This window comes from Clytia hemisphaerica, unplaced genomic scaffold (assembly GCF_902728285.1).
Source record: "Clytia hemisphaerica strain Z4C2 unplaced genomic scaffold, Clytia hemisphaerica genome assembly, whole genome shotgun sequence".
Classification (NCBI taxonomy): domain Eukaryota; kingdom Metazoa; phylum Cnidaria; class Hydrozoa; order Leptothecata; family Clytiidae; genus Clytia; species Clytia hemisphaerica.
Window position 1 is genome coordinate 1 of NW_027103588.1, and position 136225 is coordinate 136225.

Here is a 136225-nt window from a genome sequence, read left to right on the forward strand (position 1 = left end):
CCTTTTTTGAGCTAATTCTACTGGACTATTACGTTTATTTGAGGGATAATTTGCCTTGTGGGCGGCGCTAATTTGAGGTAATACAATATGTTCAGACTAAGTATCACATTAAAATCATATCTTTTGATTATGATTATGATTTTAATGAAGTTCATTATCGTTTTCAACTCTATGGTAAAGACTATTCCAGTAAGTGTTAAGGGAGAAAAACGTTTACGGTGGATTATCTTCCGGGAATTCTGGACGGTGTTGTAGATTAAGACTTGAGGGAGAACGACAACAGAAATCAGAAGCTAGACAAAAAGGTGTCTGAGAATCTTGCCTGGTCAGGAGTGCATGGAAAATTAGATTTCTTGCATTAATTTTATTTACTCAAACCGAGAAGTTTAAAATTGGTTGCTATATCATATAAGCTTGGGGACAGATTCGTTCAAATTAAGCTGGGGTTTAGTTAGCGCGAATGCTTTCTTTCCATTGTATCTGACTTTTTGGGTTCTTTAGAAGGTATAAGATCAGGTAACAATTCTGTTAATAACACCTGCATAGTATTCCCAATCGAAGCATCCCTTAGCCCTCAAGATTTAGTCTAAACAACTCCCTCTAACTTATGGCATGAATATAAGGCAATTACATCCAATAACTCTATAGAAATCTTTCCAAGTTGTGGCATGGACAGTGGCCAGGAAAAGCTCATTGCGGATAAAGTATGAAAGGATTCTGTAGATTCTTATCATGCACTCTAGTCGGGCGGGAAATCTCTCTCATTACTCAGTGGTCAGGTGAACTTCCGTAATCCAAAGGATTCAAACAAAGAATAATTGCATGCAGTGTTCAAAAGATGGATAGGTGGCATTTCTTACGCCGATTTTTTTAAATAATACAGTATGTTCAGACCTAAGTAGCACATTAAAATTATTTCTTCTAATTAATTATCAAGTGCCGTTATCGTGATCAATTCCTTGGTAAACTCCATACCAATAAGTGTGAGTCGTGCAGGATTTATACAAAAACCTAAAAGGTTGTCTTAATGACCACTTGAACTGAAAACCTATAATAGGTATGGATAAGAGATCTAACAATAGCCATTGTAGGTTTTCAAATTTAATAGTTATTAAGGATAATTTTTAGGTTTATCCAAAATCTTGTTTTTGCTAATGCCTGAAGTCATTCCATAACAACAAACCAAATCTTATGTGCCTAAACCTAAGATTAGTAGCGCCATAAAGAGCTGACAATCATCCTACCACCATTACTGCACTCCTGTAAATCTTACGGGAATGGTAAAAAAGTATTCCAAAAGATATTTTTAATTTATTTAATTTACTCTATTTCAATTTTCAAGACTTTATTACACCGCGTGAAGAGCTTCATCTTTCTTATCTGAAAAACCCGGTGAAAAAAGCCATGACTAAATTTTAACCCTCACAAAGAAATATAAGCGGTTAAGAATCATTAACAGTTGCTTATCAACAAAGAATCATATTCTGTTCCTAATCTGACTTAAGCTTATACCTATTGATATAACATGTAGACTTTGAGTAAATGAGAACCATTAAGTAGGATCTAATAAGATATAACTAAATTGTATTTAGATATAATTGGCGGTGAAACAAGAATGCCTATAACTTTCTATAGTCAAATACAATGCTGATTTTTCTTTTGCTTTTTTAGAGAAGCAATAGCGCTATATATGAATGTATCTATTTCAATTTAACCCTAGTAATTCTGAGTAAAATATGATTCCAGGAAAGCTGTGGTATCCCTGAACCCAGAGAATGTCCGTTCAAAATTCAATTCTACTCTCTTAATCCTGAAATATCTTGTAAAACCCTTCCGGGAAATGTCATCCATTAAGTCCAAAATACTCTCTCAAACTTATAGCATCGACAGTTCCCGACAAAAACTTATTGTGAATGAAGTATGAGAGGACTCTGCATAGATTTAGGATGTTAAATATTTGCGTGCAGCGTTTATTTGAGGGATAATTTGCCTTGTGGGCGGCGCTAATTTGAGGTAATACAATATGTTCAGACTAAGTATCACATTAAAATCATATCTTTTGATTATGATTATGATTTTAATGAAGTTCATTATCGTTTTCAACTCTATGGTAAAGACTATTCCAGTAAGTGTTAAGGGAGAAAAACGTTTACGGTGGATTATCTTCCGGGAATTCTGGACGGTGTTGTAGACTAAGATTTAAGGAAAAACGATAACAGAAATTCCATCAAGAATTGAATCTCTTGCATTAAGGTTGATTACTCAAATCGAAAAGTTTTACTTTTAGTTTTATTATATATCACATAAGTTTAGGGACAAATGCGATTTAATTAAGAATGGGTTCTTTAAATGGGTGTTCTTTTCTTCCATTCCGTCTGACTTGCCGGGTTCTTCAAAAGGTGTTATAGGATAAGGTATTAACTCCGTTAAAACGTCTTCATGACTATCCCTAACAGCCCTCAGGATGTCCCCTCAAAATCCAATTCTTCTTCCAGTCCGGGATTGTCATCCAATAAGTCTAAACAACTTGACATATCCTTGATTCCTTTTAACCCTGAAATCTTGTATAGAATACTTCACTATGGCGATTCAAATTTTAGCTTTGCTCAGAATCATGAAATGTTAGGCATAACGATAAAATTCATTTGCTATAGCGACCGGTTAGAGGGACTGCTGTTTTCATTTGTTGCTCTCTCAGTTCCTTTTTTTTCTTTTTTCTTGTTCATTAAAAGTTTTTCTCTTTTTTTGGTTCCTTCCTACTGGTGGTATAATCTATAGGTTTTTTTTTGCGGGAGGTTTACAATGTTTTTTTGCAGAAGGTTTACAATGGTGGCCATAATATCTGGGAAAAAAGGGAAATTCCCTCAAATTTTCAAAACCACAAACGATTTGGAAGTGCTGTAATTTAGGTTAGAAGGGTAGAGTTTCATCTCTGAGTTTCAACGCTAGACTTAAGACTTAGGACCTTAGGATCTGAGGATCCAGAAGCTCTAAAATGGTTCAACAAGGCTGAAAATATAGCCTGGAAGTCTGTCAACCCCTCCCAATTTAAATATCCGATAACATTTAAGAGATAGCCCAAAATCGACTTTCTCGCCCGAACTTCAAATTTTGAAAAACGTGGAAATAATCAAAATTCTCAATATGTTTTGACCCATATTGTAGAGCCCTTAGTATTTGTATATTTGTGTGCTCAATTCTTATGGATAAAAAAAATGGCTTAACAACTCTCTCAAACTTACGGCAGGGGCAGTGTCCGGGAAAAGCTTTTTGGAAATGAATTATGAGGGGAGTCTGCAGGAATTTTTCATGCACTCTAGTCAGGCCGGGAATCTCTCTTTCACTTCATCATTAATTTGATTTTTTGGTGTGTAGTTAAATTATTCAACATTCTGTTTTTTGTGTGCAATATTTTAATTGAAGTGGTCATTAAGACAACCTTTTAGGTTTTTATGAAATCCCTTGCAACTTACACTCAATGGCAAGGAATTTACCAAAGACTCAACCACGATAACGGCACTTGGTAATTAATAAAAAGACATAAAACCAACGTGCTACTTAGGTCTAAACATACTTTCTTACCTCCAAACGGGGACACCAACCTCTACTAAACCGCACGCAATCATTTGAAACCTTGGATTACAGAGTGTCACTTGACTGAACTCGCACGGTTATATCAATAAAAATTTCGTAATTCAAAGGTTCCAGATATTATATAATTTCCGGATCTACAAAACTTGCGCACTGGAAGAAAATTTGTGTCTCTGTAGTGCTTCCAATCAAACATTTAGGAACATAGGATGCATTTCATTACCTATTTAATTTATAGGGTTCAAATATATTAGATAATATTGTGTTTGTTTATTTGCAATCCCACCAGTCATCAGAAAAAAACTAGATTTTAGATAAACCTAAACGCTAGCCTTTGAGCACTTCATTTGAAACCCTACAGTAGGCCTTGGCAGATCTATGATCAATACCCATTTCAGGTTTAACCCTAAAAAATATCCTTAATGACCACGAAAACTGAAAATCTTCAAATTCAAACCTCAAAATTTTTCCTTTTTTCTTTTTTTTTTAATCTCTTAATAGGTATTATCCTTAGAAGACCTCATGGGGATTATGGTGATATCTCTGCAAAGATATCCTAATGGAACCCATGAGTCCTGATAATTCCTATTTTAGGTTTGCCTTATTACGAGAAGGTAGGTATTATTGTGACCCAAATCAAGATCATGATAATACCTATCTTCTTGTAATAATAACCACTATACTCTGAATAATACCTACTCAAAATCGGACTCGAACCCACCATAAGTTCCACCAAAGAGTACCCTAACCCTAACCCTAACCCTAACCCTAACCTGCGTTGCAAACCTAAGAGTGGAACTATTCCGATTTAGGTTTGAGAAAATTGATAATGGGTCCCATTCCAATTTTTTTTTAAATCGTTCCTGTACTTTGAAAATGAGTCTAAATTATCGGAAAAAAAGCCTGAGTACGTTATTTTGTTCAAAGATTACGTTCGTTTTTATATTTTGGCCTAAATCCCTTTTTTCGTGTGACTAGATTTTTTAAGTACTGATAATACCAACTCTAGGTTTAAAATAAGTGGGTACAAATGGATTTTGTTTCGGTCTAGGTTTTGAGGTCCCCAGATGGAGTTATATTATAATAATATAGATTTAGAGAGGGTTTTTAATGCTTTTTCGATCCATGTTTTCTAAACACTCAAATTCCATTAGGTCTAGTTTTAAGACCATTTTTTCCAGAATCCAAGTAGGTTGTACAATCGATGTGTTCTAAGTTCTTCATCAAAATGAAATGGTTTTTTTTTGTCTAGTCCAAGGAAAGTATTAAAAATTGCGATTTTAAGTTTATAGACTAATTCTTACCTGTAGAATTCATTTCTGTTGTCTGATTTAAATGAAATAGCTTTTTTTTATTGATACAGTTGTAAACCTAGAAGTGGGTATTATCACTTTTAATATAAGCATCTATATTTTGTGCTGTAAACCTCTAAAGTAATCTGTGTCTAGCGGCTTTTGAGTTTTTTTAACTGTAGAATACGCTCCAATTGTCAAATTTTGCTTAGGACGCTTTGTCTTTTTTTTTGAAATTGTAAACCTAGAATGGGTATTATTATGTATATTTTTTGGAGAAAAAAAGAAAGAAAGTATTAAAAATTGCGATTTTAAGTTTAATTTTAAGTTTATAGACTAATTCTTACCTGTAGAATTCATTTCTGTTGTCTGATTTAAATGAAAGAGCTTTTTTTTATTGATACAGTTGTAAACCTAGAAGTGGGTATTATCACTTTTAATATAAGCATCAATATTTTGTGCTGTAAACCTCTAAAGTAATCTGTGTCTGGCGGCTTTTGAGTTTTTTTAACTGTAGAATACGCTCCAATTGTCAAATTTTGCTTAGGACGCTTTTTTTTTTTTTTTTTTAATTGTACACCTAGAATGGGTATTATTATGTATGTTTTTTGGACTTATAAAATTTTTCGAAAAAATTTTTTTTCCAAAATTTCAATTTTTTGTGTTATATAAGGGTCAATATTTTTGCTTGCAAAGATCTAAATTTTCCCGTTTCCATCAGCTCTTGTTTTTTCAGCTATATATGACGCTCAAATTGTAGAACTTATGTAATGGAGTTTACTTTCTTCTTAAATGATTAAACCGTGTGTATTATTAAGCATTCCAACTTAAAAGACATACCTAGTACCACTGAGTTTCAAGCCCAAAAGACTAGAGGCGAAACTTTTACCCTTCTTTTATTACGCACGAGCGAGCGCAGCGAGCGAGTGCGATTCTTTTGGCAAAAGCGCGGGAAAAAAAGCTGATATGCGGAGTGATAAAATCGATTTTTACCCTTTTTCAGCCTCGTTTCCATTCAGACTTTCGTCGTCGTGTGCAACTTTCTAAGGTCCCAATATGGAGAATTATCGCCTGTACCCGACTGTCTGTTTGAAGCATTACGTAATGGAATTTTTCCAAATCTCTTTGTAAATCGAGCTCCGGCGTCAAAAACAGTAGAGTATTTTTATTGTAGGATGAAGACGTCATTTCTTCAAGGAACGTCGCGAGAAAATATCGGCACGGCGCTCCATCCTCCTTGTAAATCGGGAAACGTCGCCCGGCTCGGAAGCGTATTGTTGATCGGACTATACTGCTTTCCAACAGTCAAAATAAAGATGGTGGCAAAAATAAACAACTGGTCGCTACTGCTCTTTCGCTATTTTTCTTTGGTTTTTATGCTTTAATGAGTTGAATTGGATCATGATTTTTGTATGATTGTTACAAGAAATGGTTGATGATGAAGTTCTTTATTATTCCTTCCTGGATTTGCGATGTTTGGTTTGGTTTTTGGCATGCGAGATTGTGCAATCTCTTGAAAAACAGGACATTTTATCAACTTTCACAACACAACAAACTAACTTCAATTTTGCCCGTATATTTACACAAATTCTAACAAGACTGAATATTTGTCGATAAATCTGACCATGCTATATTTGAAAAATTAAATACCTACTTAACATCGAAAAAGTTTGAACTCACTTTTTTATCGTTTATGATGGTCAGACAGATGGTAGATATCTAGATGTGGCACCCAAGCCAAGGAAATGGTTGTGGTTGGATTTAAAATTTAAACCCAGAGCAAAATTTACTAATTGATACAGTACATTGATGATTGAATTTCCCTTTGTGTTTTAAAATGCATTTTAAACGTGGAAAACTTTTGGTTGTGAATTTGGACATTTTCTTGCACGTGCGTTTAAAACGTGGAAATTATTGCTGTGGACATCTTCTTCCACGTGCGTTTAAAACGTGGAAAACTTTTGTTGTTAATTTGGACATTTTCGTTCACGTGCATTTAAAACGTAGAAACTTTTGCTGTGAATTTAAGGACATTTTCTTCCAAGAGCATTTTAAAGGTGGGAATAAACCTTTGGTTGTGAATTTGGACATTTTCTTCCACGTGCGTTTAAAACGTGGAAAATTTTTGTTGTTAAGTTGGACATTAACTTCCACGTGCGTTTAAAACGTGGAAATTTTTAACGTGAATTTGGACATTTTCTTCCACGTGCGTATAAAACGTGGAAATTTTTCCTGTGAATTTGGACATTTTCTTCCCCATGCGTTTAAAATGTGGAAAACTTTTGTTGTGAACTTGACAGCTTGACATTCTCTTCCATGCATTTAAAAATGTAGAAAAATTTTGCTGTAAGGCAAAAATAAAAAAATGTAGTGTCGGAATGCGGGTGAAAGAAAAAAGCTTTCATGCGGCCGGCCAGAAAAAAAATTTTTATTTGATTTTTTTGATAACTTTTTTAAGTAATCAGATCATTGAAATAGAACTTTAAAGGTAACTTTTATGTGCAAACAGTAAGAAGTAAGCCCTGAATATACTATCAGTTAGTCACACTAGCTTCCCGCCAAAATGCGTATCAAAGATTAATGCTGCGAAAGCGCTATATCGTTTACTTGACTCTCAAGCAAAAAAATGCGCCGCAAAACTTCTAAAGGGATTCATGAATAAATAACCCGGTGCTTTTTAATGAAAATAACATTTTCAAAAACTTTGAGAAATTGCCTAAAATTTGAGCCATAGATGAAAAAATTTAAGCCAAGCCAACCTTGAAAACTAATTTGAAGAGCAACTTCCCAAGAAAAAGATCTACGGGGGAGGCGGAACCCACCTAGATCCGCGCACCGCCGGATAGGCTTTTTCCCGGAAATTTTGCCGGACCTCAAACAATGACCCATTTACATGTGCGAAATTATTTTTACTTTAGCGTATAAACAAGGCCTTAAAAATCGAAGCGCTGTCTCGGGAATTGAATGACAAAATTTGGTTGGTTGATATTTGGCTGCTGCACGTTCGCAATCGGTAATTTTATCTCATTTTAAGTTTGCAAGTTTTAATTGATTGTCTTGGGATCTTGAACTTGATTCAGGTAACTCTCATCCTTGTTGTTGAAATACATCCTGTAGATGACTGATGTTGTTTTTTCTGAAAGCTTAATTTCCTAGTGTGACTAACTGACTATAATGTATCAACTACTAACAAACAAATCTTGACAAATCCAACTTGATTTTTTTTATAATGAACTATATTGATGAACCCATAGTCTGCGGACGGATCAGAAAATTATAAATTTTCACCTGGCTGGTTTCCGAAAACACTACTTTTTTTTATTTGCGCCTCAATTGAAAATTTTTTCAAGCAATATCCTGACATGACGTCTTTTTTTCTTTTTCATATTTTTGGAAATTATGATTGCCAATTATGTGACATTTTTTGCTTTTGCAGCATGCTTTTGAAAATTATAAAATGCCTTCTGCTAGGGGAATTTTTTCCTTTCGACGTTCTTTCAGATTATGAAAATGTTTCCCAGTATATATGAGATTTGTTTTTTCTTCTTTTGCATTACACTTTTTTTAATATAAGAACTAGTAAAAATTTTCTGAGCCTCGACTGTTCTTTTTTTTTTTTGCACTTTTGAGCCTCTATCATATCATATTCTTATTAATAGGATGTAAGTGAGGTATTTTAGGCATTATACCCAATTTTTATTACTTTGACCCCTAAATTGCTTGAAATTGAGTTGTTTTCAGGCTCAGCATTGTTCTTAAATTGTTCTTATTTTTTGGCGATTTTGAGCCCCGTTGTTCTTATAAAATTGTTCTTATATTTAACAAAGTGTATGTTGGAAATTATGAAATTGTTTCCCTGTTTTGAAAGTTTTTTACTTTTTGGCATGCATTTCAAAAAATATAACTTTTGGATGCTATAATTTTTTACCTTTTTTTCAATATTTTATATATTTTACCTTTTCTCCAATATTTTAAATATATATTATGTAAACCTTTTTTCTAATATTTTATATATGGAAGTATATGCAAAATATTTCATCTATTTTGAAAGTATAAATTTTCCTTTGGTTTTCTTATTGTAAAATATTCTCAATTTTTGATAAACAAGATCAATTTTTGTAGATATACATTGCCCCTGATTTAAGAAAAAGAGAAAAGAGAAAAAGACGGAACGAAATTCCGTTACTTTGCAAAAAAGTATCATAAGTTAAGACATTTTTTTTCGCAAAAAATCCTTATGATCTTATTTTAAGTCGAAATTTTAAGATATTTGAGTTGAAAAAAACTTCAAAAAAGCAGTTTGTTTTGAAAATAGAATATCAACTTTCTTTTGGTTCACCAGAGTTTTTACATGTTTAAAATGCATTGATAGAAATTTTCCTTGCTCTCGTGACGATCATGAAAATTACCAAAGAAGGTTTGTTCACCACGCAAGTATCGCGAAAATAACCCAAATCATGCCTCGAATTATTTCCCGATCACGCATCACCCAAACGGCTGGGTACTACTTTTTAAAATTGTATCGTAAAAAATGGCTAACTTTCTCATTCCCGGGAAAACATACATGCCCCATCTCCGGGATCTTTTCGCTTCTAGGCGTCTCCGGCAAAAATCGTGTTAAATCTACTTTTGTGGCGTTTTGGTCCTTTTCCGTTGTACACTAGTAATCGGAAAGTTTCGCTGGGAATATAAGGAAGTTTAGCAATCCTACGATATGTAGTGTAAAAAACCTTTCGCTTGCGAACACGAGATTTTCGTATCGTGCGTAACCCCTTTTACAATTGATCTGATAATACGATAGTGAATTGGTGGCTGCTCACCCTAAAGGTCTAAATGAGAGGGTCAATTTCACTAATAGTCAGCCTTTGATGTGTTACATCCTCAGTCGGGTTCAACAGCCCTTGCGCGTAAACCCATAAATATTTCCGCCCATCCCTGAAAACGAGGGCTGGGTTACCAGACCTCCCGTTGCAAAGTTTCAGATGTTGAAAATGTTACCGACCTTCAGAACTTTAGCGTATCAGATGAAAATTTTATCATCTGGGTGCCAGATAAACCCTTCTCAGGCAAGAGAATTTTTATGAGAGAATCTTGATTATGCACACTTTAGGGTTGCATCCAAAAACCTAAAATGGGTATTATTTTTTACGAAGATAATCGGGCGAAGGGCGTTCATAACTGGGCGTGTGAAACAATCTGGATTATGCCCACTTTAGGGTTGCATCCAAAAACCTAAGGTTGGTATTATTTTTTACGAAGATAATCGGGCGAAGGGCGTTTATTACTGGGCGTACAATAGAATCTTGATTATGTCCACTTTAGGGTTGCATCCAAAAACCTAAAGTGGTTATTATTCTTTACGAAGATAATCGGGCGAAGGGCGTTTATTACTGGGCGTACTATAGAATCTTGATTGTGTCCACTTAAGGGTTGCATCCAAAAACCTAACGTGGGTATTACTTTTTACGAAGATAATCGGGCGAAGGGCGTTTATTACTGGGTGTATGATAGAATCTTGATTATGCCCACTTTAGGGTTGCATCTAAAAACCTAAAATAGGTATTACGAACCCAGTTAGCACTTCATAGCTAAATTTTATAAGGCATTGTTACGTCCAGTGAGTAGAAAAAAATTTAATCAGAAGACATTTTGAGTTGTAAAGGTTCGAGCCACAAAGACTCAGCTCTATTTTTGAACTATGTTAATTTTTTTTTCTCTGTTGTACAGATGGAAAGATAAAAAGGTTTTGATATCATTAACGAATAAAGGCTTATATAAGGTACGTCTCAAAAGATTTATCGAATATGACATAACGATGACAAAATACCTCAACTAGGTTTTTCTTGATTTGATTTTTAAGTTAACGTCTAAGGGCTTATCTCATCTCTAAAATACAGAAAAAGGTCACATTTTATAAAAAAAGAAGCTGAAAGGTGAATTAATCATCTTGTCCGAAGACTATTTTTAATACAACGGCAAATTGACAAGTCACCAGCATAAATATAGCTAGGCATAAAAATATAACAAAAGTCTAATTTGTTGTATACCTAGTGACAATCAAAGAGTACTGTTTTAATACAATAGGATATCTTTTATAAAATATAACATCTAAGAATGCAGTTAAAACAGTAAACTTATTTACATGACTGATCAATATCAATGAAATATCTCGAAAACAGAATGCCATAAAAGCCATAGACAAAGAAACAATTTAATAACACTAAGAGATTTGTAACAATTTCTTTTTCCTAGGAATGAGTCTTTTTTGTATTGATTCGTTATTTATTTTACGTTGGTCAGAAAAGATAATTAAAAAGACTCATTAGCATTATTCATCTCAAGATCAAAAACTGGAAAAAAAGTTGAAGTCAAAATTGAATTGAACTGAAGGTGAATCACAGCATTTAGTAGGAGTTTATTACACATCTGGTCAGATTTTTATTTTGGCCTAACTACACACTATTGTCCATGTACATTAGGAACCTACGGTAATAGTTTCTGGCTTCAGCCAATTGTTCTTTATACAGTTTCATTCTTTGTGGCTTCTTAATATCCTTTGCATAGTTTTTGCGCATATTGCGAAGAATTTCTTTCACCGGCTGCCAATCGGTGTATTCGTCATATAATGACCAGCAGTCTCGTGGTTTACAACTTTGCCATTTTTTGGCATTTATTTCATCATTTTCAATCATTTCGTATCCGATGTAAAGGATCTTCAGTATATGGGCTCTTTGCCATTTGGTGGCCTTGTACCAATCGTTTTTGTTAGACTTTTTGTTTACCTCCTCAGTTATCTCACTCAATCTCCGTTCTAAAATAAATTTCATTGATGAGCCGATGTCTTATAATCATCGTTCACACTTAAAAAGACTTTCCCTTAAAAACATTTCAAAAAGAAATCATTAGCCGAAAAAGGGGAAAGTAGTGAACAAAATCAAATGAGCATTTATTACACAAGTAATCCAATAGCAGAAGCCAAGTAAAATTCTCGATCCTCCGCTTTGCGTCGTGCTCAAATGGGGCGAATTATCAAACTGCATGGGCAGAAATTAACAACGACCTCAAATTGAACACTTTTGTTACATTATAATTCCAAACTCGCACACACGAACAAGACAGCTAGAAAGAACAAATTACCGTAATCGCAGAGATAAAACTGCGCCTCTTCTGGCATGATATTGCTCACTTCCATAACCAAAAACTTTATAAAGACTTGTTCGAGTACCGCCATCCTGTAATTCATGCCATTTTCAGAAAAATTATCGGTGATGATGTGACCGATATGCTCCAGCACATCTTCGGTTAGTCCACCTGGAATGAAAAGTATTAAAAAATTTCTGATTTGAGGATCAAGGAGGGATTACCAACGAATGTAAATCTACACAAAAATTGTTCCATAATTTTTCACAGAATTCATTTTCAATGAAATTGCCTGCTTCAAGGCAAAACTCATTTGGAAAAAATATAGAGGCAATATCAAAGTATAAAATATGAAAATGAACCTAAAACATACCCGAAGACGTATTGTGGGCCAGATCATTTTTCGTGAATGTTTTCTTTTCGGTCTTTGTGATTTCGAACTCATCGTTATAGATGGGAATATCATAAAAGTGATCTTTTAAATTGAAGTATACGTCATGGCGCCAAAATGGAATGGAATTCGCTTCTATTCGTTTCAAAAGTCCAACAATACATTCCTGGTGTTCGTCAACGTCAGCCTTTACCATTTTCTCGCACTGTTTCCCGATGCGAGACATCTCTTCTTGAGATAGCTTTTTCTCTGAAATAAAAAGCAGTCTTAAGTGTAAAACACTATAAAAGTTTGTTTTCTGTTATTATTCACAGTAAAAAGCTTTGATGTTTGGGAGAAACCTTAGAATCTGATCACCATTTTTCTATTATTTTCCTATTATTTTCTTTATTCTTAAATTTAATAGAATAAACCAACGAACCTTCGAGCATGTCGTTGAATTGTGTACCATCATCATCGTTTTCTGTAGGTCTTTTTCCTGCCACTAAAAAGAAATTGACGTCAACTTGTCACTTAAAAGAACCATCAGCGACTAAATCCAAGCTTGACTTCGTTATTTTAATTAAATGCTATCCTAGGTAGAACCAAAAACAATTATATTCCAACAACAATGTTATACAATGACAAGAAAATTACAGGTAATTCGAAAATCGCTCAAAAATTTAACGAATACTTTTCAAATGTTGCTGAAAATTTACTTTCCTATCAAAAAAAGGCACAGATCCACTAAATTCTATTATCCCTAGTAATAAAGGTTTTTTTTTCAAACCAAGTGACAAAGTTGAAATTTCTGCTATTATGAAACAACTTGATGAGAAGAAAGCAAGTGAAGTGAAGTGTTTCAGTTTTCCAGTAGCTGTGATTAAACAAATTGATGAGGCCATATCTCCAATTCTATCATTCTTAATCAATGCTTCTGTCACACAATCAATTTTTCCAGAAAAACTCAAATTCTCAAAGGTAGTGCCTCTCTTTAAAAATAATGGGGCAAAGAACGCTTTCAAGAACTATCGACTCATTTCTGTACTCCCAATATTCGATAAAATATTTGAGAAAGTCATACACCAGCGTCTTATCAAATTTTTTACTGACTTTAAAATACTTTCTTCAAGTCAATTTGGTTTTCAACCCAAAAAGTCAACAAGTCATGCCATTCTAGACCTTATAAATAAAATATCGACAGCCAGGAAAAATAAAGATCGTTGCTGTGCTATTTTCCTAGTCCTAGCAAAAGCATTCGATACAGTGGACCACAAAATTCTCCTTGGTAAGTTATCGAGGTCAGGTATCAGAGGCCCAATGTTGAAATGGTTTGAGAGTTACCTAGATTCAAGGCACCAGTGTGTCAGTGTTGGAGTTTTCCTCAAGGCTCGGTCCTGGGTCTCCTTTTGTTTCTACTATATATTAATGATATCCCCAATTCGACAGAATCATTTTTCCCTATTTGCAGATGATACTTGCCTGGTGGCTCGTCACAGTGATCTTAAGGAACTAGAAATCTTGGTGAATAGGGAAATGGAATGATTGACGATAAACTTGAATGGACAGGGCAGGAAAATTATGTTTTAGGAAAAGTTAAGAAAGAAAGCCTCTGGTATGTTAAGAAAGGTAAGCTATTTGGTTTCGAACTATATCGACCGTTTTTGTTTTTTATTTCAGCTTCATTCAATTACAAATTCAGTATGGACTGTCTTCATGGTGGTCACCTTCAACGAAGGGAACAGCTCCTATATCTAATATAATCGACAAAATAAACATAGACCTGATGGAATTGATAACTTTAAACCTCTAAATCTTAAGAAACTATATATCATGCAATGTTGTAAACTCATTTACTCGTATGTCAAATAAAAAACACTCCCAACCTCATTACATTGCTTATTTAATCGTCCAGACCACATGCATGGGACTAGACGCGCAGACAATCATGGCCTCTTTAATAGTCATCTTTAATTTATAGAAGTGTATTTCTCAGGTCTATTGACCTCTATGAAACAATCTTACATCTTTACAATTTATAGATCTTATCATTCCATTCCTTTGTCAATTCTAGTTCAAATTTCCCTACGGACGGTGCATTTACAACATTGGTTGCCAAACTGTTCCAAGTATCAATGCTCTTATAGTAAAGTAAATTCGTTTGGTATCCTCTAATGCCGTCTTCAGCGAAATTCCTATTTAATTCGAGATTTTGCTTATGTTAAGGTCGATTTCGAAGAACGAGTTTCTGACATAGGGAAGATTTATTATAGACATTAAGATGTTTATATACTTCCCGATTTTACGCCGGATCTTGAGGCTGGGTAGGTTCATGACTTGTATACGTTCTTCATATGAATGGTTTCTATAACCACTGACAAGTCTTGTGGCTCTACGTTGGACATTTTCAATTGTATCAGAGTGTTTGATCAGCCGTGGAGACCAAACAGCTTGCGCGTACTCAAGGTGAGGTCTCACAAATGCAATGAAAAGTGTGCGGAGCATCTCGGGATAAAGGTAGTCGAAGCTTCTGTTAATCAATCCAACGATCGAGTTAGCCTTCTTGATCTTGGTGTAGATGTGTTTTTGGTCAGCCCCGATGACCCTTCAAATCCCTTTTTTCCAGCCGCAACTTAAGAGTTTGGTTTTTTTATTCCGATTTCTAAAGTTTTTATCCGATCGGGTTAAGTTTGGTCTCCCGATCTGTGTATTTACTCTCAAGCTTTTTTAGGGCAGTGTTCCGGTTGGGATACGCTTTCAATTCATCCAATCGGGCTAAGTTTGGTTTCCCGATATGTGTTAAAAACAATTCAATATGGCTGCCAAAGCGGTGCTTTTTCGTTCGTTCGTTGTTTATCTCTTGCCAGCTTTTATTTTATATACAATCATTATATTTTGTTGAAGTGGCTTTTAAACTTATAACTAAGGAAGATACAACACTGGAGTTAGATTATTAGGATGTTCTTTTCTTTAAAGTATGAAGATTTTAACTTATTTGCTCAAGTTTTTTCCTGAATTGTGAGTTATTCTTTTACCTGCTAGACCTCATTATTTTGTAGCATGAAAACATATTTTTTCATTTTGGACTTGAATATAGAATAACCACCAACAATTGCTGGAATTTGATGGAATGTATATATATTACAGTTCACAGCTTAATTATCTGATTATTCACAAAAATAATGTTTTCTCGAACTTGAGTGTTTTTTTTATTTGATACATTTATAGACATTTTATATGCTTGTTCTTCTGGACAATTGGAGATAGTATTGATAAAGCGTAAATGGAAATTGTTCAAGTATATTAAAGTACAGCTCCTATGTAAATTTGAGAAGGAACGAAGTTCTTTATCAAATTATATTGACGCAAAAATGATTTTTTCTAGACTTGCGTTTTTCACTGGCAGTTACGTTTGTTTTTTTGGACCGACTTGGAGATAATTATTATAAAGCGTAAATGGAAATTGATCAAGTATATTAAAGTACCGCTCCTATGTGAATCGAGAAAGACCTAAGTTCTTCATCAAATTATATTGACGCAAATATGATTTTTTTCTAGACTTGTGCTGCGTTTTTCACTGGTAGTTACGTTTAATTTTTTGGACCGACTTGGAGATAATTATTATAAAGCGTAAATGGAAATTGATCAAGTATATTAAAGTACCGCTCCTATGTGAATCGAGACAGACCGAAGTTCTTCATCAAATTATATTGTCGCAAAAATGATTTTTTCTAGACTTAAGTTTTCACTGCGATTTGAAAGCAGACACTTGCATTTGTTCTTTTTGACTTAAGGAGATAATTAGGATCAAGCGTAAATGGAAATTAATCAAGTATATATTTAAAGTGCAGCTCCTGTGTAAATTTCAGAAAGGCTGAAGTATTCTTCATCAAATTATATTGACGCAAAAATTATGGTTTTCTAGACTTGCATTTTTCCACTGTGATTTGATGGCGGACATTTATACATTCTGGACTAATAATGGTAAATAATAAATGTATATAAATGGATTAAATATTTTTTAATAGATTAATATTGCACGTTTAAGCATATATATTTAGGCTCAGGTTAGGGAAAATACAGTACAATAATTACAGTCTTTCTGGGACGACACCGGGTATGCTAATCATAAAACTTTAAATTTGAATAAATTTTAGATGTCAGTGTAAACCTTATTTTGAATTTTGAAAAACATGTAGTTTTAAGTTAAACTATTTTTCTGCAGTTAAGATGAATAAGAATGACACCATTTTAACTTTTACTGATTTACAGCATCTTTGTTTTTGAAACTTTTTTGATTTTTTGTCCAGCTTGAGCTTGAATATAATTATAAGTCTAAGCTTAGTAAAAACTAATAAGTGTATAAATTTTTTGTGATTTTTGATAAGTACTTGCATTTAACTTCCTTGCAAGGATTTTTATTTTCTTGAATCTGTTGTTGATGTAGTCTTTTGTTGCTGTTCATCTGTATATCTAAATATCTATCCTAATTAAGAGACGAATAATTATTCTGTCATACAGATTGTAACATGGCATATTTTCGTTAATCCATATTGTGTACAAACGTAAATTTGATGATTTTTTTACTCTCGTCTTAGTAAATCATATCAATTTTTAACAACATATCTTTCTAATCATATTAAGCAATAGACCTTTTCGCCTTTGCGTCCACCATATTGAATTGTATGCAAAAATTTTGGTTGCCGAATTGCCGTGGTGAAATTCCCTTAGAAAGTATGCAATACATATGCAAAAAGAAAGTATTAAATAAAAACTTACATGCATAATTGGCATTATATTAAAGTGTAATCTTGTAGAAGAAAGATTAAATTTGCTTCTCTTGAAAACTAAAAACAATTATATTCACTCATCTCTTAGAACAAGCACTTCAAAAGACCATAACATTAGACAGAATCTCAAACTGAAAAATCACCCGCGAAGGTAAAAAACAATCCTTATTCGGCTGACGGCAAATTATTCTCCTGGGAATAGAGCCGCCAAATGATCAAATCAAAACATTGATAAAGTGTGACGTCATAATTACTGCTTTCAGTTTGCGTGTTTTGAAAGTTTGATGTGTGTACTCCGTATTCGTGGAATTTCTTAATGGCATGAAAACAGAATATGCAATGTCTTTAAGAACAAATTCCTAAAAGGCTTTTGTTGTTCTGTAAATATTTCCTTTTGGATTAAGAAATTCCATCTTTTATTGTTCTAATGATTATAATATTTATTTATAAGATGCTTTGTTGTCTTTTTAATCTTTGTGTAAATTTGCATATGTTTTGCATACATTCCAACTAAATCCAACCACGGCAATTCGGCAACCATAATTTTTGCATACAATTCAATATGGCGGACGCAAAGGCGAAAAGGTCTATTTAGGCTGACCTTCCAGCGCAGCTGGTTTATTCGAAATTCAATTCACTTTCAATAATCACTCCAAGATCCTTCTCTTGATCAACATGTTATAGGACAGAGCCAGCGATCTCGTAAGGATGTGCATGTTGAATGTTCCAGAATTTCCCTAGTGTCAACACGTGGCACTTGTCAGGATGGAATTTCAACAACCAGTCACCAGGCCACTTTTCCATTGACTCGATATCGTGCTGAAGTCTAATTGCATCTTCAGCGTTATTTATTTCTTCAACAATCTTTGTGTCATCGGCAAAGAGAAACATTTCTGAGTTGGTAACTTCAGCTAGATCATTGACGTAAATAACGAAAAGGAGTGGACCTAAGACACTTCCTTGTGGTACATCACTTTGCACCTGGCATTTCTTAGATAATTTTCCATTGACCTTCACATATTGGTAACGATAGGACAAAAATGCATTCATCCAAACAAGTACCCTTCCTCTGATACCATACGCTTCGAGTGTTCTTAGTAATCTGCGATGTGAAACGGTGTCAAATGCCTTTGCGAAGTCGAAATAGATTACGTCAACAACCTTATCATTGGATATTGAGTTCGCACATTTGTCTAAGTAGTGAAGTAGTTGTGTCACTGTCGATCGCTTACCCATGAACCCATGTTGTTTGGTTGATATCAATTTCTCATTCGTGAGGTGTTCCATTATTTGTTTCTTTAGGCACTGCGTGAAAATGTATGTCAAAATTTTAAGTTCAGGTTAAAAAAAAAGTGGGGAGAACATTTGCGATACCATAATTTTCTAGCTTATTGTTTCCACCCATATAACTACAACTGCTAGCCAAAAAAACACAACTATACCTTCACTAGAAAAGGAAGAATTCATTTTTAGAAAACCTTGGTTTTCAAGAAAATTTCCACGTAAATCAGAGGCACGTAAGGCAGAGGCCCCTTGAGGTAATTTTTTGGGATATATCACTAAAAACAGCTAAAAATGGCTTTCTTATCATCAACTAGCATGAAAGCAATAGAAATAACATAGTATATACACTTTAAAACACCTTTGCAACCTTATCATGAGCCTTAAGTTGGGTTTCGGTGACGGTCGATGATGGCCGACAAGCCTCCAGTCCTCACCCTTGATGTAAGTAAGTAACTATTTATTTACCATTTGAACACTTAGAATACATGAGACGGTATCCACAAAATAAAAAAGGAAGGAGACTGCCTTATAGCCTGGACTAATCATAAGGATGCGGCCACCTAAGTGCAAGTAACAATTGTAAAATACATAAATTACCGTTATTACTAAAGAATAAGAAGGCAGAAACTTACCTCAAACACTGACTAAACTACAAACAAGCAATACATAACATTTACAACCAATAAAACAAACCATTTTCCACTAAATAAACATACAAAGTTAGTTACAGCAGTCCATGTTCTCTTAATTTCCAAAAGAATATTTTGCCTGATGTCCAAGTTTGTTTTGACAGTTAAAATCAAAAGTGGGTGCTTTCAAACTATTGAAAATAGTTTGTTTACATTTTCTCTCTGTCATATAAGACATTTCCCGGGATTTAAAGTAGGGCGGCTTTTCTTAAAACCGCACGGAAAACGTATATTTACGGACTCAGCTATTGCTTAAAATGTAAATTTACAGCCTCGGCGTGGTCAAGGTTAAGAGCTTTTGGACATCCAGTATTCGTTTGAACAACATTCACTCATTATCGACATGCACGGCTACGCTACCATTTTTGAATTCCGTACCGTAAGACCATAATATAAACCACCCTTTTGTCCAGACAGTGTCAATCGAACAACTTCGAACAAAAATCGTAATCGAACCAATCGAACGTAATTGAACGCAACGAATAATTGCGATTCGGTTGTCGATCATTAAAATACAAAATTAAGTAAAAACAAAAATGGTAGAGTAGAGCTGCGAGCGGAGCTGCGTAGTTGTATTTTAATGACCAGCCAGGTTATTCATTTGAGGGCTATGCATGTTAGCCTCCGCTGATGCAAGTTACCCAATCTCACGGTATGTTCCATTGGTTAGATTACGATTATGTTCGATGAATTTGATTGCGATTATAAAATTAAATTGGATCACTCTGTTAGAGCTTCTCAGCGTGGGCAGCCCGAGCGCTTATTAAATATCGTACGAAAGCTAATAAAATCTAAATCAATCAAACGTACTCGAACGTAATCGAATAATACAATCGAACATAATCGAAGCAATCGAACGGCAAATCCTGGGTAATATTCAATTGCGATTCCATTGCGTTCGACAATCGAATTGCAATTATTCGATTGTGTTCAATTGCGTTCAATTGATTCGGCGTTCGATTCATTTGATTGACACCGTCTGGTTTTATTGTCCAGACGATCTCAATCGAACGAAATCGACGATCGAACCAGTCGAACAACAATCGAACCAATCGAACAACAATCAAACCAATCGAATATTACCCGTTCGATTGAGATCGTCTGGTATTGTGTGACCGCCCGCCGGGTGAAGAAGTTCAATCTTTCAATCATTCTTGTGTGATTATTGAGAGGTCTGTTAAAAGAAGTTAGAGAAGAAAGATTACCTGTTTCTTCAGTGAAACTTTCCAGAACATCTGCAACAGAAACAGTGTCATTTATGATCGATGTGGTTTCAAATTGCTGCATTCCATCATTACTTTTGCTTTGTGTAAACAGTTTGTCTGTTGTCACTGGTTGTGCTTTCTTTTTTGCTATTTTCTGCAAGCACAAACCTTTATTATGTCCAAGTGCATAATAGTGAGACCTTGAAAAAGTTAATTTACAATGATCACAGTATTTCCTTTTGTCTTTCATCTTTGATTTAAATCTTCTGAATACGTTCCTGCTATTAGAATTCCAACAATGGCGACCTAGCGACTGTGTTGTGAGAAAAGCGCGGTTCAAAACCGATAAAAAAAAGTCGACCAGAAAATATCGGGAAATTTCGGGAAATCGGAAGAGCTGCGAAAATCGTGAACGAACGTACTAGGTTCTAATGATTTGAAAACCAGCGATAAATTATTTTTCAAGCTAACCGCGGAATTTTCTCAAATCGGAAGAGCGCGTGATTTCATAAAATGTTCTTTCCAATTTGCACTCCGTCGAAGCCGGTCACAGAATTTGAAAATGTCGTCGATCTCTAAAACTCAATTTTATACTTGAAAATCACAACTCAAAAGAAGAAGAAATATTACTAAGAAGAAAACAACTGCCTCCAAAGATCCTGATGCTGTTTTTGCTGCCCAGATCCTGTCGACTCCACCCCCAACCAAGAAAAGAGCAAAAGTTCTCATGCCAGTCCAAAATAACCCTGGTAGTGATAACTCTGACAACGAGGAGGTTCCTTTGACAAATGGTAATGAAGAAATGTAAGTTTGAATTTATGTAATAAACTTTTCACTTAACTTTTAATTGCATTTGAGTCATTCCATCATCCATTAATCCAGTCCAGACTCAATAAATTTTCTAATTTCTGACCAGTCAAACCATAACCTCACTCAAAATGTTGATTATTGGTTGATCATTAATTATTTTGATTTGTTAATATTTATGTGCATGAGTGGACTCGATTCAAGCGTTGATTATGCAGAATTACACATTCAACGACGTCCTGTTTGAGAAATATTCTAGGCAACCATCAATAATGTGTTCGGTTTGCGTCACAAAAATATTTTTAAATCCAGTCTGTCAATGTGGTCACGCAGGTGTTAACCTTAAAAAGGGGATCTTATTTTCAGTACTCCGGGCATCAGTTCTACTGCGACGCTGAACTTCAACTTTAAAATTTCAATAAGGCGATCATCAAAAATATGCTCCGTTTGCGTCATAAATTTCATTTCCATATATTTCGTCAGGTTTTTAAGATTTAGTAAATCCCGATATATCAAGTCAGCGATCAACATATTCTTTTGCTGCCAGCCAAACTAAATCCAGTGAAATGTGCACGCGCATGTGTTAACCTTTAGGTATCGGCCCTACTGCGTTGCTGAATTTCGACTTGAAAATTTCAATAAGGGTACATAATAAATCTCAAATGGGACTCAATGTAGGTTCAGTAAACAAACACTTGTAGCAAATGGATGATTCAAAGAAGTACTTGGCTTTCAAAAAATTATTCCGACTCGTTTGATTAGGGAATGTTTTGAAGATGAGTCTGGTGGGTAACGCAAACCGAACATATTATTGATTGTATCCCTATTAAGTTTTTTAAACAAATTGAAAGCAGGTCATAGGTTGCTGCCAAAATTATGAAAATTTTGACTGTATTTTCAATTTAACTTTAGCTCCAATGTGGAAGATCCTGATGTTGCAGAAATTTTGCAAATGTCAACTGACAGCATCAACAATGGAGTAAATAAAAGCACACCTAAAGTGAAGAAAACAAAGAAGTATGCAGAAGTTTTGCGGTAAGTTTTTTGGTCAAGCTTTGACGTTTCGTCTTTCCGTCTGTCTAACATTGTTCTCAATTTGCTATGAAGTTTGAACCGTCTGTCAAATGGGGTTTTTCTACAACCTTAACAATGGCTAAGTTTTTGTGTAATGTTTTTATTGTACTTATGATAAGAAAATCAAAAAGAAAATGATTAATCCGTTTTCAAGTTTTTGGGTAAAGGTATATTATTTGCGACAATAAATAATTAATAGAAATTGTTACATATATTATTATTATTGTTACATATATACAAATAAGGTTAGAAGTCTATTAAATTAATATTACAAGATGGAAATATTTATTCCTAAAAGAATCTTGTTCAAAATAAGTTAGTTGAATTTATACACACTTTTGAAATATAATAACTCCATTTTTTTGGGTCAGACCTGCGGTTGCTTAGCATTCTGGCTCATTTTCTGAAAAGTTTGCTTGACTACCCTTAATATTATGCCATACTTACGCATATTGGGTCAAGGGCTATCGTTTGCCATAATTAGATTATCTGAAAAGCTTTTACTATACAAGATAGTAAAATAAAATTAGCAAGTTTGAGTCCTCGAGCCTTAGCAACCAAGCAACCTGATTGCTTATAATAAAAAAATGTAAATGCAGATAAATGTATACACTCTCAATTAATCATAAAAAGAATAAATACATAAATAAATCACAAATTAGCCTACTCTACATTTTCTGTATTTCTCACAAAAATAGGGTTAGTATTTTCAGATGGCTGACGAGTGGACGGCAAGCCATTAACACGATACATTAAAGTTTTGTTAGTTGTCTTGGAGTTGATTTTTTCCATTGAAAGTTCAAATTTATCGCTCCTCCAACTCAATTTTCTCCTCATTATTATTTTTACATTATTCTCATCTTCATCAGATTCTTCATCTGTCATGACTTCGCCCGTCATTGCCAATACCATCTCCTGCTCTTCTTCGTCTAGTGATTCGATCGTTTTGCCTATCTTCTGAAGACGTTTGCTGGTCTAAAATTTCAAAAGGAAATGAAAGTCAATCAACGCAGGTCTATGAAAAGACAAGTTTATCCAAAAAGCCTGAAAAAATGCCACATTTTTGAGTTCAGTTCCTTGGTAGTTTATGAACATATTGGTGAATTTATTTAAACTTTAAGTTGTCAGCTAATAATAACAATTTCCTTACTTTATGGCATCTAGATGATCTACGGTTTGCTACAGTCTTTGCTTCCAACTCTTCAGGTGTTAACAGGTCCTTTTCTTTCTCAGTCCTCTTAAGGTGGTTGAAATAACGATTACAAGCCTCTGAAAAATCAAAATTTAGGTCAAATTAAGATTTAGTGTGTGGAAAGTGTCTATTCATTGAGATCTTTTGAAAAGAATACAACTACATATTGCCATAAAATCATATTGGACTTGGGGCTTAATAATGATATTTCTCAAGCATTGCATCTCTGTAAGTTTTATTTTGTAACTTAATGTTATTATTTTTCTGGAAAGTTTCTTACTTTTAACAAGCTTTTCATGAAAGTGAGGTGTGAATGGTGTGATTTCATCAACAAAAAGTTCTGCGATGTGGACATTCTCTTTTGCATCAAACCTGAAAATTTTGTAATAAAAGTAATAATCACTGTACCACACTACCTTACTTAATTCTATATTCTAACCCATGTGACTTATAGAATTGAAAAATCAAAATGAGGCATTTTAAACAGGAAATACTGTCAGAAATAGTTCAGGGCAACTTACATTGAATTGAAAGATCAATTTACTTGTCTAGATAAGATTGAATCTTAAATACATAAATTTACTAAGCATTTACCTTAAATTGAAATTCCACACTTCGTTTCCAGTACTGGCTTTACATTTGAATATACTGCGTACCTTATCCTGAAGAGAATCATAAATAAAAAGAATTGAAAAATCAAGATTTCAATATGGATTAAAGATATCACTGGTTAAAATCTAGTCCATGTGTTGAAGAAAGTTTTGTACATGAATTAAGATGATAAGTTGATTTTAATAAATTGAATAAGTTCACTTAAGCTTGGTACTCACTTGTTGAAAAAGTGTTAAGTGTTAAACTCCGGTGTATAACTTTATACACGCGCGTCTAAAACCATAAGATCTCTAGTGAGTACACTCAATAAAAGCCGGTGTTTAATTTATACGCCCGCGTTTAATGTTAAACGCCGGCGTTTATCGAACTTAGAAAAAAATATCTAAACGCGCATATCAAAAAACTTAAGTTCAAAGGCACCGCAATGTAAACAAGATTAAATCTTTTTAATTCTTTTGTAATTTTTGGTTTTTACTTTCGATTTCGTTTCACTTTTCCCCTCTTTTACTATTTCTCTTTGCTAAAGAGCTCCTAGTGAGTACATAGATGATCTGAAAAGTTAAACGCCTGCGTTTATCATTAGACGCGTGCGACTAAAGTGTTAAACGCCACTTTTTCAACAAGTGAGTACTAAGCTTTATTGTCAGGCTTTTTCAATCCCTCTTAAAAATGCTTTTTTTCTGTCTGATTGAGTCTGATATAGATAGCCTGGTTAAATGTGAATAAATAATATAATAATAATAACAATAATAGCGGTGAAGGCCTCGTAAATCTCATACTCACAGCAAGTTCTGGTGTAATAGGTTCAACCACAGGTCCACTTGCCCTTGCTTGCATCGCGCCTTCCAATTCTGTTACTCTGTCCTGCAACAATTGTATAGCCTCCTTTTGTTGTTTGATCAAATTATCTTGCTCTTCGAATTTTTCTTTGTAATTATCATGATGATTCTTGATAGTACTGTAAAAAAATTTAAAGTTCATCAGTATTATGGTACTATGATTAAAAAAATTGAACAGTATTATGAAATATTCATAAAAAATATAACCAAATGATTTGAACATTATTTGAATTTACCACCGAAATAAATGGCAAGCAAAAAATTTCGTAGTATATAAGATTTTCATAGTTCGGAAACTACTGAAACTGAAAACTCTACTATTTACTACTGAAAACCAGAGAAACATGCACGTGATGTACTAAATAACCGAGCATGTTTACTAGAGATACCCAAACTTCGTATAACCACGGAAAACAGAATCAGTTAACCGAAAATTTCCGAAGAAATTTGATTGTTATCCTAAGATTCGTGACTAGGTTTCCTCAGTTTTCCGCTTCTCTTATCAAATTTCGGATAACTTAGGTAAACTGGGTTCTTAGGAAAACTTCGACGGCATTGAGTAATACAACATCGGAAAACTTCGACCAACTTTTTTCGGAAGTCGTAAAACTTAGGGGTACGTTTTCTGCTTTTTAGCGAAGTTCGCAATTACTCAGTAAAACGCTTAGGTAAACTTCGTATACTAGCGGTTATCCGTTGTTTTTAGGATGCGGATACTCGGCCGTTTATGCCGTGTGCACTAAACATGCCACCCATAATTATACTTTAAAAGCTTGATTAAAGGTTTTTGCTGTTTTTAAGGGTTCGCTGAAAAATCAGACGTGCTGATCACAACAAAAAGCAAATATGACATTTGTATAGAGATTTTTTCAAAACATGAAAACATTTCTTCAGAAATACATTCTCAGCATAAATAAACTTTCAAAAGGCTTTTTAGAATGTTTTGAAATCAAATGAAATGGAATGTTGTTGTGCGCAGATTTGTAATACTTGCGCAGATTTGTAATACTTTCTGCGCAGATTTGTAATACCTGCGCAGATTTGTAATAAACTTTGCGCAAATTTGTAATACTTGAGCTGCGCAGAAATGTAATACTTCTCTGCGCAGATTTGTAATTTGTAATTTAGATTTTTACTTCGGCATATGTTTCTCACGAAGAAAAGTTTCGAAAAAAAGACTTAGAAAATAATCAGAAAATCACACAAAGGTTTTATATCTTTAGTATGAACATTAACTTTATAAGAAACGAATCAATATTTTATCTAATGAAAATTGGCTTTTGGCAGTTGGTTCTTTCAATACAAACATGGATTGGGAATAATTTTAAGCATTTTCATTTTTCTTATAAGCATCAACTTTATAAGAAACGAATCAATATCTTTCAATCTAATGGAAATTGGCTTTCAGCAGTTGGTTCTTTCAATACAAACATGGGATTTTGAGTAATTTCAATATTTTCATTTTTCTTATAAGCATCAACTTTAATGAAAATCGGCTTTTGTTTGGCTGGTTTTCTTTACAAAATGGGATTTTCTTCAATATTTTCAATCAACTTTATGACCATTGAATACAATTTCAATATTTTCATTTTTCCTATCAGCATCAACTTTATAAGAAACGAATTGATATCTGTTAATCTAATGAAAATTGTTTCAATCATGTTTTTTCATCTTTATGTATTTTTTCTATCTAACAACAACAAAAAACATACCGAAGTTAACTCAAAATAATTTCACTTGAGATATCATGCTGGAATGTAATGCAGGTGCTATGAAAGGTTATAAAAGAAATTCAGTCAGAGGGGACAGGTTTCCTAGCTAGGTAGAAGGTGGTTTTAGAGCAAATCAATGTTTTCTTATCGTATCATCTTATAAATTGTTCATCAATTTTGGTACTACCTCTTGAAATGATAAAATGTTGACAAAAATATTTTTATATCTAATTGTTTTTTCATAACAAATGCTNGACAAATAACCGGCAAGGAAAAATTAATATTATTATTATAGCACTTTCATCTGAAGCTTGGTATAGCTTCATTATTTGCTAATGGATGCTAGTACAATCAACCCCGGACAGTCAACCCTTAATAATTCCCGGACGACCCTCCCCTGACAACTCCCCTGTTCTGTCACTTTGCTAAAGGATTCTTGAAGGTCAAAGTTGTGTATAGTGAGTTATTTTCTTGTTAGAATAATACTTAAATGTAATACATCATCTTTACTTGAAATATATATAATATATAAACTTTCTACCCTCGTGCATCCAAAATCCATCTTACCGATTAACCCTATTAGCCCAAGGGGAGGGGTAGAATCTACCACATTAGTGTTATTTTGTGTATATCTCGGAGAAAGTATTCTTTAAACAATTTGAAACTTTCTGACTTTCAATAAAATCTTAGTTAAGAGTACTTTTGTAAAATTCTATGCTCATATAGGTCTTCTAGATGAGGTTTTATGACTTTATTGTGTAACATGACATAAAACCCAGCTAAAATCGCTTTTAAAATTCTAAATCATTGTCAATCTGAATTTCAAGAATAAAAAAAAATGAAAATTATGACGTCACCATTTATGATGTCAACAAATTTTGAAAATTTTACTTATTTTCAGCATAGATTTTAATAAAAAATAATTTCGGAAAATGCAAAAGCTGCACTCATGTTGAAGGACAGCCTTTTATCTTTCAGAATCTTTAAACAGAATCTAAATATCTTTAGTGGTTCAACTGTGACAGACATTTTTGTAAACCATTTGTTTCCGACAGGTTAAAACTTTATGATGACGTCATAGCTTTTTGAATGGCATCCTGGAAGTCTGTGTCATGATGGAGAACATGTGTACCAAATTTCATGGCCATAGCTCTTCTAGATTAAAAATAACCGAGGGTGGTGGTAGATTCTACTCCCCTCCCCTAGGGTTAATAAGGTTAAGCAAAATTAGATTCTTTTCATTGTCATCATTGTGAATTAACGTAGTTCAGGAGGAGGAATTCTAAATGGACGTTTCGCCTGACCTGAACCGTGGGTACCAAGGGATATTTTTTGTATGTGCATGTTAAAAAAAGTAAATTTTGAAGTGCAAAAACATTTCTAGATTAAGTGATGATTTTCAAGGACCAGACTAGGGCTATAGCTCAAATTAAAAATATTCAAATAAATAAATACGGTGACGAGGTTCGCCCTAGAAATGAATGCGAGTCAAAATTATGTTCTTCGTGTTTAACCCAGAGAAAAAAGGATTAAAAATTTTTCAAGTTATTAATTAACTCAAGAAAATAATTTGGTGGTCTCAAATTTTGGAAAATCGACTTTTTCTTGACTCCCGTTTTAATTCAGAGAAAATCAGGCTTCGTTTTTGGAAACCCTGGCTTGATTTTTTTAAGAAAAATTTTGAACTTTCAGGGCCATCGAAGTAAAGAATAGGCAAACCTATTTTATTGTCATGAGAAAACAAAACTGTTAAAAAGATGTTATTGCAACTTGTTGACGTTTGGGCTTCGGTTCTACGAATGTCGGATGATTGGTTCGACAACACATCTGTAAAGGTTTTGCCAAGAATTTTCGAAACTCTGAAATCCTTCCAACATAAATGAAGACATTCGCCATGTTATTGATGCAGATTCCATATTGATGGCAAAAATACGCGATATATCCAGCTTCAGTCCAAGAGAATTCATAAAACGTTGGTATGAAATGACCCAATATAGGATACAGTAATCCGTAAAAACTTCCTGGTACAACGCAAATCGTATAAAGAATGAGCAACATTTTTAAAGTCTTAAGAGCTTTCTTGTTTCTTGCTGTAATTGCTGCTCCTGTCTGTCCATCCATTTTCAAAGAAGATGAAAGGCGATTTCGGGATTTGAAATAGAGAACCAGAAAAATGCTAAGAGGCACAACAACATTTGCAATGAAATAGAATGCGTAATAACCAATAGCAAACGAAGACGAGAAGCTTTCAAAGGCGTCGAAATAGCATTCTTGAGTTTCAGCATAATATACTGTCTTTATAAATTGAGGGATGGCTGCCAAGAAGAAAATAGACCAAACAATTAAGCAAGCCAAAGTAATTCTGACTTTACCAAAGTTCTCAGCCATCGGATCTTTGATTCTTCGATACCGGTCAAAAGACATTCCACAGAGAATCCAACAAGAAACAGTAACTCCAACAAAAGGGACGGAAATTGCTTTACACATAAGCTCGTTGGCATAACTTGTAGCAAAGGTGTATTGAATTTCCACTACAGGGACTCCAACACAGACAATCAAACAGGGGCGTATCTAGGATTTTAAGGATACCCTGCAAAAAATATTCAGCTATATATAGTGATTCAGCTATATATAGTATCTAAGGAGGGCCCACCATGGTTGGGCCCGACGGGCCAGAAAATTTTTGAATTTCGACCCTCTAGATTGGCTAAAACAGCCTCCTTTTTATGCCAAATGTACCCTGACCATGAACCATTTTCAAAAAGTAGTGTACATGTATGTGTATACAACTAGCAATACAAAGTACTAAAAAATGAACTTACATTATCCAGGGCTTTGGGTTCTGAAGATTTTGTGTACATATGAGTACCAAAGTGTAGACATTCTTAATGTGTTGTTCTTTGTTGCTCTTCGCTAAAATTGTTATTGTTATTCTTCCCTGAAAATAAAGACCCCTATATCTGTGCTCCAGTGGGATGGAATTTAGGAAATTCTAATTTCACTGACATGTAAAATATTTTTTGATTTAGTTTGGTATCCGAAATAATACTTCAAGTACATTGGAAAGAGGCATATTTGGGTTGGTTTACAGTTTAATGAACTTTTGACTAAGTAACCACTGGGCCACAGATACTGGGGTGCAAGTGATTTCTTGGTCTGTTTCGCCTAATCGTCAGGGCTCATCAGTATGCCTAGGACCCAGTCCAGACATAGACAGACCACAACACAAACATTAAAACAAGACAAACATGAAAGAAACAAATAGACAACAGAACAAACGAAAAACATAAATAAAACAACAAATCTAACGAAATATATACATATGATAAATGTAACAAAAATGTTATGTTTTTTAAGTTTTCTTTTTTAGTTTTTTTTTAAGAACATAAAGCTTATTTACATACTTTCTGTTTTAAGAGTTTAAACTTTGTACAGACTTTTTGTTTTAAACTACTTATATACATTTTTATTTACATTTACTAGTAAGCATACTTTGTAGGAGGATTTTTATTTTCAATCGTTTATTTAACAAATAACAAACATTAGACAGGCAGCTAATTGCATCAAAAAAAGTGAAACAGTGAAAAATTAAGGGACAATTCATAAAGTAGATATTCATGTTACAAATACATTTTTGATACAAATGCACTTACTCGGCGTTCTTGAAATCATTTAAGGTCAATGATATTCACAAAACAAATCATAAAAAATACGATTCATCTCTCACTCAAAATCCGCCATCTTTTACACTTCTCTTCTGCTGTTTCTCTCTTTTTCTCAATCGTTCGATTTCAAAACATACAACAATCACGGGGGTTTGTAAGTTTTTATAAATCCCATTAAAATGTTGATAAACAAATTATTAAACTCAATCTACTTTATCAACTCTTTTTTCTTATTTACTTTAAAATAACTCATTTAGCTTATTGTTATCAAACTAGTGTTACATTAGGAAAAGTAGTTAAAAAGAAAAGCAACATGAACCCCCTGAATTGTTTCTATTTACATTTCTAATTATTTTAACGCGGGAAAAAGTAAAAATGTGCGTCTTAGAAAAAAAAATTTCGGAGAGAAAAAGAAGATGGTGTTTTTGTTTTTGGTTTTTTTTCTGTAATGGAACTGCCTTCATCCCCTCCTTCGACCAAGAAGAAAAATAAAAGATTGGTTTTGACTCCTAAGAGAAGAAGTAAGAAAACACAGGAGCTTGTATCGAGATGTATCTTACACCACGCTAACTCTGGAGCAAGTGCCCAAAATTTGAAGTTGAGAAAGTTCTCGCAAAATGCTTTGGATAAAGTAAAAAATGCAAGGTGAGTGAACCTCTTCCTTAATTCATTAAAAGCTGGTTGTTTGATTTTTGACATTATAGTAGTTTTATTTTTCTACTTTTTAAACTTCTTACGTACTTTTTTGGGTGAGAGTGCAACAAACCCTCCACTAGCCTGGGTCCGTGGTAAAAAAATGCTACGGATTTACAACAGAGCAAGCTCTAGCCCGTATCCGCGCAAGAAAGAAACATTAGTCAAAGATTTTCGAGCAGCACATGACGCTCGAGTTTACAGTTTGATTTATAGGCGCGCATAAGAAGGAGTGGATGTGCTTTATTTACGGGTTTATTTATGGTTTTATGGAGCCATAGCTTACTTCAATAATTTTATGATCTTATTATGTCCGAAATACTAAACCTACGGAGTTATCTTTTCCTTCTACTCTCTTCTTGCTCATTTTTATCAGTGAAATACGCAAAGACGACAAAGTAATCCATCTGGTTCGTGATCTGAATCTTGAGATTTCTAATGAATTGCAATTCCATAACGAATGCTACGGGATTTATACCCATTCGACCACTCTCAAACGCATTCAAAAGAGGTACGCAGAGGAGGAAACCACTTCGAATGACGATGATGATGATGATGATTCGAATCCGTTACGCAGATCAAACCGGAAGCGAGATCGTTGTGGTAAGCACTTAAATCATTTTCAAGCTTACCTTTCCGAGTAACGGCACGGAGTTTACTCCTATTAAGTACTTTTTTTATAAGGCGAAAGGGAAAAATCGTTTTTTATTTTCTTCTAGTCAACATTTTCGAACCAGATTATTTGCATTTAAATTTTTAGGACGGGTATTGGCTGACGTGGAATGTTGTATCTGCTACAAAAAGAAATGTATGAAAGGTGGAGGCTATGAGCCAGTTACGAAATGTACCACGCGACAAGCTGCCGAGACACTTCAGAGATATGCTTTAGCATGTGATTCTAATCCCAATCTTCGCGCATATATGAGTGGTTTGAATTGGAATTCGATTGTCCCACAGGAAATTCATTACCATAGAACTTGCTATCAATCTTTCACACGGCCAATAGTTGAAGCTCCAAAAAGTCCTGAAAACGAGGAATCTTTAATTTTCAATTTTTTCACATAGACGCGACATATTCTCACTTTTAACTCTCTTGGCCTTGGGACTTTTCCAAAAGCCAATTAAAATAAAATATTTTTACATGTTCCACAAAATACTTCATTTACAAAATTGATGTAACTCTGAAAAATATCATATTCAACAAACTTCGAAACCTCAAAAAATCCAAAACTTTACATAATTTCGAACACTTTGAGGGGTCCATCAATTTCATCCACTGATATTTTACAAATTACATAGCTGTTTTAGGATAACAATCGCAAATGTCCCGAAATATCACACCAACTTTATCCTACCTGGAGTAATCCTGGTTGGATACTGGATGATGTGATATTTTATAAAAGATACATAATTTCAAACATTTTGAGGGGTCTATCAATTTCATCCACTGATATTTTACAAATTACATAGCTGTGTTTAGGATAACGACCGCAAATGTCCAGAAATATCACACCAACTTTATCCTACCCGGAGTAATCCTGGTTGGATACTGGATGATGTGATATTTTACAATAGGCGCAAGAAATTTCTNGGCCACCGAATGAAAACGAACTCATTACATCCAAAACACATATCCCTGCCGAGTTAGAACTATTAATGACGACTGTGCTCACGGCAACTCCTATCTCAAGACTAAGCGAACGTAAGAAAGCCATTATTTCATCACTTTGCGAGGACGTGATTTATAACAGTAGAGCTGGTCGTTTTCGGTGCTCGAAACAAACAAAACTGGGATTTTGTATCAAAAGGAAAACGGGCTCGAAAACACTGGTCGGTTGGATGAATAAGTTCGGCCATTGCATTTCTTATGACGATGTTAACTACCTTGAAACTATTCTCGCAATGGATGCAATGTACAACGAATCAATCCGAAGTTTTGTCCATCACTATTCTACCATCTATATTCGTTACGTTCGTCTGGGACAACAATGATATCAATCCGGAATCGATCAAAGGTTGTTTATTATAGGTCGCTTTTTCATTTTAGTGTTTCTATACTTTACTGAAATGGTTTGCCAATCAATTTACACAGTCATGCGTTAACTTCGAGTCAAGCTAAAGGACTTCATAAAAGAACAAGTTGACCAGCATTGAAGCTTAAATTTTCAGTTTGATTTTTAAGTGTGTGTGATAATTTCTTTCCTTTTTCAGCTTAGGGAGAAGCTCACAAAATTGGGGCTGTTAATCAAGTAAACATTTCTTAATTTAAGAATTTCTTAATTTAGGTGTATCAATGCACGTTACCAACGGTATCGTTTATCCAACTAAAACATGAATCGAACAATCAAACGAGAAGGATAAGTCAACGCCTAAATACAAACCGAAAACGTTCTTTCGAAGCTGTGGAAAACCCGCTCCTAAAATACAATTCAACAAAGAAGAGAGATGGGCCAGAGAACAAGAAACTACCTAAAGAGAATGAAAGTGACTTGTTTCGTGCTTGCGAGCTGTGAATTTCTTTTGGGCATTCTTACGGGCTCATTCCAATCTTGTGCCAGGGGAAAGGATTTAACTACCTCATAACACCAGAGCCTAACGACCAAGTTCACAATATTTGCTACTTACCAGCAATAAATAAATCACCAACCAAGATGGATGCTGTCTTGGAGCTGTTAACCCAATCAAAAATGAAAGCTGAAAAACTCGGGTTAGCAGAAACTGATGTTGTCTTGGATCAGGCTATTTATGCCAAGGCTTGTGAGTTGGGTTCGCCATTGGCAGATTCCTCATTATTTAATCGAGTCATATCCCATGTTCAAGTTTTTTTTATCTCATCAAGAATCTACTGGGTCCAAGTCAATCAAATCGATTTGTCCTTATTTTTTAGATTTTGATGAATCCAGTCTACAAGGAGCTAAAAGACTTCATCGTTCTTCGAATGGGTGCCTTCCATGCACAATGCATTTTTATTGCTGTTATTGGGAAGAGGTTTGCAGACGCTGGTTTGAGAGATTGGATTATCGAAGGAGACTTGATTGGTGAGACAATAAAATAAAGTTTTGAATAATGCTAATAAGATCTTTACATGTCATGTATCCATAACTCGAGCGAACAGCTTAATTCTAAATGGACCTTATCTGTAATCAAGAGTTATTTTAGCATCTAAAATTTGTAAGTAACTTCTATCTGTTTTTCGATTTATGTGTATTTTTCCTATTCAATCAGGGAGCGGATCGTTGGAAGGTGTTCTCAACGGCAAGCAATATAACTATGCAACAAGGGTGTTAGAGAACGTGTACGACGCTTTGTCACGCTTCAAGGTGGAAAATTTCAAAGAATGGATCCGTGAAAGAGGCAAGGCCAGCGAAAACATCCTTGAACGAGTGATTTCTTCATCAGACTTTGAGTTGTGTAAAGAAAAGGTACTTTTTGAATTTAATCAGACGTGTTTTTAGCAATGATTTTCATCTTCGGAATAAGCATAAAAGCACAATTTGGAGTCTTCACCATTCTGGTTGCTCTGCGGTTTAGGAGACAAAGAGACAGGGTGTGGTAAGAGTAGTTGTAAGTTTTTTGAATTATTGTTCAATTAAGCCAACTCTGGAAGCGCTTTCCGCCGTATTTGACGATACTGAGTTCATTGAACTTATCGAACTACACGAAAAGGTTTTGAAAAACGAACGCGGTCCAACATCAACGTTTGGTTATTCATTCATTGAGATGATGGACATTCTCTTCAACTTTCAACGGTCCATCAAGCTTGGCGATTGGAACTTACATTTAGAGACGACGAAAAAGATGATTCCGTGGTTTTTCGCGTACGATCGCCCTAATTATTCACGCTTCTTTACGTATTACTGGTCAGACATGGTTCAACTTCCTACTTCGCATCCAATATCTACGAAGAATTCAAGTTAGGCCAATTAATCATTATTTCACTTTTTCGGTCTTCATATTTGTCTTGTCATCACATACTTTTTGATTCATCCCTTAATTGCTGTTCAAAAAATCTTTCTCGGAAATCTTAAACTTAAGTTACGCTCTTTTTTAGAAACGGGAATTTTGCTGTCCAAAGAACTTGCGGAAAGTTTAACAAGGTTCCATCTGATCAAGCGATTGAACAAACAATCAACAGGGATCAGAAGTGTCATGGTGGTATCAAAGGATATAGCACTTCTCCTGGAACGATTCACGTTGGGTATTGACTAGCCACATTGCTTCGAAATGTATTAACGACATTGAAAATTCTTTTGGTCAAAACGAAGAAACCAACAATCCCTAAAGATTTAGGAAAATCTCGCCACACGTTCAATAACTGTAGTTGTTGAAAAAGCCTACGAGGTTTTGAATTGCTGGGGTTCCCTTTTCAAAAGCGGGACGCCCATCAATGTACTTCTGGGCACAAAGCATCTCCTTTGGTTGAAAATGATTTGATTAAGGCTGTTGGAAAGGGTGAGACTGCGATGAAAAGTTTCATTCGTGATCGTATTGAAACGTCACAGAAATTGTTCTACGATCCGATCAACAAACTGAAGCTCAAAACGTTTTCCTACATGACAACGAAGACAACGATGAAGATTAATGATAAATTAGTGACACTTGCTGCTGAAAGGTCGATGTTTGGTCGGCTTCTCGTCATCGCTAAATGTGAGTCAGGAATATCCCTACGTCAGGTGCTCCAGTATTCCCTCAGTCCAATCCATGGGCTCTTGGTCTTCCTGATGGTACAATGGTGAAAACAATGAAATCCAGCTGATGAGTAAGTAGAATGATAGCCTTGCTATTTTTTTTTGAGTTTTCTGACTTATTTATGTCAATGTCAAATAAGAAATATAATTTAATTAAGGAGTGATTATTTCTTGTTTTGTCTCCTCCCCTATTTTCAGCTGTTTTAGAGAATGTGTAATCAATTTCTTTTTTTTACCTTTAGCTGCGATCGAATGAATGTTCTGGTCCAGTGACGTATACCCTTCCGAACGACATCCCCTATATCTTTGATGGATGGTCCTTCTCCAACAAGTTGACCCGAAGAAAGTTGAAACGTTTGGTGATGTATCCAAATCAATTCTCGAGAGGATAGCAGTCAGCTCTATTGTATATTTTGTGACAGACCAGTATAAGAAGGTTCGGTGAAGTCTTTCGAAAGACAGAGAAGACAGAACAACGGTACAATCAAAATGGAAGTAGGAAAACATCGTTTGTGTCCAAAACAATGGAGCAAGTTTTTGGCAGATTTATCCAACAAGTTGGAGCTGTGTGATTTTATTTTGAAAGATTGGACTAATCATCACTCAAACATCATTGAAGGTCGGACCATCTACTTCAACTTGGGATCAAAATTCTTCAAGCTGACTTCATCTAACGGCCAGGTTTGTGACATACTTACTATTCTTATAGCACTTTAGTACAAAGTTTGTGACAAAGAATTAATATTTAGTAGATTATAGCTAATGATTTTTCTTGTCTCTATTGTTCAGGTACTCTGTGAAGAAGAACTCAACCTATCGACGGATCAAGAAGAAGCCAACCAACACTAAAGTGTTCCTGTGTGGAAAACATGCTGCTCGTCAACATCTAGCCGAGAAAGTTTGCATCAAGACCGTCGACAGTGACATATCGATTTATGCCATCTATTTCCAATCCCATTTCAATGGAACAAAGTTGTACGTCGAGACTGGTTCAGGTGAGAATCTCCGAACCCTTGATATCACGGCCATTGCCAAGCATCTTGGAGAAGGTTGTTGTAAAGTGTTGCCAGCACTCCATGCTTTCACTGGCAATGACTATACCAGCGCTTTCCATGGTATTGGGAAGGTCAAAGCCATGAAACTGATCAAAGAATCAAAGAAATTTCGGAAAGCATTCAAACGAATCGGTGAGAGCTTTGATTTTAATGCGAAGTACTTTCCCGTCATCGAGGAGTTTGTCTGCATGTTGTATGGTGCAAAAGGATGTACAAACGTCAACGAGGCGAGATACGCAAAATTCTTTTCCGCCAAAAATGGTAGCACCGAGCCTCAAAAATTACCACCTACACGAGACGCACTACTTCAACACTGCAAACGCGTCTCCTACGTACGTCACTGCCGTCATCAAACGATCCTTGGAAAACAATCCCAATATTCCAGACCCTGATGGTTATGGTTGGTCGAGAAACGGTGACACACTTAGTATCAAGTGGATGCTTCTCCCCCCAGCACCTCCGCAAATCTTGGAACAAATTTCGTGTGGCTGTAAGAAAGGGTGTACGACCCGTTCCTGCTCTTGCAGAGCCCACGGGATTAGTTGTACAGAGTTTTGCAGATGTAAAGGGTGCACAAATGCCGCAAACGAAGACCACATTGATCAAGACGAAGGCGATGAACACGAGGAGGGCTTCAACGAGGATCAGCTCCAAGACATGTTGGAGGAAGAAGTGGACGCGGACACTGATGTTGATTTTGACGTTGATAACGAACGCTTTGAAAATGTTTTGAAAGTGTTGACATGATGAAATTTAAACTCTAGATTATGTATATATTATGTATATAATGTATTATATTGTATGTATGGGTGGGTACTTTTTCTATTGTCGGATTCAAAGTCTAAAGCTGTGCTAGTAAAGTACTCTTGATCGAGTTACAATCTTTACTTTTTCCTCCCGTTTTCTTTTAAACCCATATTAGTTTATGGTATTTCTCATTATTTTTTAGAATTGTTTTTAACCCAACTTGAGTGTAGATAGTTATTTCGCATTAAAAAGGTCACAAAACTTTTATTTGTATTGATTGTCGCAGAAAACGACATCCCTCAGCAAGAGGTCACGTGACATATTTCAATGGCTTATAACTTTCGATAGAACAGACCTTTTTCTTAATCTACGTTCAAATACGCGTCGATCGGTATATAATATGTCTATGTTTGGCGTCAACAATTTTTCGTTTTGCTTGTGACGTCATCAGTTAAGAAAATATTACCGGACGCGTCCGGTAAATATTTTTTCGGACGCCGAGTAAGTGTTTTCGGATCAGTAGACATATAGGAATAAGAAAAACCAGCTCGGCATTTGTCCCAAAGTCATCCAGATTTTGGATGTCGTCAGCTGCCTGTCTAAAGTTCTGTAATTTTTGTGATTGTGCGTTTGTTTTTTGAATAAGTTATTTTAGCCATGTCCGACAGCTCTAATATCTCATCTTCGACATCTTCTTTTTCAAAATGAAGAAAGTTCTTTCCCAAAAGAATGCAAAACCTCGGGGAAGAACGTTAAGGAGAGAGGATCATCATCGTTATTTTCAAGTTGGACATTACCCACAAATCCTAATGGTAGTTTGATAATCAATAATCTTCCTCCACAGAGCTGACATGACAAACTCTTTTGGTTTGGGGGCACTGTGATTTTTTTCTTACAATGAACGCAAGTTGGAAACAGATCAACGGAACATCCAATAATGGAAGCGACGAAAGTAGGAAAGAATTTATCCTTGTGGGCTTTCTCTATTTTATCCCAATCTAACATATCCACTGCATTCCAATTAACATCTGTTACAGCAGAAGCATCAATTTTGATTGTTGACGTGTCAGTCAAATCCAATTTTGGATAAGACCAAAGTGTTTTCAGTTTAAGTTGGGTAAACTCGAATACAGCCTTTTCGGTGCTAACCTTGTCTATTATCTTTCCCCACACTGTGACTGAAATAGAAGAAGTAGTGGTTTCCACAATGACTCCATCTCTTGCTCTTTCATTGGATTTATCCTTCTTTTCAACGACGGTTTCATCTTTGATCCAGGCGAACGCACCTTTTACGTTAAAAGTGCCCATTTCATTTGATATGATGGTGCTGATGGGCGTGAACAAATTATGTTCATAATAAATATTGGCGGTAACATGCTCCTTTATGACCGTCGAGAATTTGTATATTGAGTTATAAAACAGCACGTTGTCACCTTGCGTAAGCTGTGTCAGTCTAACTGGTATTTGCCGCGCGTCTAGGAAAAAAGATCGTTTGATGGAACGGTTATGTTTTTTCATCACGCGAATAATGGATTGTTCATTGGGTGATGTCTTCAAATGTACATCAAAATATTTGTTTCCAGTGTGCTTGCTCATGACTGATTGAGTGACATTTGTGATGTAACCAGTTAAATCTAAATAAAATTAAATTAAATTTATGATAAATAAATAAAATAAAGTCTAATTTTTTGGGGGGAGGAATTTGAGCTCTGACAAACTACCTTAAAGGAAGAAATTTTGCCAAACAGAAAATTTGGTGGATTTGGCCAAAATCCGCCAAATTATGTTTCCGCCAAAATTTTCCTTTTTCCGTCATCCGCCAAATTTTTCGCCAAATTTTTCTCATATTTAGTTCAATTTTTCACTATTTCTGCCCCAAAAGGGTGTATTTTTAACATTTTCAACTTGATTTTGAACTTTAAAATCCATTGTCCCCCAAATTAAATTCACGCAGAAATTAATTTTATTGCTGATCCGCCAAATTAAATTTCTTCTGAAAAAACTTTTTCGGCCTCCCGTCAAATTAAATTCCTTTATTAAGGGTAACCCAAAAATTGGCATTTGAAATCAGACATCGTTCAGCTTGTCATTGTCAACTGAATTGTAAAATGAAGTTAAATTACCTTGTAAATTAGCAGATTTCTTAGCTGGTGATGAATGAGAGGATGATGGTGTTGATGGTGAATAATAAAGTCGTTTTCTTCCTGGAGCCGAGTCTTTAAAAATGAAAAAATTAAATTAAAAGATATTTTTAAGGTTGCACGAGGTAAAAGTTACCATTTAAAAATTGAAAAAAAAACAGCTCAAATATTTTTTCCTATTTTTTCGCTTGTTGCATGTAGACATAAAATGTGATTTCGAGAATCATCTAAAACTGTTTGTATATAAAAATGTGATTGACAATTTATACTGTACCTCTATTACTGCTTGTAGATGAAGATTTTTCAGGCGTTTTTGTATCAGCTTTTTCAGGTGTTGTTGAAAGAAAACCTAAAAATAGAATATTGAGACAAATATAGTAAAAACAAAAAAGGATTTTAGTCAAAATAAATTTTGAGCAAAGAGTTTGCAAAATTAGCTGCAATAATTAATTGGAGGAATTAGTGCGGATTAAATTACCCTTAAAAAAGGGGACTAATTTTTTGCAAAACATTTTTTTCGCGAAATTCAAAATTTTTGCGAGAAGTTATTTTTGCGATTAGCATAAATTGATAGATTTTGCTGGAATTAAATTTCGCAAGTTTCGCAAAGGTTTTAAGAAAAAAAGCAGAAATAACATATTTTGGCCCTATTTCCTTCTTTATTGAGAGAAGCTTGGAAAAGAAGATTTTCGTCTTGCAAAAAAACAATAAGATAAAGAAGAAAATTCGCAAAATTTGATTTTGCAAAATTGATATTAAAAAATAGAATGTAAAAACAAAACTAACCTTGGGACATTGAATGGTTTGATTCGGAACTCATTTTTTTGTCAATAATATTTCAATTTTTTGATCTGAAGTACTCTCGGGTACCTAATAGCCGGGGGGGTTGGAATAAGCGGGGGGGTTGGAAAAAATCTCAAAACTTAATAAGCGGGGGGGTTGGAATAAAAATGTCCTGGGTGGAAAATTTTTGAAAAGGAGGCTAATACAGCTGAATTAGGACAAAAAAGGGAACTTTTAAAAACATTTTCCCAAAAATTAATAAGCGGGGGGGTTGGAATAAGAATGTCCTGGGTGGAAAATTTTCGAAAAATTAATTAGCGGGGGGGGGACGGCTATTAAGTACCCGAGAGTAAAAGTCAAGATTTCATATACAAAGGTATATTGCAAGAAATTTTACTACCTTTAGCATCTAATTAAGACAAGACATCACTAACTGTGAATGTGCAAATTATATGCATTTCTTTTCATTTGTTATTTGTGCTAATTTTTCTAGTCTCCATTCTTCATGCAAACTTTTTACTTCATCCATTTCTTAATATCCATTCTTATTTCTTGATGCTAACTCTTCTAGTCTGCTTTCTTCGCGCACTCTAAATTTAAATCTTTTCCCATCACTCAATTTATTTATTCTTTCGAATGGAAATGATTCAATGACCATGTCAGTTAGCTTTTTCACACGTGATAATGCAACATAAGTTAAACCATGCTGTCTTTCTTTACCAAATCCACTACAACTTTATCTAATGTTAGACCTTGAGATTTGTGAATTGTTATTGACCATGCAAGCTTCAAAGGTATCTGCATCCTTTCTTTCTGAATATTATCTTCAGATGAAGTCTCAACGATAGGCATGATCGGAACACAACTATCTTCGTCATAAAAAAAACTTGGCCCTGTATATTTATCAAATTTTACAATAACAGCTATAGGAAGCGCAGGTGGTAGATGGTTTCTTTGGAATATTATGTCTTTGACAATGCCTAAACTTCCGTTACAAAGCCCTACATCTGACCACAAGTTTCTTGTAAGCATTACTTTGGCACCTTTAGCAAGGAAAACTTCATTTACTAAACCAAATTCTTCTGAGGAAGATTTTGACGCACTTGGTGGAGTATTTTTTGCTTTGATGACTGCAATAGGTGATTGTAAAGAATCCAACATTCTCCCATTATGTTCTCTCACAACTTCATTTGCAAATGACAGTCTAATACATTTATCATAATCAACAGGGTTTTTTTCAGGCTGTCTAGTCAAGAAAAAATTCCAGTCTTCCATTGTTGATTTTCCATTTCTCTAATTTTTCAAAGCTTTTCTAAATTTCTTTTGAGACTCATTCTCACCAGCTGATTTCATATTTGATTTGAGTTTCACAACAGTTCTAAATCTTTCAATCAAAACGTCGAGGGACTTAGATGTTATGGTAAAGTTTGTTGTTAAGAACGTAATGTCTGCATGTCATTTTTTCAAAGAGAAAGAGAATGCAGTCCTCGAATTTCAGGTTGGCAATCGGCAATGCTGACCTTAAAACCGACCTAAAATGTTAAAAAGACATTAGAAAATTGCCGAGCTGCCGACCCCTACTTTTTTCAAATTCGAGAGCTTTGAATGAAAGTGAGAATAGCTTCGTGCTAATCTGTTATTTTTTTAGTATTTGAACTAGGCTGTTTGGCAATCAAATTTCAATCATTTGATTGCGTTCAATTGACATCGTCTTGGCATTAAAAAAGGTATGTTTTTGTCGCCAAGGAGAGAGAGGGGGTCAAAAGAAAAGTAATCAACGGGTCAAAAGCATGTCAATTATTCTAAATTCTTTCAATTTTTGCGTTTTGTTGGTGTTGCGGCCATCATAACATTGGCCTCAAGAGACTTGTGTATATATCATGACGTATGTTGTTTCGGTAACTATATTCCCATTTGGGAATTCGCGTATGATATCGCGTTTTAATGTTTAATTTAATTAGTTTTTTAATGCTCCAATGCACAATTTTCTCCATTTTATCTCGCCCGTTTTTGCTTTTGAATTCAATCTAGAAATTGTTATGAGAACGTGTAGACGTTTTGAGGAGTTTGTAGAAACTCCATTTTCACTTCTCGTTGGAGAAACTTTAAAGTTAACATTTTAGAGTTATTGAATTGATTTTCATTTTGGATTTACTTGAGAATTTATTTTGGTATTTCCTGTGGAGCCATCCATACACAGTGCTTTGGAGCTTATGTTTCAGTAAGTTTTTCCTATATTTTTCCTATTTTTTGTACATTTTTTTTGGTACTAGATTCCCTAGGATTCTTTAGATTTTTCCTTGAATTTTGGTCACCTTTTGACCTGGTCTGTGACTTTCGTTTAGTCGATTTTGGAGTCATTTTCCTAGCTATTTTTCTGGTCACAAACCGTTAGTCTTTTGGGCATTACATTTCGTCCTTTGGTCGTATTGGCTTCATACTCTATTTCTGGCCTCTATTTCCCCTCTGTTTGCTCTAGGGCCATTTTACTTTCGGAGTTCCGTATAGTTTTCCGTATTCCGGTATTGGCCCTTTCCATCCGGAACTGACTGATTTCCGGGATTCGGAACTTAGCTATTTTTATTTTATTTTAAATTCTAATTAGGCTTTCTTTGTATTTTTCTAGCCTCTGAATCAATAAAGAGCGTTGTAACACACTACACTGTTTTGGGCTTCCACAAAGTGAAACAAAAGAATGAATGGAGACGATGTCGATCGTCCCCTAGAACTCGTCGGAGTTCACAATGGAGATGAAGATGTTGACCGTACCGCTACAGATGTTGACCGTACCGCCATAGATGTTGACCGTTCCGCCACAGATGTTGACCGTACCGCCACAGATGTTGACCAGACCGCCATAGAAGTCAATCAACCCAGAGATGAGGGAGATGCTAGTCGTGCAGGTACCCAAGTTGTCGAGGAGCCTGATGACAAACAGAGCATACCATCTCAAGATGACGAAACAGGATCGCTTTTACTTGGTGCAACAGCTCTATCCCCAATACGTCGCTACCCAAAAAGAGAAAGACAACTAACCGAGAAGGGTAAGAAATCACGCATTCAACACTTATTTGCTGAACGAAAAAGACTTCTCAACAGATTAGAGAAACGAGGCAAGTCTATGATGGAAACATTAGCCCTGCTGGATCAAAGTCTTATCAAGAGTCGACTTCAACAGTACAACGAAACAGCATTAACTTTCGAGGGCACTCACAATGAGCTGAACGAGTTACTCGACCCACACGAAAAGGCTGAAGACCAGTATTGGTTTACCACAGTTGATGATCAAATCAATGATAGACAGACAGACATTAAATCGTCAAGAAGAAGAAAGAAGCATTGCATCATCACGTAAATCTTTGCAATCATCACGATCATCAAAATCCTCTAAATCGTCACGATCATCAAAATCTTCTAAATCATCACGATCATCAAGGTCGCCTAAATCCTTACGATCGTCACATTCTTCAAGTTCTTCAATGGTTTCCAAGTTGTCAAAATCCACTCACTCTTCGAAATCGTCAAAGAAGTCAGGATCCACATCACCAACATGGAGTTCACCAAGATCGAGACATAGTCAACTTTCTGATCAACTGCTTGAAGAAGAGATCAAACGAGCCGAACTACTAGCAGAGTCAAAATTCATCGAAGAAGAATATGACCATGCTCAAAGGACAAAGGAACTGAAACTACAACATCAGATAGCATTATATTCAGCAAGGATTGATGTGCTTCGTACAAGAACCTCGAATGAAGATCAAGCTGACACAAGTCAAGCCAAGCAGGAGCCACCTGCGGCACCAACAAACATTGATCCATCAAAGACTCTATCGCCAATCAGAAGACAAGCCATGCAGGAGCCACCTGCGGCGTCACACCTTGATCAATCGTCGACACACCTACCGTCAATCGGCAGACAAGTCATGCAGGAGCCACCTGCGGCGTCACGCTTTGATCAACCAAAGACGCATCAATCCTCAACCAGCAAACAAGCCATACAGGAGCCACCTGCGGCGTCACACCTTGATCAATCGTCGACACACCTACCGTCAATCGGCGGACAAGTCATGCAGGAGCCACCTGCGGTGTCACGCTTTGGTCAACCAAAGACGCATCAATCCTCAACCAGCAAACAAGCCATGCAGGAGCCACCTGCGGTGTCACACCTTGATCAATCGTCGACACATCTACCGTCAATCGGCAGACAAGTCATGCAGGAGCCACCTGCGACTTCACGCTTTGATCAACCAAAGATGCATCAATCTTCAACCAGCAAACAAGCCACGCAGGAGCCACCTGCGGCATCACACCTTGATCAATCGTCGACACATCTACCGTCAATCGGCAGACAAGTCATGCAGGAGCCACCTGCGACATCACGCTTTGATCAACCAAAGATGCATAAATCTTCAACTAGCAAGCAAGCCATGCAGGAGCCACCTGCGGCGTCACACCTTGATCAATCGTCGACACACCTACCGCCAATCGGCAGACAAGTCATGCAGGAGCCACCTGCAGCGTCACGCTTTGATCAACCAAAGACGCATCAATCTTCAACCAGAAAACTAACCATGCAGAAGCCTTCTGCGCCATCAATCAATTTAATCCATCAAGGAGACACCTATCGTCAATCAAACAAGCCTTGCCGGAGCCACCTGAGGCGACATTCAACATTGATCAGTCAAGGATGTACCGATCACCCGTCAATACCCAAGCCATGCAGGAGCCACCTGCGGCATCTCAATGTTCCAAACAGACAAAATTGTACCCATTGACTTACATGCATCAAGCCAAGCAAAATCCGACTGCGATATCACATCCACGCCATTCTATGACATCAATTAACACAGAACCATTTCAACATTCAAGCTTACCAGTTCAGGCTTCATCGATGGATGATATTATGGAGACTTATTCACCAATTACGTCATCGAAAAGGACGTTCCTGAACCGCTGTCGACGAACGATCTGCTATTTGCCATGTTAATAATAATAATAATAATAATAATAATAATGTATACAAGTTCAAGGCACACGAGGGCCTCTGAGAACCGGATCTTGATTACAATTGTCTTGTCTCGAATCTTTTCGGATGTTTTTTCCAAGCTTCGTTGAGTCTTTCTTTAAAGATTTTGACAGTCTTTGCCTCTACAACGTATCTTGGTAATCTATTCCAGTTTGGTATACTCCTGTAAAAGAACGAGTTGGTTTGTGCGCCTCGGAATCCATCTTTACCAAAATTTGGTATCAGCTCATCATTGTGTCTCCTGTTCGGACGTGTTCGAGTCGATAATTTACTTGGAAGAGTATTTTTATCGTAGTAGTGGAGATGTTTGTATACTTGGACCATATCACAAAAGAGTCTCCTGAATTCAAGCGTGGGGAGGTCAAGTATGCGCAAGCGTTCTTCATAGGACATATCTTTGCAGATAGGCACGAGTCTTGTGGCGCGTCTTTGTACACCCTCGATCAAATCAACATATTTTCGAAGTTTAGGTGACCATACCGACTGAGCATACTCCAAGTGCGGACGGACAAACGAAGTATATAGTACTAGGAAGATGGATGGATTCAGATGTTCAAAGCTCCTGTTAATCACTCCTAGTATTGAATTTGCCTTCTTTACCTGCTTTGCAATATGCTCCTCGAATGTAAGTTCTGAGTCGATCACAATCCCAAGATCTTTCTCTTCAAAAACATGTTCAAGCTGATTTCCATCCAAACAATATGGATAGGCATGCTTGATGTCAGAGAATTTGCCAATAGTTAGTACGTGACATTTGTCGGGATGGAAATTTAATAACCATTCTTTCGACCACTTGACTAGCGCGTCTATATCCTGTTGGATGGAAATAGAGTCTTCGATAGTGTTGACCTCTTGGAAGATTTTGGTGTCATCAGCAAAAAGGAGTATAAATGATGATATCACTCTTTCAGGAAGATCGTTGATGTAAAGAACGAACAATAATGGTCCAAGGACACTACCCTGTGGGATACCACTAACCACGTGATCCGTTGTCGAAAATGATTTATTTACTTTCACTGATTGGGTTCGTCCATTTAAAAATGATTTTACCCAAGACATTATCGGACCATCTATGCCGTATGCTAATAGTTTCTTGCATAAACGACGATGAGGTACAGTGTCAAAGGCCTTTGCGAAATCAAAATAGATACTATCAATCACTTTTCCTTCTGATGTACTTTCACAGCACGTATCCAAGTAATACAACAGTTGCGTAACGGTGGATCGATTTTTGATAAAACCATATTGCTTGTTCGATAAAAGATGTTGATCAAGAAGATGCTCCATAATATGCTTTCTCACTATTGACTCCATCAGTTTGCATACTATTGATGTCAAGCTTACAGGTCGATAATTTACTGCAAGATTTTGAGCACCTTTGTTCTTATATATGGGTATTACGTGAGCTTCTTTCCAATCCTTTGGTAGAGACCCTTCCTTTAATGATGTGTTCATTATTACTGCAAGAGGTTCAGAGACGTAGTCAGATAACGACAGTAGCATCTTAGGATGTATTCCATCAGGACCAAATGATTTATTTTGATTTAGATGTTTTATTTCGATCTGGATCATTTCTTTTGTTATATGGATTTCATCGATTACGGACTCAGTTCTTTTCTCGAAGTCCGGTAGCTCCCCAGGAGGCTCTCTTGTGAAAACACTGCAGAATTGACGTTGAAGTATATTCGCCTTTTCATGGTCTTCATGTTTCAAAGAATTTTTGTCATTTGGTGCCTCAAGTAATGATGATACCGTACTGGAAGATTTCATTTTGCTCCTGACATGTGACCAGAAAACTTTTGGTTTTGTTTTTGAATTGTTGCAGATTTTCCGTTCGTAATTTCTATGGGCTTGTGTCATCATTTTCGTCACTCGGTTGCGTACACGGGTGTATTTCACGCGATTCTCGTCTTTCTCTCGCGGCGATGATTTCATCCATTTTCTATGTAGACGCTTTTTCTTTGCTATTTCAGTCCTGAGATCTTTTGGAATAGGAATTCTTCCTCTCTTTCTCCAACCCTCGCCTCCAATCGTTTTGAGCGGGATGAAACGGTTTTGCAATTCGCTTACTTTATTCTTGAAAACTTGCCAAAGTTCCTCGACTGATTTGTTATTAGCCGCATCTAGAAAAATCGTTTGCCAGTTACCTGTTTCAAGATCTTGCTTCATTGCTTCAAAATCAGCATTATCATAATTGTACCTTTCCGATGTGGGCTTTACATATGCATTGCACTTTATGCTAAAGGTCAGGGAACTGTGATCGCTTTTACCCAATGGACTGAGATATTCCAGATTTTGTGTTTGGTTGGCTTCTCCTGTTAGAATGAGATCAACCAAAGATGGTTCATCGGTTCCACGGCATCGTGTTGGTTCGTCTACGTTCTGATGGAGGAAAGAGTCGCGGAGAGTATCTAAAAACTTCTCTTCTTCTTCTTCTTGTTGAAACAACAAGAGGCACCACGTGTGGACGACGTGGAATCGTACGATTGAGATCCACTCAACTATGCACATTTCATCTCTGTTTTCAAGGAAGCAGTTGAATCGAAAATCCCAAATCCTAGAGGAAGGCTGACAAGACTGATGAAGTACACCACAGCTGAAGCTCATGAAGCAATCAAACATTGCATCCAACTACCGTCTGCATATGGCTACTCCTCCGCATTGGATATACTCAAGAAGAGATTTTTGAAATCCACATCTGATTTTATCGGCATATCGCAACCAAATCAAAAATATGCAATCATTACGATTCAGCAACCCTAAAGGTTTTCGCGAATTCCTGAACCATCTGACCAAATGGCAGACCTTCTACTGTGATCACTCTAACGTCCTGGATTCACCAGAAACCATCAGGCTGCTATTGGAGAAGTTACCACCACCTCTCATCGACAGATGGAATCGAAAGGCTATGATACTCCGTCAATCAAATGCAACGGAGCCAACTTTGAAAGATTTTGTCGCGTTCATGGAGCAAGAGACAACCCTTGTGAATGATCCATTGTACTCTCATCATGCTATCAGTAAAGATTCTTCACCCAAACAATTGGAGAAAGGTCATTCAAGAAACCCAAGACGTTCCTTCAAGACTGCTGCAACCAAGAACGAACAAACGCCAAGGATCAAAATCTGTCCGTTCTGTGAGCAACAACATGACGCAGAAGATTGCCCAGTCATCTTAGCAAAGGATATCAACCAACGTAGCATCATGATAAGATCAAAGAAACTTTGTTTTGGATGTCTCATGATCACAACGCCCGAACGTGCACAAAGCGACGAACCTGTAAAGTATGTCGATCCAAGCATGCAACTATCCTCCACGGTTTCAAATTTCGACCCAGTTCAACCAAGAGAGACGATCGATCATGCTGATGGAGACAATTCAGACAATAGAACTGATACCAAGGACAAAGGGAAATCAGATCATCATATGAATAAAGATACCAAAGATGTGAAGGAAGACACAGATCAACCTCAAACCAAAACAACAACTTGTCGTGCAACCAATTGTCATGAAGTTATATCAATGTGTGTAGTTCCAATCTGCATCAAACATGCAGACGATCCCTTATCAGAAAGACACACCCTTGCGATGCTCGACCCCTGCAGCCAAGCATCATTTATTGCTGATACCTTGGTTGACCGGATGAACATCAAAGGACCTACCACCTCCTTATCAATCACCACAGTGAATGGAACTAGTGAAGTCAATTCTACCGTCGTCAAGGAGCTGAGTGTCAGAGCGTTAAACAGCAACCAAACGATCACTGTTAAGAAAGCATTCTCAAGAGAAGATCTACCAGTCGACCAAAATGAGATCGCCACCAAATCCAAGATCAAAGCATGGGATTACCTGAGCAAAATCAAAGATAGCTTACCTGACAATGACCATCAACCTGTTGAGCTTCTTATCGGTGCAGAGCCTGTGCCTCAAAGCTATCGAACCAATCGAAGTCATCCCAAGTCAAGATTGAGGTCCATTTGCTTATCGCACCGTTATCGGATGGTGCATCGTTGGACCATTAGAATCCTCCACAAAGAGCCAATCAATTGGATGTCATAGAACCATTTTCAATGACATATCAGAAAAATCAAAGAGCAATCACTTCGTTTTCAAGACCAATGTGAAAGAAATGGACATTGGAGAAATGTACGAGTCGTTGTACAACACTGATTTGTCGAAAACCAGTCTAACCAACGTATCGACTTTGAAGATTCACACATGTCAGTCGAAGACAAAAGGTTTATGTCCATTATGGAAGGAAAGACAACAATGGATGATGGTCACTATGTACTTCCATTACCACTCAGAGATGGAGAAGGCAACTTACCAAACAACAGATGCATTGCAGAAAGACGATTAGCAAGTCTCAAACGCAAGCTTGAACGCAACCCTACCTTTTTCGACCACTACATGACGTTTATGGATACCATATTGAAGAATGGTCATGCAAGAATCGCCAAACCATGGAGTTCTGTCACGTTTTCGTCAAGGTCGGATTGGAGTAATGGCAGACATCCAAGCTATGTTTTATCAAGTGTTTGTTCCTGAACATCAACGATCCCTTCTTCGCTTCCTTTGGTGGAAAGACAACGATCTAACTACAACACCTATCGACTACGAAATGAACGTCCACGTCTTTGGTGCAGGATCATCAGCAAGCTGTTCAAGTTATGCACTCAGAAGAACAGCCATCGACAATCAAGAAGATTTCCCCGACAAGATACGTAACATTCTTTTCAACAATTTCTACGTCGATGATATGTTGAAATCAGAAGATGACGAACAAGAAACCATTGAAATGATACAGGGTGTCAAATCGCTATGTAAACGAGGAGGATTAAACCTCGTAAAGTTCGTAACCAACAGTCAAACCGTGCTCAATTCTCTACCAAAAGAGGATCTTGGATCGTCACTCAAGGATGCATCCCTACTGGGTGGACTCACTGACAAAGCACTCGGTGTGTCCTGGAATCTCAGTGATGACGTGTTCAAATTCGATCTAACAGAAGCGAAGCAGAAACCTCTGACAAGACGAGGAATGTTGTCCATGATAAGCAGCATCTATGACCCTCTTGGATTGATATCACCATTCATCCTGAAAGGAAGACTTATTCTCCAAACTTTGTGCAAGATGCAACATGGCTGGGATGATCAAATTCCAGAGGACATTGCAACTGATTAGATAAAATGGTATTCCGACCTTGAAGATATCAAATTGATCAGCATACCACGATGTTATCAGCCAGATGACTTTGGTACGCCAGTTGAGAAATCATTCCACCACTTCTCAGATGCTTCTGAGAGAGGATATGGACAAGTGACATACTTGAGACAAATCAACCAAGAAGTCAAAATCCATTGTTCCTTGGTAATTGGCAAATCACGTGTTGCACCAATCCAATTTGTATCAATACCAAGGCTTGAGCTGACAGCAGGAGTATTGTCCACAAAGATCTGCAATCTTGTCGAGAAAGAAGTACAAATCAAAGGCATACGGGCTCAGTGAGAGTGCCGTCCAATTAATGCACAGCTATTTAAGCAATAGGAAGCACAGAGTTCGTATAGGTTCTCATTTAAGTTCATGGCTCGATATTTTATTAGGAGTACCCCAAGGGTCTATCCTTGGGCCATTACTTTTTAATATATTCATAAACGATCTATTTTATATCATAGATGAAATTTTAAATTTTGCAGATGATAACACTTTATCTTCTTCTGGATCAAACTTGGATGAAGTTAACGCAAACCTTTTACACCAACTAAGCATCGTTCTTGATTGGTTTAAGCATAACTCAATGGTTGCAAATCCCTCCAAGTTTCAACTTATTTACCCCGGTACTTTTAACGCCGATGTTTCTCTTCCTGTTGGTAAAAACAACATTAAGAACGTCGATGTCGTGAAACTTCTGGGTATAAAAATCGATGCAAAATTATCTTTTATTCCTCACGTCACCGAATTAAGTAAAAAATCTAACCAAAAACTAAGGGCATTGAGAAGGGTGAGACATTTTTTATCAGAAGATCAAGCAAAACTTCTTATAAACTCCTATATTCTCTCACCATTTAACTATTGTCCATTAGTCTGGATGTTTTGCGGTAAAGGGGGTAGCAGCCTTATTGAGAAATGCCACCACAGAGCACTATGTGCTTTGAAAAACAAAACCATCTCGGAATATGACGACTTATTAACTGACTGTAATGCGGTGAGTATTCATACACGAAACCTAAAACTTCTCCTCATGGAAGTATTTAAATCTACACATGGCCTTGGACCACGTATCATGCATGGCATATTCACGGCATTGCAGTCACGTTACAAGCTTCGTTCTGGTCACACTCTTTCTCTTCCTCTATATAAAAAATACAATAGTGCATTTGGTGTTAACACATTTGACTTTAGAGCAGTTTCAACCTGGAACTAACTACCATCCTCTATTAAGTCGCTTGAAAATTTAGATTCCTTTAAAAATGCTCTAAAAAATGTCTTACCTATCTGCACTTGTAAAAATTGTACATAGTTTTTTTTTTTCTCAGTTCTTTTTTTTCAATATATATATTTTTAATGTTTTTATGACAGTTGGATTTGATTAGAAACTTACTTGTAATTTTCTAGATACCACCCAACTTAAAATAAAGAATAAATAAAAAATAAAATAAATAGATGCCAAACATGTATTCTGGACCGACAGTGAGGTGGTTTTGAGCTATCTCCACAACACTACCAAGAGATTCAAAACTTTTGTGGCAAATCGTGTCCAAACTATCCATTCATCTACTGACCTTTAAGCCTGGAGGTACATCAAAACGACTGACAATCCAGCTGACATCTCCTCAAGAGGAATTTCTACCAAAGATGCAAACAAGATCCAAATGTGGATACATGGGCCAGAATTCTTCTGGCAAAACGAAAGTACGTGGAAGAAATCAAAGCCCTCGACCAAGCTAGACGCAAACGATACAGAACTTAAGAAAGTGAACGCAATCATGATAAAAGATGCAACAAATAATGTGGTTTTGAAGCTAATCAAACAGATCTCAAATTAGAAAAGGCTATGTCGTATCGTAGCATTAATCGTACGTTTCGTACGCATAATTTGTAAAGCTCCAAACGTCGAAAGATCACTTCATCCCACCATTGAAGAAGTAAATGGAGCAGAAAGGCTCATCATCACCACCACCCAGCAAGTAAAATTCACAGACGAAATTGCAGCCTTGCAGAAGCAAAACCATGTCTCAGAACACAGCCCAATCTCCAGTCTTAATCCCTTCATTGATGAGTCAGGAGTACTTCGTGTTGGTGGAAGATTGCGGAGATCCAACCTAAACTTCCAACTGAGACACCCTATTCTATTACCGAAGAATCATGAGTTATCTGAGTCAATCGTTCGATGGTGTCATGAGAAGTGTGCTCACAGAGGTCGTCTACACACACTTCACGAATTGAGAAATCATGGTTTCTGGGTTGTCAATGGAAACACCTTTGTTCGAAAAATTATCTACCATTGTGTCATTTGTTGTTACCTCAGAGGATCAACATCCAATCAGATCATGGCTGATCTACCAAAAGCAAGAGTTGTCGAATCTCCACCATTCACTTACGTTGGGGTGGATTTCTTCGGACCATTCATCGTCAAAGAGCTGAGGAGGGAATTAAAACGATATGGAGTTATCTTCACGTGCTTTTCAACACGACCTGTTCATCTTGAAGTATCATCCAGCTTAGAAACCGACACATTCATCATGACTCTAAGAAGATTCATCTCAAGACGAGGAAAAGTTCGTTCAATGCACTCAGACAATGGAACTAACTTTGTTGGCACCGAAAGAGAGTTGAAGAAGGCTATCTCAGAAATGGACCACGAAAGAATTGCAAAATACATGAACGAGCAAGACGGTGATTGGATTTGGAAATTCAATCCCCCAGCCTCAAGTCATATGGGTGGTGTGTGGGAGCGTCACATCAGAAGCATCAGAAGGATCCTTGCTGCACTCTTGAAATCTCAAGGACCAAGTCTCAACACTGAAACCCTCACAACACTACTTGTCGAAGTAGAATCAATTATCAACTCAAGACCATTAACTGTCGACACCGTAAGCGACCCAACAGAACCAATGGCACTATCACCTATGAATTTGCTGACCATGAAAAGCAAAGTCGTCTTGCCACCACCAGGAGAGTTCGACGAATCTGATTTATATTCTCGCAAACGATGGAGAAGAATTCAATTCTTAGCAAACGAGTTTTGGGAGCGGTGGAGGAAAGAGTATCTTTTTCAATTGCAGCACCGCACCAAATGGAGAACCAAAGAAATGAATTTTCGATCTGGAGACATAGTCCTACTAAAGGACAACACACTAACAAACACACGAAACGATTGGCTGATGGGAACGATTGAAAAGGTGTATCCAGACGACACTGGCACAGTACGTTCGGTAGACTGTCGAATTGGGAAAAATGTTTACAGACGACCAATAACAAAATTAGTGTTATTGATTGAGTGTTCGACCCCCGACGAGGAGCCATCAGATTTGGAGTAATCATATGAGAGGAGCCATGTGTTGCGGCCATGATAACATTGGCCTCAAGAGACTTGTGTATATATTATGACGTATGTTGTTTTGGTAGCTATATTCCTATTTGGGAATTAGCGTATGATATCGCGTTTTAATGTTTAATTTAATTTAATTAGTTTTTTAATGCTCCAATGCACAATTTTCTCCATTTTATCTCGCCCATTTTTGCTTTTGAATTCAATCTAGAAATTGTTATGAGAACGTGTAGACGTTTTGAGGAGTTTGTAGAAACTCCATTTTCACTTCTCGTTGGAGAAACTTTAAAGTTAACATTTTAGAGTAATTGAATTGATTTTCATTTTGGATTTACTTGAGAATTTATTTTGGTATTTCCTGTGGAGCCATCCATACACAGTGCTTTGGAGCTTATGTTTCAGTAAGTTTTTCCTATATTTTTGACTTGTAATTTTTCCTATTTTTGTACATTTTTTTGGTACTAGATTCCCTAGGATTCTTTAGATTTTTCCTTGAATTTTGGTCACCTTTTGACCTGGTCTGTCATTTTCCAAGCTATTTTTCTGGTCACAGACCGTTAGTCTTTTGGGCATTACATTTCGTCCTTTGGTCGTATTGGCTTCATACTCTATTTTTGGCCTCTATTTCCCCTCTGTTTGCTCTAGGGCCATTTTACTTTTGGACTTCCGTATAGTTTTCCGTATTCCGGTATTGGCCTTTTCCATCCGGAACTGACTGATTTCCGGGATTCGGAACTTAGCTATTTTTATTTTATTTTAAATTCTAATTAGGCTTTCTTTGTATTTTTCTAGCCTCTGAATCAATAAAGAGCGTTGTAACACAGCACACTGTTTCGGGCTTCCACAGTGGGCAAGGGCTACTTAACAAGGTTAATCGAATAATTCGATTGGCGAGTTAACCAACCACTATAAAATTACAATCAAACACAATTGAATGATAGCAATATGATTTTTGAAGGCAATCAAATTAATAATTCTGGGTAAAATTCGATTGATATTCAATTATGTTCGATTGATTATTGATTAAAATCGATAGTCCTTTACCTCAATTAGGTAGTTCCCAGATTTTCTAGAACCCAGTCCCATAAACCAGAAAGTACCTTTTTCCCTTTTTTAATTTTCAGGCGCCTTAGATTTTATCATTTATCAAAAAGGGCTATATTCTTCATAACAACAAGGATGATGAAGAGAGTTGTGCTAGATAAAACACATCAATCTGTCACCACAACTGTTGTTCTGCAAATTGTAGTAGGACGCTCAATTAGACTGTTTGGAGCGTTCTCGTGGTAATCAAGAAAATCACTTTAAATTTCAAGATTTTTGCCAATTTGTGAAATTAAATGGTCGTAAAAAAATCTTTTAGGCTGATTCACAAAAATTAATTCCAACGAAACAAAAACTTTCTTTTACATATTCTACAGTGGAGTTTTTAACTCGTTTTTATGACTTATCTAATAAATATTGATTTTGCGAAAATTAATTCCCCCGAAATGCACAAAATTTTTCAAATGCCCTGATTCGCAAAATTTCTGACATTAAAGTATGCAAGGCTATGGACTTTTGATAGCCATACCCAAGATTTACCATGGTTACATTTTCAATAGAAATTTTTGTAGACGGAGCTTTCTAAAATTCTACTTCACATTTTTTCATGAAGTTTTGAAGACTGATGCAAAACAGAAATTTTTAAATGTGACGAAGAGCCAAATTCTTGAAAAACATGTTTTTTTGCTCGAGAAATGCAGGAAATTGGCATTGTTACAGATTTTCATTGGTTTTGCGTTATATTTATTTGTCTTTTTTCACATAAAAATGTTAACAATGATAAAACCATGTATTTTGAAATTTCATTAGAACTATTCTATCCGGAATCCTTTTGTTCGTTTGTTATTTTTTCATGCTTGTTTCATGATGTTTCCTTGATTTTGGCTTTTATTTCTTTAAGTTAAATATGGCACATCTAGAAACCATTATTACAGTTCCCCAAATGAGAGAGATGGTACAGAGAGGAATGACACACTTACAAATCTCAAATCAATTGAAGCAGCTTCACCCTTTAGATAGAGGGATAAGCGAGAGAAGTGTCAGAAGATTTTGCAGAATAAACAATGTAACTAGAATAACTGACCAGGAGCTAGATAATCTTGTAGGAACTTGCATTGCTCGATTTGGTCATAACTACGGAAGATCTATAATGCAAGGAAGCGTAAGGGCTTTAATCGGATCAACTGGAAGAGTGGTTTCTCAACGTCGCATTTCAAATTCTTTACAGAGACTTGCTCCCGTAGAATTTGAATTAAGAACCAGTGATTTACAAGAAAGAACAAATCCGGTACCCTACTTTGCCCCCTATTTTGGGTATAAGGTCCATATGGACCAAAATGAAAAAATAGGGCAAACCTTTGGATGCACTCATGTGGCTCTCATTGATGGGTGTTCAAGAATGATTGTGGGGTATTCGTCAATGCCTATAAAGAACCATATCATCATATATGAATTTGTTTTTTGGCCAGCCCTTATTAAATACGGTTTATGGAACCAACTACGTGTGGACCATGGTCGTGAATTTGTGTTGTGCCTTTTTGTCCAAGATTTATTAAAAAGACATCGATTTTCACAAGAAAAACGGCCATGGAGACAGACACCGTCTACAGAAAATAATGTGATAGAAATATTCTGGCCTGAGTTAAATTCTAGGGTAAATTACCCTTCAAAAAGAGCATTTATTGCAATTTGTGAGACCTATGATCTTGATATGTCTGACCCTGTCTTAAAATTTTGTCATGGATTGCTATTTATGTCACTAACGATGCTGCTAACCATTTGATCAATTCCTGGAACCATCATATGATCCCTGGCCCTCAAGGATGTATCCCTATTGATAACATGAGAGATACTAAACGTACAGTTGACCTACTTGAAGCTTTGGTTCCAACTGCACCTGAAGCTGTACGAATGTATGAATCATTTGGTGGAAATCTTACACGTGATGCTAGCTTTGGTGAGGGCCCTTTGATATACATTGAACATGCATATGAATCAAGAGAGGCTCTATTTAGTACTAATTAACCATCTGGTGCTGACATTTTTTCTGACATTGTACATGGAAACTTTCAAAGCACAAAATCAGCTTTAGATTATTTTCATGGTTTAACTGTAACTTTAGCCAATCAGTTTGGTTAAAAAAAACATTTGGATGTTCAGGTTGGCTTTTTTATGTGGGTATATGGTTCATTTTGTTACTTTGGTTCAAATTTTGAATGAAACTACATTTTCGTTTTCATTTTTGTTCAGACACAATTCTTAATAACATGTAGTCCACTTAAGTCAGTTTAAAGCAAAGATTGTTAAAAATTGCTTTATTGGTTTATTTGAAACTTTTGTAGGACTCAAGAATATTTTATGGAGCTAATTAGACTTGTGCCTTCTATCTATAAAAAAATTATTTCCAGATAAGTTATGATATGTGATTTTGAATCAGCTCTTAGTGCTCTATCATTTGGTTAAGTTTTTTACACCCCTCCCTCGATCGAATTGGCGTCAGCAAAAGTTCAATTATTAGGCATGATTTATTCTCATCTAATGTCTAATGATACTGGATGTGCTGCAAAAAAAGTTTCTCTTTGGAGTGGATTTTCTCTAACTCTATCAATTTTGAAGACAAAAGCTAAATCGTTTGCATTGGAAAGGGAAAATAGCTTTGATAAGATCCAGGCTTTTTTCCAAGCACTAAGCAAGCCACTGTTCCTACTTTTTGGTCAAGTTGATCAAATGTTATGCTTAAAAGAATATTATAAAATTTATTGTTTAAAGTTCTCAAAAAAGACGAGGCAAGGTCTCAGCTGGATTAAATATTTTTCCAGTGAATTATGCTCGTCGATCCTACTAGAAGTGGTTTTGATAACTCGAAACAGCAGTGATGTACTTTCTAGTGCCTAATTAACACATGGTCAAAATAAACAGGGGGTGGAAAAAATTTCAAATCTGATATACGAGGGACGTCCCAAATACAATACGTCGGGAAATATATCCCTTAAAAACCCTGAAATATGGTAAATTTAGCCTTGGAAAAAATCAAAAAATTAACAAGCGGGGGGGGGGGAGTTCATTAGCCACTCAAGAGTAAGCAATTACGAGGGGAATATTTTTCATATTTTGGCTCTCATCCTTCAGATTTCATATCCACAAATGTCAGCAAAATATTCGACATCTAGTTTTGTTTAGTTGTCTTGTGACCAGAATTAACCAAAATCCCAGTTAATTTTTTCACTTTCTAATGAAAAAGACTCCATAGAGAAATCTTTTTGTGGCGCACCCATTAAGTACCAAATTCAAAACATTTGAACAAAGCACACTATTATTATGTTCTGTTTTTTTTTAAATCAAAGTTTATTTCATCACATCATAAGCAATATAAGCTTTTCGGTTTACATCATCATCAGTGTTTTTTATTTTAAGCGACTTAAGTATGGCTGAATGTGTGAGTCTATTTCAACCACATGTAAAATCTGAAATAAATATTATTGTTTAGTTTATATAGAATTACTGCATAAAAAAACAAACATGGTAGCAAACTTTTAATTTCCAATTAATCTTTTTTTGACAAACAGAACAAAACCAGCGCCTCCAAGGCAAAAAGAAAAAACATTACTTTCTGATAACTCTTTAGTGATTGTAGACTAATTATTTCATAAAAAGTTACATTATAAGATTAAAAAAGAAAAGGACAAAAAAAATTTTTTCCCGAAATTCCCAAAATTTTCGCGTTGACAAATTTTCACAATTCGAGGAGTTTCAAAATTTTCGCAAGGACTAAATTTTGCAAAAATGGTTGGAATTCGTGAAAATCACGAAAAATAATCCACTTAAGGTACTCAATTTTTTCACTAATTCGCCAAAAAGAGTTTTTACCAAAATACAGTTTCCTTAATAATGTATGTGGAAAATGCGGGTACTTAAGATAAGAAAAACTGATTCAATATTTTGATGGTTGAAAAAGAATTATCACCAAATTTGATATGAGCTTAGAGGGTGACAATTTTTATCTTGTCTATGTAAACTAAATGAAAGGTATTTTTTTCTTTTAGAAATGACTGAAAAATGGAATCAATAAAGATTGAATTCAATAACAAATTTATATTCACATTTAATCCGGTCAATTTGATCGAACTTGTGAGGCTATTCAAGATTAAAAAAAATGGAGCACATTGTAAAGTAAAAGTTGGCAATGATTTCATTAACATGTGGCCTGATGAGAATGGTAATTTTATGATACCGCCAAGATCAAGTATATGCCATTTAATTGCAATGGAAGAAGACGGAGAGGAAAGTAATAATGTACCATCTTCAAACTCCTTTCCACGTCTCGCCAGGGAACTCAGCCTTTTCATCCGTTAAATCAGCTTTTTCAAGTGGTAGCTCTAATTTCTCTACACATGGTTTCCGAGCAATTCCATCATTGAAAAGAAAAGCTGATGTCTTTGCCAGTTGTTCATCATTTATGTTTGATGTGAGTAAAGAGCTCTTTAAATTGAGCTGTCTATTTGACCAGAAGCTTACTCCAAGTTTGTGGACTGTTTGCAATGATGCACCTGCCCATGCCAAAAAATGCTACGAATTATATGGCTTTGGTTTAGGATGTAACAGAATGGAAGGTTGTGAACAAAAGCATCAAGCCCTTCTTCGGTATGCACACAATACTACCTTTCAGAACAGATGGCCGGCGATATTCCGACATGAATTTATCCAATTAATTCATTTACGTGAAAACGGTTTTTACCAAATAAGATAACAGAAGAAACAAACGCCATATGTTCTGGATATTGATAATGAAAATTCTTGTTCGATTTGCTGCCTGAAACTCAAAAAAGGAACCTGTCCTTTATGTTTAAATTCCTTAATGAAAAAAGTAAGAAGTGTTATTTCAAAAGTTTGCTCAGCTTCCACCTCAAAAGCTCTTTAGATATTTTTTTAGGTTTATTATTTTTTTATTAGCTGGATATTAACTGTACTTGACAAAATCTTTATTCTTATGTCTCTGAAAGGAATTTAAATAATCTTGGTCTTGCTGTTAAAATTTTAAAAGAGGAGCCTTTACGGAAAATGGATAAATTATATGCACTAGGGCAATTTAAAAAAAAACCTGGTACGGCATCTCAATTAAATTTTAATCAAAGGGCCATAATAAATGATACTAGTTTTTTTAACTATTATTATATTGCTTTGTGTTTTTAGGGTTGAAAGCTTTGTTGTTTTTTCTCTTTTGTTCTGTTTAATTTTTTTTGAAAAAGGAGCCTTGAATTTAAAGGAAATAGATTTTTTCAATGCTTTCGGTATGTGTGGACCGATATTTAGATAAATCTGGTGCGCTTTTTTATACGTGGACCAGGGGGGGGCACGCAGTTACTACAAGACATGATGTGTAGTAAGTGCTTTTTCAACACTTTTTTTCAGGACCACCACCCTTTGCAGTTACTACACCTTGGTAGTAACTGTTTTCAGAAAAGATTTCCAGGTACCACCCCTGTTTTTGAGTGATATCATCAAAAACATGATCGAAATTACCCTAAATTGCGATTATTTTTCAACCTAAAGCCATTTTTGTGCTAGATTTTCTTTTAATTTACTTGGTTAACAGCTGTTGAGAACATTTTAATGATAATTAGGGAAAGCATAATTTCAAAGTTGGGTCTGAGAAAAATTTCAAATTTTTTTTCGTCCATTTATAACAAAAATATTTTTTTTAACAAAGAATTTTTTCACAAAAAAATTTATTTTTTGTGAAAATTTGTGAAAGTTCTTTAAAAAGAATTAAAATATAAGCACTTACTACACCAAAAGTGCTAGTTTTAGTGTTTGGCCTCACCCCCAAACAGCAGTTACTACACTGTGTAGTAACTGTTTTCATAACTTCTGAATACAGTACCACCACGGTAGTAAGTGTCATACTGTCTTGTAGTAACTGCGTGCCCCCCCCCTGCGTGGACCAATTTTTAAATAAATCTGGTGCTGCATTTTACATTTCTTTTGAAAAGGAAGCTATTTTGTAAAAATTATGGATAAAAATAGTAGTAGCTCTGAGGCTTTTTGGACATATATTATATAACATTATACATATTCTCTGCTCATAGGCTATTTATATCTTCATGATGTTTTATAATATTTAGTAGTATACATTTTCTTGTTCTCGGAAGTTGCATGTCCAGCTTAATTGAATATCGGTCGTCTCGTAATATTATCAAAGAAAGGTGATCTTAGTAAACCTGGAAATTACAGAGGCATCATGCTGTTAGAGATTGCCTATAAAATTGTGGCCATTGTTAATAATGACTTCAACCGCTCATTGTACAGCTCGATCACGAAAATCAATGTGGTTTCAGAAGGGGTCGTTGCTGTACCGACGCTGTTTTTACTGTAAAAATGGCTATCAAGAAACGTCGTGAGCATAACCTTGAAACATGGATTTTATTTTTGGACCTGGTCAAGGCTTTTGACAGGGTTCCTCGTCCACTCTTATGGTGCATTTTATCCAAATTTGGTGTCGCTAAGAAATTGATTGATGTCTTAAAATTGCTACATAAAAACTTCCAAGTTACTTTTGAATCTGTTACCTATACCATGCCTTGTACTATCGGTGTGAAGCAAGGTGATGTACTCGGGCCAGCATTATTTATCATTTTCATAGCCGCTGTTATGATTACATGGAGGAAAATCCACGATCGCCCACTCTGTATCTTCAGAACAAAAAACGTTTACAAACTCACAGGCAGACGACATAATTCTAAAAGAACTGACTTTGATGTTGATGACTCAGAGTATGCAGATGATACCGCAGTTCTCTTCGAATCCCGAAGAGACATCGAATGCTAGTCACCACTTTTAGTTGAACATTTTGACCGTTTTGGAATGGAGATTCATGTTGGAGATTATAATACGCCTGAATCATCCAAAACAGAAATTCTTTTCGTTAGCAGACCTCTACAAAACAACACTGACCCCGAATCTTTCGACAATACCGACCTTACGAACATCGACCTTGGAAATCAAAAATTCTTCCCAATCACCGACAAATTCTGCTATTTAGGAACTTTCATCTCAAGAAATTGTAAAAATGAATTTGATGTCAACCATAGAATTCGTAAAGCAGGTAATGCTTTTGATTCTTTGAGAAAATCGCTCTTCTCGAACCGCTCGATATCGTACCAGGCAAAGAGTTCTGCCTATCAATCGCTCATCCTTCCGATACTTCTACACGGTGCTGAAACCTGGTGTCTCACAGAGAAGCTTTTACCACATTTGCATCAGAGCCATGTGTCGAGTAAACCGTACACAAGTTTTTATCCATAGGATTAGCACCGAAAGCCTCCTACAACGTCTATCTCTCAAAAAGATTGATCATTATGTCACCTCTAGCCAGCTTGCTTGGCTTGGGCATGTTGTGCGAATGCGAATGACAGACTCCCACGCAAGCTTCTCTCGTCTTGGGTTAATAACCATCGTCCAAAAGGAGCCCCGAAATTTACATATGGCCGAGGCATTTATAAAGCTCTAAGAAAAGTTAATGTTGATATTGTTGATTGGTATGAAATGGCACTGGATAGAATTGTCTGGAATGGTGTAATTGGTGTATGATATGCTTAATATTTGAAATTGAAATTTCTAGCTACTATTTTATTTTTACCAACATTTCTAGCGTAGTGATTTCCTAGAATATTCTAATATTTTTTTAGTTTATTTTCTAGGCCAGTTCCCCTGATGGGATGGTTCATCTTTCCCCTCTCATTTCGTCCTTTGGCGAGGAGATCCTTTAAGCTGTATCCTGGTGACGTGGGTTAAGATGCATCGAACACCACCCTGCACGGTGTGCTCAATGAGTTCCCTTTCCATACAGCACGCCAAGGGATGTAGTATTGAGTGGTATGGTCACGAAGATATTGTTGCGTCGCTTCAGGAAGATTCCTTAGGTAATCGACATACCCAAGTCTTTGGAGTTTAGACTCAGAATCCAAGATATCTTGTTTGTCCTTAACATTGACTGGTAGATTTAGCTTTCGTAGCTGTTGGTTGTAGACTTTTATTGCTTTGGTTTTGTTGTTTACAAGTCTCTTTGGATCTGATATGAACGGTAGAATTGCGGTGATGGATGACTCGTCATGATTGAGAGTGATTGACGAATCAATGTGTTGTTCAACTTCTTCTCTCAAGCTGATTGTTTCGTTTCTATCGTGCTTCTTGCATTGGTCGCAGGTTCTGCAGACTGAGCAACGGTAGGTGATTTTACTTCCGGTTGTCTCTGCTAGCTCGAAGAGACGCTGTCGTGATGTCAGTCTTCTCTGTTGAAAAGATTGGGTCCATGATTGATGAAGAATGATTGAGTTGTGAAGTATCCATCATGGATTTGGGTGAAGACCTTGTGTGGGCCACCAACTACTCCACGTCCACCACCATCTGAATTGAGGAAGGGTGATTCGAACAACGATAACCCTGATTCCATCTGATAAACGAGCTTTGGAAAGTAACGAAGGTACTGATGCCAAACATGAGATGTGTGTCGCCACCAACTGCAGGAGGGAGCTTTGACAACTCCCTTGATCCTTGAGGATGGTTGTTCTTGTAGTCTTGATGAATCTCTTGCTCAACGTCAATCAATGGATAGTAAGGAAAGGTAGAGGTGATTCTGTCGAGTCAGATACCAATTAAAGAAATGATCTCACCATCGTGCATTGGAATATTGACTTGGTAGGTACCACGTGTTGATTTGGTGACGGATTCTCCAAGTCCACCGACATTAATCTGTTCTTGATTGACGAGTTTTGCTGCAGGGCCAAGTAACGTGACTGCTTTGGCTGAAATGATGAAATCGCTACATCCATCGTCGAAGAAAGCATTGATTCGATTGCCATTGACTGTCATTGTTTGAAGCTTGTAGATTCCTCTGTCTGGGACGGAGTCTTCACATGTAGGTAGAGTCTTTGATGAGTAGGAATTGGTGAAGAATGATTGCTTGATCTGTTTTGAGAAGTCTGGCAGGTGTGCACTCCTCAAACATCTTGGTTTGAACCGATTGAGGATGTCCTTGTTTTGCTGATCTTCCTTGTGGTCTTCACAGACGAGTACGTGACGCTTCATTGGATAAATTTGATGACTGGGATGAGGGGCATACAAAATCTCGTTGACACTTTCTATTCTTGTGCTTTCTGAAGTTGCATCTGCACCTGGAAGGAGGCATTGTGTGCAGAAGCCTTTGGCTTTGATAGATGATAGACGAGCAGCTGGTGTGCTTTCGACAAACTTGAGACAGGTGTAATATTGAATGATCTTCATACCATTTGGACCGTTGGATGATGGACCTTCTGGAATGAGAACCTTCTGTTGGTTGAGATGTTCCTCTTTGTCCCCAGTCTTTCCCATGTCTCCTTTTCGTTGGGCTTGTAATCGATTGTTGCGAGGAATCTTGTGAATTGTCCATCACCAAGTTGTTGATAGATGTCCGATAAGGCATTGCTGTAGTAGAGATTGTTCTCGATGTTTAACTTCTTGGCAAGTGACATGGCTTCACGAATGATGTTCTTAGACATGCTTAACGATTGAACAAGTTTTTCAGGATCGCGTGACGACTTGAGTTCGGATAGGGACAAAGTCTGGCTCGGATAGATAATTATTCTTGTTCTTGAATATATAAACTGTTCTTCTTCTAGAGAATTGTTCTGAGCAGGTCAGGAAGCAGTCGAGTTGGTGTGTTGATAAAATGGAGCTTCTCGAAGTTGTTGCAAAATGTGTAGAAGTCAGTGGCTGAATCGTAACCACTGAATTTATCAAGCTTGATATGCAAAAGCTTTGTGTCATAGTTCTTGTCGAACTCTCTCTTGTTGTACTCTGTGCTCACTTTGGATGCAAAGTCAGATTTGAAGGATTTTAAAGTCTCATAAAGTTTATCAATCTTTGAGACTTCTGCCAGAATGGTCTCATCAACAATTGTCAGTTGTAAAAGTTTCTCATACTTCAAGGCAATCTTGTCTAACTTGTCGAAAACAATGGGAATGTTTTTCTTGATTTGAATCAGTTGTTTATCAGTAACCTTGGTGACATCAGTGACATCTTGAGTAATAAAGCAATAACAAGATGGCGGACGAAGTTGCAGCTCCACGAGAAATCGGAGATATTATTCAAGATGTTGCTGATAACACTGAAGAGCCATCGACCACCTATCAAGGAAACCTGAACGACATTTACAGAGCACCCAAACAAGAAGTAATTGAAACCATCGCCAATCAGCTCGACAAAACTGTTATTCTTAAACTGAGAGAACAATTATTTCGAAATGTTTCTTGAGGCATTCAACGAGGTGACTCTAGCAGAACATGGTTTCAACGGAGTCATAAACAGCCAGGAAGTTCCCTTACACCACCTGAGAGGCAGAAAACAGATACCTTACGCCATCAACGACATATATGATATTGGACTGAGTATTTTCGAAAAAGAAATCGTCACTGGTCTCCATAAAAGCATCCTGAAATATGCCAGTATCACACCCCAAAAAAACTCACAAGGCTTCCAATCTACTATAAATGAAGATAACGCCCTGCTGATTGAAAAGATAAACGTACTATCCCAAAAAGTAGACAGCATTACAGAAGAGAATAGAGCCCTCAAAAACCACGTCAATGCTCTCGAGAGAAAACTGAATTCCCACATCACAAGATGCCAACAACAACAACAACAAGTCCAAGAAAACAGACCCCATCTAGATCCACCAGATGTAACTCACCCACCACCAGAAGCTCCTCAACCCCAGGTTTCATTCAACACTCCTAATACATCCAATTCCTCTCTACCGAATGCACCATCCCAAACTACCTCAAATTCATCAAGAGCCCCCACCTTCGGAAAAAGGACCACTGCCATTCCCGGAATCATTGGTAACCGTAAACCGTTCTCCCTATTCGTTGGAGGTTTCAACCTTGATCTTTCAACGCAAGATGCAAAGGAGCTCATACACCAGGAAATTGGTCTTGAAGTACTGGATTTAAGTCAAATCAAAAGGAACAGTCACAACCAATCCTTCAGAGTTGACATTGCTTCCTCAAGCAGAGAGCTTGCCCTTGACCCAAACAGCTGGTTTGAAGGTCTCATTGTTAAGCCTTACAGACCTGCAAACTCCAAACCGTATTTAAATTATCATACCACTAATCAGAACCGATATCAACAGCATCATTCCAGAGATAGCCATCGTTACCAAGACCGACCCCCAAAAAACCACTGGAACCGTAACCGACACTCTAAACCCTTTGATGATAACAACCGCCTTTACAGACCGACACCCAATTTTGCCCATCCCAATAGATACGAATACCTAGATGAACAATACGCCAACAATTACAGCCATGGAGGAGACCAGTACTAAATTTATCACACTCAACTGTCACGGCTATAAATCAAACTCATCATACATTACCAAACTATCCCAATTATATGACATTATTTATCTTTCTGAACTATGGATCACGGAAGCAGAAAAATACTTAATCCACAACTACAATCACTACTTTCACGTTTTCTTCCAACCAGCAATTCAAGGAGCCTCCGGCCGTCCTTTCGGAGGAACAGCTCTTCTAATAAAGAAAACCCTACCAAAACCTGATCTCATTCTAAAAAATGACTTTTCTACTATTGTGAAATTGAACTTAAAGAAACACAACTTGCTCATTATGGGAGTCTACCTCCAATCAACATCCAAAGATCCAAACTGTAAGGAGACATACTTTTCACAACTAGCTATCGTCGGTGGCATCATAAAACAATTTATCGACAGCACAGAACCAATTATTCTTGGAGACTTTCAATCTTGTCCAAGCACTCATCAGACAGAAAGGGTCAGTAACCGAAACACCCTGACAGAAATTTTAAACAACTTTATTACTGAACACCAACTAACACCAATAGACATAACAAATGGATCAGGCCCAACCTTCACCTACCACCATATCTCCCTTCAGAACAAATCATATATAGATCACATCCTCACATCAAACAACATCATAAATGACATTTTAGATATCAGGGTACTACCACACCACTACCTGAATACAAGTGACCACCTCCCTGTTGTCTGTGAATTGATTACCGAACTATCAGATCATCATCATCAATATCGTACCAACGAATCTCACCATATCCCAAATTACATGTGGAATAATGACATTTTTATTAAAAACTACAATTCTCTGGTATCCAAACACTTAATATCTTCAGACTTTGAAAACATTGATGAAGAACTATCCCATCTACATGAAACCCTGAAAAAATGTGCAATTCAAGCTTATAATGACTTAAAAAACACTGATTTTCGTTTTATAAACACTAAAAACTGGTGGAATTTTGACCTCAGCAAAAAGAGGAAGGTTCTCCAGCAGATGTTTAATATCTGGAGAGACAACCACTTTCCAAAGGATCCTAACAATATCTCTTTCAACCGATATCGCTACGCTAGAAAGGATTTCCGTTCATTTGCAAAAATGTGTAAAAACCGATCTACCACCAATCACTACATTAATATTGAAAAAGTTAAAAAAACCAAACCTCGTTCGTACTGGAAAGAGATTCGATTAGCTAAGTCTGACGACTCCAAACTGTATACCATTAATAACAAATCAAACATTTCCGATATCACAAACGATTTTAACGCTCATTTTGACAACCTTCTTAACACTCCAAGAAAAAAAAACATTGATAATGACACTTCCAACAAACTCTTAACAGATTTGTTACACAATTTAGAGAAAAACAGGGAGAATGATTTTCACGTGACTGATCATGATGTTTTCAATGCAATTCAAAACCTTAACAAAAACAAGACTTCTGATCCTCTTGACATTAAAGCTGAACACTTTATCCACTGTTCAAATGACAAAGTATTAACCTATCTATCTAATCTCATCAATAAGATCCTGAGCTCTCCAAAACTTCCACCAATCCTCGCAACCTCACACATCATCCCAATCATAAAATCACACCGAAAGCCTATCAAAGACCCCAACAACTACCGTGGTATCAGCCTCATCCCTATCTTAACCAAACTTATTGAAAAGCTTATCCTTCAAAAGTGTCCACAATTGAAAAAATCATAAAAGTACACAATTTGGGTTTACATCTGACGCTTCAACGATTCACGCTGAGCTCCTAATACGTGATACAATTTCTTTTTATAACTCTAATCATTCACCGGTATACATCTGTAGCTTAGATGCAGAAAAAGCTTTCGACAGCTGCAATTGGCACCTTCTCTTTCAAAAATTGAAGCTAAAGAACATTCTACCTGACATAGTCCTTCGCTTTCTCATCAAACTGTATATGAACGGAGAAGCATCAACCAAATACAAAAATGTCATCTCAACCCCTTTCAGTCTCGCCCAAGGAGTTCGCCAAGGATCCATACTCTCACCTTACCTCTACAATCTATATACAGAGGACATTATCGACCGAATCCAGAATCTCCAAATTGGGACTTACCTTCCAGGTTCAATCAACACCTCTATTATCGTGTTCGCAGATGATATCATCTTGCTGAGCCCTAATCTTAGACATTTACAGACAATGGTAGATGAATGTACATCCTTTGGTTTGAGAAATGGTCTTAAATTTAATGCTGCAAAAACTCAATTCCTCATCTCTGGCTCCTCGTATTTGCACAATCCAAAAATTAATCTCAATGGTCAACATATGTCACCTCAACATACTCTCAAACATCTCGGTTTCAACTGGAAATTAGACAGAAACATTCTTTCACTCAGAAACCATCGAGCTTCACGAATCTCTGAAATGTGGGCCTCTACTGCTTCATTAACTTCTTGTGGAATCCGAAAAATGCATCCAAGTACAGTAGCATCAGTCTTCCGCTCGGTTGTAGTTCCAAAACTACTCTATGGACTTGAAATTACTAGCATCTCGAAATCGGACTCAGAAAATATTGATAGACAGTGCCGTTGTGCCTTCAAACAACTTCTCGGGCTCTCCAAACATTGTAGCAATGACCTCAACCGTTTGCTCCTCACAGACTCTGTCGGAACCGAAATCAAAAACAGGAAAATTAACTTTATACAACTCCTGATGAGAAATGAAACCACATCAAAATACCTCATTTCACTTCTCAGCAGCTCCTTCTCAGATCGGTCGTTCTCAATCCTGCAAGATATTTTTGATTTGTGCCTGAATGAAAACATTAGTATCTATAACTTACTGCTTAACCGTAAATTCTCCAAACTATCACACTCACCAAACTTGGACGATAACAAACGAAAATGGTTGCAAGAAATACTATCTAACTGGCATGTATACGATAACAGAGTCAAACTAAGACAAACACTTGAAGCCAAAATTCATAAAAATTCTATCATATGATTAATTTTAAAATTTAGCATATATACTGATCCTTTTGTTCTGCCCTAGATTCCATCAATTTCCTTGTGAGATTCTACCCATATATTTACTTAATTCTCTGCCCTAGCCTTGCACTCCTAACCTCCACAACCAAGTCCAGTTTCCATTTGTTTACCTTTTTGGAGATTCCCCTACAATTTAGGTTTTCTATTATTTCCATTTCCCATTTTTTACGTCCAGGGGATTCCATGACAGGAAACCCCAGTCTCTAATCTCGCCTAGCCCTACTCCCTTTGATGTTGATTCCTGGTGATTCCCTATCGAGGTATTACCGTATTGCGGTTTTCTTGCAGTCTTCGAGTCCAACTTTTTGTCACGGCCGGAATATAAAAATATTTTTTTTCCATTTTTAAAAACAGTAAATTTTTATTTAAAAAAAAAAAGAAAAGATTTTTAAATGTATATAGGATAGACAAAACATTTATATGTTATTTTACTTATACCATCTTTATATGGTGATGAAAGAGATATTAATAAAAATAAAAAAGGTTTTGACGAATGTCTTTGATGATGAATGCAGCAGGAAGATGGTCGTTTGTAGACGTTGAGATGATTGGCTTGGTGTCAGCTGCGATGAGTATATTTTTCTGGGCTTTTGCTTTGGTAAGACATGTCCTGATATTGAACAAGCCTGTATTGGTCAAAACAGCTAGGGGATGAGTGTTGGCCACACGATCGATCTTTGCAGCACGGGCTTTGTCTTTGCCTTGCGAAGATTTTCAAGGAAGTCGATGGATCTCGAGATTTCGGAAAGAAGACAGTCTTCGACTATGAATTCATCGATATGATCGTTTGCTTCGTCGATAAGACTGTGGATTTCGTTGCTGTCTTCTTCTGATATGTCGTTAGTTGGAGGTGGTTCCTCAGTTGATGATTGAATGTCGGCGTCAGCGTCAGCTTCAGTGCCAGCGTCAGCGTCGGCTGCAACGTGAGTGGTGTAGGTAACTTGACCAGTCCGGTGGAGTTCACGGTAATCCACTCTCTTTGTCTGACGTAAGTTGGACATTCAGTGAACGGACAGTTGGTTTAGAAATAATGAGTAGTTCCGGAATTATGATACAAGTTCCGGGGTGATGAGTTGTACGAGTTCCGGGGTGACGAGTTGTACGAGTTCCGGAGTGACGAGTTGATCCGAGTTAGTCCGGAGAGATGAGTTGATCTGGAGAGAACGATGTTCCGGAATGAAGAAACGATTCGGACGAATGAGCAAAGTAGAAGAATCTGTTTGAATGTGGGCCTAGTGCATCCCACCTGGGGTGTGTCCGAAATAATCTTGACGCGAGAGGGTCGAATGCGAGAGTAGATATATTCAAACTAAATGAAGAAAGGAAAACGAAAATTCATAAATATTTGACAAGACAAAATTTGATCCTAATTAGAGAAAATATGACTAATTGACTAATTAACGGAAATGATTAAACTGAGATAAATATGAGAAAAATGAATGACAAACTAACAGAAAATTCTAGAACTTAAATCCTAACTTAACTTAACCTAAAAGTGTGTAAAACAGAAAAATGCCAAACAGAAAAGAGAAAAAGGAGGCCAAACAGAGATGACCAGAGGCCAGACAAAAACCTAACCTAAGCCTATGAAAAAGAACAAATGAAAACAGCAGAAAAACTCACCAGCTGGCCACGAGTGAGATGCTGTATAAGATGCTGACCAGAAAGGTAGTGAATATTAGAGGCGAGTAATCACTACAACAAGAAACTGGATATGAGATACTTTGCCATAATAAAACGATAAATTTCCACTGAATTTCTTGAGAAAGTCAACTCATGTCAAAAACAACCTTCTCCCATCAAATCAAAATAAGAATGAATTCAGAAGTCACAAGCGTGAAATAATCGGAGATAGTATGGCATAAAATAATTGCCTAATAATTAAAATTAATTATCTTTGTATAAAGAAAACGTAGAGAAAATGTCATTTGGGAATATGCTATATACAAACAAAGGAAATTAATATACGAAGGAGCGTCAAATTAAAAAGCTGATGGAAATTTTATATTGTCTGTTATAAGAACAGTTCGTAAGATTAAAGGGGGAGATAAAATTTGAATTAATAAACGTACAGTGAAATCAGAGCTGAAATAAACCAACGTCCAGGCTAAAATAAACGTACATGGAAAAATCTACCAATTTTTCAAAAGTAGAACATCCAGGTCGAAACGACTGACTGACATGCATATGCATGTCTTTTATAGATCAATGACAAGTACTTAAATAATCTTTTATTACTGTAAGTAACGAATCAATTGTAAAAGGGGTTACGCACGATACGAAAATCTCGTGTTCGCAAGCGAAAGGTTTTTTACACTACATACCGTATGATTGCTAAACTTCCTTATTCCCAGCGAAATGTTCCGATTACTAGTGTACATCGGAAAAGGACCAAAACGCCACAAAAGTAGATTTAACACCGATTTTAGCCGGAGACGCCTAGAAGCAAAAAGATCCCGGGGACGGGGCAGGTATGTTTTCCCGGGAATGAGAAAGTTAGCCATTTTATGATACAATTTTAAAAAGTTGTACCCAGCCGTTTAGGTGATGTGTGATCAGGAAATAATTCGAGGCATGATTTGGGCTATTTTCGCGATATTTGCATGGTGATATTTTTGGTAATTTTCATGATCGTCACGAGAGCAAGGAAAATTTCTATCAATGCATCTTAAACATGTACAAACTCTGGTGAACGAAAAGAAATTTGATTCTATTTTCAAAACAAACTGCTTTTTTGAAGTTTTTTTAACTCAAATATCTTAAAATTTCAACCTAAAATACTTTTTCTCTTTTCTCGTTTTCTTAAATCAGGGGGTAAAGTATATCTACAAAAATTGATCTTGTTCATCAAAAATTGAGAATATTTTACAATAAGAAAACCAAAGGAAAATTTATATTTTCAAAATAGATGAAATATTTTGCATATACTTTCATATATAAAATATTGGAAAAAAGGTTTAATATATAAAATATTGGAGAAAAGGTAAAATATATAAAATATTGAAAAAAAGGTAAAAAATTATAGCATCCAAAAATTATATTTTTTAAAATGCATGTCAAAAAGTAAAAAACTTTCAAAACAGGGAAACAATTTCATAATTTCAAACGTACACTTTTTTTAATATAAGAACGATTTCATAAGAACAACGAGGCTCAAAATCGCCAAAAAATAAGAACAATTTAAGAACAATGCTGAGCCTGAAACTACTCAATTTCAATCAATTTAGGGGTCAAAGTGATAAAAATTGGGTATAATTCCTAATATACCTGACTTACATCCTATTAAGAACATGATAGAACAGAAGCTCAAAGTGCAAAAAAAAAAGGCTCAGAAAAATTTTACTGGTTCTTATAAAAGTGTAATGCAAAAGAAATCTCATATATACTGGGAAACATTTTCATAATCTGAAAGAACGTCGAAAGGAAAAAAGAAAGCAGAAGGCATTTTTTAATTTTCAAAAGCATGCTGCAAAAGCAAAAAATGTCACATAATTGGCAATCATAATTTCCAAAATTTCCAAAAAGAAAAAAAGTCTTCATTCCAAGATATTGCTTGAAACAATTTTCAATTGAGGTGAAAATAAAAAAATGTAGCGTTTCTGGAAACCAACCGGGTGAAAAATAATAATTTTCTGATCTGGCCGCAGACTCTGGGTTCATCTATATAGTTCATTATAAAAAAAATCAAGTTGGAGCATTTAAGCTATCAAAGTAGTTTGGTTAGATATTCCCACTTGTAGATCAAGAATTGTTTGTTAGTTAGTAGTTGATACATTAATTCAGGGCTTACTTCATACTGTTTGTACATAAAATTTATTGTTAAAGTTCTATTTCAATGATCTTATATAGTATATTACTTACTGTAAGTCATCAAAAAAATATAATAAAATTTTTTTTTTCTGGCCGGCCGCATCAAAGCTTTTTTCATTCACCCGCATTCCGGAAACACTACATTTTTTTTTTTTGCCTGACAGCAAAACTTTTCTACATTTTTTAAATGCATGTGGAAGAAAATGTCAAGTTAACGACAAACATTTTCCACATTTTTAACGCACGGGGAAGAAAATGTCCAAGTCCACAGCAAAAATTTCCACGTTTTAAAAGCACGTGAAAGAAAATGTCCAAATTCACAGCAAAAGTTTCCACGTTTTAAAAAACACACGTGCAAGAAAATGTCCAAACTCACAACCAAAAGTTTTCCACGTTTTAAACGCACGTGGAAGAAAATGTCCAAATTCATAAACAAAAGTTTTCCACGTTTAAAACGCACGTAGAAGAAAATGTCCAAATTCACAGCAAAAATTTCCACGTTTTAAACGCGCATGCAAGAAAATGTCCAACTTCACAACCAAAAGTTTTCCACGTTGCATTTTTAAAACATCAATCATCAATCAGTAAATTTTGCTCTGGGTTTAAATTTTTACATTAAAGCTAACCAGTTCATATCCAACCGCAACCATTTCCTTGGGTGCCGCATCTACCATCTGACCATCATAAAAAAGTGAGTTCAAACTTTTTTGATGTCGCAAAATTTTTCAAATATAGCATGGTCAGATTTATCCACGAATATTCAGTCAACTGCCTTGTTAGAATTTGTGTAAATATACGGGCAAAATTGAAGTTAGTTTGTTGTGAAAGTTGATAAAATATCGACCGGATAAAATATCCTGTTTTTCTTCTCAAGAAGAGATTGCATCAATCTCTCATGCCAAACCAAACGAAACATCAAGTTCAGGAAGGAATAATAAGAAAACTTCATCATCCACCATTTCTTGTAACAATCACACAAAAATCATGATCCAATTCAACTCATTAAAGCATAAAAACCAAAGAAAAATAGCGAAAGAGCGGTAGCAACCAGTTGTTTATTTTTGACGCCATCTTTGTTTTGACTGTTAAAAGGCAGTATGGTCCGATCAACAATACGCTTCCGAACCGAGCGACATTTCCCGATCGAGAAGGATACTTATATTTTCCTGCGACGTTTCTCGAAGAAATGACGTATTCATCGTCGTATGAAAAACATCCTACTGTTTTTCACGCCGGAGCTCGATTTAAAAAGAGATTTGGAAAAAATCCATTACGTAATGCTTCCAACAGACAGTCGGGTACAGGCGATAATTCTCCATATTGGGACTTAAGACAGTTGGACACGACGACGAAAGTCTGAATGGAAACGAGGCTGAAAAAGGGTAAAAATCGATTTTATCACTCCGCATATCAGCTTTTTTTCCCGCGCTTTTGCCAAAAGAATCGCACTCGCTCGCTGCGCTCGCTCGTGCGTAATGAATTAATTAAGTCAATACTTTTGATCAGTTTTTAGAAGACTACATAATTTTTTCCAGTATGAATCAAGCGATATTGGGTCAAAATAAATAAACGTACAGGAGGGAACAAACGTACATGCGGGAAAATTCTTCAAAATAAATAAACGTACAGGTCCTAAATAAGGTGCGTACAGGTGGGAAATTTGACACGAAAAAAGTAAACGTACATGTACGTTTATTAGGCACCTGAGAGTATAAATAACAATCCCGTCTTTGATGGTAATTTCCTGGTTTAAATAAGAAGCATGCCCGTAAGAAAAAATTGACAGAGTAGCAAGTGTCCACTCAGTGTGCAGAAAGGAGGAAATGTGTAATCAAATGAAAGATTAAGTGTGCAGCGATAGAGTGCACATATGCACACATAATTCAAAGTTTGTCTTGAAAATGTGCACACTTGCACATTGATGCACATTTAAGTGTGCAAGTGTACTTACTTCCTAAACGTGTGCACACTAAAATTTACAGAGGTCATTGCAGTGTTATTCGAATGTTTTGAACATTCGAATGTTGTTAGGGAGAAACAAACAAAATCAAAGTAATTTTTTGAGGAAGAAGACCTTAAGTTATTCGAATGTTTTGAACATTCGAATGTTGTTAGGGAGAAACAAACAAAATCAAAGTAATTTTTTGAGGAAGAAGACCTTAAGACAGACTTAGGCGGCAATCACAAATATCTTCGTTTCGCGTCGCCCGACCGACTCTCGAAGATTGAGTAGAATTGAGTCGGTGAGTCGGTAAATTTGTCGGACTTTTTCTGTCAATGATGTTTCCTTCGTTCAAAAATGTTATTATTGCCGATTTTTTGTGGGCAATTTCTAGTGCATTAGTGACATTTTGACTTTCTTTTTCATTACACGCGCCATTTAGGGTCGGAGGTCACAGTGTTCAAAGGTCATAATTTGAAACCACCAATAACACGCGATTGTTTTGGCTGCTGGCTGGCTGGCAGTTTCCTTTAAGAAAACCCGAAAATTTTTACGACCCACCGACTCACTTTTTAGATCCAACGAGGACGCGAAATGAAGATATTTATGATTGCTGCCTTACTGATAGAATATGAAACTTATGGAGAGGAAACTTCACTTAATATATTATATGCAAATAATTAAAGATGAAGACACCCAGATCAAAACAGGGCTATGGAGTGATATTATTTAGAATTATGGTTTTTGTCTCATGTATATATGTCTAATGGTTGTATTTTGTGCCTGGATCATGAAAGTGCATTGGTTTGAAAAAGCTTAGATGTTACAGAAAAAATGTTGAATTTTCTCACAAACTTATTCTGTAAGTCTAATTTTTATTGATTTAAAAAAAGATGCAATATCCTGATTTTAAAGCTTTCTTAGAGGAATCCTTTTTTCTTATATATCACAAGTAATTGTCAAAAGGTATGTGCTTGGTCTGATATTTGTGGATTTAGTGATGAGACAAAAAAGCTGGTAATGAGGAAAATAACTTTCTGATTCTCTTTTTGATTTGAATTTATATGAAAAATTCTGTTCTCCATCATTATTCTGCACATTCAAAAATGTGTAGGTGTGCAAACCAGTGTACAAAGTAGTATGCAAACCAGTGTGTAATTAGGGGTACTGCACACCTCTTTGCTCACTGAGCTGCACGTTTGTTTGCTGCCAAATTTGCTTAAATGTGCAAATTTAATGTGCAGGACTGTGCAAGGAAGTGGTAAAGAAGTGTGCACCATAGTGTGAAAAGTAGTGTGCATTCAAACGATTACAACTATAGAAAAAGCCCCAACATCAAAAGCCAGAAAAACAACGGCAACGACAAAAGCTAGAACAACAGCATCGTCAACATCATCAACACCCAAAACCACAATGAGCTTATCACGCTGATTCACACTGGTGCAACGCATTGTACAAATATCTTCGAGAAATGGTTATCCAATTCAAAGACGAGTCTTTGTTCATTTCGTTTGATGACAAAGCTAAGGTTGATTATGGGGAGCCTGGTTATGTGCTCGCGACTACTTTAGGCGTACAAACTTTCGCGAGCAGAAACTTTCGCGAGGACGAAAAATCGCGAAATTCATGGCATTTACTTTCGCGAATTTAAGGGGAAAATATTTTTCGTGGGCATAAACTTTCGCGAATCAAGACGTAAAATTGAGAATTTTCACATGAAAAAATAGCTTAGAGGGACAAATACTTCTTGGATTTACTTTCAAACATTTGTCCTTTGTCTTATTAGTCTTTTAGCAGGCTAAAAAGTGCCATAAAGTTACATTTTATTCAAAGTTTGAAGTTTAACAGATTTTCTATTTTGTCTAGGATTTTTCGCGAGCATAAACTTTCGCGAATGGCCCTTCCTATAATTTTTAAATGCATTTACTTTCGCGAAAAGGGCCAAAATTCGCGAAAGTTTGTACGCCTAAAGTAGCGTTAGAGGGAAAAAGTCAATCGCACCAGCAGGTACTACACTTTCAGCATTGGATCATGACGTGAACGGTAAAGGAAGTATCACGCCATTAGTCACCCTAATCACTCAAATCCCTGATGATATAACTGGTTCATTTTACCGAGGAGAAGTGCAAGTCACGTTCAAAGATTCCGTGTTTCAGCCAAGTGATAGCTTCCGCTCTGTTTTGGAGATCATAAATGTCTTGTGAAAAGACCCCTCTACATTGCAGGACAAGAAGCGCCTTTTTATGATGACAGATGGTGGGCCAGAGCATCGCGTAAATTTCGAATCTGTCAAAATTCCGTTAATCCTGATGTTCAAGCAGCTAAATTTGGAGGTGCTGGTCGCAGTAAGATCAGCACCTGGGCAGAGCTACATTAACATTGTGGAAAGAATTATGAGTATACTCAATCTTGGGTTCCAGAATGTTGCCCTTCAGCGAGAAGAATCTGACAAAGATGATATAATCAAAAAGTGCAAGACCTTAGAGGACCTGCGCAAGTCCCCTGAGATTAAGCATGCATGGCTAGAAGCAATCAGTCCATTAATCCAAATCTTGGAGAACCGAACTCAGCGACTTGCACTCAAAGGTCAACAATTTCAAGTATGTATTTGTTTCTTTTAGCCTTTCTAATTTTATTGTGATTAGCATCTTCAAAAGTCTCCATTTAAAGGGTCTGTTAGCGAGACGAGTAGTTTTAGTTTATAAGAAAATTTCCTCTTTTTTCTTAGGTCAATCAGCCGGCATCGTACGAAAGCCTTGGGCAGTTTATAGAGTCCTCGGCAGAGATAGAACCCTCAATTCCCACCTTGAAGCGCTCTCAAAAACTGGCAAAATTGATGTTCCCTCATGTCGTTCCTTAAAGAACATTGTGTAGAAGGTCACTACGCATTTCAGATATTAAAAAAGCAAAAGTTTTGTGATGTTTTTTAAGTTTCAGATTATCAGCAAAAAACATAGACAAAAAAGCTCCTTGTGAAATTCTTGTGTGGTTTATCGAACGGTAAAATCGAATTTGAATCCAAAACCGTGGTGTATACATTTGCATGCACACTAGAAATGTGCTACAATCTCCGGATCTCAAATTTAGTTCTTCTGAATTCGTTTTTGGCACACGTTTTTTATAACCACGGACAATCACAGTGATATCCCGCGAAGCATAATTCACCAGTTCCTTTCCAAGGACATGGCCAATTTTACCAAATATGCGGAGTCTAAACATAAATTTGTCTGGAAGCAAGTTGAAGCCGGTGTGTCTATTGTTCATGTTAAGTACGAATTTCTTAAAGTTTTACCCGGCAAGGTTATCGATGATTTGCTATATGACTGACTATATAACTAATTTATTGATTGTTAAGAGGTTTTTCTAATATCTAAAGAGCATCTAAATAATTTTCAGGCAGGGGTGTTCTTGAAGAAGATTAATGTTCATCCACGGTTTTATTTGGTTCTTGTATTCATATTCGTTAAATATTCCGAGACAATCATTTTCATGTTTTTATTCAGTATCATATTTTACTATGGGTATAGTATTTCATTTTTAGGGATTAATGACTTAAAATTATTTTTCTTGGAACAATAGATAATAACTTAAATATTTCAATTGGAACAGGAAAATAATATAAATATATCTGATATTATTATATACCTGTAGGCAAAACAGCCTTTAATTCCTGATTAATAATTCCTGATATACCATGGCTATTATACCACGGTAGGTTTTTTTTCAAATTTTGCTTTCAAAGTTTGATTTTTTTGTCGCTCTTGTTGTTTATCAACAGAAATTTATTAGAATAAATCTATTGTCGATTTCATGAACAAATTTTATGACTCAAAGTAATTAAGAAAATCATTAAAAAAGAAAAAAAATTATTATTTCGATTATGGGAGTGTTTTATGTGAATCGTTCGACTATTTACATAATTTATGTTTTATTTTTGCCTTTAGGTATATAATAAAACATATATTCAATAGGTTTTCGTTGGTTATTGGATTTATTAACCCTTGGTAATGTATATTCAACTCGGCTTCGCCTTGTTGAATATTACATCACCTCGGGTTAATAAATCTCAATAACTAACTTTTACCTATTGAATATCTGCTTAATGTATTATTGGAACAGCTAAGTAATATATAAATAAAATGAAAAAATATATATATTGACGATCAACATTTACGTTTCTTTTGTTGTTTTTTTTTATAGTTTTTTCGGTTGTTTGATTTGAGTTTTTTTAAGCATTTCTTTTGTTTTCTTTTTTTGCATTTATTTGTTGGAGGCGATGGTCAATGTAGTGGGCAAAGCCAGTGCACTGATTCAACATTCGGCGCGAACATTACACCAAGGCACTTCGAATGTTCCCAATGCTTACATTTTCCCCCCTTTTCATTGACATGATGGCAACCAACCATCTTGTATTAGGTCCGTAGGCCTTATCTGCCTCACTAATATATTTATCCAACAAGTTTGGCACACGTCCTCTACTGGCCGTACAATTTCTTTGCTCTGTGGCCAAATTGGAAACTAAAAGCCAAGGCTATCCAAAGAAAGATAATTATTGTCAGTAAAGTATCTGAGATCGGAATGCATGCTATTGTCTCTCTTTAGATAGAATAAAACAAGAAAGAATTCAATACAGGGGCCCCAGCGGTTCACATAAACATTCACTTTTTGATTGCATGAATGCTTGAATCTGGGCTATTTTGTGCGTGAATACATGAATTTCCCCTCTTTTCCTCTGATTGTGTGCAGTTCTCCCGATTTGCCAATGTTTCCCTGATCTTTCCAGAAAACCTTTCCAATTTTCTGAAAAATCAGGTTATTGCGTGAAACTCAATAAAAATTTGCATGATTGCATGAATTGAGGGTCCGCTTTGGAAGGGGGATTTCACACAGTGTGTCCATAAAAATTGATATTGAAATGCGTATCAAATTTATGACTTAAGAAATTGTTTATAGAATGGATGTGACTATTGATATGCCAAACTTTAAATACATTTATTATGGACGCACTGTATTATCCAGATTGATTTTTTTGTTTGTTTAAGATAATAAATCAATATCAGAATGAGTACTGAATTATCAGACCCACCAATGAGTGACGACTCACTGAGTGCAGAGATTGAGGCAGAGAAAGATGAAGAGCAAAATGAGATAGAAAGGCAAAGACAACAAATAGAAGAATTGGAGAAAGAACTAGAGAAGTCAAAAAAAAGAGAGAGGAAAGACAAAAAGAACGCAATATCATATACAAAATACAAGAAAATGAGAGAGGAGAAGGGAGGGCCAACATCTATAAAGTCGTACAGATTCTATAAGGCTAATGGATTTAAGGACAAGGATGGATTTTTGCGTAAATGGCAAGACCCTCGACCAAAGAACTTTATGCAATTCAATAAACCATATCCAGTAACTGCAGAAAAAGTTTTCAACATCTCAGTTACTGGTGAGGGGTCGTGTGGTATGCGTTTTTGAGAATGTTTATTTAGGTAGTGTTATGTGTTTTTTGATAGCGTTTATTTAGGTAGTAGTAGTGTTATGAATTTCAAATCGACTGATCTTTTATTAAATTCAAGATTGAAAGTTACAATTCCTTATTGCGGAACGTGCGTTAGAATTTCTCTACTAAATTGCGTTTTATTTCATATGTATTGCTTTAAAACATTATCTTTACCACTATTATTCCAAAGACCCCTGTTTCACAAACCGGTTGGGAAACCCACCCCACTGAAAAATCTAGCCAAAATGTTGTTCACAGTGGGAAAAATACCATGCAGTTTCAGCTCCACTGGGAAAGTTTTATTATTTCATCCCCATGCAATCTAAGAAAATGCATCTCACTAGAATGTTTAACTTGGAGAAATAGTGGAAAAAACTTCGACTTCCACTTCAACTTCCACTCGGGTTGTGAGACAGGGGCGTTTCAAAATCACTATCTTAAGTCTTCTCTTTGAACTTTTCTTCTTGTTGGTTAAACAGTTTAGTATCCTTTCAGGGGGAGTTTAACAATAGTTTTTACAAATTGCATATTTTATAGTCTCCTGTGCAAGGTTTACACAGGTAAAGAAGTAGTTTTAGTATATAGTCTCCTGTGCAAGGTTTACACAGGTATGTGTAATATTATATACCTATACATATAGGCAAAAAAAAGATCCACAATAATTTCGCATAAAAATGAAAGAAACCTATCTCATTAAAAGTACTCATGTTTTTGAACTTTTTGTACAATTCAATACTTTTGAAGCGTATATGGATTACAGAGTTTACTTTATGAAGGTAGTAATAGTTCATCGTATATTTTTGGATCTCTTATGATTAAACTTACCTAGGTAATAACTTGGATCACTTTTCCATGATTTTTCATTTAGTGTGATGTAACAATCAAAATAGTGATGAGAAAGGACAGTATTGAAAATCGGTCACTATTACACGCTACGAAAATTGGGTTGTATTATTAAATATCTTGAAATGTATAAAACTTTCTTTTTAATACAAACAATTAAAAGCCTAAAACATGTTTCTTTTATTAGGGTGTTAATGCAAGTATAAAAATGAAATTCCATTCCTTATGTTGAGATAATATCAATATCCAACCGCCTACGCTTCACAACCGTGAAGAAAAATCTCACTGGTTTGATCCTACTACCTGAAGGTGACTTTCGCGGGAATTAATTTTCGGCAAAAAGAGGGTGTCTACCGCGAAAATTAGTTCTGCAAAATACGCCAAATTAGAACCCTTGCGCCGCAAAAATTAGTTCCGTTAAGGTATTAAAGACTTACCCAATTTACATTTCAGTTGACGCTATCGAGTATTGGATGCTTTCATCTGTTGGAAAATCGTATTGGATTCGTAATTCAAACCCATTAGTAATTAGACACGGCAAAGAAGAGAAACAGCGGTAAGAAACTATTAAATCCGTTATTTTGGGAATATTAGCACTGGTTTACAAAATTTTGCCCCCACCCCTACGAACAAATCCATCTGAAATATTATAATCATTGCTCATTATAATATGAGGAAATATCAAATGAATCATTGTCGCTCCACTTTTTTTTGTCAGCCGTTTATTTTCAAGAACTCATTAGGTTGTTATTTTTTTCTATTTTTTTATTTCAGAAACTTTCTTCCCATCGTTACGAAAGACTACCGAGACCTAGAAATTTGTTTTTTACGAAGAAATCATCAATATATGCTATATTAATATTTTTGTATTGGCGTTATCGATTATTATATTATGTAAATATACCACTACTCCACATTGCTTAAAACCTATTCAATCATTCATTCAGTCCTTGTTACCAAACTGCTCCAACGATTAGTTTGACAAATGAGATTAATGAGAATTGAAATTAGCTTTTACGATTAACGACTTTCCCAAAAGAATGTTCTGGCTGCACTTTATTGGAAAATTTCCAAGCAATACACTAAAATTTATTTTCTTAAGTAAAAAGATGTCAAAATATATTTGCCTTTCCGTATCGAAAGGACTAGATGTCGAATATTTAATAAGAGTGACACTTCTCGAGTCGAACAGATGCCATTTCTGCACTGTATTTATACACTCAATCAATTGTTCTTAGAAAAAAGCAAAGAATGCACGCCTGTTTCAGTGACCCGGTAGCTTTTATAATTTTTCACCGTGGATAACATTTTTCTTTGTAAATCCATTATAAATTCCCAGGGAGCAGAGGGCACTAGGTTTGCGGGATAATGTGCCGCCCGCGGTTTTTGGCGGGCCCTTTTATGGTGGGAGCGAAACGGACACTTAAAGGGACTTATTAGGGACTTACATCGTGGAAAAACCCACATTTTAGTGTTTTCATGATTTCCCTATTAAGACCATTATACATAAAATTTAGGCTTTTCAAGGTCACAATATGGACTTTTAGCTGTTTTTACCGTGTTTTTTTTATTTTTAGTTTTTTTCTGTCGTTCTTTATAAAATTTGTCGTTTGTTTTGTCAACTTTTCCCCAACTTTTTTTAGATAGACACCCTCCACGACCCTATGAATATTTTGCTTGCAACTTGCGAATCGAGTGACCTGCATCGATCGCTTCGCAACTTTTATATATAGACGGCTTGTTTCCTGTGTAGCTTTCTCAGTCATTTTCTTTTTCGTTCCCGTGCGCACGGCTGCACGGCAATTCGGACCTTAGGTGTCGAACCGGGTTCTGGGTCTACTTTTTGAAAATTTGTGTTTTTTGTTCTTGTCTCTTTTAACTTGTTTGTTTTGTCTGTTGTTTAACCCCTTTTTTGTTTCTTTGTATTTGTGCGCGAGTTTGTTTATTTTTCTATATTTGTTAGTTTGTTTGGAATGCGGGTCGGTTCAGGGTTATGGAATCTGGGGGAGGCTGAGTGTTGCCCTGGTATTCAAAACAGGTACAAAACCAAGTACAACAAGATTATCCTGGCTGTACTAGGTTGTCCTTGCTTTTTCAAAAAAAAATCGCTGAAAAAAGTAAGGATCAATCGTAAAAGGGGTTACGCACGGAGAACGAGTCTCGTGTTTGCAAAGCGAAAGGGATTCTATAGACGCCTCAAGCCCACTAGTTATGTAAGGCTATCAATCCGCTGCTCAAAAGAATATCGTACTTTTTTTCCGAAAATCCCAAACCCCAAAGAAATTCCAAAAATATAAAATTCCATAAATATAAAAATTACAACTTATGAGTTATGAAATGTAAAATGACGTCACTGTATTCCAACAAGCCGTATATGTATAAAAGTTGCGAAGCGATCCAGAGCCTCTCTCAATTCGCAAGTTGCAAGCAAAACATTATAGACACACAAACACTGTATATTCAACAACATTTTTGCAGTTTTCCTTTACATTCGCTCTAGTCTTTCCGAATATCCTATCATTTGCAAATTTTTTATAGTCCCTCTATAAAAATGACATCTGTAGTCAGTGTAGTATTATCTCTCATTGATGAAAAATGAAGCTTCAACCGTTCTATTTTCATTTTCTAAAATAAATAGCAAAAAGTTTAAAGAAACAACAATATAAGAAGTAAGATGAAAAGATTAGCAAACTCATGGCATTTTGAATTTAGAAAATAAAAACAAACTGTACCCTTATAATCATAAAGGTTGGTGAGTCCAGTCAAAACACAGATTTGATCTGTAGCGTCACGCTTCACCTTTACAAAAAGGAGGATATCATAAAATGAACCAAGGAAAATTTCATAATTTTAAAAAAGAGTCATTTTGCATATAACTAATAATGTTAAATAAGGATATAATTTCCAACAAATTGCAAGGAGGGAAAAAAATCTTTTGGGAAACATTTTTGTAATCTGAAAGAATGCCCAAAGGGAAGAAAAACGTATGCGGAAGAAAACTTCAAGGCGACAACAAAACGTTTCCAAATTGACAAAAAAAGCTTTCCACATTTAAAACACAATTATATACCGTGAGATCAGGTAACTTGCATCAGTAGAGGCAAACATGCATAGCCCTCAAATGAATGACCTGTCTGGTCATTAATATACAAAGTTAAATCAAAACAAAAATGGTGGAGTTCATTTGTTTTGAAATTTTGCTGCTTTGATTGGTCAGTCATTTGATGGCTATGTAAGTTTCCCTCCACTGATGCAAGTTATCAGACTTCACGGTATCAAGTTCACGACAAGTTTTCCACATTTGAAAAGTATGCAAACAAAAATGAGAAAAGAGACTATCTAAAAAGAACAACAAATAACTATTTAAAAGCAACAAAAAAAAGAACGACAAACCCTAACTATCAAAAAACAACATATTTTGTCGTCCCACAACCCCGACGGAAAATGACTGTACCACCCCTACAGATTCATTCATCATTGTTTGTCACAGGAATTAACTACTACATGTGGTTTAAAAGAACGCAAAATTATGCATATAAGTCTCTATTTGTTGGGTGAGCTGGAAGGATTAGATGATCTACCGTAGAATCGTCTAATATCGACATGCGTCTTCTAAAGTCGACACCGGATCTGTAAAATAATCAAAACAAACCTTGAATGAAATTCTTGGTATCATTCTTATCAAACAAGTTCATCCATCAAACTAGAAGTTCAATAAACATTGCAATCCTTTCATTCAATTAAAAAAACATCATTAAGATTTTACAACTTTATTACGCTTCAAGTCACATGATAAAAATATTTTGGGCGCTTAGCCTGGTTTCCCCTTCCTTATTTATCGAGGCGCTAAGAGGCTGCAGGCCGTGATGGCCAGTATGGCGGTCACATTAAATTCAAAAGGCAACCGGGTTCTTTTATTATTTTCGGTTCACGGTAAAAAGGTCTACTAAAAAATTCCTTGCGTGCAAAATGTTCTTTTTATTTGGATATCTTCGTTCCGTTGAATGAAAGCATGCTAATTAGTTTTTAGTGACTACATTGTTAAAGTTTTCTTTTCGAAAAAAACAAATTCTGTCTGGAGAAGCTTACATATTATTAAAATAATCAATTTTGCAGTACAGTACAGTAAAACACGGCTAGCAAAAAATATTTAATTCGGTTGAGTGGCAAACAAAAGTTGCTTCAATATGGTATCTTTTAAACAGAAAAAGGCAAGCAAGGAGAATATACTCGAATACCAAATGTAAAAAATGAGAAGTAATTTGTAACACAATAAATTTTAAAATTGACTTCCCTGATCGGAAGACCAACAGCAACAAACAAATTGTTCATTATGAACAATAACAGCCAGTGCACCTTCTTTCTTTGCTGTCGATTTGATTGAAATGAAAGTCGAAACCAAACCAATGACCAAAAAAGAACGATGCCAATCAAGGATCGAAGCCAAGAAAAACAGGACAAATTAAAGTAAATTGTAATGATGATAACAGAAAGTAATGACTCCATAAAAATTCAAAAAAACAGCCAAAGCAGTTTCTCAGAATTGCGAATCAGCCAAATTCGGAGAGAAAAAAAGAGAATACCATTTTGATGATAAACTGAAACCATGACAACGAATCTGTAGAACCAATCAGTGTCAAGATATCTCTATCGCCGTGACGTCAAACAGGATAGGGAGCATAATGGCATCACTTTCGCTTTGCAATAAATTCAAATATAACATTTTACCATAACGGAGGTAATTTGATTCATCATTTCCCGGGATGTTCTTCACCTTTGTTATCTCCTTAATATTGGCGTCACGGGTCACGGAGGGTTTACTCGTTCTTCGTATCATTCTGACGTATACGTCAAATTTGATATGACGGAGGTAATTTGAGTTACCATTTCGCTGAATATCCTTCATATTTTATCTCCTTTATATTTTGGTATCGCGCAACTCGGAGATTCGAAACGTTTTTCCCATCTCCTGCCTTATAGAGAGTTGAAAGGAATGGATAGTTAAAGGTACGCACACACGATAGCAAAACTGCTTCGCTCATGTACATTCGCTTCGCAATAAGAATTGCGAAGCGATCCAGGCAAGTCACTCGATTCGCAAGTTGCAAGCAAAATATTCATAGAGTCACACACTAGAAATCGCAAGTTAAAATAGATTCATAATCAATTCGTAAATAATGTAAACCCCGCGAAACCCCAACAACTGCTCAGGTTCAGGAAGACCGAGCCTCTTAACAGATACACTCAAACACTTCAGGTGTACAAACTTACAACGTTTACTTCTACGGATTTGAGGAAAATTATATGGTTTTTTCATGAATCGTTGTGAAAAGTTCAATAATCATTTGTCCGCCCTGAGCCTTGAGTATTTTTATTTCTTAGTTTTTGTTTTAGACTCGTTGTTTTACTTCCGGTTTCGAGCTCTTTGCGTTCGAAATCGAACTTTTGAATCTTTCTAATTAATTTTAAATTTCGAACGTTCGAATAAAAATAACATTCGAAAACTTTTTACCTAACATAAACACCCCTGTGTCATAGACCCGCTGGAAAACTTGGCAAAAATTTCCGGGAGGGAAAATACCTCTCTAGCCTCTTCAAAAGGTCTTCCTTGCAAAAAGCCCAAAAAGCCCAGAGAATCAAAAAAAGTTAAACAAACTTTAAACATCACTCGGTTTATTGAGACAGAGACAGAGATGTGAAATACAGAGGATTTCAAGACTTGAATTTAATAGAAATAAGTTGACTTATTACCCACTTATGTAGTTTCAAAATTCAATAACCATATTAATTAGGAATATTGTATCATTACATTGCATCGTAAATTCTGAAAAATTTAACAAAGTTCTAAAATTATATCTAAACTATTAGCGCTGTAAAATCCCGAGATAAAAATAAAGAAAAACCAGATAAAAAAAACTGAGATATAGATAGTATTCTTCAACGATTGTACTAAGTAAAACCTCTAAATTTTACTGGCTGTGATTTTTTTCAAAGTTGGGAAACTCTTAGCTTAAGTTTGCTGTGGAGGCAAGTACTTGACAGTCTTTCACCCTCTTACTCGAGTTGTTGACAAACAGGAGCAAACTCTTCACATAAAAAGTAAAAAATCTGTGACTTTTTTCTCGGCTGTAGCACAGGAATTTAAAACAGTTTAAATGCATCCATAAACATAATGTCATGTTTTGTCGCTACGTATTTTGACATATTTTACAAGTCATTACCATTAATTACCATTACCAACAATGAAATCTTTTAAAATATAATCACATGTCAATGTTCTATTTCTCTGACCACCAATGCGTATTCCCAGTATTCATAAACAACAAACAACAACCAAAGATCCCACATCATCGAGGGTCGGTCAAGCCAAAATTTCACAAACAACGACAAACAAACATTTCTCCTTCCACTGAATAAGGGGAGGAATAAATTCTTCCAGGTTAGCCATATCCAAAAGCGCAAGATATTTTGTTCCCATCAATTCAAAATATATAAAAAGTCCAGCACTTCAATATACTACCAAGATTCAATCTAAACCAAAAGGAATGGCTTTCCCACCATATGTATACAGTTCATTTCTTCGGCTTAGATCCTCTTCTTGCAATGAAGCAACAACTCTGTTGAGCCTAGACGATGAAAGAATAAAAGTTCCATCTTCTTTCTTCTCATTCCGCAAGTTCAGCTGCTTTCTTCGTTTCTTTTCAACAAGCACCATCTCTTTTCAAAACACCAATTTCTCTTTTCAAAACAGTGTTGTTTTTAGTCAACATTCGAATTTGGAAAAGTTCGAAAGCCCTTCGAAAGTCTTTGCTCGAGTCAATGCAATGACTTCTTGAAAAGTGAGCGCCATTTGAACGTTTCTTGAACGCTTCCAGCCCGCGCTGATTTTCCGATCTCTTCTTTAGATTTCCTAATTTAAACCTTAAGGAGATAAAAACAAGGCTTATCTAGTACTGGTAACCACGTGTATTATCTCCGTAGCTTTTAAGAATTGGTATATCTAAACGCACGAGGCGACACTTTTTGAAAAAAACGAATTTAACCACCCGTAATTCCAGGTCTCTCCGCCGCGGTTCTAGGTTTGATCTAAGGAAGGGCGGACGGCTTTCTCAATTATTTCTGCGTTTGAAAGATTGGATGTATATAGTAATTTTTCATTTGCGCTCCCCAGCGTAGGTGAGATTTAAAGGTACATATACACGATAGCAAAACTGCTTCGCTCATGTATATTCGCTTCGCAACAAGCCGTATATGTATAAAAGCTGCGAAGCGATCCAGAGCCTCTCTCAATTCGCAAGTTGCAAGCAAAACATTATAGACACACAAACACTGTATATTCAACAACATTTTTGCAGTTTTCCTTTACATTCGCTCTAGTCTTTCCGAATATCCTATCATTTGCAAATTTTTTATAGTCCCTCTATAAAAATGACATCTGTAGTCAGTGTAGTATTATCTCTCATTGATGAAAAATGAAGCTTCAACCGTTCTATTTTCATTTTCTAAAATAAATAGCAAAAAGTTTAAAGAAACAACAATATAAGAAGTAAGATGAAAAGATTAGCAAACTCAGGGTATTTTGAATTTAGAAAGGTTGGTGAGTCCAGTCAAAACACAGATTTGATCTGTAGCGTCACGCTTCACCTTTACAAAAAGGAGGATATCATAAAATGAACCAAGGAAAATTTCATAATTTTAAAAAAGAGTCATTTTGCATATAACTAATAATGTTAAATAAGGATATAATTTCCAACAAATTGCAAGGAGGGAAAAAAATCTTTTTGGAAACATTTTTGTAATCTGAAAGAATGCCCAAAGGGAAGAAAAACGTATGCGGAAGAAAAACGTATGCGGAAGAAAACTTCAAGGCGACAACAAAACGTTTCCAAATTGACAAAAAAAGCTTTCCACATTTAAAATGCAATTATATACCGTGAGATCAGGTAACTTGCATCAGTAGAGGCAAACATGCATAGCCCTCAAATGAATGACCTGTCTGGTCATTAATATACAAAGTTAAATCAAAACAAAAATGGTGGAGTTCATTTGTTTTGAAATTTTGCTGCTTTGATTGGTCAGTCATTTGATGGCTATGTAAGTTTCCCTCCACTGATGCAAGTTATCAGACTTCACGGTATCAAGTTCACGACAAGTTTTCCACATTTGAAAAGTATGCAAACAAAAATGAGAAAGAGACTATCTAAAATGAACAACAAATAACTATTTAAAAGCAACAAAAAAAAGAACGACAAACCCTAACTATCAAAAAACAACATATTTTGTCGTCCCACAACCCCAACGGAAAATGACTGTACCACCCCTACAGATTCATTCATCATTGTTTGTCACAGGAATTAACTACTACATGTGGTTTGAAAGAACGCAAAATTATGCATATAAGTCTCTATTTGTTGGGTGAGCTGGAAGGATTAGATGATCTACCATAGAATCGTCTAATATCGACATGCGTCATCTAAAGTCGACACCGGATCTGTAAAATAATCAAAACAAACCTTGAATGAAATTCTTGGTATCATTCTTATCAAACAAGTTCATCCATCAAACTAGAAGTTCAATAAACATTGCAATCCTTTCATTCAATTAAAAAAACATCATTAAGATTTTACAACTTTATTACGCTTCAAGTCACATGATAAAAATATTTTGGGCGCTTAGCCTGGTTTCCCCTTCCTTATTTATCGAGGCGCTAAGAGGCTGCAGGCCGTGATGGCCAGTATGGCGGTCACATTAAATTCAAAAGGCAACCGGGTTCTTTTTATTATTTTCGGTTCACGGTAAAAAGGTCTACTAAAAAATTCCTTGCGTGCAAAATGTTTTTTTTATTTGGATATCTTCATTCCGTTGAATGAAAGCATGCTAATTAGTTTTTAGTGACTACATTGTTAAAGTTTTCTTTTCGAAAAAAACAAATTCTGTCTGGAGAAGCTTACATATTATTAAAATAATCAATTTTGCAGTACAGTACAGTAAAACACGGCTAGCAAAAAATATTTAATTCGGTTGAGTGGCAAACAAAAGTCAGTGAGGCTGGAACATCTATTTTTGAGGATTACGATTTTACCAGCTTTTTAGCGATTTTTGCCTCGCTAACCCAAATCTCGCAACCTCTTTATCTTAAAGGATTATCGAAATTAGAGTTTTTCAGCGTTCCGAAAAAAACGCAAAGCAGAAATTTTTTCATCTTCACAGGATCGATTGTCAACAACAAAATACATCTTTTGGTCTTTGGGTTTGTTTCTGACGTTTTTCCTTCAAAGAATATCGATCACTTTCCTTTTCCCCTTGAGCGCGCGAGAAAAAAATGATTAGCTCGCATTCTCGCGCGGGCGAATAAAAATGAGGCGGCAATCTTGCACTGAGGGTGCTACTTAGTTTCCGCCCTATTTTGCGCCCACCATAGAATGGTCCAAATACGGGGGTATTCCAAATGATAAACGATGTCGTTCTGTAAGTGTTTAATTTTCTGATAGATACAAATAGTATATTGAATACTATTAACTTATTTATTTAAATATTTTTGAGCCCAAATTTAAATAGCTGGCTAAATAAAAAAACAAATGACAGCACTTCTGTTTTTTCCTCAAACCCCCGGGAAAAGTTTTTTTGCCCACTTAGCTATTTTACAAATTTCGGAAAAGAACTCCCATAGGAATTCCGATTCATAACCCGATTGGTTCATTTCAGAGCGCTTCAAGAAAGTCATAATGGCAGATAATTTTAAAAATTTCTCTGAGTAAATGTGTGTAATTTATTGATGTTGATGGGTTGTTGATTCTTTAAAGAAAAAAGATAACATGTATAGCTTTTTCTAATCCTGGAATATCGAGGTTCCAGCTACACTGAAAGTTGCTTCAATATGGTATCTTTTAAACAGAAAAAGGCAAGCAAGGAGAATATACCCGAATACCAAATGTAAAAAATGAGAAGTAATTTGTAACACAATAAATTTTAAAATTGACTTCCCTGATCGGAAGACCAACAGCAACAAACAAATTGTTCATTATGAACAATAACAGCCAGTACACCTTCTTTCTTTGCTGTCGATTTGATTGAAATGAAAGTCGAAACCAAACCAATGACCAAAAAAGAACGATGCCAATCAAGGATCGAAGCCAAGAAAAACAGGACAAATTAAAGTAAATTGTAATGATGATAACAGAAAGTAATGACTCCATAAAAATTCAAAAAAACAGCCAAAGCAGTTTCTCAGAATTGCGAATCAGCCAAATTCGGAGAGAAAAAAAGAGAATACCATTTTGATGATAAACTGAAACCATGACAACGAATCTGTAGAACCAATCAGTGTCAAGATATCTCTATCGCCGTGACGTCAAACAGGATAGGGAGCATAATGGCATCACTTTCGCTTTGCAATAAATTCAAATATAACATTTTACTATAACGGAGATAATTTGATTCATCATTTCCCGGGATGTTCTTCACCTTTGTTATCTCCTTAATATTGGCGTCACGGGTCACGGAGGGTTTACTCGTTCTTCGTATCATTCTGACGTATACGTCAAATTTGATATGACGGAGGTAATTTGAGTTACCATTTCGCTGAATATCCTTCATATTTTATCTCCTTTATATTTTGGTATCGCGCAACTCGGAGATTCGAAACGTTTTTCCCATCTCCTGCCTTATAGAGAGTTGAAAGGAATGGATAGTTAAAGGTACGCACACACGATAGCAAAACTGCTTCGCTCATGTACATTCGCTTCGCAAAAATGACGTCATAACTCGGGATAACTCGGTTTTTTCGTAACTCGGTTTTTAACTCGGAAAAAATATCTTGGGAATTCCGGGTCTCTATAATATCGAATGTTTTTGTTCGAAAATCTTGTTAGATTCGAACAAAAACATTTAACAAGTTCCCGCCGAAAATATGCACATCAAAAAAGAAAAATCTTTTCGATTCAGAAGCTTCTTTTCAAAGATGTGAAATTATTTATACACATAAAAGGAAGATGTATTGTATTTTTTCGATTGAGAAGAAATTCTTCATCAATGCGTTTCTCTTCCAGATTGATAACACTTTTCGATGTTTTTGTTTCGATGCATGGATGAGAGAAAATATGGTCTGAAACAACATTTTTGCAAAAAAAATAATTGGGGAACTTCTCGACTTTCAACTATCATCAAGCTGTAAACGTGTCGAATTTTCGAAGTAAGAAGTGTCAATTGTTGAAGAATCGATGCTGAAAAGTCAAAGACGCAGTTTTGTGGAGAATTGGGAGAGGCACGAACGAGAGAGCTTGTACAAAAATCCCTCGTTACCTGGTTTAATCAAAGACATTGAAATTCCCGTGCTTTGTTATGGAAAATATTGTTGACAAGTATTAAAGAATTTCAAGTTTTTATGCATGCATTGATAAAACTGTTTGGTTTTCACGGAACAAACGAAAGTGCCGAAAGCTGAATTTATTTGCTTTGTGTCACGTGTCGTATGTGTGTCGAGTAGTTTTTGGAAAGAATGGAGTAAGAGCTCATCAAAAAATTGTTTTTTCACGTTTTTCCATTATTTATTTCGAGAGTTCAGTTCTTTTCGGCTGTTTTGTTTTGATTTTTTCACGCTGCTTACCCAAACGTTAACCAATTTTTATTTAAAGCCGAATTTGAAAGTCCTACTCAAGCCTTATAAACCCTTTCATCTCATTCCCCATAAAATTCCCGATAGAATGAGGGGTCAACGAGCTCTCCACTCTTATTCAAACTCGAGATATCGCATTTTGAAGTTTTTCCCAAACCCGTAGTTAGTGGGTCCCTTTACCCCTAATGTTGTCAACAGTCAATTTGCGAATTTTGAAATTTTTGCGGTCAACAGGTATCTTATGCCCCAAGGGTCCCAAAAAACCAAAAAACGTCAATTTTTTCCAAGGGAAAGTGGGTTTTCAAATTTGCGAAAGATTGACACTGCAACGACTTCTTCTTAGAAAACGCTAATTTTAACGAAATTTTCAAAGTTGAAACATTCCAGAAGCTAAACATGGTTAGACATGGTTAGTCATGGTTAGTCAGCGGCTAGACGAAAAAAAGGTGAAAATCCATTTTTAGGCCCCGCATATCATTGAAATTTTGTAAATTTTGCTTACGCGTATGCGTTTGCCAAAAGAGTCGCACTCCGCTCGCTTACGCTCGCTCCGTGCGTAATAAAATCAATCGTAAAAGGGGTTACGCACGGAGAACGAGTCTCGTGTTCGCAAAGCGAAATGATTCTATAGACGCCTCAAGCCCACACTAGTTATGTAAGAAGAGGTGAAGGCTATCAATCCGCTGCTCAAAAGAATATCGCACGTACTCTTTTTCCGAAAATCCCAAACCCCAAACAAATTCCGAAAATCCAAAATTTCATAAATCTAAAAATTACAACTTAAAACGGATCAAATCAAAACTCAAAATACTGTGAATCTTGTGATGAGGACGCCATTTTGGCCCTAAATGTCGTCAGCGCGAAAGGGTAATAAATTTTTAACTTTACTGAAATAAAATCGATTTCTAATTGATCCGATAGATTCTATCTATCGATGATTACCAATCCAATGAAGACTCAATAAGTAATAGTTATCGCATGACTTTGAGTGCAATACGAGAAATAATTTACGAGCGAGGCGAGCCTTTTTATTCAACGTAAAATTTAATGGATTTAGTCTATTTACAGAAAGTTAAAAAAAGAAAAATAACTCGGATAATTAAAGGAAGCACAATTTCCCGAGTTAGAAAATCAAAAATAACTCGGAAAGCTAAAGAAAGCAAAAATTTCAAAGTTAAAAAATGAAAAATTGAGTGAAAAATAACTTCCGGGTCTCTAGATAATGTCGAATGTTTTTGTTCGAAAATCTTGTTAGATTCGAATTTAAGTTTCGAACAAAAACATTCGACTGAAGTTCCCGCCGAAATTATGCACATCAAAATAAAGAAAAAGTTTGTCATCCAGAAGCTTCAAAATAAATGCAGCAGCTTTTTCAGAGATGTGAAATCATTATACATTACTATACACAGAAAAAGAAGATGTATTGTATTTTTTCGATTGAGAAGAAATTCTTCATTATTGCGTTTCTCTATCAGATTGATAACACTTTTCGATGTTTTTGTTTCGATGCATAGATGAGAAAATGCATACTGGTTTAAGCCATTAATAGTCTGAAACAACATTTTTGCAACAGAAACTAATTGGGGCGAACTTTTCGACTTTCAACTATCGTCAAGCCGTAAACGTGTCGAATTTTCGAAGTAATGAAGTGTTGATTGTTGAAAAATTGATGCTGAAAAGTCAAAGACACAGTTTTGTGGAGGATTGAGAGAGACACAAGGGATTTTTTACAAAAATCCCTCGTTGGTTACCTGGTTTAATCAAAGACATTGACATTCCCTTGTTTTGTTAAGGAAAATATTCATGACAAGTATTAAAGAATTTCAAGTTTTTATGGCATGCATTGATAAAAAAACTGTTTGGTTTTCACGAAACGAACGAAAGTGGCGAAAGCTGAATTTATTTGCTTTGGATCGTGTCACGTGTGTGTCGAGTAGTTTTGTAATAATTTCTATGCATTTCATCAGTTTTAATTTCACTGACTGTGACTTTTTGGAAAGAATGGAGTAAGAGCTCATCAAAAAATTGTTTTTTACGTTTTTCCATTATTTATTCCGAGAGTTCAGTTCTTTTCGGCTGTTTTGTTTTGATTTTTTCACGCTGCTTACCCAAATGTTAACCAATTTTTATTTAAAGTCGTCATAAGGCCTCATAACACCTCTCTCTCGTTGCATTCTTGATAAATTTTCCGATCCAAAGAGGGGTTTACCTTAAGGGTAGAAATTTTCGCGGATTTTGCCTAAAACCGCGAAATTAAGTTCCCGCAAAATTTTACAAAATCGTCAATCCGCGAAATTAAATTCCCGCGAAATTTAATTTGTTTCACGCATTCCCCAAAATTCGTACTATTTCAAGCCTTGAAACAGGTTTTTTGCTTATTTAATAACGCTTTTGGCCAAAAAATGTTCTGAATGAGGGGTCAACGACCTCCCAATTCCTTTCCAATCTCGAGTTATCGCATTTTTTTGTTTTGATGACGTCATCAGCTGAAAATGGCTAAAAATTCAGCCAAATTTTAGAGTCCTACTTATGCCTTATAAACCTTTCGATTTCATTCCCCATAAAGTTCTCGATCTAATGAGGGGTCAACAACCTCTCAACTCTTCTTCAAACTCGAGATATCGCATGTTTTCTATTTTGATTACGTCATCAGCTCAAAATGGCTAAAAATTCAGCCAAATTTAAAAGTCCTACTCAAGCCTCATAAACCCTCTCATCTCATTCCCCATAAAATTCCCGATAGAATGAGGGGTCAACGAGCTCTCCACTCTTCTTCAAACTCGAGATATCGCATTTTGAAGTTTTTCCCAAACACGTGACGTCATTGGGTCCCTTTACCCCTAATTACGCACGGAGCGAGCGTAAGCGAGCGGAGTGCGACTCTTTTGGCAAATGCATGCGCGTAAGCAAAATTTACAAAATTTCAATGATATGCGGGTACTAAAAATGGAAATTCAGTTGTTTTTTTTCACCTATTTTTTCATCTAGCCGCTATTCCAACATGTTTAGCCTCTGGAATGTTTCAACTTTGAAAATTAGCGTTTCTTAAGAAGAAGTCGTTGCAGTGTCAATCTTTGGCAAATTTAAAAACCCACTTTCCCTTGGAAAAAATTGGCGTTTTTTAGTTTTTTTGGGACCCTTGGGCATAAGGTACCTGTTGACCGCAAAATTTGCGAATTGACCGTTGACAACATTAGGGCCGTATTGTATAAGGGTTGCGAAGCGATCCAGACTCCACCTCGATTCGCAAGTTGCTAGCAAAATAAGAGACTCTCTAAAAATCCCTCTTCTAATAAAGCCGCTATAGAGACACAGGGTCGTAAGAGCCTTAATGCCCCAAACACATTACAGAATCCACGGCGGCACAACACCCGCCGCTGCCCGCGCATCGAACTTTTGTTTTCCTTCTAGTTATTCTAGTGTAAATGGTGCCTTAATAAAATCGAACGATATTCGTCGAACGATCGAACATTTTTATTCGAATCACGAATCGCCCGTCGAAATCATCACAAACAAAAACATAAAAATAAAACAAAAACAAAAATGTACAAAGATGGCTTGTTGGTTCTTCGGCAGTTTTGATTTATTTCTTGACAAATTCGACAAATTTGATTACCTCCGTACTTCTTTATCATAGAATATCCACTTGGTTTTGCAAGGTAAGTTTCGTTCACTAAAAGAGCACTCCTCCCACCCGCGCGACTTGCAAAAACCTCTCATTGATTGACCTTATTTTTTGATACTTGATACTTGCTGTTAAAAGTCAAGGGATGATCCTTTCTGTCACCCTTCAAACTATTTTTTTTTTCATTTAACAGCAAAATAAACATTAAAAACCGAAGAACCACTGCTTAGATTGCTTAGATGCGTGCCGCCCGCGCGGCAATTTGATCAACTTCAGATTCTAAGTCCGTGTTTCGGCTTCCGGTAATTTTGTTGCTGTTCACTGCTAGGGTACACCATTTTAAAACAGCATTTTTCGCAGTCCTAGCTACCAAACCGAGAAAGTTTTCGTGGCTTCAAGCCAAACCATTCAAGGTCATTTTGATAAAATCATCGGTTTGAAGATGTGATTTATATAGCAAATTTTATAGCAAATTTTCGCTTGGGATAGAAGTTAAAGGTACGTGCACAATATAGCAAAACTGCTTCGCTCATAAATTTTCGTACATATAACATATACAAATTTTTTACGCCACACGCCCAGATCTAGAGAAAGGATGCTACACTTGCCAAGAATTAATCTACTTTTAGCCAACGAGTTGCAAAGACTAATAATAGCAACAAATTTTTTACGCCACACGCCCAGATCTAGAGAAAGGATGCTACACTTGCCAAGAATTAATCTACTTTTAGCCAACGAGTTGCAAAGACTAATAATAGCAATAAATCTAGAACGTATGATTTTACTCCAGAAAGGGGAGAACTATGAACCGTTACGATTATTGGTACAGGGGACTGCAGGTACAGGTAAAACTTTTGTCATAAATTCACTTAGTTTTATAGCAAGGAGATTACGTCAAAGAAATAATGCAGTGTTGAATCTGGCTCCTACTGGAACAGCAAGTTTGCTTCTCCCAGGTGGTCGGACAGTTCACTCCACCACACCTCCTCTTTCGAAATCCAAAACAAATGATCTCAAATCAGCCCAAATGAGTGATTACCCATTAAAGGGAAAGGCTTTGAAAAAGCTTTGTGAGACTATTGGTTATAAAAATAAAGGGCTTGAATTGGCTGTTTTAAATATGGATGAACGAAGCATGTTTTCAAAAGGACTCCTTGGATGGACAAGTGAAAGATTTTCCCAAGCCACAAATAATTATGACAATACCTTCGGAGCGATTCCAGTTGTGAACTTTTTTGGTGATCTTGGCCAGCTGGGGCCAGTTAAAAAGTTAGATCTTCATCTCCGCCCTGCAAAGAATACTTCACCTGATGAGCTTGCCGGGTTTGCCATTTACCGAAAACTTTCAAGACGTCATTGTTCTTAATCAGACAATGCGGACAGAAAGAGTGTGAAAAAATGTTTCTTGAAAGGTTATTAAGAATTAGAGGTGGCAGAATCACCCAACAAGACTGGCTTGCTGTAAATGCCAGATACGAAAAAGAGCTTCCTGAGGCTGAAAAGATAAATTACTGCAATGCTGAAATAACAATAACATTGCATGAAACTTGGCGTGAGGTGAATAAAGAAAACCGAAAGAATTTAGCCAAACTTAAATGTTCCTGTTGCCACAATACCATCTACAGGTCGAGGTTATCATCACAAGAATGGAGATAAACAAGTTGGTCAAATACCACCTAAAGCCACAATCGCAGTTAATTCGAAAGTTATATTGACAAAAAACCAAAAAGCGTTTACCCCCTATGGCTTACATAATGGTGCTGTTGGTATTGTAAAAGCAATTTTATATGAAAAAGGCACATCACCTCCACAATTACCTACAGCAGTTATTGTTTACTTCCCGAGGTATACTGGACCAGCTTGGGATATTAACAATCCCAAATTTATCCCGATTACTGCAGTCCGCTCAAAATGTGAAAGTGAATGCTGTAGTCGAACTGGTTTACCATTGATGCCTGGTTATTCCCTCCCAATAGCTAAGGCCCAAGGTATCACTGTTGGAAGCAATCAACCTGCTGAATTCATGAGGGTGAGTATACAAGAAGGTAAGTACATGGAACAGCAAAGTTTGGGAATAACCTATACTGCTTTATCAAGAGCTGAAAGTGAGGATCGATGGTGTCTAATTGATAAAATACCACAAGACCGGCTTGATTACATCAACAACCATCCACAAATGCAGAATCGCCATCAAGAAGAAAAGCGACTGAATGAACTATCTGCTAATACTATTGCCAGGTACTCGCATCTTTTAAATAAATCAAAGTATCTTCAGCTCCTAAATGAATTTGATGCACTTTGCAACGATGGTATCATAACCAGTGTATGTACCAGTGGAAATGCAGCTTGTACCTGTGTATATTGTTCTTTGAAATAATTTGTCAACCGTATTGAAAGCAAAGATGGACCGATTCAAAATACTTTGGACGTACAAATTTAGCGAACAGAAACTTTGCTTTGGCAAGGTCAAATAAATGTAAAATCTACGCCATTTTACTTTTGTGAATCCTTTCGTTAAAACGAGACTTCTCAAAGGAAATCGAATTACTAACAGTTATTCCTTGAATTGAAATTGAAACAGTATTTTTTAACTAAGATGTAAAAGCCTACAAATATGATTTGAATTTGAATAAAAATTAATTTTTATCTTTAACAATTGCATGCATAAGCCAAAAAAGTTTCTGTTCGCTAAAGTTTGTACGCCTTAAGGAGGAAATTTTAATGCACAATAATTTAATGTTCCTAGTACTTGACATTACTAGTATTTCTTTTTAGCTATGTTATCAAAACAACCTAATGTAAATGAAATTTTGTTTTCATATTTCATATCATCCTCCCTGCATGAATAAGCTAACACTTTGAGATAAACTTTCTTACCCCCACTTTAACTCCTACTTTTATAAACCATTTCGACTTTGGAATGAATATGTAATGAATGTCAAGTCCTAGTGTACATTTTAATTTTTGTAGTAAATCATCAGCTATTAAAGTTCATTCGCTTTAACCCTTTGAGTGCCAGGGTCCTTTTTTCTAAGTTTTTTTTTAAAAATTGCTAGTTCAAACTTTAAGGGCTTATATCTTCTGATCTAGAATGAATTAGAAGCTTGTATATAGCTCGTTGGATAGCTTAGAGTCTCCTCTTTCTTTTGGGCGCCTTCGGCGCCGCCCTATTTAGGAAGGGCGTGGTGGGCGGCGGCCAAGGGGGGGGGTAGGTTAGGGAATTAAATCAGTCAGGCCCGCTGCGCGGACCTGACTGAACTGATGGAAAGGTGCCCAGTGGTAAAACTTCAAATCGACTCACTAGAAAACAGAATAAAGTAAAACAGGGCCAAATTTGGAGGTTCTTGGATCACTCGTTGACCAAAAATAGTCAAAAAACGGTCAGAATCTCAAAAAAGTGAATTTTTGTCAATTTTTTGCATTTTTTTGACTTTTTCGCTTAAAATCTCGCTGGAAAGACTCACTTTTGAAATTTTTTTTGCTTGACCATAAAGGACAATCTAATTCCTACGAGTTCGACCAAAAATAACGATTTCTAAATCAAACTGGGCATTACAGGAGGGCTTCGCCCTCCTATATAGCCCATGTCGTATATATACGACATCGGCACTTAAAGGGTTAAGTGTGCACTAATCTTTGTTTTGCTTGCCATTTTTCGACCGTTACTAGAACACTATATTTTCTAAGATAAATAATTCGAAAAATTTAGAAAAGGAAGAACTACTTTGAAGCCTCCTGATTTCAGATGTACAATTATTTTCGCATAGCTGAACTCAAAAATCCAAAAATTAGGTTTTTAGCACCAAGTGAAATAAAAGGAAACTAAGATTAGTGCTCACATAAGGGAAAGGACTTTTGTAATAAAGAAAGCAGCAATCCAAAATTGGACATGACTTCATGGCTTATTGAAACGAATATTGGTAGAAAAGATCGCAATAAGACGATAAATATAAATTATCTAGATGTTGACTGGTCACTTATATCGCAATAAGACGATACTTATCAAATTACAGCTAGCTGGAGTCGGGCATCACTAAATGCTAAAATCAGGAATAGAATGGACGGATGGCAGACTATATCGCAATAAGACGATAGATATAAAAGTATATGTTGGCATACTATACATCGCAATAAGACGATACGTATTAAAAATAAACTGCCAGCTAGCCGGAGTTGGGCATCACCAAATGCTAAAGTCTGAACAAGGGTGGAAGGGTGGCAGACTATAAATCGCAATAAGACGATTGATTATCTGTATGTTAGCAGACCATACATCGCAATAAGACGATACATATTAAAAGTGACAGTTTTGGACTGATTTGGACATCAAATTCTGGATATCATCCCTCTATTTGACTTCAGGTTTGAAAAAGTAGTTGTAAGAAGTAAGAAACGGTAAGTCTTAGTTATTACATGTTTTACTTTTTTCGGTATATCCTTCAATTTTCTCGCAAAATAAAAAACAAATGCAATAAAAGTGACCGGTTTAAAGTCGTTGGAGTTTCTAATAGCGAGGTTAAGCAAGAAGCTATCTATTACGTACGGAATCTATTACGTGAGTTTTTAGACTGGATCCGAGGCGTTTTAGCCTGATTCCTAAAGCTTCACGGCATAGAAAAAAAAGTGGTTAAGCAAAAAGGCGATCTATGACGTATGACGTAATGTTTATTTTTCCGTATCTCACTTTCGGCCCAACTTATAAAATTTTATTTTTCTTTCTTTCTTTTCCAGCTTTCTTGTTGGTGGTTTGGTCTATAAAATCCCCTTACTTTCAATCTTAATCTACTAATTTTTTTCCCAAGACAAATGTTTTCACAAAAATTAAAACTAGACAAGCATAGTCAGAGTTTTCTCTGTATTACTTTTACTATTTTTATTCAACATTTTTATAAACAAAAAATATGACTATGACTTATCATTTCAATGAATTCTTAACATTGCAATAGAATATAATTTCATAATTTCATTCCTAGTTTACATAGGTACCAATCAAAAATTACTGCTTTATTTATAAACAAAAAAATAATCTGTAAGAGCATAGTGTATACAGTCAACAGTCTGTCATTCTTATTTAGCTGCATTTCTATATGAATGCTTCACCATTAGCATTACCAATAAAAAAGTGTGCAAACCAGGTCTCGAGTTTCATATCTGGCAGGTGTTCCTTCTTCTGCTTCTTTACATTCCAAGGTATCAATATCACCTTTTTAGGAAGGGAGATGTCTCTTTAGAATCAACCAAACTTTCTGGAACGTATAACATTATAATGTCGAAGAAGTTGAAGGATGACCAGTCAATAAACATTTTTCAGTAAAAAATTGAGAACTTAAAGCAGTAGCGGTTGTCAGAAGATAGAGCTTATATAATTGTCGAGAACGGTTTGAAGTCAGCGGTTGTGTGAATCAGCGTGTTGTTCCTCTTAATAGCAGGCCGTTTTGGGGAGTAAGTTTTGGTGTGTGTTGTTGACATAACATAAATTCTAATCTCGAGAACGTTTGATTTGGTTGTGTTCGTTTGTGTGTTTTGTTGTGTGTGAAAATTGACCCCAACAAAACAAAAAGGTTTTGTGTGGTTGTGGGGGGTTGCTGATTGTCGTACAATATATAGTGATGATGGAGAGCAGAAATTGAATCTCGTTGCTTAGTTGTAGCAGTTGAAATTGGAGCAATAAATAAAGATTTCTTCTGTTATGCTTTGGGTGGAAGGGTAAATTTATTTGAGCTTGGCAGAGCAGTCTTTTTCGTGTTTGTTGCTTTGGGTGGGTGACATTATAACTTTGGCTTCGTCGCACTTGATGGTGGCACCAAAGAAACACTGAAAAACATGAAAAAGAAATATGGTTACATGCTGTTCATTGTAATGGTTACTTTGAATGTATTTGGACTTTGAGAGCATATAAAAAGCAAGATAAAAAAGAGAAGAAAAACAAAAGAACCAGAAAGAAACTTCAGTTTGTTTTGGTTTGATAAAAAAGTCAGCAAAGATTATTTTATTACCCTTACATCTTGACCTCTTTTGTGCAATATAAATCATTTCACTTTGTTTGTATGCATCATAGTTTCCACAGATGAGATTCTAAAAATTTCTACTGTTAGTTTTCTCAGCTCAAACTTGTCAGAAATCAAAAAAAATTTACCAAAGTTTCTTTTCTGTTTACATTTTTTTCGGGTGATTTTTGATCCTAAACGATTCAGCCCAATCTCCGTAAGGTAAATTTCCCGTGGATCATGCTTATATCCTAATCGATATCTATTACGTGAGATTGGAGAATTTCGCGCAATAGATCCACTCCCCAAGCTATGACGTACAGGTCAAATTTCACGGGACAGAGTTAGCCTTGAGATTCGGGCTCTAGCCCGCGAAAAACTCACGTAATAGATTCCGTACGTAATAGATAGCTTCTTGCTTAACCTCGCTAATGTTTCTCTGAACCCAATTTCCTTTGAGATTATGTATTACGTTTTAAAAGTTAGCCTGATTTCTGCTTTGTTTTTTTCTAATTCAATTAGATTCAATCTGATGTCCTGAGTAAGTCGAACCAACAATTGAATCCAAGAATTATGAAATAGGTAATTCCCTTGATATTCTTTGTAATCTTTTTTACAGTTCCTTTACCCTCATGTTTTATATTTTGAAAATCATTCAGTTTAAAAATCTATTTTTTTCCATTATTCAGGTGACTAGTATCGGAGAATTTAAAAGACAAGACAAGTATAGTGCAGTTTATAAGTATTTCAATTTGTTAGCTAAGAATAGTTTGATTTAATTTTTTCTAATAAAATTCCACCTGATATGTATTACTTGTTATCTTCGATATTCCCGGGAAATAGATATCTATTATATCTTTCAAACAGAATGTTTGGTTGAGTTTTCTGTTTTCTATACCGGGTGTGTCAAAAAAAACGCCCCTATTTTTCGATTTTCGACGTACGAATTTCTATCCAACAAAGGCAAGTGAAATTTTCAGGGACGATTTCAAATTTAATTTTTAACCCTTGGTGAGAATTATACATTTGTAGGTTCATTTAAAATGACTTTATGACGATTTGGCTGACTTACGTCAATTTTTCACCGTTCACAGATTTTGATATTTAAATTTTCCTGTATGGAACAAGAAATCAAAATACGCTTCGTTTTTACCTTCTTATTTTGTCTCACTACTTTTAAAACACCAAAGTGGCATTATTTTTTTGTTTCATAGGTTAAGTTCTGTTGCAAGGTCAATAATTGATAGATTCTAGCTAGTTCCAGTAAGGCCATTTTTTAACGTCGATTGCGACGACAAAAAAAAGACTCTCAAATCGTCAATGATGCAGAAACGAACTGATGTTATTACCTTTTGTGCATGAAAATCATTAGGTTTTCAATTCAAGTGTTTTGCAAAAAGGTAAAGAAGCAGAACAGAGTTTGTAGAATATAATATGATCGATTAAATAATGGAAATGAAACGAATTGATGAAATTTTGTTTTGCTAAGAAATGCTTTACATTGCCTTGAACACCTTGAGATGTTACCATAACACTGCGAAAAGATTCCAAAACCCCTTTAATTTTAAAAAAAGATAAGTTTGACATAAAAAGATTTTGGCTTAGTAGTAGTGTTCCCTTCTACATCTCGCTTCAATTTCAGTTTTACTTTAAAACTGTTTTTACAGCTGATAGGAAAGCTAGAATGTAAAGGTTTAACGTCTTCTTTGACGTCAATTAATTGCTTCTGTGAACAACACAAAAAGTAGCGATCTTGCGAGAATGTTCATAACTTTTAATTTATTTGAGGCAACTCTGCCAAACTTCTAGAAATGTTTGGAAATAAAATGTACAATACTCACAAAAAAAATCCAGCAGGTCAACTAAATAGAAAAATGTACGTCGAGAATCGAAAAATAGGGGCGTTTTTTTTGACACACCCGGTACTATTTAAAAAATTATTTATAATTGAGACCATTATTTTAATAGAGACTATTACTTTTTTAACTGTTTTGAAATGTCCAAATGTTTACTTTATTTAAAATTTAAATTACGTTGGCGGATACAGTATATCTAGTTTTTATAAAATACTAAAAATCAGCATATGTGTTCTTTGAGTAGACGCAGGTAGACGTTGGACGTGTAGGAAGTCAGAAACAACTTACAAATTCAGTCCCAGTTTTATAATAAAAGAAGTTCCGTTTTCTTTTTCTTTTTCAGTTCTAATATTTGTAGTAAAAAAATGTCAACACAAGTTACCGACCCTCAAATGATCAGTTTAATGTCTCAGTTGCAGACAATAATCAACGGTGGTATATAATATTCTATATTCGGTTGATTTATCAGTTATATTTATAAAGGTGCTGCGACCCAAATCTCCTGAGTGAATATAGTTAGACAGAAATTCTTAATTGTTCACATATTTATCGAAGGTTGTCTTTGATGCTAACAGTTCACTTCTTAGTATCCCCTACTAATTTTGAATTATTTCCTTGAGATTTTCATACTACTTCCTGTCCTCACTTTCTACCAATATGGTTTGACATATTACTCAAACCCAATAATTCATTGATAATACAAAGATCGCCCAGACGGACCACCAGCTTTCGGCTAAAAGTCTGTTACTGAAAATAATTCATTTTTATATTCTTTAGCTGCTGATCAGTTAAACAATCTACAGAGCAGGATCTCTGGATTTGGTAGGTATATTATAACTGGAAATCTTTAGGATTGTACATTGTTCTAGGGGTTAATTTGATAAGGGAGGGAGACTTTGTAAGTTGCCCAACACATATGAAAAAAAAATAGAAACAGCGATTTACCTTCATGCTTTTCCAACTTGTAAGTTTATTAACCTTTTTTTCAGATGGGACAGGTAAATCGTTGGATTCCATTCCACCGGGTGTTCCTGTCAATCAAGTCAGTAAGTAAATCACTTAACTTTAAATTTGAAAATAGAATTATCTACGTGTGATTTGGAAAAAAATTACATACATCACGTTGAACCAATTTCGTCAATTTTTTCTTAGTGATTTAAATCCCTGTTAACAAATTTAGGACTGCATTTAATCTTATAACCCTTTTACCTGATCATACAGGTCACAAACGCTATGTTCATTTTAGTTGTTCACAAGATCAATTACTTATAATGTTTCTTTCATTTACACCACCCCTTCAAATCTGTTTTTTCAGCTTTCACGAGACAATTATTCGTCCACCGGGCGCAATCGGTGGCCAACGCCGACACAAGCGATGCTGGCCTCGGTTATTGGGTGAATGGAGACGGCATGTTACCCCCACGCACAAAGCCGGAAAGGCGTTTTCATAATGATCGTGGCCGTGGGAGGGGCAGTCGTGGTGATGGGCGAGGTAGTGGTCGTGGTGGTGGTCGAGTTGGGCGTGAACGGACCAGATCAAGATCACGAAATCGTTCGCGCTCAAGCTCCCGATCCAGGTCACGGTCCAGGTCACGGACTTGTTCGGAATGTCGGCGACGCAATCGCCAATGCTACCATAGAAAGTAATAATATTTATTTCTAACTAGCTATAAAATATTATTTCAAAAGAAACAAATCTGTATTCTTACTTTGCTTCGTTGTTGCTGAAGAAATAGATATGTTACTTTTTATGATAGCATTTTATTCTAATAGTTTATCTACACCACTTTGTAAAATAATCGTTCGATCTTCGAGGGTCTTCAAATAAAATAATTTATACCTTATCGAGGAAAACTTTGTCGGGGAAAAGTGATGAAATTTTGGACAAGTGACGAATATCTTTTATGTTTGCTTTAAAAACAGATGTTATGGACTCGTTTTAACTTTGTCCAAAAAGTATTCATTGTTAATCATTTCTAAGTAATTCGGTAAACAACATAACGTTACTAACTAACTTGATATATTTAGTCTCTAGTCTCTATACTTAATATATAGTTTTTTTGCATATTGTATATAGAAGTATACCATCCCAAGGAGGAATTGGCCTAAATATAAAATAATATAATATACCTAGGAAAAATCTTAGCGCTTATTTATGACAATTAAAATAGATATTGTAGATATATCATTATATAATATTAAGATAGTTATTGAATTATCATTGTTTATTTATTTGTTTATTTATCATTTGTTTGTGATTATCAATGTTTGTGATTAATCCTACGAAATTATATCAAATTTGAAAAATTCAAAACTTTTACTGTGTTTCTTTCTTTCCTGTTGAAATTGAGACAATTTAGAACGTAACAAAGGGGGGGGGGTGTAAATGAAAATTTTGGCTGCAATCCCCAACGTCATATTTGGCACAAAAGGGGAATTCCCTCGAAATTTGAAAACCGCAAGTGAAATTTAGGTGCTTTAAAGTACGGTTGGAAAGAAGAATTTTAAATCTAAGTTTTAACATGAGATGAGACTTAAGCGCACAACCTTAGGATCTCAGGATCTAAAAGCTCAAAAATGTTCTAATAAGGCTGAGAATATAGCCTGAAAGTCACTTAACCCCTACCAAATAAAAAGACCCAATGAAACAAAGTGAGGGTACTGAAGTCGTAAAATTCTCGCCCGAGCTTCAAATTCGAACAAATGTTAAGACAAACGTTATTTTTCATAATGACTATGGTTAAAATACCCAAAAATGCCAATATATTTCGGTGGGGATTTGGAATCCCGGAATTGCGAAGATTGAAAAAAAGAGATAAAACCGTCACACTGATTTGTAGGGGTTAAAATACCGGAATAAAGAAATAAGGCTAATCACCGTCACCGTCTGATTTTAACATATTCTTTCCCGTCTCTTTCCGTACTAAAAAAGGCCCTGTCACACCGTAAAAGTACGAACTCTCCTAGCAAGATGTTTAATTCCTGTAACCTGTACAGCAACTAATAAACGCTTTGCAATGCAAACAGAGTGGAGGAGCGTGGGCGTTCTGGAGCGCGCGCAACCCCTTTTATATTGATTTGCAATTTCTTGAAGCTATCACAGAGTTTTTTGCGAAGCGAATGTACATGAGCGAAGCAGTTTTGCTATCGTGTGTGCTTTAACTTTCCATTCTTTCAACCATCTATAAGGTAGGAGATAGGAAAAACGTTTAGTATCTCCGAGTCGCGCGACAATGAATATTAAGGGGATAAAACATGAAGGATATTCCCCGAAATGATAGAGAAAATTATCTCCACTACATTAAATTTGACGTATTCGAATTTGAAACTCCGTGTATGACTACATGGCTCGTATTCAATCGAGCTCCGAGCGAGAGAACAGTAGAGTGGCTTTTTTTGAGACGGATAACGTTATTTTTAAAGGCACGTCGCGCGAAAACATCCCTGCGGTGCTCTATTCTCCTTGCAGATCGGGGAACGTCGCCCGGTTCGGAAGGGTATTGATGATTAGACCATACTGGTTTCTAGCCGTCAAAACGTTAAAGATGGCGGCGACAAATGGACAACAAATACTGCTCCTCGGTAATATTTTTCTTCGATTTTCATGCTTCAAGAGTCGAATTGGATCATGATTTTTGTCTGATTGGCACAAGAAATGGTGGATGATTAAGTTTTCTTATTATCCCTCCCTGGATTCGATGTTTTGTTTCAATTCTGTTGGTTTGGAATGAGAGATGCATTTTCTTGAAAAAGCAGGCAGGGCATGTTTGCCAATTTTAACAACAAACTAACTTGAATTTTGCCTGTACATATAAATGAATTGTAACATGGGCAAGAGACTGATTATTTTTGGAGAAATCTGACCATGTTGTGCCTGAAAATGAAACACTTGCAGCTTTAAAAAACTCTGAGGTTCCTTGCCTTGATTCATTTTGTTGTTTGGAAAAATTTGAACTTGGAGCAAAATTAACTATAGATTAAATTTTACTTGGTGCTTCTTCTACAACAATGACACCCAACTGGTAATTGAAACCTCTTTGAGGGGGGGAATTATATACTTATCGGCTTATCTCCAACTTTTGAAGCTGACAACCACACCCCACAGCCAGGCGCGGCCTGATGAATATGTCAACCTCTGAAAAAGTAAGCTAATCGTAAAGACATTGAATATGGATGTAAACAATTGGAAATCACCTTAAATAACTTTTTAAATTAAAAACTTTCATCGTAAACTTTGAAATTATCTTCCGTTTTGATTAAAATGTGGAAAACGTGTCGTGAAATATGAAATTATCTTCGGAATGGGTTTAAAATATGGAAAACTTTTGTAGCGAACCATGAACTTTTCATTTGCATGCGTTCAAAATTTGGAAAACTTTTGTCATGAGAACATGCAGCTTGCTGGAAAAAATTTGTTTTGCTATTTTTGATAACTTAAGATCATTGAAACAGAACTTTAAAGATAACTTTTATGTACACAAACAGTATGAAGTAATCTCTATATGTATCAAGTAGGCTACGTCATATCTTCCTTCGTTTCGAGCGTAAAACTCCTACTCTTCGGGCTATGAGCACTGCTCTTGTTTTGAATATTGAAATTCTCCAGATAAATCGCATGCGCACTGAGGTTTTAATGAAACAATAGAGAGTTTCGAAACCTAAGCCAATCAGCTGTGTTTTAAACATTCTTTTATTTAAAATCTCTATTGATAAACATCTTTTGTGAATGTTGTCTATTATGTTTAAACCTATTAATAAGCAATTCCCGGTGGGGGTCACTAGTGGCCGCCTATAGCAGTGCCTATAGACCAAGAGTAACGCCTAAAAGCCTGGATCTGTCTATTGTGTAGACTATGTATCAAGTAATAATGCACAAACCTTTAATTACAACTGGGTGAGAATATCAACTGTAAGAAAACGACGTTTGATAGCTTGAACGGTCAACTTGATTTTCCTTATGATGGTTCATATTTATAGTACTTTAATGCGATAAACTTAAATATAATATAAGATGCGATAAATATAAAGTATATATTTTTGCGACCGGGTCAGAAAAAAAGTTTTGTCACTGGACCGGTTTCCGGTAACACTACACTACACTTTTTTATTTTCGCCTGAGCTTAGAATTTTTTTTTTGATATGCATCTAAAACGTTTGCGTTTGGTTTGCGTCGTAATTAATTGATTGTTTGGTCGGCAGATAAAGCGTCAGAAAAATTTGATTTTCAAACTATGTGTTGGGCAGAAATCAAATCCAACGAAAATTTTTAATAAATAGCTACTGTATTGCAGTGTTCGGAAAATTAAGAAAAATATTATCAGTCAGTTGGACAGTGCGAACACTAGTTATAACTTTTCAGAATGCTTTTGAAATGGAAAATGGCTTCTGAGAGTGGAGTTTTTCCCTTAGGGCATTCTTTCAGATTAAAACTTTGTTTCCAAATATACAAGACATTTTTCCATCCTTGCAATCTGTTGAACTTAAGTATAATATGAAATTGCTTCTTTTGAAAGTTTTTTTTCCTTTTAAACATTTTTAGTTATTCCGTTTTTTTGAAAATATGAAATTTTCCTATTATTTGGAACTAAATGTTTTGCTTGCAACTTGCGAATCGAGGTGGCTCTGGATCGCTTCGCAACTTTTATACATTATACAGCTTGTTTTTTTCAGACTACTCTTTTGTGCTTAGGGGGGCTCATTTTTCAATTTCTGGTAAAAAATCACCCTGATATCACTTTGTATGACTCGCGAAAGGCATATTTGCGAAAATTGATGCTTTCGAAAAAAATCTTAACCTGGAAAATCTGCGAAAATGTGTACGTTTAAAGTATCTAAAGAATAATTCTTGCTTAGTTTTCCTTTTTTTATAACCCATACATTGATTAGAACAGATGTATTTGCAGTGTTAAAGTTTTTTTTTTCACTTGTAGCAATGGATGGAACTGAGATGCCAAACCCCATCACAGAGAATATTCTCATCAATCAATCTTCAACACCCGGTTCAAAGTTGCAACAGCGGAGTTGTTCTAGGTCAAGGAACAGTCCCTTGAAGTCAAGCTGCTTCAGCCTAAAGTCAAGTCATTCCAATTCCAGTAGTTTCTCCATGTCAAGGAGGAGGAGTCGTTCCATTTCAAGGAGGAGAAGCCGTTCCAAGTCGAGGAGAAGCTGTTCCAAGTCGAGGAGAAGCTGTTCCAAGTCGAGGAGAAGCCGTTCCAAGTCAAGGAGAAGTCTTTCCAAGTCACAAAGGAGTCGTGCCAGGTCAAGCCCCTCCAGGTCAAGGAGGGGTCGTTCCAGGTCTAGAGGAGCCAAACAAGTTGGTCAGGTCGAGAAGTCCATCAATGGGAGAAGTCCCAAAGTCCCCATCCCCAGTTCGAAAATCAAGGAGATCCTACGCTTATGGGGGGGGGGTTTCACTTTTACGGTACAACGGTATTGGGCCTTTTTATCCCCGGTAAATCGGTATTACCAGAAAAAAACGACGGGATTACGGTATTTCATTTTCTACCGGTATCGGTATTTAGGTAATTAGGCTTCTTTTATCGACGGTACTACGGTATTTGACCCAAATTTTTGTCGGTATGACGGTATTTAAGACCCCTGAAACCCCCCCCCCCTTATGGGCGGGTTGAGTCTTCACCAGAATCGCCCTTGTTAACAAATGAAGCTCTTCCACAACCACAACAGAAAAGAAATGATAGTACAAGTTTTCTTGCACAGCAGTTCCCTCTTGAGACAGGAAGTATGTACAAAGAAGTTTGTTCTGTTTCGTTTCCCTTCCTAGAGATTTTTCATTATTTTCATTATCAAATATCATGGCCACTATTTTCAAGAACAATTACTAGTATTGTTCTCCTTGAACACTAGTTCAAATGTTACAAATAACCACATTTTAGGTATTAGAAAATTGCAGGTGTATCAGATACATAATTATATTGAAAACAACAACTCAATGTCTGTTCCAAATAAGGAAAACTGCCTTTGGAAACAAATCCAATCTATTGAGGATTTTGATGAAGGAGAGCAATTAATTGTTAGGGGTGATTCCAGGTCCAACAAAAATAATTTCAAGTACTATTGAGCTTTAATTTCATGCAGGTTACTATGTAGGACAACTAAAGTTCCTTCTCAGAAGTCTACTCTTCCGTGCTTAATTGTAGAGGGTATAAGAAGCAGGGGGTGGTAGTCCGGAAGAAAAATCATAAAATGGGTGTCATAATTACGTGAAATGGATTGATTTTAGTGGTTTTCCGATAAAGGTTTTGACACTTTTGGGGCAAAAAGTCATAAAATGGGGGGGGGGGGGCGAAAAAATGGAAAATGACATTTATTTATTTTTTAGATTATGGAGATGAAACATATCGGAGGGGACGATTATGCTGAAAATACACGGAGGGTGATGGAAAGGTAATTATGTTTTCTGAAAACTTCATCTTAAAATTCCAAATACATTTATGGGGTCCACATTTTGCGCATGCAAATACAAAACATATGTTGCTACAGTGCGATATGTAAATAATCTGAATTTTTGGACCTACCTTAAGATAGTCCTTTAAATTAACCCTTGTCTGTTCGTCCGTCCCGTCTGTACCAGCTTTTCTCGAGATTGCCTCATTAGTTTTTTCTAATTTTTTGCACAATGATGTAAAATGGAAATGCCCAAAATGTGACAGAGCCTGATTTTGGAAGGAAAAGATTTTCCGGCCAAAAATGTCAGAAATATGGGTCCATTTAGCATGTTACTTCTTTTCTTTAGATTTATGACTTATTATGTCAAGTCCAAACTCAATTTCAAAGGGACACTCATGAAGGACAGGGAAGCAAAGTGGGGATTCCAAAGTCCAATATTTGTAAGGCTGTTGTTGGTAAGTATTAAAAGATAACTAACTTTAAAAAGCGGTGTTAGAATTCATGCATTTTTCATAAAAGTTCATACAGAAGAGAATAGACCTTTTCATAAATTACGTCACGAACATCACTTACCTCGTTTTGAGATTATTGCCATGGTGATTAACTCCCAGCAGATTTTGTTACAACTACTTTTTATTCATAAAATAATCATGTAATATCTCAAGGGACATAATCACCATGGCAATTGTTTGAGTACGAGACAAGTGATGTTCGTGACGTAATTCATGAAAAGGTCTATTTGTTTCACTTATTGAATAATGTTTTCGATTTTTGAGGGGCCACGTCAAACCTTCTTTTTAAACGTAAACAGAAAGTCTAACAAATTAAAATGTATATCTTTTTAATTATATCATTATTTTAATTTTCAGCTAGTGTGTTGCCAAATCACAATACGAGTGAGAATGATATAGAAGAGTGTGTCAAAAACGTTTTAAAGCATGCACCTAAAAGCGCTAAAAGTGAGAAGAACAAAAGAAAGTCTTTGTAGTTAGTATGCCAATCCGTTTTTGTTTTTTTACAATTATATTTTAAGTCCTTATCTTAATGGAACTAATTTTGGCATTCAAAATAATTTCGAATACTCCTGTTTTTTCGCAAATTTCTTTATTTTCCTAGAGACACGCCTGCTTCAAAACTCGCGCGAGTGGAATGTTTAGATTTCCCGCACATTCCAAAATGTAAACAACACTGCAATGACATCTTTTCCCTGCCGGCCGACATCCCCACTACTGGACCCTCTATTTTGGTGGAAAAATAGTCAAAAATCAAACTAAATTGCAATATTTTTTGTTTCTTTTTATAACTGAAGCCCTATTCTATGAAAATGTGCAAAAAAATATCAAAACATTTGATTGGGTAACTTAAAAAAATCAAGTATTCCCAACAAGAAGTAAAACGTCATATTTTGGTAACTTGGCTTCAGAAGCCGATTAAAGAAAAATACGAATTTTTTGGGGAAAACTGTTTACTATCTAAGAAAGAGGGACCCTTTGGCTGCACAATACAAAAAAAATTAAATTTGTCTCATTTTTTCCCTTAAAGATTTCGGCCAAAGAGGAGAACACACATTTTGACATTTTCAGCACAGCCTCACAGCCGCTTGTTTACATGGCGCAGATCATGTTCTTGTCGCGTGATTGGGCGTGACATTACATCATGAGAAAAGCATCCCATCCCACACATACCAAGCTATTTCTAGGGGGAATACAGAATAAAAACATTGGGAAAAATAAAAATACTTATTTCTCAAAACAACCAGGATCCCGAGCCTCGTAAATTATACAGAATATTCGAAAAATTCCAAAATTATTCAACTCCAGTCTGTTTTCTTTGGCGCCGTTTTCACGTAAGCATTCAATTGTTTTGCTTTTTTATAAGAAAAAGGTTTTGTTCTTAATAAAATTATAGTCATCTCTCCATTTAGATCGCAAATTAGCCTCCGTCTCAGAACGCGGTCAGAAAATTTTGCGGATAATTTCACAGCGAAAATGCATCCAGTGAAATGTGAGTAATGTATCATGATTCAAGTCGACTGACAAAATTATACACATAATACATGTTACAAGTTCTGCCTACGGATTTTCAAGCTCGGCTATAATAAAACTATTACATGTTAGTAGCAGACCCGACTGACCAATGTTATGTAGCAGGTTGAAACATGAATTTCTGCTGGAAAGATGCAGTTTGTTTTCAAGTTAAATCTTCAAAATAAAACTAACTGTGTGGGTTTCTTTACTTCCAAACAACCTACCAATAGTTTTGGAACACTCCATAATAAAGGAAGATGGCTCTTCTTGTGGATTGGCTTTCTGATACCCCATATAAACACGATGTGACATGAAAGTGAAGAGACATGATTTGTGGTTTTTGTTTGATTTGTTGACTCATATATCTCATGGCAAATGGGATAGCAAATGACTTTTCATGTATTACTTGACTCTACATATGATACCTCTAACTTTGAACACCTCTAGAATGTTGAAAAAAGCATTTTACGAGATAAGTTTCAATTATGATTTTCGGGGAAATTTTTAATCGACAGATTTGGCTTGGCGTCAGTTTTGTTTGGTTGATGTTTGGTATCCTGATCATTAAAAGCAATGAAATGCCACACAGTCACGCAGTCACTCTACACATGATGCCTCCAGCCATGATTGGTATCAGAATGTTGGAAAAAAAAACATTTTACGAGAAATTGTTGATAGAAATTATATTGACTTATTTTTACAATTTTGGTGGTGTGGGTTTAGTTGGTTGATAATGTTTACACTGTGGGATGGTTTTCAAAAAACTGTTATATTGATTGTTGTTTGTTGGAATTGATTACCAAAAAAAAAGAGAACCTTTTTTGATAGAAATACTTTATTTTTTTCATGAATCGAAAAAACTGTGCGGATAGTATGTCTTGTAGTAACCAATACAGTGTCTGTTTTCAAATTTTGAAAGCTCTATACCTACTAAATTGAAGCTCTGACTAGCTCTGTTTTTAAAACTTTGAGCCATGTTTTTTTCTTTGTTGCTATTAAAGATAAATTTTTAAATTGTCGTAATGTAAATTTATGGTAAAGTTTTAGTTTTTGAGTTTATTTCATCAGTAGTACATATACAGTAGTATTTTTTCAGTAATCCTTTCTTGTAAATATACTAACATTTAACCAGACTCATTGCCCTCATTATATTCGAATTTGTATTTTTCTAGGACTGATAAGTACATATTTTTAAACACCAAAACCAAGCAAACAACATGCCAGTTCTTTCTGGACAAATATATATGTATACTTTATTGTGTGCTTTGAGTTCTATTTTAATCAACCCTCTCAACTGCTGATCTTTCAACTATCATTTAGGAGTATAGAATGGGCTTCCATAGTACCATTTTCTCTAAGTATTTTGTGCAAATTTTCAACAAAGTAGACTTCTTGACTGTCCTTGTTCCTTATGTTAAAGTTGTTCTGATGGAGGACATTGCTATTTTTGGTAGCCTTCACATATCAATAAGGAGCTTTGGTGTAAATGTTTTTTCTGGTGAAATCATACTAATCTGAAACTATTAGGCCTTTATGAACTTTCTAGAACAATAATCTTGCTCCAATCTTGAGAAACACTGGAAAAATAGGTTAGCATTCCCTGCCATAATTTCACAGATTTCCTCTGCTTTCTGCTTGAAAACGCTGTCGTATAGCCGAAAACGAAAGTGAAACTGTAAAAACGTCCGCAAATTCGGGCCCAGTCTTCTTCCGAGACGGAGGCTAATTTAAAGGGATAAAACTCACTTAACCGAGAGTCTTCTGTTCAGCCAAAGTGACACTTTTAAGGCCGTTTTAAAAACAATGTGAAAACCAAATTTAAAGGATGTTTTTCCCTCTAGAAATGGCAATGGATACGCACAAATCCCGTCTACAAAATTTATGCTTTGTTTGTGGTCAAATTTGCACTGAAAGAAAGAGCTCAGTTGAAGCATGGAGGTATAAAGAAACAGGAGAAGTATGCTATTGTAACCAAGCTCGCCCTACGATTAAAAAAGTTACGATGTATGCATGCTCATAATCTCATATATCGTGCATTTTTAATGAGCTCTTTTATCCATAGGTGAAATCCTATTGGCTCATTTAAGCTTTAGAAATTAGATGAGACGAGATTCATTGTTTCTGATATCAGTGTAAGAAAATATTTGGACTAAAAAAAGGCCTGTAAACTTGGCAATCCTTCATCAAATGATAAGATTTTTCAATCAATGTTTTCCTTAAGGTGAACTCTATTGCTTGATACTTTCCTCCAAAATTCTCCAGCGACTTTATGTCTACAGATTGAGTCTGAAATCGTGTGTGCTTATAAAGAACTTTTCATTTTCTGGCTTGAGAAAATATTTTTTCAAAACAAAATTGAACGGATAGCGAAATGGAACATAAACTTGCTTCGTGGACGAATTTTTATCTAATTTTCGTATATTAAAAGGCGAGAATCTTCAATACTGATTATTAGAATGTTCATAGCAAACTTGAGTTCTACTAAAAAGTCTTATTTCATCGGGCGAGCTTAGAATTTCTTTTGATACATTTTATAAAAGAAATCAAAAGACTTTAACGACCAATTACCGACACATTCAACTCCTGTTTTTCTTTATACCTCTATGGTTGAAGAATACCAGCACGAAATTCAGAAAGTTTTCTTCCTAAAAGAAGACTTTCTCACCGAGCACAAACCACCTTTCTTTTGCACTCTTTGCCACTCAAAACTTCATAATCTACAAAGATCATGTTCTACCAGTAAAATTAATCTCCCAGATTGGAAGCCCCATCAAGATAAGGATTGTTTTGCTTGTCAAGTACAAGCTCCTACTCCGAGAAAAGTTGGTCGAACACCCAAAAAACCTAAAGGGAAAAAGGGTCGCAGATCATTGGAATCAACACCTATTTGGACGAGAGGAGATGCCGATCAAATTCTCTCAGATACCGAGAAATTAGATTTGACACAAGATTTACGTTTGGCTTTGAATGGACGTGTTGAAGAATTCTTTTTATGTTCAGTGATATAATGGAAGTCCCTATTTCCAATTCTAAATGCAGACACTCATTTTGTAAATTTTGTCTATTTCCAAAACTCATCGGCTTTTCCATCACCGATTCGATGTGCCCCTTTTGCGAAACAATACTTAAGCCTGGAGATGTACATGTTTCAAGATCAATCATGCATGCTCTAATAGTTAGCAAGATTAATTGTATCAAATGCCAAGTATCACTGCCTATTTTTGATATACAACCTTACGAAAAACAATGTACCACTATCAACAAAATACCAGATGTTTTTACCCTGACAGAGATACCCAAAAACGTTGAAAAGGCTGCCCTACATGTAATTAAACAAAAGATGTCCAACGAGAAAACAGTTCAGTTTGCAAGTGGCGGTCCAAGGGTGAGACAATTCTTAGTTTATTGACAACGTCAAAACATTTAAGAAATACTTGTTAGATTTATTATTCGATGCAAAATTGGAAAAAATAAGCAAAAATAAAGTTCGTCCATTTTCATTTAATAACCATTAAAAAAATTTTTCTCGAATGTATAAAAGTAATGAAACAGTTTAAAAGTTCAGAAATCGCTCTACTGGTAAGTGTCGAGAGTTAACAGCAAGTTTTAATGAAAGGTTTAAAACGTGAAAATGGACGGATCATAAAATGAATCACAAGATTTTACCATTTTCTTTTATAATTTTACACTTATAAGAAAATTCAAACAATATTCAAATATTAATTCAGGTTTTTCAATTTTCAAAATTTTAGCCTGTTACGTTTACTAAAATAACGACGATCTATGTTCCATCTGACCAAGCACACAAAAGGACAGTGGTAAAACGCAACAGAAAGGTCATGGATACGATGAGTCTTGCAGCTGGAACGAGCAAAAAGGCCATTCAAGTCCAGGCCTCTAAACTGTTTGACACGTTTGATGAAAAAGAGCTCCAAGAAATGCTACATCGTGTGGGTATCAAGCCAGTGATTGAAGCTGACCGGATGAATGCTTTTAGACTGCAGACAAATACAACGTGGAACCAACTACGCATAGTTTCAGGGTTAGATTTGCCAATACACTTAGTCTTAACATGCTTTGGTAGCAACACTTGCACTAATACATGAAAATGCATCAGTATGGGATGTAGGAAATTGTTGAAATGTGCTTATTTTGATTAAAAATTTTCAGGTAATTACAATATGATACTCTTCTTCTCCAGATGGTTACGAAAATTCAACCTCAAGCCAGCAAGTGAAGCCAAACAACGAGAGTTGATCAAATGTGTAGAAAAAGCCATCATCAAATCAATAATGGAACCATTCACTTTTACATCAGAAAAAGAGCGTGGAAAATACATCATCGGCACAGCTGCATGGACATACATCGAAAATTTCAAAGAACATGTTCTTAGCCGCATCGACTCTTTGTAAGTAGCTTCCCAATATCTAGAAATAAAATAAAATCTCAAAAATTAGAACTTGATATTTACACTAATAGCTACTTATTATCTTTCCTAGATCCGAACGACTTGTTGATCACACAATCCCCATGCAAACTGAGATACACGTGGAGATAGGTGGCGATCATGGTGGTGGCTCATTCAAATTTGCGTATCAGATTGCAAACCTCAAAAAACCAAACAGTCTGAACAACACAACAGTATTCAACATGTTTGAAGCCAAAGATATCCGTAGTAATTTGGATTTGGCAGCAATGAGATTTTCTAAGGATGTCGTTGATTTACAAAAGCAAGAAATTTTGTAAGTGGTTAACCAAGGTTCTGCTGTATTTCAAGATTCTCATGAATGGATGTTGTCTTAATAATAATAATTATTCTAAATTGGCTTATTGATAATAAATTGTTGTCAAGGTTGTTGAAAAATTTCTTATATTTTAGAGGCCGAAGCATAAGGATGTTTTTTTGTGGTGACTATGAATACCTTTGCAAGATTTATGGCATCACTGGAGCAAGTGGTAATTTAATAACCTTCTTAATTGTTAATAAAGTCAAAGTTCTCTGATTTCAAAGTTTGTGCTTACGATATGCAGGTTGTCTTGTGTCTTGTTAATGTGATATGGTTTTTGTGTTTTTAGGTCGTCATCCTTGTTTGTTTTGCATTGCTACCAAGGCCGAAATTCAACTTCCACCTTCTGAGAGATCATGTGAACCAAGGACACTGACTCAAATGAAGAATGACCTGGAACGATTTCGAAAGAATGGAGCTGACCTGAAAAGTGCAAAAGAGTTCAACAATGTCATTGATGATCCTCTATTTGGTATTCCCATTGATCAGGTAAATAGACAATCGAGAGTTAAATCTTTCCATTAAAAATTTATATGATAGATGAATGGAAGCGAAAATCTAGGTTAAGGCAAGCATTAGGTGGTATCATAAACTTGAAGAAATGTTGGCAAGGAAAATCTCTTGATTATAGGATGCTGTTCCTGGACTACATATCTCTCTTGGCACCTACCTTAAGTTTTTCAAAATGCTCGAGGATGAATGCTGTCTCCTGGATGTTGAGGTTGCTCATTGCCTTGGTGGTTCAAACGGACAACTGAAAAACGAAAGCATATCAAAAATAAAAGGTTTTCTTTTCCTTTGACATAAACATTCCATTATTGATCTATTTGAAATCAGCTTTTATAATAGAATCCAAAATCACTACTGAAATAGCTTTTGATCTCCTAGTATTTTGTTTGCAGGATATTGTTATGTAGAATAGGCTGTGTAGTATTTTATACTTGTATTGTTTTTTTTAAAGGTTACATTTCAAAAAGAGGAAGCTGGAAGACTGTATACAGGAGCAAGAAGAAGTACTGGAATTGATTCAAGATGCCATCCGCAAAGAGATTTTCAGAGACCCATGAAATGAAGAGAAAATCAGAGCTGTGTTCACCCCTCGTCAAGAATTTTTCAAAAACAAAAAAGAGGAAAAAGTAATGACCTTTATATTGATCCATTCAAAGTGTATCATTAACTGTAGTGAATAGAAAGTTCTTTAGTTTTCTTTAGTATTCTTCAAATCAAATAATTAAACAATAGGACTTTATATTAGTGTTAAACCAATATTATGTTAAGTTTCTTATGCTAATTTATTTTTAGGAAAGAGAATTGGAAGAATTGCATCAAAGTATGGGCAAATTGACAAAACGATCAAAAAGTTCCTTGATAGAGGAGTTGGATCAGGTCATCAAAAGTCTCAATGTGTGCCGACAGAACTATCATGGAAAATGCTTTGTTGGCAATCATGTGCACACAATGTTGAAGGTTTGTTTCATTACTTTTCTTGTGTAGACCTTGAATATAGTCCTTTAGGAGATCACACTACTATTTTTGTTTGACGTTTACTCCAGATCTTTTCCATTAATTTCTATGGTCATGATTAAATTACTGAATTAAACAAAAGGAAATACAACTGCAGTCAAAATCAAAATGGTAGTGTGATCTCCAAAAGGACTATTGTCGTCAGTTTTGGCTTTTTAATAATACTTAGGAATCATAATTGAAAAGGCACAACAAATTACTACAAAATACAGTATTCTCACCTAAAATTTTGTTATCATTTTCTCAGACTGTATCCATCGTCAAACTTTGCAATCGAATTCCAAAATATGTTTACGACATGGGATTTGTACAGATAGCATGCATCACAAAGCCATCTTAATTGTAAACAAGTTTAAGCGTCTGTTTTCTCTGTACTCGGTATGCCATCTGAAAATGAATGGAAAACAAGTGTATGAAGACAAGGATATTACCAGTTTAGGTAACTTATCTATGCATGCAGTTGAAACACTAAAATCCTGTCTTATAATTCTAAATTTTGGCGTGAATGTTTTAATTTTGATGTGTGAAAGACTTACAGTACTTTGCCTTGCTCATAAGCTTCAAAAGTGAATTTTTTTTTATTTTTATTCAGCAAGGTGCTAATTATATTATTTATTTGGAATTTTGGTGGGCCTAACTTGGGAGAGTTTTCCCTAAATATAAATTTTCCAAGTTCTCGCCAAAATCGATGTTTTAACTTACTTAATGCCTAAATTTTACTTTTAGAGGAAACCATCGCAAAGTTCATGGGCTATCTTAGACAAGAATTCCCATTATGTTCAATAACGCCGAAATTGCACATGCTTGAAGATCATTTGGTCCCTTTCATCAAACGTTGGCGAACAGGTGCTGGGATTGAAAGCCTTCACAATGAGTTCAATAAAAGCAATCCTCGTTTTGCCTCAATGAAGCCTGCTGATTATAGGCTTAAACAAGTTTTGGGAAACCACGTAACAGGAAGAAATGAAATTTTTCAAAAACTTGCTGTTCACCCAAAAAAACGCAAGTTTCAGGATACCGAAGAGTGAACTTTCAATAATTTAATTTATCGTCCACCTCTAAGCAAAACGCACTGTCGAATATTTTTAGATATCCGATAGCAAAATATCTCTTCTGTAGCAGCGAGCATAAAGAAAATAATTTTGTGATCAAATAAATATTTAAATGTCAAAAATAAAACAGATAAAAAGAAAGAAAACAAAAGAGAAAGGAAATTCGAACGTTTTGTAATTAAAGAGAAAAGCAATGAAATTGACATCTTTAAATAAGATAGTAAAACGTTCGAAAATGTCATAAAAAGAGAGAAAGACAGAATGAAATAGGGAAAATTAAAATGCTTTTCTGCTAGTTGGTGAACGATAAACCATATATTCAACGTGGAAAATCGGATATCGAAATTATTCAGTCTCGCTTGATGATATTCGACTCAGCTTCGCTTCGTCGAATATCATCAAGATCGACTGAATAATTTTCGATATCCGATTTTTCTTGTCGAATATCTGCTTAATATTTTCTATGTGTAGATACAGTTCCTAGAGGTTATAAGTTGTAATTTTTATATCCATCATTTTTTCACACATATAATCAGATAATGATATTTAGAAGACCTTGAAGAAGATAGGCTGGGTCACCATAAAGTGACTATCCAAGCATTCAGAATTTGTAATGTTACTCACCGCAAGTGCAAAATGTTAGCCAAGTTCCAAATAGAATAACTTTCTGCAAAAAAATGAGACAATTTTCATTTTTTCTTCATCTGATTCTCAGAAGTCTCCTCTTTCCAAATGTATGAAGCAGTTTCTCCAGAAAATTCGTTTCATGAAGCTATCTTGTTTTTAATATAGGTTTCGAATCACCTAAATCTCCACCCTGAAATATATGCTCTGTAAGAATTCACATTTCTCAAGTTTGGTATGCATTTTCTCTTTTCTGTTTTCGACATCTTGCCACCCACAGGCTGTGTTTTTATAAAGAAAGAAATCGTGGTCACGAGAAATTTAGATAAGTTCTATAATCCACTACTCAAAACCATGTATTTATTCAGCAAAGCGGATAGTTTCGGAACGTGGGCGGCGCCCAGTATGAATTTGGAAAATATTTTTTCCGCCCGATTCTAAACGTCGCTTACGAAACTGGCGTGGAGAATTTTCAAGGTTTCTGATAAAATTGGCAAAAATTGTATTTTGCGGCAAATTTCCGCATTTTTACTATAAAACCTCGAAAAGGGCAAAAATTAGTTCCGTTAAGCGTAGAGTCGGGCGTCACATGCCATTATATTGATGATGGCGAAAAACTCAAAGTGTAGTATTTTTTTGGTGAAAATTTAACCTACTGTAAGACATTTTGCAGAATTCTTAACCTCCTAGGTTGAAACTCCAGATTTTAGTTTTTTGCGTTTTTCTCGAAATGAACTTTTTGGACTTACCTGATTTCCCCTTTGGACGGCAGAATAGGAACTTGTTAATAGAGATATACGACCTTGAAAACCTTAGAATGATGGTCCGTAAACCATTTTGTTGAATATACGGACAATATATTGTGTCGTCTAAGTAGCCCTTTATTTTCTTTCATAATTTCAAAAAAGAGATTTTCGATACTACATAGAGTCTCCATAACTCGAACAGCCAAGGGGAAAAGGAAATTGTTTGAGTTATGGAGACTACTGTAATTTTCAAAGAGTTTTTAAGTGTAAATTTTTGATACTAATGTAATGTTTGTTACTAATTATATTTCATTTTTTCAAAGTATTTTTAGGAGTAGATTTTCGATACTAATGTTTGTTACTAATTATTTGTGACCATCCATATAGTACGTACTGTACGCAAAAAAATTGCCCCCCCTTGTATGCAGAGAACAATAGAGATGATGCCATTTAAACAATATACGTACACATTGGCTAAATCCCCTCTCCCCCCTTCACTGCGTACGTACTATATGGGTGATCCCTTTTTCATTTTCAAAGTGTTTTTAAGAGTAAAATTCTTGATGCTAATGTTTGTTACTAACTATTTTTCGTTTTCAAAGAGTTTTTAAGTGTAAATTTTCATACTAATGTAATGTTTGTTACTAATTATATTTCATTTCTTCAAAGTATTTCTAAGAGTAGATTTTTCGATACTAATGTTTGTTACTAATTTATCTTTACCTAATAAAAGTGTTTTTGTGTCTGATATATGTTTTTGTATATCAGGGTTTAGATGCAATTGGTTTGTTTGGTCCTAATCCGAACTCTTGATTTAGCCTCACTTTCATGCCCCTTTTAAGGCCTCAGATTTTCCACATGGGCCTTTTTCAGTTCTTCAGTTCTTCAGTGCAGACTGCTGTTTTTTGCTGTTTTTACATTTATCTCCTGTTACTGTTTATCTGTCAAAATGCTTGCTGAAAGACTATTCTTTACAATTCTCATGTTCCTGACTTCTCCACCTACTACTCCCACCAGTGAAGATAACAACTCTACTGGTACCAGAAAGAAGAAATGCCCTGGATGCCAAAGAAATCACGACTTACATGATTTTGAGCATCCAGGCAAGAGCTGCCAAGGTCCACCTCCACCACCGTCTCCGTCTCCGTCTTCTTCTCCATCACGAAATCGTTGCTCATCCGCTGAAAAGACAAGGAAAAGCCCAGACTCTCGTTCCTTCTCAACAGAGCAGATAAATCATTACCGCCAACACCTTCAAGACCTCAGAAATCAAGAAACTGAGCTTCTAGAATCAATCAGACGTGATAAGGAAAACCAACTCCGTGAAGAAGAAAACGTTTTAGTTGAGGAAATTAAATAAACGTCAGACTGAAAAACTTCAACGTTTAAAAGACTTTAGAAGTCAACAAAATTCGTCTCGCTCTGCCCCTCCGCCCGATACACGCAACGGTTCCTCAGAAGAAAACCATACCGCTCAATCCGCCATGTTTGACAATTTTCCTACCGATTCAATGTCTACTTTGCTTCACCGCCAGCTCCTCTCTTCTCAACAACAACAACAAACTTTGAATCCTTTCTCTTCGTTTGGTAATGTCCTTCCTTTTTTGAATTCTGGCTCGAACACTGAACCTTCTTCTTCTCGTCAGTTCACACAGAACGAACAATCTTTGTGACTATTTTGGTCAATCTGCTTCCACTGATAATGTTGTCTGTGAACTGTTTCTGTTTTCTTCTTGGCTTGCATGGCTCCGGCTCACGTCTTCACTCTGCTTTTTAGAGTTTGCGTCTTCGCTGCTGGCAGATGTGCAGTTCTATCGTGAAGCCACCTATGCTATCAATACCCGCAAGGCCTACCGTACTCACCGCAAGGTCTATCTTCAGTTTTGCAATATGCTTGATCTACTGCCAACTCCTGCTAAATGTGTGCACCTCTGCATGTATGCTGCGTATCTAGCCCGTTTCCTGTTACCTCAGTCTGTTTGTATATATTTGAGCATTGTTGGCCTCCTGCATGTGAGATGGGATTCCCCAACCCTCTTCTTGGTAATTTTTTCCTGTCCTCTGTGTTGAAGGGTATTAAATGCTCCAAGGGTGTCCTTCCCGTTCCCAAGCTTCCCATCACGGTTGAGATTCTTTCTTTCGTTCGCTCCCAGCTCAACCTGTGGGATAGTAAACAAGCTTCTTTTTGGGCTCTATGTCTAGTTTCCTTTTTTGGGCTTTTTCGGAAGAGTCACCTTTTACCCGTTTCCCAGAAGGATTTTTCCCCAGACACTTTTCTCACCAGGGATGATTTTACCTTTTTGAATTCTGAGATCCACATCAGGGTGAGATGGAGCAAGACTATCCAGTTTGGTCAACGCACTGTTACAATACCACTGGTGGCGATGCCTTCGTCTCACCTCTGTCCTGTTTCAGCAGTTTCACATGCCTTCTCCCTTACCCCAGGGGCCCTCCCATGTGATCAAGCTTTTTGTTGGAGGGATTCCTACCTGGGGGCTAACCGAGTTTTTGTTTCATATACATTCTTCAAGCGCACCTCTCACGTTCTGGGCTCTCACACCGTCAATATGGGTCACACTCATTCAGACGTGGTGGGGCTACCTTTGCTTTGGAGGCTGGTGTGCCTCTTGACTCCATTGCAGTTATGGGTGACTGGAAGTCTGATGTAATGTATCTTTACCTACATATGCCCTTGCAGTGGTTTTTCCAAGCACTCAAATGCCTCCGTTAGACGGAGGCATTAAACTCAATTCAAATTGAGTTTCAGAAACTCAATTTGAAAAATAATTTTCAGAAAAGAAGTAAAAGATCAAATTTCACCATAATAAAATACTTTCTCACTCTTTCTTCCCCTTATTTAAGCCCATTAAAAGGAATAAAATGAATAAAACTTGTAGTAAAAGTTATTCAGTTATCACAGCTGCATTTGAGTTTTTAATTTTAGTTTCTACCCTCCTTCTATATCTACAATAAAGAAGAATATTTTTAATTGAGTTATTATATACTACCCTCCATCTTTATCTACAATAAAGGAGAAGATTTTTAATTGAGTTATTATATTATTAGAGACATGTTATAATTGTTTTTTTCTTTCCACTTTTTTTTCAATTTTTATGAAGATTGAGTTATTTCACTAAAATTGACACCATAAGATCTTAATCTACAATCTACAAATCCAAGATTCTGACGAAATTGATGAATTGAATGATAATGATATACCAACTTATAAAAGCACAGACGATGAAACAGAAGGAGAGAGTGGAGAAGGCACATTAGAAGAATCAAGGCATACATTAAAACGATTAGCTTTATTGTAAATTTTAATGACTGGAAATTTCAAATTCGACAAGCTATGAATATATTTTCAAACTTCTATGAATCGTCTCCCTGTGTTTTAGATCAAATGAGGAAACTATCATCATAGATGCCCGTTCAACAAATATGGAACAATTTTGCCGTAAGTACGACTGGTTATACTACAACCATGCAGAAGGAGGATACAAGTGCAAGTATTGCGAATTATTTCCAGCAACTGGCCCAGGTGCACAGAAAGAGTTTTCCGTGTCTGCTGTGACCTTGGGGGTCATCCTAAACGTCAACTCAAGGGACACAACGATTCAACAAAACATACAAAAGCAATAAACAATTATAATGGTGCGTATTTTGAATATGAATGCTTGCTAATTTCATATGAAGCAGACTATTTACGAAATGAGCTTGCAGAATAACATATTTTTCTTTATTAATTCTATTTTAAGCTACTTACATGTTAAACGTGTGGTGTACAAGATCATCCAAAGACCTAACAAATAACAAACTGACACGGACAGACAGACTATTGACTGTTGACATAAACATGACAAAAAACAAGATATGCACTTTCTTTACTTTTTTGACAGTCTAAAACGAATGATCGTGACTTGTACCTTTGTCACATATTACTTTTCATTCAATCTTTTTCAAATTCGCCTATCCAAGAAAAAATTGAGGAGCAAAGTAATTCCCCACTTTTTCCCCACAGTTTATTTGTGGTTTCTCTATTTAAATTAAAACAATTTTCATTGCTTTTTATTTATCTTTTCCTTTCAGATTTCAAGAACCAACAAAGCAGCCATCAAACTTCTGAGGATAACAGTTTTCATCGTGCAGAAACACTGGGCACATACCACTAATTACGAAGATTTTGTGAGGTTCGTCGGGGAAGGTCTACAGGAAGAAGTTTTGAAGTCCTACTTAGAGCAGGCTGATTCCAATAAAAATGCCACTTATCTGTCAACTCACACAGTTACTCAATTTATCCAGCATATCAGTGATTGGATGCTCGACCAAACTTTATGCATAATTAGAAAGTGTGATTATCTCACAATCATGCTTGACGAGTCAACAGACGAGAGCAATCGTTCAGAACTTTCCCTAATTGCACGGATTGTCAACAATGGTAACATCGAGAATCATTTTCTTGATCTTAAACATCTTCCAAGATGTGATGCTGCCACAATATTCGAAACACTTGAGAAGGACCTCCGAGAAAAAGAGATAGAGGTCAACAAAATAAAGTTTGCTGGTGTGGATGGCTGTTCAACAATGGCTGGGGAATATAATGGAGTTAAATCACATTTAGAGAAAGCAACTTCTCACTTCCACTACATCCATTGCAGGAACCATCGTCTAGCTCTTTGCTTTGCCCACTTGATCCCTAGATATTCAGATTTCCAAAAATTTGATAGCCTTTCTTTTGTTTCAACTATTGAAAAACAGTAGTGTTAAACAATCTATTTTCAATGAGGTTCAAAATGCCTATGGACTCAAATCACTAAAGTTAATAAAGGCGGCCGTGACAAGATGGTTGAGCCATGGTAAAGCCGCAGAGAGGGTGTTAGACAGATTCGAAAGTTTAGTTGCGGCTTTGGATGAAATGTATCTACGAAAGCACGAACCTGTTGTAAGAGGCGTACGTGATGAACTTGTTGAGATAAAAAAAATTGCCATGTTGTGCTTTTTGGCTGATATTTTAAAAAGCACGAATTCACTCCAAACTGTTTTACAAGGCTCTCGATTAAACTTTCTGGATATTCCACCAGCTGTGGAAAAATTAGTTAAAACCTTGGAACAGAAAGCACTAAACCCTGAGGAACCAGCTGTTAGCTACTTTTCTCGGCTGAATGAATTCCTAGAAATTCCACCGAATATATTGATATTTTTCTTAGATTTTCTTTGTGTGAACCGTTTCTTTTATGGTCTTTACTATGTACTTGCCATTTGCTGGCTCATTCATTTTATATACCTATATGTTTGTATTGTGTCATTATTTCCTATACTGTGCTCCTGTAATCATTTGTTTTATTTTCCTAGTTTATATTCCTGTACATATTTGGTCTGTGTCGTTTTCACAGTGTTTATTCCGTCAAGAACTGAAAATACCATGTAGACAGATCTGTGTGCTTTCTACCTATCCTTGCCTATAGCCTTTTGTGTTTAAAGGTGTATAATTTGTATATTTATTTAGAGCTTATAAAAGGATCAAAGATCAAAGATAACAATTTTGAAAACGTTCTCCTGTTATATTTTCGATAAAAGGTGTTGCTTTAATTTGAATTGGCTATTATAAGGTAATTTCGACCATTTTTTTCTGACATTTAACATCACATTCACATAAATGAAATTAATCTAAATGCGTGCTTCAATGTTTAATCTCTACGTATATTTTTTGTTACCTAAGAGACGTATTTAAGAAAGGTCGATTCGACGAAAGTTTTCTACGTGACTTAGACTTATTATCTATTACTTAAGAGAAACGTGTTTACAGGACGTCGATTCGACGTGAAGTTCTACGTAGCCTAGACGTCACCTAAATGTTACGTACTTCAGCGACGTCCATTCAACGTTATATTGTTACGTAGCTTAGATGTCAATTTTCTATGTCGTATCGCCATTTCATTTCACCACTTACTGGCTACGTGCCAGCTACGTAAATTGCGACGTCGAAATGACATGTATGTGACGTAAATTTCCCCGCTGGGTACAGTTTTTTCTTTTAATTAGAACCCAGTTTATAAGAACATTGAGGCTGAAATTCGTCGAAAAATTAAGAACATTGTAAGAACATACCCAGCCTCAGTTTGGAAAAAAATGACAAGAAACTTTTCTCAAGCAGTGTTAAAGGGACCCCTCGCTTGTTTGTGATCTTTAGGAAATCAAACTATATTGGTCCAAAAACCCCTAACAGCATATTCAAAGAAAACTTACTGCTAGTTCCTGTAGAGATATCGAAAAATTCCTCTGAAAACAGTATGGCGTCTCCGTCTGACTGAAAACAACACAACCAGGGCTCATTGGGAGTTCTGAAGCCGACACCGATTCTCCATAAACCCGCAACTCGACACCAAGCAAAGGGTTTTTCTTAGGAGAAGAGCGCGGATTCTAGACTGTTCGAACTAGGGCTGGCCTCTACACTGGTACTGTAATTTTCCGGTGCATTTGTGTCGACAACTTGGAGCAACAAGAGCGCGAGAAAATTCGAAGGCCTTCAGAAGTCATTTGAAATTTCTGAAAGTTGAGTGAACATCAAAATTTATAATTTGTAATTATGGAGCGAAGAAAGAGTTTTGCATGCTAATACTTTGGGAAGTTGCTTTTCATATGATTATGAAGTGAGTGTCTTGTTACCATTTTTAAGCGAGGGGTCCCTTTAACCGAACTTAGGGATGGATTTTTTTAAATCGAGAGTCAAATATTGTCCAAATTTTACCAAATTTAAGTGCTCTTTATTTTGCATAATATTGTCGATTTAGAGTAGTCTGGAAAATTAAGAACGCATTTAAGAACATTTTAGACTGAAAATTTCTAAAAAAATAAGCACATCCAGGCTCAGCCAAATTTTAGGTTTTCTAATAAAAAAAAAACGTGTAGAATGTTGTTTTAATCTCTCTGAGTTTCGTTCGAATGAGAAACTGTGGTCAGAGTCTAAGGCACTGTTTGAGAAAAAAATCGTATAGTGAAAAGGTATGAAACGATTTAGTAGCCAAAGATTTGAAGAAAAATTGTTTCTAAACGATGACTGACAAACTATGAAAAGGAATTCGTTTTCATTCGTTTTAAATTTTGAAAATCGTTTACAACCGTTTTAAATATCCAGATTTCGTTTAAGTGTACTCAAAATCGTTTTGGTGTACTCAAAATCGTTTTTGTGTACTCAAAATCGTTCTTGTGTTCTCAAAATCGTTTTGGTGTACTCAAAATCGTTCTGGTGTTCTCAAAATCGTTTTAGGTTTATATAGATCGTTCTTTTAAATAGAAAATCGTTCCATCCGGAGGCAAAACGTTTCAATAAAATTAAATCGTTTTTGCCCCATTAAAATTCGTCAAAAATCAGTTAGTGAACCAGACATGGCCAAGTAAAGGGGCTCCCCCAGGGGCTGGCGTGACGCGTGAATGACCCTTTTTTCTGTCGTGAATACGTGAATTGGACTTTTTCAACGCGTGAATACGTGAATTGAGATATCCGCGTGAACGTGAAAATAAGATTTTACCAGCGTGAATTCGTGAATCGAGATTTTGAGCGTGAACGTGAAAAGCAAATTATTGTCTAAAACAAAACTGAATAAACCTAAATATGTAAAATTTTCTTGCTCGCTTCGCTCGCATAATCCTTGATATCATATTGACCTATTGCCATTGTAAAGTTATTCAAAATAATCAAAAATTGAAACAGAAACAAATATGTTTTCCTTATTTTTCTAAGGGCGCATTTTGTGATGCAAATATTGCATCCAGCGAAATGTTTTGAGCCAAAACAAAAAAGTCTAAATGAGAAAATATTCTTCGTCGGCGCTAATGATGGTCGTCTTTCTGTAATCGCTTATATTGTTACTAAATGCAGTACACAAAATGATACCGCATGAACTTGGAGACAGTGAAGGGTATTTGATTCTTCGATAATTTACAAAAGTAGGTAGATAGTTCTAAAAAATTTTATATGATTGCATCATCGAACATTCAGAAAAAAACTCTTGTGACGCCGCACCGTGTAAGGCAGTTACGTCACTCGCCGTACCAGATTTGTACCAGTAAATGGTCAGTGTTTAAAATAATCAAAGATTCTGAATGAATTGTTTGACCAAACAAGGCATATTAGGGTAACAATAGTGTGTCAAGGCCGTTTTCTCAGCAATGAAAGAGTGAAAAGAGTCAAAAAATTTTCGCGCTCGCTTCGCTCGCTTTTTCCTTTGCACAGCTTTTCTTCCATGAGACAGGGGGTCTTTGGAATTTGCGTCCTCTAGTTGTACCACCTCTTTGAACCTCGCGACTTTCCAGACCATGAATTTGGGCCAAACCTCGATTTAAATCTATTTTCAAAATAAAATATATTTAGGGCCTGCGACGAAGAAAGCTCGTGGGGAAACCTTTAAAGCTAAGGCTTAACTTTGCACTTACCTCCCTTAAAAAGCCAATTCAGGCAGGGTTTATACCACCGACGTGATAGATGTGATAAACAGACCTTAAACATTGCCCTATGAAAGCTCCTACAATTGTAAGAGGTCTTAAAAGGTCGACGCTGTCGAGAATAAGGTCAAAAAACTGCAGAAAACTTTATGTTGGCCATAAAAAGGTCAAATTTAGCCCAATAAGGTCGCAATCGTTTAACAAAAGAATTAAAAGCAAAATCAGCGCGTGAACGTGAAAATGGTTTTTTTCGCGCGTGAATACGTGAATGAGCAAAAAATTTTGCGTGAATACGTGAATTGAGGGTCGACTGGGGGGGCCTCAGTAAAGGTACAAGAGTGGAGAGACAATGCATAGGTCCATATATAAAATATGTGGACTCTTAATTGTCGGTGTGAAAGTCCATGCTACTTTGATTCCCCTACCCCTTAGCTTTCCAAAAATATATAACGAGTGCTTTGACTTTTAAAAAGAGGCTAAGAAACTGGTTTTAGTTTGCGCACACAGGGGAGCAAGAAGATTGGTTGGGGATTTGAAAAGCCTTGGTTATTAGCTAGTAATCGTTTAATAGTTTACATATTCGTTTAATATTTCAGACATTTGTTTAATAGGTTAGATATTCGTTTACTAGTTTAGATATTCGTTTTAGAGGTATGATATTCGTTTCAGAGGTAAGAAATTCGTTTCAGAGGTAAGAAATTCGTTTTAGAGGTAAGAAATTCGTTTTCATAGTTTCAAATTCGTTTTGATAGTTTCAAATTCGTTTTGATAATTTCAAATTCGTTTTGATAGTTTCAAATTCGTTTAATTGATTAGGAAATCGTTTTAACTTGAAGACTTTCTTTTCAAATCGTTTTACCACTTTTTGTTCAAAGAAAAAACGTTTAAAATCGTTCCATAACGTTTCAGCCTGACATCGCTTTAAATTGGTACGATTCTTAAACGATTAAAATCATTTGGGAAACGAAAGAAATCGTGTAAATTCGTTGAAAAGTGGAACAATATTTGTACATGGTCCCTAAGCTACCGAGTCCGTAAATCAAGGGGAAAAGACTGTCAAAAAATATGTTAGATCTATGGATAGTATATATTACCTTCCGTAATCCCCCTATGTTATCAAGTCCATGCTACGATGTTACTCTTTACAGTTTTATTTTTTTTATTTTTGTTATTTACTTTTGTGGAAAGTTGTATTGAACAGATATTCTTGTACTTTTAATCAGGGAGATTTATTTAAAGCTACAAGTATTACAAAATCGAGCACAAATAACTTTTTGTCTTCTAATTTTCCAACATCCTCTTCTTTGGCATTATTGTTATGACTCGCTAATAAATTCTAGGTGAAATGTAAGGTCTTATTAGTTTGTTCTTTATAAATTCTGCATTAATTAATAATGGAGTCGATTTTTTGTACATTTTGAGATTTCTTCGCTTTGCAAAAATAGAACGCTCACTCCGCAACCCCTTTTATGTTGATTCCAACTAAGAAAACTTGAAATTTCCAACCTTGGAAATCGAAATTTTTAGATTAGGAAAGAAAGACGCATTATCGAAAAGTTGGCCTAGAGCCCGGTTCGACGTGCCGTATCCAAGTGGCCGCACAAATAGGCTTCTGCTCATCCTCTAGCGAAAAAGGTTTCTTATAGAGGCTGCTTAATACTCGGTAAATCTTCTTTCCAACAAAATGCCGCTTCTCGCCTAGACAGGAAACCCGCCTATCGCTTCACTGCGGAAACCTCCAAAATGTCGAATTCCTTGTTCAGCAGATAGACGGGTCTTTTTGAGCGAGATGATTTCACCTCGCAAAAGCCTAGCCTGGGAATCCAAGCGTTAAACTTTTTTCACAGTCTAGTTTATGATATTTTTGCTGCTGGTTTAACGCTTGGCGCAGGTAACTCGCCTGCAGGGAGATTTTTCCCTGCAATACCAGGTTCGACCTGATTGGCCAGCTTTCGGCGTATTACTTAGCAGTACTTTCGCGCGCATTTTGATAATTTCGATGCGCGCGCATAATTTGGAAAAAAGCTGACTGCAAAAAAAGGAAAACAAATGAAAATAAAAACATAGATCATTTCAAACAAAATGGCTGTTGGCTGGAGTCTAAACGGTGGTGATGTTTTGAGTGTTCGAAAGTCTTTAGAGCTTTGAAGAGTTTTTTATGTACGTTGCTTATGCGTGTTTGCTGGGTTTCAAAGTTCAGAAAGTCTGTAACACAGGGTCATCAACTGTTTATAAAATTCGCCAGACAATCTACCTGCACCAAGCTCTACAATTTTAGACTTTTTGAGGTGAGGTATTTTTGTTTTTTCTAAGATTATGAGCTTGGATTCCCAGTAGCAAAAGCCGTGGTCAGATTTCAAATAAAAGTTCTGAAACTTACGGCTTTTTTATTTTCGTAGGTGCGACTTGAAAAAGTACTCTTGCCATATTTGCCAACTTCTTAGGCAAAGCCTGTATATCAAATGTTGCCAGCTTTATTTTTGGCTTTTGCCACAAAATTGGTTATTGTATCACCATCAGAAAAGCTGACGAAATTAAAAGAGTTGGAACTTTTCTGCAGATAAAAAGTGCAGTGGGGGTCAATACTGTAGATTCCATTAAAAGTGGTGGATTCAATCTAATATTTGGATTCCTGAGTGTGGCTTTCAACTCCAGTGAAGGAAATGTTGGCATCCAGTATTTTAGACGAAACCTTGTGTGTCGTGGTGATGAACTCATAAAGTGTCTGGTATAATTTTTACTGTTAAATTATTGGTTTTATCCACATTAGCTTTATTAGCCCACAATTCACACATAAACTTGGCGGATTAGATTAGAAACTTTCTACGCGACTTCAAGCAAAATCTGGCCTTTTTTCAAGTTCATTTATATGTCTTTCTAGAATTCTTTGCGTTCTTTCCAAACAGGTATTTTTTTAAAAGAATCTTGCTTTTTCTATACAAAGTTTTATTTTTCATTAATATAGGGGTCTTGCCGAATCATCAAGTGAAAATGCATTTCGTGAAGCATTTGGACGCATAGGGGAATCCGCTCATTTTGTGCCGAGAAAGTACAATCTGGCGTTAAGCGCAACGATTGATATTGACTGTGACATTGTAAAGCTCTGTTCCATGTAAAATTGAGGCTATCCCTCATGCAGTGACGATCTAACATACGACTCTCCATTGTGCCAATTAAAGCAAAGTCAGTGAGTTGTTTGAAGTGGTTGGTTGAAAGGAAGAGTAAATGTTCGAAAGTTTTGATCTATTGCAATTCCCAAAGTCTTATCTCCTGGTTGTTTGGCCAGTTCACTTCAGTTCTGGGACTCGATATGTACGTTAATGGCATCAAGGACCCAAAAATTTGTTAAATATGTTTGCAGAAGTCCAGAATTTGTTAAAAACAGATGTTTGAAGTCCCTTACAAGTGACGAGCAGCTTCCCAGAGTGGTGATTGCAACTAGTGCAATTGGTTGTGGTATCAATATCAACTATTGTCAACAAATTGGTCGTGCCGGCAGAAACGGTGACCCAAACTGCCATGCAGTGTTATACAGCTATCCATCGACAAACAAAAAAATCAACGAGAAAATGAAGGCATACATTAAATCAAAGGATGTATGTCTCCGCACTGAATTATTTTCTCCGTTCAGTGAATCAAACAATGTCCCACCACTTGAGGTTAAGGTGGTACTCTTTAAAATTAAAGCAATCTTCTTTTTAGCCCTCTTGATCTTTTAGGCAATTTTCCATACATTATGTAGCTTTTAATAAGATAAGTCAATTTTTGTTGCTGTTTTGGCTATTATTTGGTTGGCACCTCATGTTTTTAGACATCTGTAATATAATGATATTTTTGTATGTGGGTCTTGCATACGTTAGACAGATTAATGAAATGAGCACAAAGTTGATCTATTTGTTTCTTGTATTCTAGTGTTGTTTTAACAACATCTTACACAAGTATAGAAAATGAAATATCAAACTTGTCTTTGTCTACAGAATGAATTCGAGATGTCGGCAAGAAAACGACAGAGAATGTTTAAGAAATGGTTGATGAAATCGAGTCCGGATATGAAACATCATATGCAGACGTAGTAGGGGTGTGAATGAATCTGACTAATTAATTATGAGAATCGTATCAGATTGAATCATGCTGATAAGTTGGATTTCAGTGAATTTGATATGTTTTTCTGAAATGAAATTGATGAATGCCTAGATGTTTGTGCTCACTTTGAAGTCGAACTTGCTTCATGGCATCAAAAACCGTCTTCCTAGGGATTCCCAATGAGCTTCTGGTATTCTTAGATCATGGAATTGAGGTTCCAAAGGATTCAGACACTATAAAAACGAATGAAGTTTTGAAGTCTAAAGAATTGGTGAAACACTTTTTTTTGGAAAAGGGATGGAATTGCCCGCTATGAATTTTAGTGACCCGTTACTGAGATTAGCAGTTAAGTGGATGGTTTACCTTAGAAAAAATCAACCCCTCATCAATTTGGCCAAGTTTAGGCTCGATCAATATTTTGAACATGTGTTTTTATTGCAATTTTTCTGGATTTCAAAGCTGACTCGTTGAAGAATTTCTCATGACTTTTTAGAAGCAACCGAATTTTACAAAATGGTTTTTACTAGATGATTTTACCCCTTTTCTCAACTGTTTTATGTGAGGCACCTGCTAGAGCGTTTATGAAATGTATCATTGGACATTTTGGGTACAATGCTTGCGAGCGTTGTGAAATTGTTGGAGAAAAAGTGGGATAGAACTGTTTTCAATAAGGTACCTATGAAAAAAAAGAACAAAATGGGCAGGATTTTAGGCAGGAAATTATCTGCCAAAACCATCAAAAAGAAATGAGTCCATTATTGCAGTTGGGATTGACTGTGTGATCAGTCCACCGACTATATGCATTTGGTTGGTTTGGGTGTTACAAAACGTATTTTGACGTTTCTAATGAAAGGGCCTAACGTTTGTAGACTTTCACACAATTTAATTATCAAATTTCAGATCGACTGATACTCAAATGGCCTCATGCTTCTTATTTTAATCGTCAACGGACATTATCGACCTTTGTTGGAGTCAAC

General features: G+C 35.9%; 7 protein-coding genes and 4 long non-coding RNA genes across 11 annotated transcripts; 7 read left to right on the forward strand and 4 right to left on the reverse strand.

The window, feature by feature from the left end:
• Positions 1-12020: 12020 nt before the first annotated feature.
• Positions 12021-20611, reverse strand: LOC136801496 (uncharacterized; the record flags this gene model as incomplete). The annotated part of the gene is made up of 4 exons (XM_067058134.1): positions 20362-20611; positions 12836-12898; positions 12397-12663; positions 12021-12194 (listed from the first exon to the last, which is right to left on the reverse strand). Coding segments are annotated over exons 1-4 (754 nt in total), but the record flags the coding sequence as incomplete, so codon positions are not given.
• A 2166-nt stretch (positions 20612-22777) lies between these two features.
• LOC136801490 (uncharacterized) lies at positions 22778-28718 on the reverse strand. The gene is made up of 6 exons (XM_067058128.1): positions 28531-28718; positions 24830-25004; positions 24029-24096; positions 23715-23806; positions 23393-23511; positions 22778-23217 (listed from the first exon to the last, which is right to left on the reverse strand). Exons 1-6 carry the CDS (start codon positions 28716-28718, stop codon positions 22906-22908), a joined length of 954 nt encoding a protein of 317 aa, XP_066914229.1. The 3' UTR covers positions 22778-22905.
• Positions 28719-41065: 12347 nt separating this feature from the next.
• On the reverse strand, positions 41066-41644 carry LOC136801491 (ATP-dependent DNA helicase pif1-like). Its single transcript, XM_067058129.1, has one exon. It carries the CDS (start codon positions 41642-41644, stop codon positions 41066-41068), a length of 579 nt encoding a protein of 192 aa, XP_066914230.1.
• Positions 41645-42391: 747 nt separating this feature from the next.
• On the forward strand, positions 42392-43026 carry LOC136801486 (uncharacterized). The gene is made up of 2 exons (XR_010845861.1): positions 42392-42590; positions 42996-43026. It is a non-coding gene; the product is annotated as an uncharacterized lncRNA (long non-coding RNA).
• Positions 43027-43848: 822 nt separating this feature from the next.
• On the forward strand, positions 43849-45144 carry LOC136801492 (nuclear transcription factor Y subunit beta-like). Its single transcript, XM_067058130.1, has one exon. The coding sequence runs from the start codon at positions 43849-43851 to the stop codon at positions 45142-45144; it is 1296 nt and encodes a 431-aa protein (XP_066914231.1).
• Positions 45145-48129: 2985 nt separating this feature from the next.
• On the forward strand, positions 48130-49455 carry LOC136801493 (uncharacterized). Its single transcript, XM_067058131.1, has one exon. It carries the CDS (start codon positions 48130-48132, stop codon positions 49453-49455), a length of 1326 nt encoding a protein of 441 aa, XP_066914232.1.
• Positions 49456-49834: 379 nt separating this feature from the next.
• On the forward strand, positions 49835-50578 carry LOC136801494 (uncharacterized). Its single transcript, XM_067058132.1, has one exon. It carries the CDS (start codon positions 49835-49837, stop codon positions 50576-50578), a length of 744 nt encoding a protein of 247 aa, XP_066914233.1.
• A 613-nt stretch (positions 50579-51191) lies between these two features.
• Positions 51192-53934, forward strand: LOC136801495 (uncharacterized). Its single transcript, XM_067058133.1, has 3 exons — positions 51192-51306; positions 52184-52306; positions 52499-53934. Exons 1-3 carry the CDS (start codon positions 51192-51194, stop codon positions 53932-53934), a joined length of 1674 nt encoding a protein of 557 aa, XP_066914234.1.
• Positions 53935-54258: 324 nt separating this feature from the next.
• LOC136801487 (uncharacterized) lies at positions 54259-54768 on the forward strand. Its single transcript, XR_010845862.1, has 2 exons — positions 54259-54346; positions 54738-54768. It is a non-coding gene; the product is annotated as an uncharacterized lncRNA (long non-coding RNA).
• Positions 54769-81335: 26567 nt separating this feature from the next.
• LOC136801488 (uncharacterized) lies at positions 81336-82400 on the forward strand. Its single transcript, XR_010845863.1, has 2 exons — positions 81336-82030; positions 82249-82400. It is a non-coding gene; the product is annotated as an uncharacterized lncRNA (long non-coding RNA).
• Positions 82401-119018: 36618 nt separating this feature from the next.
• LOC136801489 (uncharacterized) lies at positions 119019-120665 on the reverse strand. The gene is made up of 3 exons (XR_010845864.1): positions 120523-120665; positions 119448-119531; positions 119019-119200 (listed from the first exon to the last, which is right to left on the reverse strand). It is a non-coding gene; the product is annotated as an uncharacterized lncRNA (long non-coding RNA).
• Positions 120666-136225: the final 15560 nt, after the last annotated feature.

What these genes read in the sequence shown, in the direction of transcription:
- LOC136801490 (XM_067058128.1), bottom strand. Translation starts at nt 28,718, where the DNA reads ATGGATGGACAGACAGGAGCAGCAATTACAGCAAGAAACAAGAAAGCT. An exon ending in ACTGAAGCTGGATATATCGC is followed by an intron (nt 25,005 to 28,530) that starts GTATTTTTGCCA and finishes ATTTTTTTACAG; the next exon opens with TACTATCAAGAATCATCATG. An exon ending in CTATTACACCAGAACTTGCT is followed by an intron (nt 24,097 to 24,829) that starts GTGAGTATGAGA and finishes GATTCTCTTCAG; the next exon opens with GATAAGGTACGCAGTATATT.
- LOC136801491 (XM_067058129.1), bottom strand. Translation starts at nt 41,644, where the DNA reads ATGGAAGACTGGAATTTTTTCTTGACTAGACAGCCTGAAAAAAACCCT.
- LOC136801492 (XM_067058130.1), top strand. Translation starts at nt 43,849, where the DNA reads ATGGTTTCCAAGTTGTCAAAATCCACTCACTCTTCGAAATCGTCAAAG.
- LOC136801493 (XM_067058131.1), top strand. Translation starts at nt 48,130, where the DNA reads ATGCAATCATTACGATTCAGCAACCCTAAAGGTTTTCGCGAATTCCTG.
- LOC136801494 (XM_067058132.1), top strand. Translation starts at nt 49,835, where the DNA reads ATGGTCATGCAAGAATCGCCAAACCATGGAGTTCTGTCACGTTTTCGT.
- LOC136801495 (XM_067058133.1), top strand. Translation starts at nt 51,192, where the DNA reads ATGGTTGCAAATCCCTCCAAGTTTCAACTTATTTACCCCGGTACTTTT. An exon ending in CGATGTCGTGAAACTTCTGG is followed by an intron (nt 51,307 to 52,183) that starts GTATAAAAATCG and finishes CTGACCTTTAAG; the next exon opens with CCTGGAGGTACATCAAAACG. An exon ending in ATTCTTCTGGCAAAACGAAA is followed by an intron (nt 52,307 to 52,498) that starts GTACGTGGAAGA and finishes TAATTTGTAAAG; the next exon opens with CTCCAAACGTCGAAAGATCA.